This window comes from Tiliqua scincoides, chromosome 4, assembly GCF_035046505.1.
Source record: "Tiliqua scincoides isolate rTilSci1 chromosome 4, rTilSci1.hap2, whole genome shotgun sequence".
In the NCBI taxonomy this organism is placed as follows: domain Eukaryota; kingdom Metazoa; phylum Chordata; class Lepidosauria; order Squamata; family Scincidae; genus Tiliqua; species Tiliqua scincoides.
Genome location: NC_089824.1, coordinates 42,932,168 through 43,076,346, shown reverse-complemented (window position 1 = coordinate 43,076,346; position 144,179 = coordinate 42,932,168). Strand labels below are relative to the sequence as shown.

Genomic DNA, 144,179 nt, shown 5'->3' with positions numbered 1-144,179 from the left:
GCAGCCGCGGGCAACACCTCGGGAGAAGGGGACTTTTGTTCCCTTCTCCCTGGTAAGGGAAGTAGCCCCACAATAGGGCTATTTGATTCTCCGCTGCCCAAAAGGTCAGTTGTGAGGGAAGTGCGTTCATGTAGGGCGCTGAGCCCTGCATGAATGCTCTGGATCTGGTGGCGTGGAGCACCACCAGACCTACCTACCTCCCCCCGCATGCCTCCTCCCGCCTCCCTCGCTTACCTTATCGCAGCTCGGTGGTCTGTGCAACCGCTGAGCAGTGGAGGCCAGGCGCCCGCCTGGCACTAGCCCAGCACTGGCCATACAGCACAGGCGCTGGCCCAGTGTTAGGCCTCGCAAATGTGCCTTACGGCACGTTTGCAACAGTAAGCCAGCGCGTCGAGCCCAGGATTGGGCTCATACCTAGCTCTTTGCTGAAACGTAATATTTCTGCCCGTAAATCAGAATACAAGATCAACAGGGCATGTGGCACAGGACTACAAACAAACAAAAACAAAAACACCACTTTTTTTGCCAAGGATATTTGAACAAATTTAGGATATTTTTGGGGTTCTGAATCCAAAAATTGCATCAGTTGTGTCCGATTGGCTCTAGTTTTGGGAGTATGGCAGAGCCACCTTATATGCTGAATCCAGCAGCTTCCTTGTAATGAAGCTGACGCCATGGCTACTTCGCGAGGAAATTGCTTGACTCAGCAAATAAAGTGGCTATACCATGCTCCCCCAAACTAGAGCCAATTGGACAAAAGCGATGCCATTTTTGGATTCAGCACACCAAGTATATCCAAGAATAGGTCTAATTTTTACAGCAACAAAATGTGTGTAGGCCTGTGTAATCAGAATTTTTTCAGGTTGATTTAATTATGAGAAATGAGTGTTCTTCACATATCTGTGTGATAAATACAAGACAGAAAAACATGACTCAGACATCAATCAATTAAAGTTGGTTGTTTTGAGGACAGCATGGTCATAACGCTGATTCTCTGTAAACTGTAGTGCAAATCAGGAGTCAGCCCCTTGCAAATATACTTTCCACCACCTCTTTATCTGAGCAATTGCCCCCATTTTTCTCTTCCCAGCAATAATGGTTTGACATTATACATGTTCCATGGTGAACAACCTGATCCAATGACACTCTCTCCGCCAAATGATGCAGCCTTGCCAAAAGGCTGCATGGTGCCTTCCACAGGGGAGTTTCAGGTCCTTCAGGCTTCATTGAGGTAAAATAACATTTATTACCTTCCCCTGGGGCAAGCCTCTGCTGCCCTGGTGAGTCTTCTCAGACTTGTGCCAGCTACTTTGTTGTGTACCGGGTACTAGGAATCAGGCTGGGAAGAGGGATAGGATATTGGCAGTGCTGCCACCGCCAATATTGTCCCCTTCCTGGCCTCAATACAACTCCATCCCTATCCCAGTCTCTTCCATGTTCTGCTTCCTCCCATTCCCTTTCAGTCCACCCCCTAATCTGACTTACTGGCACACTGGATTGGAAAAGGAAGAGGGAGACAGACAGAAAGAGGGAATGTGAAGGGTACAGCAGCCTGCTCTTGATATACCCACAAATGTTCAATCTCGAAGTTGAGAGATAGTCTCTTTGTGATGAGGTGCCTTCGTGTTTCTCTAAACCAGCCAGCTTTTGGAAAAATGGAGGAAAAGTGTATATTTATTTTTAGCAGTGTTCAATGTGTTTTCAGTAATAATATTTGTAGTGATGTTTACAAAGAATACAGTTTAGGAGAGGTGATAGCTTGGGCTGAAGAAGGGATAATGAAATACATTATTAGGTGATGGAAAATGCTTTTGGGATTGGTGTTTTTGGGCTAGAGATGTGATTGGTTCTTAGAAGCAAAGGAGGGAAAGAGGTCCATCAGGCGAGACAGTTCATGACTGTTGGGAAAGAAGAATTAGAGTGTGGGCTGTGAGGAAAGACCTGTGAGGAACTGACCAGAGACAGCTGCCAGAAGAACAGGGAGTAAGGAGATGCATTGGCTGAAATAGAATTTTAAATTCATACTTTTATTTTTAAAATATCCCATATTTGGTTCCTGTTCAAATAAAAGTACAGCATTTCCCTAGTAGTGTGATTCAGAGTTCAATTTCCATGAAGCAGTGAAAAATAAAAATATCCCAGTATACTTGAGATAAAGGAAAAGAAAAAAGAAGCCAAACACCCAAGCAGTCACTCCTAGAATTGGTGAATATTCACAGTACTGGAGGTCCCAAGAGACATATCTAATGTCAAGCTGCGCCTGGAGTCAGGCCAGATTAAAATAGAGGCTAAGATCTGGCTAGCTATTCTTTTATACTGGCTTAAACTCAGGTATTTACCAGCTGGCCTTGCTCCCCTAGTCCTGTATGATACCCATAGGTCCAGTTGGATACACTCAGTAGAACAGAAATTAGCTGTTCTAGGCTTTTCTGTAATAATTTTATTAGATATGGGTTATGAAAGGGCGAAGGCAGCCATTAAACAACGTATCTTGGATACAGAAAGGCAGAATGACATTTCTAATGTCTCTGAATTCTATGTTAGGGAAGATCGTAAGTATATTGTTGATGTCCCACATTACCTTGCCCAGCTGGAGAACTATAAGTATAGAAGAGCCTTTACATTGGCTCGCCTTAGAGGACTCCCCTCAGCAGTGTCAGAGGGACGATATAAAAGGATACCTTGGACTCAACGACTATGCCCCTGTGGATCAGAAGATGTTGAAACTATCGAACATGTACTTTTTCATTGTTCCTTTTATAGGGACATTCGTGCTAGTCTTATTATACCATTGCTGACCCATTTTATGGGATGTACACAACAACAATATATGAATTTGTTGCTGACTGGTGCAAATCCAGGTATTACTTTTAATGTTATGAAATTTTTTGCTTCAGCGATGCACATTAGGACATTGATATTGAAAGTGGACTGAATTTAGTAGAGTTGCTGCCTACAATGGATAGTTGCCTCTGAGAATGGGGGTTGGGTTTGGGTTTATTGAAGATTGAGATTTTTTAGCTCAATGTTTTAATTGAATTTTTACGTATTTTATGTACTGGTCACTGACCATAATAAATGAATGATGATGATGATGAATATTCATCAGCTGACAGTAGTGTAGCTACCAGGGGCAAAACAGTAAGTACTGCAGGGGCTGCAAAGAACCATTCCCACTTACCATCAAAGCCATTCTGGGCAGCTACAGCAATATGCAGGCACTCACCAAACCAAACGGCATCTCCTGTGCATTGCCGTCATTGCCAGAACAGCTCTGATGGCAAGTGGGAGGGGCTACTTCCACAGCATGTGGCAGTGCCTGTAGTACTTACCATTTTGCCCCCTCCCCCAGCTATGCCTCTGAACAATAATCAATTATCCAACATCTTTTGAGTTTCGGTGTTAATCATTTTGCATTGATTATGTAGTGGGAATGTAACATTTGGAAGCTGTGTTTGTGCAGAGACTTCAGGTTCTTTCAGGGCTACACAGCAGCAAGTAATAAGGAAAATATATCCTACTGCTATGGAGCAGGTAAGTTCTTCTGTAACTCACAGTGAATGCTTAGAAATCACCTAAGGAGATTTTGGTTATTAATTTTTGTGAAACTCCAGGCTTAAGTGAGAGAGAAATATTATATGCACCATCTTTAAACATGTCAAAAAGAAATCCCAGTATTGTGGAAAATTGTGCGTAGTGCCATTCATAGAGCATGAAAAATTCTACCTGTATTTGGTGATTCTGTTGTTTAAGCACAATGCCTACTACCCTGCCTTCTTTGACAATAACAGAAAACTAAAGGAAAGACCTTGGGAAGGGAGGCAGACTGGCTGTAAGTTCCTGTTGTGTGATTATTGTCAGAAAACTCAAAGGTGGAGAGAACAGAGGATTTTCAAAAGCCCCTGCCTGTGGCTGTGCCCACTGCTTTACAGAATAAATACACCCTTCAGGAGAGCTTTGATACTAATGATTTAGGAATAAGATTAACTAATTAGGAAAGCACAGTTCAAAGATATCCAAGTGAAACAACCAGTAGGGGAAAACAAGGGAACACCAAATCAAGGCAGTTTATTTAGTCATTTATGTTTAATGTGCTTCACTCAGTTGTTTGTGTACTACAGGGCAGTCTGAGTCTTTTATTACTGTCATACTCTAGTGTGAGAAATAATAATAATAATAATAATAATAATAATAATAATAATAATAATAATAATAATACAGGTATTTCTATACTGCCTTTCTTGGTCCTCAGATTTCTCCTTAGACTTTATTCAAGGCGGTTTACATAGGCAGGCAAATTAAATCCCAGTAGGGATTTTTACAATTTGAAAGAAAGTTTCTATCTTTCAAGAAACCACAACAGTCCAGATGTTTCACTCTGATCTGGTTTCATATTCTGGCCTCCATCCTCCCACGCTCAGAGCAGATGGAATAGCTCGGCTCAGCTTGTTAGCTGCTTCAAGGTCGCACGGTGCTGGTGGCCTCGAACTGGCGACCTTCGGATGTTATCTTCAGGCAAATGGAGGCTCAACCCTCTAGACCAGACCTCCTGCCAGAAAGCAATAGTCTGGTCATTCTGGGGCGACACCTTCAATCATAGTATCCTTCTTGTGCAGTGGTTCCCAACATTTAGGACCCTGTGGACCATTCAGGCAAAAATTGGAATCATCATGAACCACATGCAACCCCTCCCCATCCCCGCCCTTGTACACAAAAAAATACAATTAAATTTGTAATAATTTGAGATTTATTATAATTTATTAAATTTAAAATTTATAGAGGAGATTTGTGGGTTGTTGCTTTCATTGCAGGCTGTAGCTGTAGGTGGTCTGTTCTCTGCCCTCTCTGGTGGTTGTGGAGTGGTGAGCATGGGGCTCACTTGGCAAGACGCTGGAAGTGATCAAAGGCAATTTTTTTCTGAAACCTTGCGGACCACCTGTGATCCACAGGTTGGGAATCAGTGTTCTAGTGGTTCTGTTCCTTCCTGGTCAACAGGTCCCAGACAGTGATGCTGGGTGACACCTGTTTGGCACCCTGGCCATTGACTTGTGGGATTTTGCAAGGGGCTATCTTGTCCACCATGCTATTTAAAACCCACATGAAACTGCAGGCCAAGGTCATCCAGGGATTTTGAGTTGGATGCCACTAATATGCCAAGGACACCAGCTTTATCACTCCTTCCATCAAATACTGAGATATGTAAATGGGAAGAACTTGGCTCTAAGAGGGTAACAAATTTACCATTCATTCATTCATTCATTCATTCATTCATGATGAAATAATGGTTGGTTGGCAACCTTCAGTCTCGAAAGACTATGGTACAAGCCTACAGCACCCAGTATTCCCAGGTGGTCTCCCATCCAAGTACTAACCAGGCCTGACCCTGCTTAGCTTCCGAGATCAGACGAGATCGGGCATGTGCAGGGTAATGAAAATCAACTGAAATCAAGGCTGGGAAACCAACCCTGTCCCTTCCAGGTGATTGGTCCACGTGCATTGTGTTTATAGTTATGGGTGTACTCAGATCTTGAATCTAAGTATTGATTTCAGAATCAATGTTTAACATTACAGTCAAAAGAACAGGTTTTGTGACACTGGACTAAAGATCTGTGGTTTCACATGCGCAAAAGAAAAGAATGGTGCAGTTTGTTGATAACGTTTAGGTTGGCTAAGAGCCATGGAAACTGTTTATTGTATATCAGATTGGCTGAGGAATAACTGTCAGCCATAAAACCAGACATATTAATGAAAATCACTGGCTGAACCTGATGGTACTGTGCTGTATGGTTTCTTTCTTTGTGGAAAATGTGCATGCTTTGGCAGGTATTGAAATTAGGTTCTTAGCAGCCTGAAAAAATATACTCAATTGTTTCAGACAGACATAGAAATACTCAACTCACTGTGCTGGAATGAGTCAACTTGGACATGTTTCATGTGGCCAAAGCAGATATACACAAGCTATGTATGCGCTTGCTTTTTGTAAGGTAAAGGACAATCACATCTCTTCTTTTTCCTACACTTGAACATTATAATAGAGGTTTGACTTTTAAAAAGAGTCTAGGCAATTTTCAGATGTGCTATATTTAAGTTCTGTCCTTGAAATTCCCTTTTTTTAAACACATAGTGAGAATCAAGACTCTCTTTGGCATAGAGGAGACTGCTGCGTGTAGTCAGTAGAGTTTCTCTTATCGCACCTGATGATCTGTATTGAGCACTACATAAAAACATTTTCACTAAATGATTAATACAGTGGACACAACTTTTCTTAGCTTTTATGGTCAGAGATAATGTTATCATCGACTTTCATTCTCTGCAGATCATTGCCAAAGGACTATGGAAAAGGTGTTTTAAAAAGATAGTACAGGTTGTTCCTCAACATCCATGGGCTTGTGATCTGTGGACTTGACTCACCATGAATTGCAAGCCCACAATGGAGGACCTCAGAGTCACTTTTCTGCATAACTGCCCCACTGGGGTGGGGGGGGGGGAGATAGGATTGGGCCCTTAGTCTCATGTCACAGTTCAGTTACAATTGGCTTCATTAACCAACATGTCACCTGAGCATATACAGTCACATGGTGCTTCCAGGATGGCTTGGAATAGATGGACCCTAATCAGCCTGAAATACAGGCTGAGATACAATGCAGAGGCATTGCTTTCAGCCTTGGAAGGCTCTGAGAGCTAGGGGGAGGGGCAGCTTACACTGAGAGTTTTGGAGCCATGTGGCACTTACAGCTCTGCCCCCCCTCTAGCTCTGCTATGGCACTGCACATTTACTGCACTGCACAAGCTTGGAGTGGACTTACATATCAATAAGCTTCCTAGATGCAATAGGGCCATGATACTTTTTCTTAAGGTTTGCTGTTAGGATTATTGTACATTAATACCTGTGCACCCTTCAGAAGCAGTAAGGAAATGCTAGGTGTTACTGGCAACCATTCAGGTAAACAAAGTAGATATTTCAAATTGATTAAAATCATGTATTTAAAGCACTTGGGTCCAGCCTTTCAGCTGACAAGGCTCCAGGAGCAACTTACATAAAAACAATATACATTCTTGCAGGCACTGACTCTGAATTGATTACCATGTGATACAAACTGCAAAATAGTCAAAGAAACAAGCTGCCTCCTGTAAATATGAAAATGTGACAACTGTGCATAGTTAGGACAGAATGTGTTGTGTCACTTTACGGTAAGAATTAACATTTCAGTGGTATGCTTATCTCTGCAGCCGAATCAATACTGGTGATAGTGGTGTTGGAAAACTGTGTTATTTATTTTACTTAGAAGTAAACCCATTGTGTTCAGTAAGAATCAGAGCCCAATCCTATGCATGTCTACTCAGAAGTAAGTCCCATTAGGCTCAATGGGGCTTACTCCCAGGAAAGTGTGGATAGGATTGGGTTGTCAGGCTGTAATCCTATTTTACTCACAGGAAACCAACATCTCTATTGATCCATTCACAGTGCAATCCTAATCTTTACCAGTACAAGCAGGCCAAATGGCCTGGACTGTATCCTATGCAGGTTAGGATCAGGTTGGAGGTCACCTCAGGGTAAGGGGATATTTTTTCTCCTTACCCAAGTAACACTGCAGCCTACCCTATGAGGCTGCTTGGATGTTGCCAACTATTTAGCTGGTGCAAATTCAAGAAGCCTGGTGTAATGCTGTGCTGGCTGGGAGGGGGGTTAGGATACAGCAGAGGCCTGCACACCCAGAGTACTGTGGAGGGACAACATATCGCCCCAGTCACGCCCCACATGCCACTGCCCCCGACACCCCCCTGCGGCCTGTCACCTAGGGCCCACCCACCCCCTTCATCTGCCACTGAAGGGAACATTCCCATACATTGAGGAGGCCTCCATTATTGCTCCTCTGCTGCAGGATGCAGTGCATGCCCTCTTGGCATGGCTGCATCAATACTGGAATGTTAGATAGGATAAGATTGGGCCCCAAGTCTATATGTACACTGTATTGCACTTGTGGCAGCAGATCATCTGACACCAGAAGGTTTTGCTGGAGAGAATATGAAGCAACCTTCACTCTTAAGTAGGCAGTGGGGGCAATGAGGCATTAGGACAGGATGCTTAGGTTTGCATCTTGATTGGAAGGTTTTTTTGTGGGCAACTTATGTATATGTTGCTCCAGAAATCCATAGTGGCTATTAACCAGCAACCTGTTAATCAGTAGCTACCTACAGGTTGATTGTACAGTAGTTTCATTTCCCCCCCAGAATATTGCTAAGGGACTAAAAACACGTTCACAGCTTTAATTCTCGTATTTTCTTTCTCAGTTTTGTAAGTGCATGCTGTATAATTGCCCCTGTGGTTCTTTCAGCAAACTTCACCAGTCCTTTGTGTGTTCCAGAAGAACTTGGTTAATATTTTTCAAACACTTTGATTCATTTCCTGAGTTTCTTTGTGAGCCCTTGCCAGAATGATCATTATGGAAGTACATAGGAGGATGATTTCTGGGATGCAGGAAAAACACTTGCCTTTGGTCTTTAGATTCCCTGGTAGTGCCAGTATAAGCTATCTCCAGTGCCGATGTTACAACTCCCTATACAGGCATTATTTGTTGTTGAAGGCCAGTAAAAAGCCTATTTTTTTTTTGTTTCTATCTTTGAAATCATCTAGAAAATGTTCATCTTTAAAATCAAGCCTCCAGACTTCTTTGGACGATTGAAAGTCAAATGCTCTCATTAGCCATTTTATTGATGTGCAGGCATTGGGAGATAGGATTTGAAGAGGTGTGCTATTCCCAGACCTTTGGTTTGATAGAGGTTGAATGGTATTGGCCCTTGCTTTTATGGAAATAAAATAGCCCCTGGGTTGGATCTTTGCAGCCAGTTAAAAAAATGTATTGGATGGTTATAAGAAAGCTTATTTGAAAATCTTTCCTTTTTAACCTTTTCATTTTTTGTTAAAAGCACTTCTTATGCAGCTTCTTTTCGAAGCGAGGGGACTCATTCCTCCTGATTTGAAGGGGATTGTTTATTCTTCATTTGGCTGCCTTCAGTATTTTTCCAAGTAGAAGGTACATTTTAGTTGTTTAAAAATGAGGAAAAAACAATGTTGTCAGTATCAATAAATCAACAGCCAGTGAGAGTCACTTCCTATCATGGTTTCAAAAGTGCTTCGTGGTTTTCCGATCTCCTGTCTCTACTAATCAGCACTGATGTTTCACGTATGCACAGTAAATGAGGCTGGCTTTTAGAAATAGCTCTTTACTATACTCTTTAAATAAAAAAAGAAAGAGAAAACAAAAACCACATATCCTGTTGAAGCTGCATTGAAAGAGGATTTTGCAAGCATCAATTAGTGCCAGATACAGAAGAGTGTGAAAGAGGGACAGCAGCAGTCTTGTGTAAGAGCAGTACGATAAAAGGGAATGGCTTTCTTTTCTGTGTCCAAAATGGACATATGTTTATCATTATGCTAACAAGACATTGTAAATGAACATCACTACTGGGAACCAACCGTATTGGCCTCTGCCTTTCCATTGGACCATTTCAGCGACGTGGAGAGGGGGGATTTGCTGCATGGGTAACAGCCTATCCTCCATACCTACTTTACCCAGGCTTCACGCACTGGAGAGGACACTCTGTTCCAGAACCACCATTCAGAGCGTGACACCATAGTCTTCCAAGACTGAAGGAGGCCAACAAACCGGGAAGATGTAGCGCTATACAGGTGTGTGGCTCCTTCCCTTGGCTTGCCCCAGCCCTAGAGCAGCCGTCAGGTAGCCTTCCAGAAACCTCTCATCATTGCCAGGGTTGTGAAGGTTCAGCTGGAGTTCCTGAGATGGTGCCCTAGATGTTGGGACAAGTCTGGATATCGACATAAATGTGCCTGACGATTCTCCACAGCTCAATACTAATGTCCATTTGATGTGGCATCAGCACAGTATTCACAGAAAATTTAGAACAGCATGGCAGATAATGAGAGGTAGGTGGAAATTCTGCCCCTCATAGATAGGTCAATTTGCAGTGAATTTGCATATAAAGAGAACAGACTTATGCAGTTGCCAAGTGGTCACCCATTCAGGGTGACCAGATCTAGGTCGAACCTAGGCTTACCAGGCCTCAGTGAGCAAGGTGACAGTGTTGTCTGGCCTCAGGCCATGTCCTGGAACCCAACTGAAACAAAGAACAGCAGAGACAGAACATAGAACAGTTCTAAAAATTACAGCATGCTGAAGTTACTCCAGCATTGTGGCTATAACTTGAAGCATTGCAGCTATAACATTGTAGCTATAACTTGAAGCATCTGAAATAATATAAAATGGCACAAATAATCGTTGGCTCAAACTAAGCACCCGCCATTTGAAGCCCAGAACATAAATACGGTGTTGCTATTGTATATTGTAATTGTTCATTTTTTAAAAGAAGTAGTGGACCTAAAGAGGAACAGCTTGTTATCAGGTCCCACCGATTTAATTTATACATATGGTAATTTGTTAGGGCTACAGTCAAAACCGTCATTTTTGTGAGGCTATCATAAGCTCATTAGAAGCATACTGAGAAAGCTTAATGGCTTCCAACACACAGCTTCATGCATTCATTGTACCAAGATCTCTTCCCAGTGAGCTCACTGCAATGTATTATGTGCCATGTCGAGTACACCAATATGCATGCACACATGCACATGAAAATTAGAGGCATTTCTGAATAACAAGATAAAGCCAACATCTCAGGACTGTTCCTGGGACAAGAAAGCTTTGTGCATGGTTAAATATGGTGAGACTGGTTAGCTGCTAAGTACTATGTAGCCTGCCTAATACAACAATCTCACACAATGGAATGGAAATAATTCCGATCCCCATGCTACTATTGTTTTCTTCAGCCTTTTATGGACTTATAAAAGGCTTAATTTTAAATAGGTTGGATGCCAGTGCCACAAAGAAGTTCAGTTTTTCAATTGTTCTGAGGAGCATCAGGTAAACGACATAAAAGATTTTTATTTTAATGGGCCAAATGAGAGTACAGCACGGTCTGACTCTCAATTCCTCTTACCTTCTGTAGTTGTCCTCTTTATGTTCTTCTCTCACATTAGGAAACAGTATAAACAAAATGTCTCTCATTAGAGACAATGAGATGGAGGAGATGCTGCAAGCAATTAGTTCAGCCTTTAGAGAGCTCAATTTTCCGAATGAAGCAAACACATCTCAATAAACCAGTGTTGATTTGAGTGGCTTGTCATTGATAAGGCATCAACTCAGGTTCACGATCTGTGCCCCTAACTACCTTTCCCTTGTAAAAAAGCCTTGTTTATAATTCTTTGTATTAAATAAAATAGCAGTAATCTTGATTGAGAGGTCTAAATGCCAATCCTCTCCTTGAGATACGCTAGTACATCTCCAAGTAAGCCAGTGCAATGACAGTACCACTGCCTGCTGGCTTAGTGTCAGAAAATGTCATGCTGATGCATGGGGGGGGGGGGTCACTTGGATACCAAACAACTCCATCAGTGGGGTGTTCACAGGCTCCGCATCCTGTGGTGGGTAGGCAGTCACGGAAGCCTCTTCAAGATTTGTTCCCTTACCTCAGTGCTACATTGCAGCCATGTTGATGCTGGAAAGGGCCCAATCCTATTTTACTTCCCAGTGCTGATGCAACCCAATGCAGCCCCAAGGTAAGAGAACATTCATGTACCTTGAAGAAGCCTCCATGACTGTCCCAACCCCACCCCGGCAGAGTTCAGTGCATGCCCTGCTGGTACGGCCGCATCAGTGCTGGAAAGTTGCATAGGACTGAGCTCAAATTCATTTCCAATTGTGTGCCCCTGTACAATGCTTTAAATGTTAAAAAGGGTCAATTGAAAGCTCTGTTTCACAGCCCTCCAGGCCATATTAAAACAAACAAATAACCCATCAAGCCAGATGGGTAATTTGGCACTAAGAGTGTCTTGGAAGATGAAAAGAATAGATATGGAATAAATCATAGTCTATCATTGGAAAATTATTGGAATTTTGGCTCATCAAAGGCTTTCCATTTTGTTTAAATTGTGATGATGAATTCAATACAACAGAGAAACCTATGCAATGCTATGCACACTTACTTTAGAGAAAGGCCCATTGAACACAGTGGGACTTAATTTTGAAATAATGCGGCTAGAATCAGGCTGAAGCTTTCCTGACCACCTGTATCAGAAAAGGCGCTTAGCAAGTCCACACATCTTCATGTTAAAAATGCACTAGCAACACTCTGAACCAGGATTACCTTTGAGCCTGGTCTTTATGCAAGTGCTTATCGAGTATCCCATACACAGCATGTGCAAGCAACTATTTCACACAGAGCAGTGAGTTAAAGACACATAAAATTTTTGTGAACTGGGCTGTAAAATTTCTGATGCCACACTCTCTATCTAACTTGACAGCTGGTATCTGATCTGAAAATAGCATATTTTCCCTCAAATACTAGTCACCCTGTCACTTTGCATTGCATAGATATAAACAAATATATGGATGAGAAAAATAACAGGGGAAAAAACCCCTTCCTTTCGCATTTTTAAAAAGGACTTCTGACACTTCGACCCTAATTCGCAGAACTAGAAAGTCATGGTCCATTTACTGCAAACACTGTTGATCCTGAACCTCATTTTTATATATACATCAGAAAATATGCATATCTATAACACTCCATCATCATTGGAAGGATGCCTGCTTCTCCCACTCCACCAGATAACCAGAGTGGTGATTTATTGCGGAGTTTTATCCAGAGTGACCCAAACATGAGTGCAGTCCCTCCTTTCTCTCAGACGACTTCCTCTCAAGGCTTCAGTATTCAAACATCAGCATAGTTGTCCTCTCCTGCAGTATTGTTCTTCCTCATCCTCACCAAACCTATGATATGTTGACATTTTGAACCCATATGAACCCACCCAGGCCTCTGAGGTCATTTTCTTGATTGTTTCTCTTTTGCATTGCTCTTATGCAAATACAGTTGATGATAACCAGAGAGAGGCAGAACCTTGTCAGTGGTGGCACTGTATTTGTTGGGAACCATGGGGTTAGAGTAACAGAAAATCTTAGGACCTGATCCTAACCAGCATTCCAGCACTGATGCAGTCATGTCAATGGGGCATGCACTGCATCCTGCATCCTGCACTGCATCCTGCAGTGGGGGCAGTCATAGAGGCCTCCTCAAGGTAAGGGAGAGTCTGATTCCTTCCCTCAGAGCTGCACTGAGGCTGCATTAGAGCTGGAAAGTTGGATAGGATTGGGCCCTTATTGAATTATGCTTGAAGTATGTCTAGGATAGGATAGGATTTTATCATTCAAGAAATGATGTCATTTGAAACAGAACAACAACAAGAAGCTCGTCTGAGGTCAGAAGAGAAGATTAAAATGTCTCACGACTACCTGAATGAAACTTTCATACCTGCTTGCTTTGCCCCAAATCATTGCCACACATTTGGCAGCTAATTCTTCCTGCGTATGTGTAGTATTTTCAGTCTCACCTTTTGACTCTTTCTTTCATTTCATTTTTTTCTCCTAAAGTGCCCCAGATCTTGGTTTATTCAGCTTTCTTCTAATTAGCTTCCTCAGCAAGGGCTTCTGAAGGATAATTCAATGTTGATTGAAACAAAGTAGTTGAAAACAAAATGTAGCTCAAGAAAACACCTCTTTATCCAGTTCCTAAGCATGCTACATTAAATGAAGTTCTACTGGAATAAATGGAGCTTCCATACTAAGTAGTTATACAGCTGACCATGTGGTTTCTTTTGTTAAGTCGATTATAGGCTACTATTCCCTAATCATCCGCTGGTGTCTCTTGTCGGGACCTAATTATTAGAAGAGCAGTTCTTGATTCATTGAGTATCTTGAATGAAAAAGCTAATAGAATATGGGGAAGATGCTAAATCCTCCCATGGGCGGTAGCAGCTGCTCTTCCTCATTCCCCTCCTACCAATAATAGTGTTACTGTGTAGCCTGGAGAAAGCCCATTAACTTATTGATAAAGTGGGACAGTGAGTCACTGAGTGATTTAGGAGTTCAATGTAGAGCGTAACCAATACTACTCTCATACATGTGCACCCATGTTTACCACTTCACATGGACACGCACACAATCTCAGCTTACCCAGTCCAGAATCAAACTCAATTATTACCAGAGAGGCCAAGATGCACTATATGGCTATTTGGGGGGCTGTTGACTGGGTAACTGCACAAACAGCCACAAAGTGCATCTAACAGCAACCATGAAACAAGGTTTTCCTAATGAACACAGATTTTATTAAGCAGTGCACAGGAACAGAAAAAAACACAGTATGCATGCAAGACCAGTTGCACAAAGGCTTAAGTGGTTGTGGTTGAAACAATACCTGTACTAGCTCTTGTTTGGACAGGCACAGGTTAAGTGGAGAAGGGAAAGAGAGAGAATGAGAGTCAGGCTACCAGCAAGACTGAGGGTCAAATCCTATCCACAGTGCAGCTGTGCCAATGGGGGGTGCGCTGCATCCTGTGGTGGGGAGGCAGTTACAGAGGCCTCCTCAAGGTATGGGAACATGTGCTCCCTTACCTTGGGGCTGCATTGTGGTTGCACCGGTGCTGGAAAGTTGGATAGGATTGGGCCCTCAGTTTCCTCTGCCAGAGATGACCCAGTGGGAGCAAAAAGAAGAATTAGCCAGAGATTTAAAGCAGGCACCAGGGAATGTAGGATTTCAGAAGGGATGAGCAGCTTTCACAAAGATTAGAGGGAGAGAAGGGAAATTACCTAGCCTTAATCTGTTGATATCTTTCTATGGTGAGACCTGGCAAAACAGCTTCAGATTTCAGGGAAAAAGAAAAAAAATCAGCCAAAAAATGCCCCATGTTGGGTAGGGAAAGTAATTTGACCAGAGATGAGGGCAACTACTGAGGCAAGAGGCTCTCCAACTGGGAAAAGCCTGAAGAAAAGAGAAAAAATTGAAGTTTCTGTTGGAGGGAGAGACTACAAAAACGAACAACATGGACAACTCCAGTGGAGAAAAAAATGCCAAAATTCTGCTCCTGAAGCAAGGGTAGCTATAAGACTTTGGACAAATAATACAAAAATAATCTTGGGTGAATAGTGGTACCTGCAAACTTTACCTCCTATGTGTGCAGCCAGGAGTTTCTTGGGCTTGACTGAGTTGACTGGTAGGGAATATGTTTCGAAGAAGTTTGAAAAGTCCAGGTGGCCTGGTCACTGGGCAACTAAGCTTAGTTTATTATTTGGGAAGACTTGTGCTTGCAAGTGAGATTATGCCACAATGGAAATCCTGAATTTGCAAGACCTTAGGGCAGTGGTATCCAAACTGGGGTGTTGCGACACCCCAGCCTGAGGGCCCTGGCCTCTGCCCCCTTAAGGGGAAGGGGCAAGGGGGAAGGCAGCGATGCGATCCCCAGAATTGCATCGCTAACGGGGCTGCAGGGACTGGGATGTACTCACCAGTCCCTACAGCAGCCTTCCTGGGGTGCGGGGAGCCCTGCACGAGCATTGTGCTCCACTTCCGGTTTTGCAGAGGCAGAACGCGATCGCTCCACTTTCACTTTCTGCAGGCTGGGGAGCCCTGCAGATTCTCGCGCAGGGCTCCCTCCACGCCCAGAACACTGCTGCAGGTGAGTACATCCCAGTCCCTGCAGCCCCCCTGAGTGGTGCGATCCTGGTGATCGCATCGCTGCCTTCCCCCTGCCCTCGCTGCCTCCCTCCCCTCCCCTGCAAGCACTTACTGTGGCTTTCAAACTCCCAGAGAGTTTGAAAACCGCAGCCTTAGGGGAAGATCACACACAGATGTCCCTCAGTGCTGCAGCTTTCTGTTCTAATTAATGGCCCTTTATAATGGCTTTAGCAGAGGCAGAGTGCGATCGCTCCACTTTCGCTTTCAGATCTGTGGAGAGCCCTGCAGAAGGTCGCGCCAGGCTCCCTGCACCCCCGGGAGGCTGCAGGAGGCTCAGGTACGTGCAGCCAAGCCTCTGCAGCCTCTGAGTGGCACAATCCTGGAGATCGTGCCGCTGCCTCCTCCCTGCCTCCAGGCTGCCCTGCCCCTTAAGGTGAAAGTGGCCAGGGCCCACAGGCTGGGGCATCATGACACCCCAGTTTGAAAAGCCCTGCAGTATTCTCATGATGAACACCAGAAGTCACCCTAAGAGTAAGTCCAAAGAAAATAACAAGAATTAATAGCATGAATGCTAGAGCTACCCAACACACTGTTGGATACACTTGTATGATATACAATCTTTGGATCATGGTCAACGTTTATAAGCTGGTATGACCAGCTACAACATGGTCTATAAGCCGACCTTTAGGAAGACCTTCCTTCTCCATATTTTCTCAGATAATCATCTTCACAGGGAGTGGCATCGCTAATAAAAGTATAGCCTGGTGCCAAGTGCAAAATGATGCCCCAGAAGTGACATCAATTCTGGAAGTGATGTCACACCCAGACTTTTAAAAAAGTGAAAAATGGGGCACTGGTATAGCCAAGGCATCTGCAACCTGGTGTCAAAAGAAAATTTTGTAGCTCCCCTCCACAATGAAATCAAATTTTAATTTATTAAGAAAATAAATAAATAAAAAGTTTTCTGGTTAATTGGCCATAACTTTTGATAGCAAATCGATATTCCGGTGCAGTTTGTTTCATTATATTCAACATTAAATTACCTTTCCAATGATGATATATAACATGATAGTGTTATTTCTACATACCAAGGTCTTCACAATTTTGGCCATTAGTGTCAAGCTCAGTTTGTTGCCCAGTACAATTGCTGCCCCCTGCACCCCCTTATGGCCCAATCCTGAGCTGCCCAGGGTGCGTGGCTGTGGCGGCGCCAAAAATGGCTGCCGCTGCATCCTGCGTGCTTTGGGAAGCTGCTGGTGGCTCCTCGGGAGAAGGGGACTTTCGTTCCCTTCCCCTGGAAAAAGAGAGTAGCCCAAAAGGTCGGCGGTGAATCAAAAGCCTCAGTGTAGGGCAGTGAGCCCAACACAGAGGCTCTAGATCCAGTGGAGCATCGCTCCACCGGTCCCACCTCCCTCCCTCCCACTCCCTCCCCCGACACGCTTCCCCGCCCTCTCCCCGCCTCCTCCCTCCCCCACCCTCACTTTGCCCTCTGCTTGCCTCCCCCCTCCCCGGAATGCCTCCTCCTTGCCTCCCCCCCACGCTTACCCCATGCTTACCCCCCCCCCACACACACACTTACCTCTCCACTGTTCGGCAGTCCAAGCGACTGCCAATCAGCAGAGATCGGGTGCCCGCCAGCACTGGGCTACCACCGGTGCTTGCCTGGCGGTAGGGCCCTCTAATGTGCCTTACAGCACGTTTGCAACAGTGCATGCTGGCGGTGAGCTCAGAATTGGGCTCTTAACTAGGCCACTGTTCAAAGGTACAACAATGCATCACAAATACCTTGCTCTGCTGTTTTATCACAGAGGATAGTTCTGGATATATTTACGGATAGAAACAAACGCATCTTTTCTCTCTGGCTACAAATCTTAGCCATAGCATTTGTATGAGAAAAACATCCATGTACCCACATGTGTTGTTCTTTTAAGTATATTCAGTTTTACATGTTTTTCTACAAGCTCTACTGTATGACTAGCATCCAGTTGTGATCCTGGTTTTGACTTTTCTATTTTACCCGCTGCTGTCTGAAGAAATCCTAGAAGGAGTCTACTGAGACACAGTTTTGTATCAGTACCATATTGGGACGACAACTGTTTGAAATGAGCAGAGATCAGATGCCCCCATGCTGAAAATTTTGGAGACCCCCTGGTTCAAGGAAAGCAGGAAACTTTCAATTCTTAGAAAACTGTAGCATTTATAAATACATTAACAATTTGAAACAAAGTTTATCTTTCTCCAGGTCAACTAATTAAGGATCATTATGAACAAATTCATCAAGTTGAGTTGAGGAGACAATCCCAAGGAATGGTATGACAGTAAGAGAAATAAGTATCAGTGCCTCCTTCAATCTATAGTTATAAATAGAGGTGTTCTTTGACATTTTTATTTTTCCACAATTTCTTTTTTTCCCCCAAGGAGGAAAAGTGCAGAAAGCAGTGTTCTGGGTATTTATTCCAAGGACACATTTTTATAAATTATAATTATAAATTATAATTGATTTAAAAGTGTACTAGGTAAGTGATATAGGTGGTAGTGGTAGTGATTGTGGCAGTTGCAGTCACAGTCATTACCCATGCATCCCCCTGTCCAGCCATTATAATTTTTTATTATTTTTGCAGATTTCTCAGTTAATATTTTTGCAGACTTTGGAGGGTTTTTTTTTTAGTTTAATTTTTACAAAAATAAGAAGTACAGAAAATGATGCTAAGTGTTTTTAATTGGATATCACCCCCCAAATCATTTCTATTTATAAACAAAGCTGAAAACCAGAGAAGTGGGTTTAGACTTTCAAGCATAATGAAGAATCTAATACTTGTAGGCCTAGATTTATAGGGTGAAATTCTTTCAAGACTGTAGATTAACCTACAGCCATGGTCTTCAACCTTTTTAGTGCCATGACCCCAGCAAACAATAAAAGGATAAGACTGGTACCCACCATCAATCCTGTCCCCCTTCCACCCCATCTTCCTTAACTTTCCACCCCCACCCCATTGCCACCCATTCCCCACGCCAGTAACGCTTTCAAAGTACTGTTCACTGTAACCAAATATTCTTATTAGAGAGAGCAGAAAAGCATGAAGCCTGGCACTAGTGAAAACTGTTATAGCACAATTGCTGAGAACCTCAGCAGGACTGGGATACAATCTCCTGGTACCAGAAGGGGACACCAGATGCCTCCCTCTTTACCTAGCGGTACTCTAACCCACTGGTCTTCAACCTATTTTGTTCCCATAAGTTGCCACGACTCCACATCTAAGTCTTTGCAAATCCATTGGGTTCACAGCCCCAAGGTTAAAGAACACTTACCTATGGCATCAAACAGACCCTATGCCTTCCAAAAAGATTTTGTTTGGGAAGGCATTGGAAGTTCTGTTCAAGTAAAGGGTTACAAAACGTCTTAACCTATGGTGCCATCTCTCTCCTCAGGTAAAAAGGAAGTGGTTGTGACCTTGACAAGTTCTTGGTTTCATTCAGGAAGCACAATATAACCAGACTGCCTCTAGTCTAGAGCCTCTTTTCATATTGCTACAGAGAGCAGCAAAAAGAGTACTCTGCAGTAGAGAGCACTCTGCAAATGAAGGGGGAGGTTTACTTCCCCCAAAGCACTACAATTCAGTAAGACATAGAATCCCCATTTAATATAACAATGTCCCAGATTGAATTCTGGAGCAAATGATGATTCCTCTTAAGCAATCCAACCTGGCCTTGTGTTTTTTTTCCTTCAAATGCCACAGAATCTCTTAGAGCTATAAACTCCTCTCCATCCCTCTTGTTAACTTTAGACTGCTTTCCCTGATGATGAGGATAATGATGACATTATTATTATGCTTAAAGCAATCATTATCTGAAGAGACTCTGAAAAATGTTTTATTTATGCAGCTATATTCATTGGATTTTGCCTTACATGTGTCCTTTTAATATGCTTTGAAATGTTTTTAGTATTTTTATGATTTTATTGAAAAAGTGGATTATTCATCTTACAATAAGTATGAAGTGCTGCAGAAAAGATTCTTTTAAAGGTCCTGCCAAATGGCTGTAAAGTTTTGAAATGAGAGCAGGGGAAGTTGAAGGAAGGGATAACATCTAACTTGGCAACAAAGATTAGTAAAACAAGAAAAATACTTGCAATTAGATAAAAGTTATTTTTATTGCTTGATCAGTAGAATTCAGGAATGAAAGTTATAGGGATGGAATGAAGTCCTGAGAATTCTGTTAACAAGGAAAAAGAAACAGTGAGAAGGATGAAGATGAAATCGTGCTTGATTTTTATGCCCAATTCTATGAATGCTTACTCTCATTCATTCTTACTCTCAATGCTTTCTTATTCTTACTCTCAATGCTTACTCTCTCAATTCTTACTCTCAGTGCTTACTCTCATTCATTGGGAATTCTTGTGTGCTCCCTGAGGCATTTGATGGGATACAGGAAGCTGGACTAGAAGGGCCTTTGGCCTGATCCAGCAGTGTTTTTTTTATGTTCTTATTAGATTTTCTCTCAAATATGGTTTGTATAAGAATCCAGTCTCTTATTTCTAAGCCCCCCCCCCCCAACATTGGGACAAACACTCCCAAATATCAGGATAGGCATCTGCTACTAGTCTGTCATTCTGCTTTTGTTACTTTAATTGTTTTTTAGGCTTAGGGGAATCTACACCTGAGTATCATGATGAATGAGTCCTGTAACCATTGTCATCCAGATGTGTTCTAGAACCAGTGCAGTCAAGGGATGCACACACCAGGGTTTCCAGACAGCAGCTTCTGCTTTCAGAAAATGTATATTTCCAAGAACACAGGCATATTGTTCTACTCCTGGGTTACATCTAAGCAGAAATCAGACAAGGATCATTGTTGTGAAAAACAGACAAAATGTTTTGGGTGTAGGATTGTTTTCTGCTATTACAGGGGTGTGAGTGAGTGAGTGAGTGAGTGAGTGAGTGAGTGAGTGAGTGAGTGAGTGAGTGAGTGAGAAGTGTTGTGTTAGTTGTCAGGCATGCAAACAGGTGAGATTATGGATCGGAATGGAGCAATTGCTCTGGATATGGTACAAGCACCGATGCATCCTTGAAGTACAGCAAACTGTTATTCTCAATGCATTTTCCAGAGGAAAGAGATCTGACCAGGACAGGTGAAAGGTTGAAAGTTCTCCAAGCATTCAAAGTTGTCCAGGTTTTCCCTCTCAGCTTTCAAATGGTTCCTCTTTCACCTGTACTGGCAAAGCAAAAGGAAGGGATAGACAGACAGTCTCATGGTGGATGGCATATATTGTAGAAGAAAAAGTTGACCCATCCATGAAGTGGACAATGTGGCTTACAGTAAGTGGCGAATTGAAGGGAGCAGCAGACACAGGGTGCCCATCACACTGAGTTTGCCACCACCTCCTCCTTGGCCCGCCGTGGATGGAGCCATTCCAATCTGTTTCACTACCCCCTTATCTCACTCCTTCCTTGCGTGGTCCCTTTAAACAAATTTGGATGTGCACTTCCTGATGTGTATAAAGAACCAGTACAAGAAAGAAGTGAGGGTAAGAGGACTGGGATTCAAATCGCTGCCACTGCTGCTGACATCACCACAGCACATGTATCTGAAAAAAAATGCACAGAAGGCAGCGGTCCACAACTCTGCCTCCTTACCACATTCCTTCCTTGCATGGGACTGGTCAACAAAGCAGGAGGCACAGGAACTCCAAGCATGTCACACGCTTCCTGTTTTGTTGAAAAGGCCCGCATGAGAAAGGAATGACATAAGAAGCTACAGGGCTGGATGACTGCCGTCTGTGCATTTGGGGTGGGGGGTTGGCATTGGCTGGGCTTCGCATTGGGCAGGAGGTCACCTTGAGCTAGTCCTTAGAAGAAAATATAACACCAAGCATTCTAATTATGATCCATGATGTTGGGTGTTTTTGGAGGAATGATCTGGCATATAGAGTTTTACTTTGAATAGTTTATATCCAAAAAAGAAAAGTTATAGAAAGCAGGAAAAAAATATCAGCCTTTTGTTTAAGCATGTCTCTAGGCAGTTGTTATCTTTTTGTGCGGAAAAAAGGTTTTCAGTTTTGAGAAGCTTTTTTTTCTCTTTACACAGTACAAGAATTCCTACATTGCATAATGAAATGATCTAATCATGCACTCATGGTTTTCAGAATTACAAGAGGAAACAGAATTATGTTTAATCTTGAACCAGGGAACTTTCTGTTGGATGAATCACTAAATATATGTATTTTTTCTGATGAATAACTGAGGAAAAATAATATTGAAGTAAGGCATAGCGCCTGGAAGAAAATGCTGGCTAATAGGTTTTTAAAGAGGTTACTGGATGGAAAGCAAAGAAAGACAGTCTAAGAGAGACAGAAACTTGAGCTTGGATCTCTAAAATTAAAGAGCTATGTAAAATCTGAAGTATTACGAGTGGTGCAAGAAAATTCAGTGGTTTCCTGAAGCTTAATATCATCCACTACATTATCCAGAGTGCATTCACATGAGAATAAAACAAATACTAGTAATAAGAAAAATGGCAGGATAAAATATATAAGACAGAAAATTGATCGGAGTGGTCCCTGAGAAAGCTGTTGTAACATTCAATGACATTTTCAATCTAAATTTTAATTCATTCATTCTTCAAGTCCCTGGCAGTTGGTAAGAGGTTTTTGAAGGTTGCACATCTGTTTTAAAAATCAGCTGAAAAGTTCTTTTAATACCTTTCTCAGAGGTGCAGAGGGATGGTGTTACAGTCTTGGTGCCTCTAATCATTACAAAAGACTATGAAGAACCCTTTCACAGGCATGCTCAGCAGCATGGCAGCTGCCTCTCTGTGCACTGAGTTGGACTTCAGTAACCATCTGGATGGGAACAATCACTGGCATCATCTCCTTCCCATTAGCATCCTTGATCACCTCGTATGGGAAGCAGCTCCTGGGGTGGGTGCAGAGGGGTTCCAGATAATGAACAGAGAAGAGAGGACATTTGTAACTATTAGGTTTCTGTACATCAAGGGAGTGGACCTCACAAGTAATTGAAAATGGCAAAATGTTGAAGTCACCTGTTGCATTCAGATTGTAGAATCAACTGCAAACACAAACCTATTTGAGCTAGCCTGTGACTTCAGCTGTATTTAAATCCCTATAATGTCAAAATAAGTAAAACAAAGTCTGAGAGGCATATTCACGGCATAGTCAATGGCCAGCCAGTTGTATTCCATGAACTACATAGTAAATACAGGAGGGATGTGCAGTGCGGGGCAGCAGGTGAGGTAGAACCACCCCATCACTTACACCTGAGGAACTCTCCTTACACTCAAGAAAGTGGGTGTACAGAGAACCTCCTCGGGAAAAGCAGCTGCAGTGCTTTTCCATAGACAACGATGGGGCAGTTCTGCCTCACCTCCCTCTCCCCCCCCCCCACACGTCTCTGAAATACAGCAGTAGTTATGGAGTGGCAGGAATGTACATCAGTAATGAATTTGGCCCACCATGATTCAGAGTTCTTACATGTATAATTCAAATGTGCTTTTTCAATTATTGTGCTAATGAGAGCATTCATGATAGCAACAGCTGAACCTGCAATTAATCTTCAAATTAAGGCACAAATATTACTTCCATATATCTACATTTGTGGGACAGGAGGCATCGAGTATAATTAAAAGAGGGGCAGCCTTTTAAAATTAGGAACAGGTGGTAACTTCAATTTTTGATTATCTCTTTCCTGAAAGATGAGAATTTCCATAATAAATGATTCAGAAATACCATCTTACCCAACTATAATTCTTCAAGGGTTTAACCAGTTATAGCTACCTTTAGTGGGATCGGTTATTGATACTGATAGCAGAATTTGTAAGTGTGGGACAATAGATCAAAATACTTTCTGAATTGTGAATGATAATTCTTTTGCTCATGTCCTGTGCATAGATCATTACAGTCTCACTATATATCAGTTTTAGAGAGGCTTTTATGAAAATCATTCCACCAGGATTTCAGAAATAAAGGATGGGTGGAGAGCAAGGAAAAATAGGTGATAGCGGCAGACAGATGGCCCACCTGGAAGGTAAAGGGAGAGGTGGGCTCTGTATTGTACTCCTCCTCTCTTCCCAATCCTCATCTGCCCAGTTGCTTCCCTAAATAGCCAAGCAGGCAAAGAAGAGGTAGTGGCAGTAGCCGCAGCAACACTGTGATGATGGGTCATGCACATGACAACATGCACAGAATATTTTTAATGGGTGAGTGAGTCCAGAGGCAGCAGATTTGCATGAACTCAGGAAGCAGATATGCCGAGCCCACCCTTGCTCTTGCAGATTACCAGGAGCGTTAACCATTACCATCCCTTCTGAATTGCTCTATAATGGAGGAAGACAGAAGTGGGATGGAAGTGAAGGAAGGGTGTATGCTGTAGCAGCAGAAACTGCTGCAATCGAGGCAAGGATTCCTGACTCAGGGAGACGATGCTGTACTCAACTGCAACCAATTCCCTCCACCCTCTCACCAACAGAGAGGATGGGAAGAATCAGTTGTAGTAGATGCTTCAGACTGTAGACTCAACTGCAAACCCAAACCTATTTGAGCTGTGGTTTCACTGTATTTAAATCCCTATAATGTCAAAATTAGTCAAAGTCTGAAAAAATTCCCCCCCCCCCCACTTCAGGCCACAATTGTTCCACATGTTTGATTCTCCCATCTTCTGCTCCACCTACCTTCTGATCTAACTTGGAGGATTTCTAAATTGAATTTTGGAAGTCAAGCATGTTTTCTGAAGTTGTCAGTTTATTTTTTTTTCCTTGCAGGTTATGATTGGTCTAGGCCTGGAAAGACTCTGCGTGTGTTACCTAATGCTGGTTTCCTGTCAACCAGAGGCCTTTTCAAAGTAAGCTGTTTAGAACTTTCTTGCCCAAGAAAAGCTGAAGCTTGCACAAAGACAGTTGTCTGAGTAGACAATGGAAAAACACACTGAAAAATGTATATCCATGAAAGGAAAAGAGGATCCCTCTCCATTGTTTAGTAATTTTTGTTATTAAATTCAGCGCTCCTCATGCCTGTGTTTTTGTTTTTTCACTCTCACTTTTATATAGCACCTGTATTTGTTCCACGATTGTGGACTTGTGACTTGTGATCTTTTACATAAATGAAGATACCACTAGATTTATGTCAGTTACAATTTTGTCTCTGTGGTCAATGCTACTGGTTCAGCTGTAGTCCACTGGGGTGTATAAACAACCCTCCTTTCAGTAACTAATTTGCTTTAGCACATACACACTTTGCTTTTTGGCAGAAAATTGTCTAGCCATTATCTGGCAAGAAAATGTGGAAGAGAAGGTTTAGCCCCCAACCCAGCCTGCTCAGGTCCCAATCTAGGTCAGGCCCTCTGGTGGCTGCTTAAAAAGAAAAGAAAATGTGGTAAAACTCTTAATGCTGCATCTTGAATAATGTTTAGTTTGTCCCTTTGCAGGGGTCATCACAGGGATTGGCTTGCTAGGGTTCACCAGTAAATCCACCATCCTAGTTACTCTTTTTTTGCCATCCATTTGGTCTAGCTATCATCACCGGCATCCTTCAGTCTTGAAAGACTATGGTATCGTACTCTGAAAAGTGGTTCTGGAACAGCTTCTAGTGTGGCTGAAAAGGCCAATTTGGGAGTGACAATCCCTTCCACACTGGGAGCAAATGTAATCTGTCCCAGGTGTGTCTCCCTGGCTACGGGCCTTCCTTCTTTGCCTCATTCTGTTGGGCAAGTGTCTTTCAAACTGGGAGAGGCCATGCTGCACAGGCTGCCTCCAAGTGGGACACTCAGGGGTCAAGGTTTCCCACCTGTTGAGGACCATTCCTAAGGCCTTCAGATCCTTCTTGCAGATATCTTTGTATCACAGCTGTATCACACCTGTAGGGCGCTTTCCCTGCGTGAGTTCTCCATAGAGGAGATCCTTTGGAATCCGGCCATCGCCCATTCTCACGACATGACCAAGCCAACACAGGAGTCTCTGTTTCAGCAGTGTATACACGCTGGGGATTCCAGCTCGTTCCAGGACTGTGTTGTTTGGAACTTTGTCCTGCCAGGTGATACCGAGGATGCGTCGGAGGCAGTGCATGTGGAAAGCGTTCAGCTTCTTCTCCTGTTGTGAGCGAAGAGTCCATGACTCACTGCAGTACAGAAGCGTACTCAAGATGCAAGCTCTGTAGACCTGGATCTTGGTATGTTCCGTCAGCTTCTTGTTGGACCAGGCTCTCTCTGTGAGTCTGGAAAATGTGGTAGCTGCTTTACAGATTCGTTTGTTTGTTTGTTTGTTTGTTGTGCATACTTACAGCACAAGCCTATGCAATATCTACTCAGAAGTACTTACTCCCAGGAAAGTGTGTACAGGATTGCAACCCAAATCATGCTTGCTTCTTCAAGTTTCCCCTTATCTCCTTTACTTTCAGTAGTGTGACTCCGTGTAGAGTTTTTGTAGATAATAAAGTTGATAGCCAATCTAACATAAGTTGTTTTCTATCAGATTGAAAGCTGGGGCAGGATACTAGTGGGAGAGGACGAGGATATTGTAGCTGCCTGGTTTCCACCTGGAGCGATACAAATGTACAGATGTAGCAGAATGAAAAGAGAAAAATGGGATTTCATTACCTTCTGGCAGGATGGGCAGAGTGGCACTTGTTTGTTGTAGTATTGGGTGGGGGTGGGCTAATGGAAGTTAACCCACATCAAATTGAGATGAATTTCCATGGTTTCGTTGCAGACCAGAGTTCAAATCCTGCATCTGTTCAACATTTAGAGAACAGGACCATAACTCAGATGTTATTAGAATCTGTGCAAAATTGGGAATTCACCATTGAATAAAAAATAAAATCTAAAAATCTGCACATCATGCAAGAAAAAGTTTGAAAAAACAGTGAATTTCTAAATAAACATATTGATATTTGATTAATTTTTTTGTGAAGATTTGCAGTCCCTGAAGTTTTATTTCATAAGACCCTGAACCCACATTTCATCTTTTAACTTTTAACATATTTCATTAATATGCCAAACCCTCCAAACATGGGTTAAGATTAATTTTGCATATTGGTTTGAACAGCTACATCTGTTACTCTAAGGGGTATATTTTAAAATAGCATACACCCATGCTAATGAGTGTATAGATTTAAATATTTTGTTGTACAGTACACCTTATTGGAGAAGTATTGATAGTATCTGTTTAATAAATATATTGGGTAAAATCCAAGCTCCATGTATATAAAAGCAATAGCAAGATTTTGGCCATTTAAGCAGAGGAAAGATTTTATTGTGTAAATGAATCTTTCATTAATGTTAATTGACAAGTTCTATGAAGTGACATTTTTAAATGCTTGCAAATACAAACCATCAATGTGACTTGGCTTCTTGTTTATCGAAGAGTCCTATAAAGTATTTCCTGCAGGCAGTTTGCCTTTTCACTAATATTTAGGTAAAAAGGGATTTGTGGAGCAAATCTTAAGACCAAATTTGGAAAAAAAACCTTTTAAAACTAATGCTTTGACAGTGTTCCTTTGACCTTCAGTAGCAAAGCTTATGCCTTGCAAATTGATTAATACAGATACAATATCAAATCATTTTTCATACCACTTTTTTAATGTTTGTTAAATGCCCAAGCAGTATGTAAACAGAGTATTTGGCATTTTTATTAGGGTGCGGAACTCAGTCATTTCCTTTGCAACAACATCTCATAAACTATTTTGACAGTCTAATAAACTATAAAAAAGCTGTGGTAAAAACTAGCTCTGAATGTTATAACCGTACAAAATGGAAAGAGCAAGAGAAAACATCTATCACTGAGATTATTATCGCTGTTGCTATGGCAACCCGGTTGCAATGGCAATATCTCCATGGCTCTCCTGTTTGTTATCATCTTTCTTGATTTTACATCATTGAAATTGTAGTAATTACACTCTGCCTGATGAAAAATGCATGCTGTCATGGCAACTAAGTCAAATATTCTTAATCATTTCACCTCTTCAATCCAAAATGTAATTGTTTGTCAGTTAAATAGGTTATACAGAAGGCTTCTATGGTCTTACAATCGTTTTAAGTGTTTTGCAAAAAATTGTGTTTTTAGGCTGAAGACTCTGAGTTAAACTAATGGCCCACAATGGTAAACAATGACTCATTAGAGGAAGTGATCAGTGCTTGTTAATTTTAGAGCATTCATTTTAGTGAAATGTACTGTATCTATACAATTTGGAAGTTCATGTACCAGAAAAAAAAGTACAAAAAAAGGTTCTGTGTTACAAAGTCCATATTTATTTTGTATTGAGTCCCTCGATATTTATCTCCAGAGATCCTGATTCAAAAAGTATTATGGCCATAGTAACCCAGAAATCCCACTATGCAGCCATGTGTTGCAGGACATGCTTCAGGACACTCATAAAAACACGTATGTGGAGGCACCAGTCACATGTGCAAGATTCTTTCTGCAACTGGTTTGTAGAACACCTCAGTGGAACTTAATTTTTAACAAGGATGAAAGAGGCAAGGATATAGAAGCAACATGGTCTATTTATTATGACGATAATAATAAAGAGGGACAGGAAATCAAGAATAAAATGCAACAGTGTTCTAAAACAACTGGTCTACAATATACACAGGTAAAACCTAACAGCCCAATCCTATGCCACACTGGGCTGCCGGCAATAGCACTTTGCAACAGAAGAACGGAGTTAGGCAGCCACATGGGCAGGGAGGAGGTGAAACGGGGCTGGGGTGGCTGGGGAGGGGTGAAATGGAACAGGAGAGGAATGGAGCAGGAAAGCTGCAGGAAGAAGTGGATCTGGTGGCTATAGTGCACGCCAGCTCCTGTCCTCCCTTTGGACAGCTTTCCTCCTTCTTTATCTTCCTTTCTCTCCTCAGACTAAAGAGGTGACACATGTCCCAAGGAGACCTATTGTGCAGTGGGAGGCTTATGGAGGGGGTAAGGGGATTTATATCCCCTTTCCCATTTGAAACCTTTTGATCCATCCCCTGTAGGGTGCAGCCTTTTTGGCATGGCTGCACCAAAGGGGGGAAGGATAGGGTTGGGCTCTGTGGTATTTGTTGCTAAATCAGTGATTTTCAACCTTCATTTGGGACACTGCCCCCTTAAGGAGGGTAGCGACCTGACCAGGGACCCAAAGATGCTGTTAGTTTCCAGGTAGCTTACATGCATATAAAGAATATTTATATATTGCTTTACAACAACAAAAAAGTTCACAAAGTGGTTTACAGATAGCTAGCTAGGTATGTTTATTTAGGACGAAGAACCCCAGTTTCTTATCTTGGTCTTGACAGAAATCTCCTTTCATAAAAACACTTATATGTTGCAGATCTTTCCAAATATTTCTTTTATATGCAACATATAAAGATCTTTTATGCAATTTCTCTCATGGTCAAAGTGGTCTTTACCTCTCATTTCTTACTATAGCATCTTTACCTGGTGTGAACCTATCCCCATTTAGATAGCCAGAAACATCTATACCAGTGGTTCCCAACCTGGGGTACAGGTACCCCCGGGGTACTTGCCAAGACCTTTAGGGGTGCTTGAAAGAATTGAATAATGGCAGGAAAAGGCAGGTCTGTATTACCTGCTTGGACGCCTTGCAGGGCTGGCATTAGAATGCCTTGTGGGGCTAATATGAGGGGTAAAATTTATGAAAATTGGCTGCCAAGGAGTACACAAGTGAAAAAATGTTGGAAACCACTGATCCATACCATAACATCTCAGGGAAAAATAATCCCAACTTGGCTGCTCCCTAACGCCTATTGGCTTTTTCAGAGAAGTCAGTTTAAAAGTGATTCTGTGACCTTTTTGAAGTTAGCAGTCTGGTCCCATTTGCAGTTCGATTGCAGCTGCTCTTAGGCTCTGATCATCCCCAAAAGTTCAACATTGCTCAACATACCTAATTCTTCCTCCCAACAATCATATCTCATATGCACATTGTAGCTCTGTCTGTCTATCCTTGTGTTTGGAGCAAGTAGCACAGTGTTTCTCAAACTGTAGGTAGGATTGCAGCCTAGAATTGTTAAAAATTATCCTGCTTGACAATGTCGCTTCCAGTTATGACATCACTTCCGGTGGGTCCTGACAGATTCTCATTCTGAAAAGGGGGTTCCTGTGCTAAATGTGTGAGAACCCCTGAAGTAGCATATCAAGAAATTCTGCCTTGATTCTAGATTCTAGCAACTTACCTAGTAACCCAAAGTTTTCTTCCAGAATGGAAAGACCACATATCTCATTGTTAGCAGTGTCAAAAGGCTCCATGACTATTGACTCCTTCCCCATGCTATGTGCCAGCCTATCTATATTACACAAGATGCACTAGAAAGAGCCATTGCACATAGCAATGTGCAACGCAAATAGTTCTTTCTTTTTTTATTTTATATTTCTAATGTCATTTTTAGGTTATTTGAGCTCTTTTAATTCCCATACAGGTCCAGCCTATTTATACACGGATTTTTTATACACGGATTTGACTCAACACAAATGGCACCCTGCAAATGAGAAGGAATGTGCTGATCCCTGGAGAAGGGGAAAATGCATCCCTTTAAAATCAGTTTAAAAAACTGAACAGTCCTTTAACAATAGCCTCCTTAATATGAGAGAGAGAGAGAGAGAGAGCGAGCAGCTGGCTGACAATCATCAATCGTTCTCTCTCCAGCGGACCCCTCCCTTCCCCCTGATCATGTGAAAGAAAGGTGATAGCTTTGCATTGGTGAAGGGAGGGACTGAGTGAAGCTCTTGGAGGACGACTGATTGATGGATTGTCTTCTTAATGACTCTTATCTAAGAGTCAAAAGTTCAGCAAGGCTGTTTTTAAATCACCTGAGCAAAGAAACTTTGGGCGCAATCCTAACCTGTGCTGGAGCAGGCAAGCCAGGAGGCTTGCGTTGCATCCAACACAGGTTTGTTGGCTGCAGCGGCTCAGCCATGGGCAAGGGGAAGCTCTTCCCCTCACCCATGGGTAAGGGCTGCATGCCCCAATGGGTCTCCTCGGACCTGCGCCACCTCTGCAGGTAGCACAAGTCCAAGGAGAACGGAGCAGCTGGAAGCCACTCCGTTCACCCTGGGGATGGGGGTTGGGATCTGGCATAACTGCCGTGTCCTGACCACGCCCCTGGCTCCCAGCATGCCCACCCACGGGCCCATCCTCCCCTTGCCCAGAAATGCCCCCTCCCGCCCCCTCCCCACGCCTACCTTTGCTGCTTGTGTTGTCGCACTTGCACCAACACAAGCAGTAGCGTGGGAGCCGCGACGGAGGCTTCTGCCTCTGTTCACGCGTTGGTGCATTTGAATGCGCCGACGCGGCTCCCACCTAAGACAGCGCAAATGTGCTTTACGGCACGCTTGCAACCCCTTTGGTGCTCCTATACCAGCATAAGTGCCCATTAGGATTGCGCCCTTAGTTTTTTTTAATTGATTTGCTATAGTGCTTTTTTTGCCATCCACATGAGTGCTTGGAACGGAACCCACGCAAATAATTAGTCTCAACCTGTATTTTTTTTCTTGAAGATTGCAAGTTCCTTGGAGACAGAACTACTAATATGTAGGAAAAAATGATGTGGGAAAAGTTTGATAAGATACTACAAGCCCATATAATAGAGTAGGATATACACTGAAATCATTAAATTAATTTCAGTGGTGGTCATCCCCAGTCCCGCGTCCCACGGCAAAGGTCCGAGATTGCACTCCCCCATGGGATGCTGCTGTCCCCCTTTGTGCAAATCCATCCCCCACTCACCTGAGGCTCATGGAGCCTCACGTAACCGCAGGCTACATCAGGGAAGCTTCCTGGGGCTTCTAAACTGTTATAAACTGTGCTTCTGGAAAAATGGGAGCCTCAGAGAGAGCTCATGCCTGGGGCATTTACCCCATCTTTCTTAATGGGACGTCTGCCATTGATTGCATTATGGTTTTTAAATTCTGTTGTAAGCTGCCTTGGATGCTTCTCAATGGGGAAGGCAAAAGCAGGGTATAAATGCTTTAAATAAATCTTTGCTCCAGGCAGGTAAGTCACCTGTCAGCACATCTATCCCAAAGCTACGACACTATATTCCCAACTAATAAGTGTTCCACTGCCAGAAACTGCCCAGGTCTAATGCAGGTATATTAACATACATTACAAGCCTCTATACTGTACATACTAGATACTATGTACAGTGTGGCCTCTGTGTATTGTCTGCTTATATTATTTGAATGTACTAATAAACAAATTTTCTGCATCTGGAAGCAAATAACATTTCCCAGGATTGGTTTTTTTGGTATGAGATAAAATTTACATATGTATTTTTTTCCATCTCTTTACAATCATCCAGAGTGATTTTTTTTCTTAATAATGAAACAGTTCTACAGTGCTTAGCACGGTTAGAGCAACCTACAATACTTACGTATTTACTACTACCTGATGCTCACCATCTCTAAATGGTCTAACTGGTAATGAAATAAAAATAATCCTTTCACTCCTATTTTTGTTTTCTGTGTATTTACTGTTCTCAGTATACTTGGCCATTCTAGAACAATCTTATAATCTGATGGCACATGACATCCAGATAAGAAAATAAAAAGAGACCTGCTGGATCAGGCCAAAGTCCCATCTGCTCCAGCTTCCTGTATCTCAGAGTAGTCCACCAGAAACATCAGACAACAAGATACAGTATACTGTACTTCCTTCCATTTGGCACTCAGAGATAGCCTTCTTCTAGAACCAGGATGTTGCATATACAGTTGGTCCTCATTATCCACGGGTTAGGCATCCGCTAATTTGACTCACCACAAGTGCTGACCCTACATCTGAAGGACCTCAAGGACCTCCTGGATGCAACTGAAACTGCATTCCATTCAAGTCTGTGAGGTGTTCACAAGCACAGGCCCCCCTGAGCCTCAGAAGTCCTCCAAGAGGGCTTGGGAAAGCACTTCTGGTTTTCACTTTCTGGGGCCTGGGGAGGTCAAATGTGGCCTCCCCACATCTCAGAATACTTCCTGGATGCGACCAGAATGCATTTCCAATTACTTCTGGAAGGTCCTTGAGGCCCTCCCCATGGATTTCATTATCCATGGATATCAATATCTCCAAGGTGTCCAAGAAGAGATCCCCAGTAGGGCCAACTGTACACATCACATCTTACAGCCTGTGATAGACTTTTCCTTCAGAAATCTGTCCAGTCCCCTTTCACCATGCTTAGTTGTCCTCTCTGAAGTAGCAGTTAATGCAATCTTGGGAGGCTTTAGTAGCAAAGAGGGCATCAAATATTCCTATTTCAGGCAGGGCTGGATTACTGTAGTAACAAAAGTAGCATATATACGTATAGAACCTTTATTGGCATAAAACAACATCGGCAAATCCTAACCAAGGATAAACCTAGAACCAAAAACATACAGGTGTATCTTGCAATTGTACAATAAAACACAATTAGTACTAACATACAAACATTCCTTGACTACTCATCCACAGCACTCTCAGCATAATTATATGTTGGACCCGCGTCTCTAGAGCTCAGCACTGCAAGAATAAAGGAGGCTACATTTACCAGTTTTCGCCCTCCTTTACTGTTAGGAGCGAGCAGGAGCAGCCACATCAGCCCTTCCCCGAAGTTTGTAAGCATGGGAAGCGAGATGCTTCTGATGAGGGGCTTGATGCAGAGGGCAGGACAGAACCATGTGTTCAAGCGTTTCCACGCTTCATTCTACAGGGGTGGAGTCTTTCTAGATTAGATATACTGATGTACTGGCCTATCAGCTGGGCTGAAGGAATGGAATTACACCTTGCTAACATAAAGGCCCTCCTTGACTATAGATTATGCAGTTGGTAAATAGATATGCATCGCTAGGTAGCTAATGGGTAAATGAAAAAACAGCGGGGAACGCATGGTGTTTGCCATGCTAAACAGTTCCTGACATTCAATATCTAAGGTTCTGTCTCTAATGACCCTGAATGCAGTGGTATATCCCAGCATGCCTAACCCTGCAGTGTCTAAACCTACCAATTTTAACATATGCTACAGGCCCCACATTTTTGAGAGCCCCGTACCAGCTTTCCAGCCGTATCAAAGGCCTGTCAGGTAAATGAGCAGGAAGGAGGTGGCACACAGCAGCCCAACCAGCTGCTCTAGGCTTTCTACAGCTGGTCAGTTCTATCCTCAACCTTTTTTCTTGTTAGAATTTTGTGTGGAGCCGCTCCAATGGCTCCAACTCTCAGAACTCCATCAAGTCAATGGCTCCATCACTAGGCTTGCTGCTTGGAATTCTGCAGCTGGTCATTCTGAAGCAGTTGGAAGATGTGCGAGCAGGAAGTCAAGGGGGCAACTCGTGTAGTTGGCATGCGCTGCTCATGAGATGTGGCATGCATGCGCATAGCTACAGGGAGGTACATTCTTAGTTTCTCAGGGTGCCTCAATGCACTGTGAAAGTGGGCCCTCACCTTTGGAGCCATTCTGGGCAGAGAGCGCAATGCAGAGGAGATGCCTCCGCTTTACTCTCACCGCCCGGAATGACTCTGAAGGTGAGGGGGAGGGACCACTTCTGTGGTGTGTTGAGGCGCCCTGTGAAACTTTGTAGTGCCCACCCCATAGTTACACTACTGGCGGCATGTGGGGCAAGCATCTCCGCTGTTGTGAAGAGACACAGTCTGAAGAACAAAAAATCAGAAAGTCTTTTTATCTGGCATTTGCATGCACACCAAAAGCATGTTTTATCTGCATTTGCTGGGGTCTGGGGCAAAAATCTTTTGCTAATATTGACATTCCATTGCAGGGCCCCTTTATAACATGCTACAGGCCCCATAACTTAATCCAGCCTTGATTTCCAGTACATCATGAAGCTATCAATCACTTCCTAAAGCAACTGAAAAAGTTACACAACCTAACCCTGTCTGGTTTGGGAAAAGCTAAGAATCTTTTGTAATAAATATTGCAAAAAAGAAGAGTGGCTCCTTCTTTTTCATAAGAAGCTGTGAATCAGAAGATTTATGTTAAATATTTCTCATTTCTCAAACAGCCCAAGGCAGAAAAGTAGCACAGATGTATATAAACATGAGAAAAATACTATGTGTTCCGTTTCCCCCCCATCCCCCCCCCCACACACACATTTCATGCACACTGCAACAAAACTTTGCAGGGTAAATTTCAGTTCTCTTGTGGACAACTTTCTCCTAGCTGCCCTTAGGCAGCAGTGAATGCAGTCTTTTAAATGAAGGCTATACTTTGGTAACACTGAACCAGAACAGAAATCTAACTAAACACATTTGACAGGAGACATCTCAACTTTTTGCCAAAATTGAGTTTTATGAAAGTCTTATTTTGAAACATGCAAAACTGTCAGAAAGACAGTTGTGGTGTTCATCTGCCAGAAACCTATAGGACATATCGGTCTGAGGAAGGAATATTGCTTCTTCCTAGACACTTGAGTAGATTTCAAGGCTAACATATAAAATAGAGAAGTGATAGCTCTAGGAAGTGGAAAACACACACACGAATCCAGAGAGGCTAAACATTTTTTTCAAAATGGTATAAGCTCTCTTTGAAATGACCTATCTCTGTATTATAGCCACTTCCTCTGTAATGTATTGGAAGAATGCTATTTTTAATTCATCTCTCTCTAGACTCTGTGGAAACAAATAGTGAATGGCACTCAGGCAGCCATGTTGCTGGAATCTGATTGGAAAATGTTCTGGTGTAAGCAAAAAATTAGTTCTGGAGAATAGTTCTGGAAATCCTGATAAGGTAGTGCTAGTGGACCATAGTAGGTAGGAGAGAACTGCAAACAAGAAAGTCCTTGGTTCAAATCTTGCTTTTGCCATGAATCCACTTGTTGGTCTCCGTCAAGTGACTATGTTTCAGATATGGCAATATAGTGGCCTGCCTTAGAGAGACCTGGTATAGTGTAGTGGCAGAGAGAGAGAGAGAGAGAGAGAGAGATGCAAATCAGAACTTCCCCGGGGTGATCTGGCCTACCCGTAGCTGCAATAAAATAAATACTTACTCAAAAATAGATACTCACATATAGTGAAATTTTTGCCAAGTAATCCAGCTCCAATTCTCACTTTGCCTTATCTCTGAGTCAATCAGAGGGCAGAGCCTTTCAACTCTGAACAGTTTTGGTTCTTGCTAAAGCAGGTTCATTTGTTTCTATAGCAGCGGTTTTCAACCGCTGTGCCCTGGCTTCGGGGCCAGAGGAGGCAGGCAGCAGCCCCATGGCGTGGGAGAAGCAGCTGCTAGCCACTGCTTTGACTCTCAGGAAGCGTGGAGGGGGGGAGGAGCAGCCACTTTGCATCTCCTGCTGTGAGCAAGAGGAAGGCTGCAACCCAATCCTCCTTTACTTGGGAGTAAGCCCTGTTGACTATTATGGGGCTTACTTCTGAGTAGACATGCCTAGGATCGGGTATCAAGTCCCTTGTCTGCCCTGCCTGCTGACTGGGCAACCAGAAAAGCCTGGAGGAGGTCTGGGCGGAGTCTGCTGAGGCTACCAGCCTAAAAATGTGCTGGCTGAAGTCCCTTTTCCTTGCCACAGTTGCCTGCAGCTCCCCAAATCAACCCTCCCTGCCTCACCTTTGCCTTTCAGAGGAGGGGTGTTGGGCCCCTATCCACACTTTCCTGGGAGTAAGCCCCATTGACTATAATGAGACTTACTTCTGAGTAGTCATGCCTGGGCTGGGCTCTCAAGTTCCTCTCCTAGCCCCACTTTCCTGGGAGTAAGCCCCATTGAATATAATGGGACTTGCTTCTGAGTAGACATGCCTGGGCTGGGCTCTCAGGTTCCTCTCCAACCCCACTTTCCTGGGAGTAAGCCCCATTGACTATAATGGGACTTACTTCTGAGTAGACATTCCTAGGATTGGGCTTTTTTCTGAAATACAGGTGCAGGCAATGGGGGGGGGAGAATGTGAGGCAAGTGATTCTGGACCTTTGGAAAGTGTGGATCAGTGAGGGGAGGGACAGTAGGAGAAGTGCTAACTGCAATTATGAGATGGGGGAATGTGCCTGAGGGAGGGGGTGGGATGGGGGGGAGAGGAGGAGAGAGAAGTGCCAATTGTCTGCTCCTGTATTTGAGAAAAAAGAGTGCAACCAAAAGCCCAATCCTAGGCATGTCTACTCAGAAGTAAGTCCCACAGGCACATCCCCCCAGTCTTTGGCTGCAATCCTAACCACACATTCCTGAGAGTAAGCCCCCTTGAACAAAATAGGACTTACTTCTGAGTAGACCTGGTTAGGATTGTGCCCTTTGTCATGTAATGATTTAATTGTATTAATTATATTAATTAAAAATTAATTGTAATATAGTAATTAAATGTAAGTAAAGAAGTGTGCTTTGACAAATTTAGTGCCTTGACAGTGTGCTGTGAGCTGAAAAAAGATTGAAAATGGCTGTTCTATAGTAACTTTCCTGGGAAATTCCAGCCAAGGTTAACCTTTTATTCTCCTCCGTTCCCTTTCACTGCTGCAACCTGGTTGCTTTTTGCAAATGCTTTTGGCAGAAGTCTTTTTTTTTTTTTTTTTTCCAACACCAGGATGGGATCCTCCTTTCCATCAGAAATTCAGTTCAGGCTACAATTCAGTGCACCATTACTTAAGAATAACACCCATGGAAAGCAGAGGGTCTACTTCTGAGTAAAAATGTTTGCAAATATATGCAGCTGCATCTCTCTGCTGTGAATTGAATTGCACACTCCCAGTTATATGTTATGGGTTGTATGTTATATGTAGAGCTTCTGGCTTAACACACCTGACATCTTAAAAAGTGGATTTGATCCATGGTTCTCCTGCAGTGGTTCCCAACCTTTTTCACTTGCATATCCCTTGGCAGCCCATTTCCATAAATTGTACCCTTCATATTAGCAAAATGCTTGTATTAATACAAGCCCTCATCTCCTCTATATGAAAGCCCAGACTTCATGTATTTATCACAGTGTTTTCTCTTTTTATCTGTTTGAGGAACAGAAGACTCTGCCTTTGCACTGTTTTGCACCAGAAGTGTGCTGAGAAATTCTGGGTGATGGATCACTTTCCATATTATGTTTCAGCTTTTTTACTGTGCTGGTTTTCAATCACTGGTTCATAGATGAATTGATGACCAAAAACTAGCTATTGGTGGGGCTTTCACAGCCAACTAGCTACCTCCCTTCCTGCCTTGCAGGTCCTTGCAAGGCATTCCTGCCTTGCAAGGCATTCTGGAGCATGACCTGCCTTTTTCTGCCATTCTTTTTCAAGTACCCCTAAAGGTCCTGTTGAGTGTCCCTAGGAGTACGTGAAAACAGGTTGGGAACCACTGTTTTACTGGTATGTAGTTTACAGTGCACTTATTCAATAGTGTTTACAAAAAGGTGGTGAAGACCAGAATTTAAAAAGAACAAAAATGTATCTTATGATCTTTTACTATGTTTTTAATAAATTAGAGACTACAGTTCTTAGGTAACAATTAGTGGTAGGCTATTTTTCAGGATCTGGTCTCTGGTAAAATCAGACAAATCTATAGTCAGACACCCCCCTAGTTTAACCCCCGACTTATCCAAGGGTCATAGAAAATTCCATGATTTTTTTTGCTCAAAACCTGCCCTTGACTTATCTGTGGGGTTGACTCGTGAGCGAGTGTCTGCAGTGCTTTGCAGTGTTGTTGCAGAGATTACATATAAAAAAATTACATGTGAAGTGCTTTATATATCCAACCAGCATGATATAAATGCTAAGCATGCTTATGACCTCACCTTTGCTATATTACAAACAGCCCAATCCAGTGCAAATTGCCCTGAGCCTATGCAGTGGCACCAGCATAGCTTGCTCTGCATTCCACAGGGGAATTTATCAGGTGGAATGCCTCCTCCCTGGGGTAAGCCCCAGCCTATGCAGTGAATCTACTTGGACCACGCCAGATAAATTACTGGCACAAGTCCATCTTGATCTGCATCAGTGGATCAGGCTCGGGAAGGGGGATAGATGCAGTGTGTGGTGGTGCTGCGGATCCTGCCCCCCTCCTGGGCCCAATCCACCCACACCCATTGCTGTCCTACCTTGGTGCATTCCACCCCTCCCTCTGCCCCTGCACTGATAGGTGGGAACTTACGGTGTTCAGTGTGTGCTGCTCTTTCTGCTAGCAAGTTTGAGGTGGAACTGGCCTTCCCACCAGCACATCAAACTGCTATGCTGTTACCAAGTGCTTTACGGCCAGCTAGGATTGTGCCCTAAGATAATGAATGCAAAACACCTACAGTACTGAAGATCATTATTGTTGTATCACTGGCAGATGCTAATGATAACAACCATTCATAACAAGTGGAGAGTTTTGAATTACTATTTTGCCTAATTGCAATTAGCACTCATTAGCTATTATTGCCTAACAGTCAAAGCTTTTAATTTAAGAAATGGAACCCTGATGAGTTCACTTCTGTTAAGAATACTCAGTTTGTGTTCAGTTGCCTACATGCTTCTTTAGTATTTTTGAACATTTCTCTCAATCCTTGGAGTGAAAGAAGATCCTGTGTCAGCTGAGATGATGGTATACATTTATCTAAAGTTTCCCTGGGTCTGAGAAACTGAGCTGTGCACTGAAAAAACAGCTCTGATGGGAAGTCTGCAGGGCTCTGGGCTCAAAACCCTGTAAAGGTCAATCTGGAAAATAAAGTGTACTGTGCTCTTTTTGGCTGCAGCTATATTCTTATCAGCCACTTATTTATATTTTAAGCTTGCTTCTAAAGCAGCTACAGAATTTTAAAGGGCCAGATCTGGTGTAGATAGCTGTGGACTCCCTGGAATAGCACTGAAAGCACTCAAACTGCACATACGTCAGAGCCTTCATTATCCACAGTTGCTCAAATCTCTAGTTTACCCAAATTCACTGTCTATCCTTCATGCATTTCCCTGCCATTGTAGCACCATGTAAATGCCATTTTAGTTTATCTGAACTAAGTGTGTTGTCTTGATGTGGAAATCATTCTCTTCTCCCACACTTAAAAATGACTTGAATTGGAACAGTTAGTGATGCTGATAATTGTTTATAGTCCCAATCAATAGTGCCTTAGGACAGGTAATGCCTTTAAAGGAGAGTTGTTGTTTTGCTGTCTGAAGCTGTGTCATATGCAGAATGCCTTCATGTCAGTAATGTTTTCTGGACAACCAATTCAAATAATAACAGTGCAATCCTATCTTGCACTGGAACAGGTGGACCAGGAGGCCTGCACTGTATCCAGCGCAAGATAGGGGCCCAAAGTGGCTCAGCTGGAGGGCACGTTTGTGACCCTCCTGGTCCACGCAAAGGACTTGTGCCAGCCCAAGTAGCACTCAGGATTGCGCCCTAAGTTGCACTGGAAACTCTTCCCCTTACCCCCAGGTAAGCCACTGCAGTCCCAATGGGTCTCCTCGAACTTATGTCACCTCAGGAGGTTGCATAAGTCAGAGGAGAGTGGAGTGGCTTGCAGCCTCTCTGCACTACTCAGGGAACAGGGTTGGGATCCAGCATAACTGCCGGATCCCAGCCCCGCCATCTGCCCCCAGGACCACTCTCTGCCCTCTCTCGCCTGCCCTGGAATGCCTCCTCCCAATGCTCCCCAGACCATTGCGTCGGCTGAGCTCGGTGGAACCAACCCTGCCTGTCATAGTTGGCGTGGAGCCTGTATCCAGCCTCCACGGGCCGGCACGCATCCCTGCGCTGGCCCAGCCAACTCTTGAGGATGCACAAACGTGCTTTACGGCACATTTGTGACCCTCCTGAGCCTACACAAGAGACTTGCGCCAGCCCAAGGCACACTCAGGATTGTGCCTAAGTTGTTTAACATGCCACAATATTATGTCAACCTAAATTGCAAACAAGAAGTTAGACTTCATTGTTATGAATGGCTTTTCATTCCTAGAATCATACAGATGCTGAATATGAACCTAGTATCTTCTAAAGTACCAAATATTCATTTTCTGGGTAAAACATATGTGAAATAGTCATCTGTTACTTTCTCAAATTCCTATTCCCTCACCACAACCATCATGCCTTGAAGTCTGTTCAGAGCATATCTAGGAATATTGTGCCTGCATACTAAACCCTACCAGATTTGTGTTATACTGTTATTTATTCCTCAACCAATTTTCTGTCTGTTTTATTTAATCTGTATAGCTGGTGGTTTGCAGAGGGGGAGAGGGAGAGGGAGGGATCGCAGAGGCTGAGCAGGAAGGAGGCAAAGGGAAGTTTGCAGAGGGGGAGGGGGAGGGTTTGCAGAGGGCGAGCAGGGAGGAGGCAAACGGATGTATTGCTCTCCCTTGCAATACCGGGTAGATGGGACTCGTCAGCCTAGGAAGGCAGCTCATCTAAGAGAAGGAAACTCTGACCTCAAACCTCCACTGCCTTGTGGCTACATCCAGTTGTGGAAAAGGCTTCAGGAGTCAACCTCGAGGCAAAATCAGGAGCCGGAGTCCCTGAGGCAGTTCATGGCTGAACACAGTCACGTTCTGGCAACTCCTGCGACGCCGCTGGAACCAACCGTATTGGCTTCTGCCTTTCCATTGGATCATTCCAGCGACGTGGAGAGGGGGGATTTGCTGCATGGGTAACAGCCTGTCCTCCATACCTTCTTTACCCAGGCTTCGCGCACTGGAGAGGACACTCCAACTTCGCCATACGGCGTCGGCACAACACGGGAAGCAGCAGTTTACCGGTTATAAGTCTTTGCTCAATTGGCGTAGAGCATGACGCCAGGGGCTGCTTCCGACGGTGGGAGAGATCATTGCATCTCATTGGGCAGCTACCGCCCGCCTTAAGCTGGGCAGTCCCCAGCCAGTAAGGTGTTGCCTCGCCACGGTCCGTTAACCTCATGGGGTGTGTGGGGCTTAGGGTGAAAACCGACAAGCGGATCGACAACTCTGCACCATGCAACAGAAAACAGAAAACTACTGCCCTAAAGCTGGGCACCTGGAACATTAGGACAATGACACCTGGCTTCTCTGATGACCTGCAAGAAATAGACGACGCACGCAAAACAGCTGTCATCGACATGGAGCTGAGCAGACTGCAGATGGACATCGTCGCCCTTCAAGAGACTAGGCTGCCAGATTCCGGATCTGTCAAGGAGAGAAATTTCTCATTTTTCTGGCAGGGAAAACCACCAAACGAAACCAGGGAACATGGCGTTGGCTTTGCGGTCAGAAATACCCTGCTAAAATCCATCATCCCACCTACTGTGGGAAGTGAAAGAATTTTGTCCCTGCAGCTCCAGTCATCAGCAGGACCTGTCACTCTCATCAGCGCTTATGCACCGACTCTGTCGTCTCCAGCAGAAGCCAAAGACAAATTCTATGATGACCTGGCCACCACTGTCAAGAAAATCCCTGTAAAAGAGCCATTGTTCATCCTCGGCGATTTCAATGCTAGAGTTGGTGCTGATAACAGTTCATGGCCCACTTGCTTAGGTCAGTTTGGCACTGGGAGGATGAACGAAAATGGCCAACGCCTGCTAGAGTTTTGCTGTCATCACGGTCTCTGTGTCAGCAACACGTTCTTCAACACAAAGCCCCAACATAGAGTCTCTTGGAGACATCCAAGATCAAAGCACTGGCACCAGCTCGACCTGATCCTCACCAGACGCTCCAGCCTTCCCAGCATCAAGATCACACGCAGTTATCATGGTGCTGCCTGCGACACTGACCACTCCCTGGTGTGCAGCAGAGTGAAACTGCAAACAAAGCGACTGTATCACACGAAAAAGGAAGGAAGACCTCGCATTGATACCAGCAAGACCCGGGATCAGAGAAAAGTGGAGGAATTTGCACAAGCGCTTGAGGAATCTCTTCCAGGCCCGGCCGATGCAAACGCATCCAACAGATGGGAACATTTCAAGAATACCGTTTACAACACCGCCTTGTCCATATTCGGCAAGAAGACCAACAAGGCGGCAGACTGGTTTGAAGCCCACTCTGAGGAGTTGACACCAGTCATTGAGGAAAAGAGGAGAGCTCAAGCAGCATACAACGCCTGTCCCAGTGAGCGCAACCTGCAGGTCCTCCGAACTGCTCGCAGCAAAGTCCAACAGACTGCCAGGAGATGTGCTAACGACTACTGGCTCCAGCTCTGTTCCGAGATACAGATAGCAGCTGACACGGGCAACATCAAGGGGATGTATGACGGTATCAAGCAGGCCCTAGGTCCAACACAGAGGAAAACTGCCCCTCTGAAGTCTGCCACAGGTGAGGTCATCCAGGATCGGACGCAGCAGATGGAACGCTGGGTGCAGCACTACTCTGAGCTATATTCCAAAGAAAATGTAGTCACCGAAGAAGCACTGAACAACATTGAGTGCCTGCCTGTGCTGGAAGAGCTTGACAGTGAACCAACCCTAGAAGAACTTCACGTTGCCCTGGACTCCCTTGCCTTTGGCAAGGCACCTGGAAAAGACAGCATCCCTGCTGAAGTCCTAAAATGCTGCAAAGAGATCATCATCACTGAGCTGCATGAAATCCTCTGTCTCTGCTGGAGAAAAGGTGGAGTACCTCAAGACATGAGGGATGCAAACATCATCACGCTGTACAAGAACAAAGGTGACAGGGGTGACTGCAACAACTACCGCGGCATCTCTCTCCTTAGCGTTGTAGGAAAGCTGTTTGCCCGAGTTGCACTAAAGAGGCTCCAGGTACTTGCAGAGAACATCTATCCAGAATGGCAGTGTGGATTCTGAGCCAACAGGTCCACCACTGATATGGTATTCTCCCTTAGACAACTGCAGGAGAAATGCAGGGAACAACGACAGCCACTCTTTATAGCCTTCATAGATCTCACAAAGGCTTTCGACCTGGTCAGCAGAGACGGCCTCTTCAAGATTCTCCCCAAGATCGGATGTCCACCCAGGCTCCTCAGCATCATCAGATCTTTCCACAAGGGCATGAAGGGCACTGTTGTCTTCGATGGCTCCACATCAGACCCTTTTGACATCCGAAGCGGAGTGAAGCAGGGCTGTGTTCTTGCGCCAACCTTGTTTGGGATTTTCTTTGCTGTCCTGCTGAAGCAGGCCTTTGGAACTGCAACAGAAGGCATCTATCTCCGGACCAGATCAGACGGAAAGCTCTTCAACCTCTCCAGACTGAGAGCAAAATCCAAAGTCCAGCTGAAATGTCTGCATGACTTCCTCTTTGCCGACGATGCAGCTGTCACTACCCACTCTGCCAAAGATCTCCAGCAGCTCATGGATCGTTTTAGCAAGGCCTGCCAAGATTTTGGACTGACAATCAGCCTGAAGAAAACACAGGTCATGGTTCAGGATGTGGACTCACCCCCCTGCATTACAGTCTCTGAGCATGAACTGGAGGTTGTCCATGACTTTGTGTACCTTGGCTCAACGATCTCCGACACTCTTTCTCTCGATACCGAGCTAAACAAGCGCATTGGTAAAGCAGCTACCACGTTTTCCAGACTCACAAAGAGAGTCTGGTCCAACAAGAAGCTGACGGAACATACCAAGATCCAGGTCTACAGAGCTTGCGTCCTGAGTACACTTCTGTACTGCAGCGAGTCATGGACTCTTCTCTCACAACAGGAGAGGAAACTGAGCGCTTTCCACATGCGCTGCCTCCGACGCATCCTCGGCATCACCTGGCAGGACAAAGTTCCAAACAACACAGTCCTGGAACGTGCTGGAATCCCTAGCATGTACTCACTGCTGAAACAGAGACGCCTGCGTTGGCTCGGTCATGTCGTGAGAATGGGTGATGGCCGGATCCCAAAGGATCTCCTCTATGGAGAACTCGTGCAAGGAAAGCGCCCTACAGGTAGACCACAGCTGCGATACAAGGACATCTGCAAGAGGGATCTGAAGGCCTTAGGGATGGACCTCAACAAGTGGGAAACCCTGGCCTCTGAGCGGCCCGCTTGGAGGCAGGCTGTGCAGCATGGCCTTTCCCAGTTTGAAGAGACACTTGACCAACAGTCTGAGGCTAAGAGGCAAAGAAGGAAGGCCCATAGCCAGGGAGACAGACCAGGGACAGACTGCACTTGCTTCCGGTGTGGAAGGGATTGTCACTCCCAGATTGGCCTTTTCAGCCACACTAGACGCTGTGCCAGAACCACCTTTCAGAGCGCGATACCAGCCTTTCAAGACTGAAGGTTGCCAATACTAATACTAGTTTATCTGATTAAACTCCTACTTTGGATCCTTGTGTATCCACCCAAATAAATGAAGTGTTTGGACTTCTGTGTAATTCTTTGGCTACTAATCACTTCCCCCCAACCCATCAATTTGTTTTTTAATGACAAAGGTCATTTTTATTTCAAATTGTAGAGTTTTTAATTTACTTCAAAATGTCAATATATTGATAAGAATAATTTACACTAGTCCAATTGAAAAATTCTGGATTAATGCTGAATTCCTTTGCTCAGAGGAACAAATCAAGGAAGTGCTTTAGTTGCCTTTGTATTTTGCCTTCATGTTTGGAAACCATTGTTATCTCAATTAGAAGTAAACATGATATCAGAAGGTTTATGACAATATAGAACTAAGTTTATATTTCCATATAAGTAAGTGACATTGTATTTTCTTTAGCAAATCTCAGGTCCACTGAGAGGAATATATAGACCAATATCTTGGTAGTTAGTAGTTGGCAACCTTCAGTCTTGAAAGACTCTGGTATCGCGCTCTGAAAGGTGGTTCTGGCACAGCGTCTAGTGTGGCTGAAAAGGCCGTTTCGGGAGTGACAATCCCTTCCACACTGGGAGCAAGTGCAGTCTGTCCCTGGTCTGTCTCTCTAGCTATGGGATATCTTGGTATAAATAATATCTTGGTATAAATAAATATAATAAGTAAGAATTGGCTTATATGTATCATTGCTAGAAGAACAGATATAGGTCATAATGACAATGGAGGGCAGCCCAATCCTGACATTTGTCCCCTTTCACCAGGTAAGGAAAGCAGCCCTCCCTCCTCTCCCCAGCACACCTACTCCTTGCCCTCCCTCACCTCCCCCCCACCCTGGAACATCTCCTCCCTGCCTCACCCATGCCCCCACCTACCTCTTTGCCACCCGGCGGTTTGGTGACTGCCGAGCAGCAGAGCACCAGCTTTCCACCAACTCTAGCCTCATGCTGGGCTAGCTCAGGTGCTGGGCCAGTGTTAAGCCCCACAAATGTGCATTATGGCATGTTTGTAACAGTGTGTACTGGTGGTAAGCCAGTGCGCAGAGCTCAGGATTGAGCTCTAAACAAGCTATTTATAGGTAAGGTATAAGTTAACTATTTTGGGATAAAGTTATCCTGGGATTTGACTTAGCTGTTTCAATTAAGTTACAGAAAAACCTTTACAATTTGTTCTGCCAAATATCTGACTCCTGCCGACTACACCAATTTGTCCCATCCAAGTCCAATCCAGTCTCCAAAGCACAGTCCAGTTTTCTGAAGAAGAGTCCCTCCTCTCCAGCAGTGTCCTCTCCAGCAGAGTGTCTCCTCCAGCAGGGTCCTGGCAGTCCTCTCTTCCTGTAGGTCAGGGTCCAGCTCCTGGCTCCGTCAGCATCCTGCTTCCGGCTGGGTCAACGTCCTGCTTGGCCAGCCCTTTGCTCCTTCTGAAGCTGCCTTTTATCCTGCAGCCCCCTGTTAAGTCCAAATTCAGCTGAGCTGTAAGCTACCTTGTTAAGTCCAAGTTAGGCTCAGCTGAGCCATCTCTTCAGTCCATGAGTCCATGTCCATTCAAAGTCTCATCAAGGTCAAATGAAGCTCAGGTGTCCAACCAGGTCTCCATTGGCCTTGATTGATTACAGCTGTGGAGCCAGCCCTGCCCTTCCCAGAGCTGTCAAACTGCTGTCAAAACAGGGAATAGCTGTCAACACCACATCATCCACCTGATGATCTTCTGATCTTCCATTACACAATGTGAAATGAAATTTCAGAGATTTAGGGCCCAATCCTATCCAACTTTCCAGCACCAATGTAGCTGCAACACAGCCTTGAGGTAAGGGAACAAATGTCCCCATACCTTGAAGAAGTTTCTCTGACTCCCCCACCACCATAGGATGCAGCGCACATCCCATTGGCACCGCTGCACCAGCACTGGAAAATTGGATAGGATTGGGCCTCCACAGGGTACTCCTTTGTAGGTCTACTTGAAAGTCTACTTTGCAGGTCAATTCTCTTCAGTGAAGCTTCTTTCCAGGTAATTATGTTAGGATCACAGCCTTACTCAGCTGAAGCTAACTGGATTAGCTCAAATGTACTCTATTAAGACGGCGGCACTACTTAAATTTCTGCTTTTGTTTATGAGTTTACCACTGTTCATCAATTTGGGGAAGGTAAAAAGCTGGGAAAAATGTATTATGTTAGATTAAAAATTAGGTTACTTTACAAATAGATAATGCTCAAGGAAGGCTTACTTGCTTTACCTAACTTTCAGCCCAATCCTATGCTTTACCCCATCATAGCATTTAGCCACGCCAAAATAGGTTGTGCTGTATGCTATTGGGGGGGGGGTGCTACTGGTGCCAGCCAACATGCGCACTTTGACTACTTGGACTTGTACCAGCTAATAAGACCCATTAATCAAGGGGCTTATGGATGGATAAGGGAAAATATTTTCCTTTTCTCCTCCCAAGCCTCTCAATTCGTTCCCTACATCAGAATGTGCAGTGCAGCTTGTTTTGGCATGGCTGCGTGTTTTGGTGGGGACAAGCTTAGGATTGGGTTGTTAATTTCAGAAGCGGGATCCAGGAAGGAGTCTCATGAAGGCTTTGGGGTTAGAAACTTAGATACAATGTTTTATTGACTAAGTATTTTTCAGTGATGTTCTTTCAGGGAAGTCCAGTACAAAATGTTTTTTTTTTAATGCTAATTAGTATAGATTACACTCTCAGGATTTTTGGAATGGATACTTTTATGTGCTAATTCTGCACACAGAAAATTGCTCAAAAGCCTTTATAAGGCACAAGGTGGCTTCATATTTACAGCATGGTTGACATATCCTTCCACTGTAAGGATAACATGTAAAGGAGTTGTCTGCAATGCTGAATATATGAAGCTCTTTTACACCAACAGCCCAATCCTATCGGACTAACTCTGGCAGTTGTAAAATCCCTTCCAGCAGCAGCAGAGTCACTGGCACCTTCCCCTGCATACTGGAGGATCAAAGTGGACCCGCCAACCCAGGTAGAATGGCAGGGGAAGTGGGATGGGGTGGGAGGAGGGCTGGTGGAGGGCGGAATAGGGCAGAGGGTGGGCAGAATGAGGAGGCAATGGGGGCAATGACGGGAGTGTATAAGGCCCAGAAAGTGGGTGGGTAAGGCAGCATCCACCGCTGCTGAACCTAATACACTTTCCCAGACCTGATCTGCAGCATGGGTCCAAGTAGACCTGGCTAACCCATGAGTAAGGGAACATTTGCTTCTTTACTCAGAATAACCTCTGGGTCTGTTCCCTCCCAGAGGATGCAGTGCAAGCTATTTTGGCATGACTGTATTGGCAGGGAGATCCACAGGATCAGGCTGTGAGTCAGACCATTGGTGCCACTACCCCCAGTATTGTTACCTCTGACTGGCAGTAACCCTGACTCTTCCTGGAGATGCTAGGTATTGTATCTGGCACCTTCGGCATGCAAGGCATGTGCTCTGCCATTTAGATATAGTCCCTTCCAGTGCTGAACATGATGTCTGTGAAAATAAAGCTGGGAATGATAAGATCTGTCTAGTCTGTGCAGCAAAGATTCTTTATGAAGATATGTTTGCATATCCCAACTGGAACATTTCATCTATCATTTCACCCCTTACTCTCCCTGATGCCTCTGTTAGCCATTGTCAGCCTGACTGCCAGAAAAGCTTTGTATGAAAAGCTTGATTTCTTGAAAGAAATGATTTCACTCAGAGATAGAATAGTTGTTTCCAGGTGTTGCAATTAATTGTCAGAAGTAATGAGATGCTTTCTAAAAGGGGGAACTTACAGCAGAATGGCTCCAATTAATTGATAAAAACCAAGGTTATGTTAACAAAGATGATTAGCTCCAAAAAGTTGCAGAAACTTTTAGGACATTCTTATTGGCAATCCAACCAAAGAGACCCTTCCTTCTAAACACAACTGATGACTTAATTCACTAGCTGTATCATCTTTGAATCATTAAATAATTAGCTTAACTGGTCTACCAGTATGACAGGGGTTTGTTCCCACTCTCTTTCACCAACACCATCTGCTTACCCTGGGTACATCATACTAGTAACCCCAGAGGAGTTAGAAGGAAGACAGTTGGCATCAAGTACATGCTCAAGAACGAGTTCAACATATAGGAGATACCAAATGAATGAAGTCATGTTAGACAGCAAGAGACTGTTGGGGAACTGAGGGTGGTAGAGTGCAAGGAGGACAGGTTGTATCAGGGATAAAAGGAGAAAGAGTAATAGAATAGGCAAGACCATGGAGAAATTTAAAGTTAACTATGATCATGGTAGTCTCCTCCTCCTCTCCTTGGTGTGGGAGCTCAGTAGTGATCGGGTTGTTGAGTGACTTTTTTCCAGGGGAAAAAAATGGTAGGAAAACAGTAAGAAATGCCTCAATCATTTCTTTATTTTCAGAAGTGGGTCTCCCAGTGGGGTGAGCTTCATACAACAAAAAATAAGAGTAGCAGCAACACTTTGTTGAGTTCCTTTACCCTCATGTCTAATAAAATCTCGCCCCCCCCCACCCCAACTAGAATAGTTAGAAGTCCAACATCCTACTCTAGGTCTAACATCTACCCCTAGGTACGGGGTAGTGTAGGACACCTGCCATTGAAGAAGTGGAGCTGGATGCCACTATGCTAGATCCACCCAACTGGGGAGAAGTAGTCCTCTGCGGGCTCAGCCCCTTGCCCTGAATGGAGTTACTGTGTTTGTGCCCCCAAGTAGCACTCCTTCCATAGAGAGAATCCCATAGGGTATTCTTCTCTTCCACCTGTGTTGGCTGCCATTGGGTCCTTCTGTCTTTCTCTGGCCTGATCTCCTGTCTAGGTTACCCTTTCCTGTCTTGGAGGTGTCCTGCTGAAACTCAATGCAAATCCCTCAGGTTGTTGGCACTACCCCTTTTACCACCAGGAACTCTTTCTCCTGGTCCTTGGCTACTCAGGCTTTCCTTCCACCTCCCCTTTTTTGAGCTATGCTTGACTCATGAAAAATGTTTCCTGTAGACTATTCCAAAAGCCAGATTCAAACAATACCTAAATTTTAATGCAAATCAAAGTGTCACCATGGGAAGCAAATATGCAAAGCAGCCCCTGCACCATTTTGCCTAATGCATGTCATTCTACCTTGCAGGCAACGACTGTGTATTTAGTGACTGAAGTGTGAATTGATGTTGAAAATTCTCATTCCAAGATGAAGGAAATGTTCACAATTTGTGACAGCTACACAAATGTGCCAGAGTTCAAAATTGGGAAATTTGAAGCAGAAATAGAAGAAAGCATCAATGTGCGGTGCAGGGACAGCAGGTGAGGCAGGACAGCTCCACCAGAGGTCTCCAAAAAGCACTGCCGGTGCAGGTGCCCCTGCCGCCAAGCTGTGAGTGTGCAAACAACCCACACACTCTAACCCAGGGGTGTCAAACATAAGGCCCAGGGGCCTGATGTGGCCCACGGAAGCTTTTTATTCGGCCCTCAGGCTCTCAGCTGCTGAGCAGTGCTGAGATGTTACTTCTGAAAGGGCAACCCAAGTGAAAATTGGGCTCTCCCATATATTGAAATATGATCAAGATTTGCATATTTTCTCTTCTGTCATTTTCAGCTAATGAGTTCCTAAGTGAGAAAAAGCGCTTATTTTTTGTTATGACCTGTTTAATGACATCACTTCCGGCCCTCAGCAGGCATCATGAATGCTATTTGGCCCTTTGTATGAAACGGGTTTGACATCCCTGCTCTAAACAGTTGCTAGAGTGTTTGTATTGTGAGTGTTTGTACACTCACAGCTTTGATGGAGGTGCTTTTTGGAGAACTCCGGTGGGATGACCCTCACGTTGCTGAAAGAAAGTGCTTCTGAGCCAGTGCAGAGTTCAGTGCCCCTCTTACTGATCAAGACACTTTTCAACCATTGGGAACTACTGGGATAAGCTTTCAATTCAAAAGGTGTTGTTTCCTTCCAGAGAAATTCATTCAGGAAACTTTTTGTCTATTTGTTGTTGTTTTTCAGAAATTAAGCATTTCCAAAGAGCTTCGTATTATTGAACATAAGAAAAGCCCAGCTGGATCAGGCTGAAAGCCCATCTAGTCCAGCCTCCTGTATCCCACAGTGACCCACCAGATGCCTCAGGAAGCACACAAGACAACAGAAACTGAATCCCAGTTCCCTCCCTCAGATCTGGCTTTCTGAGGTAACCTACCTCTAAAATCTGGAGGTTGCACATACTGTAACATGTGATGGACTTTTTCTCCAGAAATTTGCCCAATCTCCTTTTAAATGCTTCCAGGCCAGATACCATCACCAAATCCTATAGCTAGGAGTTCCACTGACAAATTACACACTCTGGGTAAAGAAATCTTTTCTTTTGTCTGTCCTAACTCCCCCAACACTCAATTTTAGTGGCTGTCCCCTGGTTCTGGTGTTGTGTGAGAGGGAAAAGGACATCCCCCTATCCACTTTATCCATCCCCTGCATAATTTTGTATGTCTCAATCATGTCCCCCCTCAGGCGCCTCTTTTCTAGACTGAAGAGCCTGAAATGCTGTAGCCTTTCTTCATAAGGGAGGTGCCCCAGCCCAGTAATCATTTTGGTCGCTCTCTTCTGCACCTTTTCCATTTCCACTACATTCTTTTTGAGGAGTGGCAACCAGAACTGGATGCAATACTCCAGGTGTGGCCTTTCTATTGATTTGTACAACGGCATTATAATATTAGCTGTTTTGTTCTCAATACCTTTTCTAATGATCCCAAGCATAGAATTGACCTTCTTCACTGCCGCCGCACATTGGGTTGACATTTTCATCAACCTGTCCACCACCACCCCAAGATCTTTCTCCCGATCAGTCACAGACAGCTCAGAATACATCTGCCTATATGTGAAGTTTTGATTTTTTTTGCCCCGTGTGCATGATTTTATACTTACTTACATTGAAATGCATCTGCCATTTTGCTGCCCATTCTCCCAGTTTGGAGAGATCCTTCTGGACCTTGAGTTGCTTTATGCAGCTTTATATTCTTTTCATTTTCTTTACTGGTGAGCACCAGTGTTGCAGTACAAAAATCAAGATATGAATCACTGCTTTTCCATGAAGAAAACTGAATTTTATCTTGAAATGAAATAAAGTAATCACCGGCATTTCACTTTATGAATTGTACTCTTCCCAGAATGTGGGAGATTATTATTCTGTAGGTTGATATGGTTGTGCTTAATGCACCAATGAGGAACAATTGTTGGGGGAGCTCTAGTTTTATTTAATACTCAATAGGTGCAGAGGCAGTATTGAGGAATTATCTTAATCACTAAAGTTAAAATGGAAAATTTCCTCAGAGGGCACACAATTGTACTAATAAATGAAAAGATCCGTGAACAGATGCTAAAAAAAGTCTAATATACAGAGAGGGCCCAAGAGAGAAGAGAGCAATGAAACAGCTGCAGAACAGAAAAGTAAGAAGCAAAAATAAATGTTTCATTGCAATCAATTGCACTTGATAAGAGCTACTGAATAGAAAGATGAGTACACTTAATACCTGATGACTCAATACTAGATGGAAATATTTAATCACCAAATGCATTCTGCTGCTTCTAAGTAGTCCCATTGTGGTCCACCAGATTGTTGCACACAGATATATGAGTTACACAATACAGCCAGGCCTTTAAAGCCTTCAGTTCATACCATGCCCCAAGAATATTTTGCTAATGAACTGCAGCTCTGGTCTTGAACACCTTTGTTCAAATTCAATTCTCATTTTGTATTTATTTCCGGTATTCAATAAAGATGGCTATTATCCAATAGCCAATAAAATCAGACTTCAGTCTGCATAATTTTCATACATTATAGTGGGAGCTAAGTGTGCAGCCTGACATGCCAGTCCCAGAATGATGCTGTAGGCTTTTAGCAGTGCATAGAATGGCTTGCATTGGTGTGGGCAGCAGAAAAGGCTTATCTCAATAGCATTTGATGTGATAAAGCTGCAGTGGTATTGGTGCAAGCTTACAGCAGACTATTAATATGTCCTGAAGTGTGGGTGGTTCTATGGGGGCCCAAGTCACTTAGGGGTGATGTGAGTAGGTGCGTTATTCATAATCCTTCCGCTCTTACTGTTGCAGTATTACATAAAGTTGGAGTTATGTTCCAGTGAAGTAAGTACTGAACAGTCGTACCGCAACTGAAAAATGTCTGGCATGGCTTACACAGTTAGCATAGTGTGATACAGCAGAAAGGGCCCTGCACCATTTGCCATCATTGGTGGATATTCATTTGGTGTGCACATGTGATGGAGTGTGGTGGCTGGAACTACCTCTTACAGGAGGCCCATTTGCTTACAGCTTTTAGAGGACTTTGAAAACCCATCTCTTCCAGCTTGGCTTTGGGATATGATTGGTACAGGTGCTGTTGGTTTTCTTTTTTTCTGGAGCTGCTGCACTCTTGGTAAAAATTTATGTTTATTTCTTAGCCGGCTGTTTGGGGGGGGGGGGGAGTGTGTGCACACTTAGCCAACCCTGCTTGACAATTCCAAGACTGGAACATTTCTTCTTAACAACCAGAGTAATATTTAATCTACTGAGGGCAAAATGCTGTGACCAGTCTTTCATCATGCTGATTATAGTTTTTCTGAACTGAGGCTATGCAAACAATAGTACATAGATAGGAAGATAGGTAGATAAAGCCATCACAGTATAGCATTGGCTCACTGATATTTGGCACCATGGTACTTATTTGCTGGTACAAGCTTTGGTTTATGGTGTTGAGTATTTTCTTTATGTCTGATTTTTTTTCTCCTTATTTGACTTTTATGAAGCCTAATTTTGCTTAACGTAAGTGAAGTCTCCACTGTGAATGAACCTCATTCTCATCCACAACTCAGGGCCCAATCCTGAGCAGTTGCAGCACTGGCACTGGGTGTCACAAATGTGCCATAAGGCACGCCTGCGGCACATGGAGAGGAGGGGCCGCCGATGCAGGGCCAGTGTCTCAGCGCCGCTTGGAAGGCTGGCCGACATTCCAGTAGCACCGACCAGAGGTAAGTAGTATCAAGAAAGGGGGAGGTGGGGAGTGGGTGGAAGGGGGTGGGGGAAGGGCGGGGGACGAACCAGGACTGGAAGAGTGTGGGACTGGTGGAGCTCTACTCTGACGGATCCTGAACTATGGTGGTGGTGGTGGTTGGCAACCTTCAGTCTCGAAAGACTATGGTATAAGCCTACAGCACCTGGTATTCCCAGGCGGTCTCCCATCCAAGTACTAACCAGGCCTGACCCTGCTTAGCTTCCGAGATCAGACAAGATTGGGCATGTGCAGGGTAACAGTTCCTGAACTATGTGTCGGGCCAAAAGGCCTGACGCAGATTCTTCAAATCTGCGCTGGCCAAATAGCTGGTACAGAGTTAGAAGTCCCATTGGGGTGCTTAGGGATTTCCCTGGGAGAAGGGAACAAAAGTACCTTTCCCCAAGGAGACCCTTGGTGGCTGCTATGGAACCACAGGATGCAGCAGTAGTCACTATGGCGCCACTGCGCTTGGCAGCGGCGGCACCTTTAGGATTGGGCTGCCTATGAATGTAGTCCATGAACACAACAGGAATTCTTTGTTTTGTTCCCAACTGGAACATTTCCAGCTTTGAGAGTTGGGCATGACTCTTAAGGAACAGCCTGGTGTTTGCACACAATGAATCTCAAAAGTTTTGGATTGTATACTGTACAATATACAGTATACAGTATACTTTATATACTGTATGTAAAGTATACAGTATACTTTATATACTGTAATTAATAAATTGCTTAACAAATCACTGTTTAATAAATTCTAGCCTACCATTTGCAGATTCCCCTTTACTGAAATATGCCAATTTACATTAGAACAACTAATTAAGGCAACATAAGGTTTACATACAGTAAGATTTTCTGAATGGGAATTTAGCATATTAAGCCAAAAAATAAATTTAAAACGATAAAAAGAGACAAAATCATCTGTTGTTGATTTCAGTGTTACACTTTCTGGCTAGTAAACACTGCAAAACACATTGATTCTTATTTTTTCCTGATGCTTATATTTTTATATTTCCTTAACATTCTTATATCATGGTAGTTAGTTGTTGCATTTTGCTCTGGGAGTTTTATCTTGCTGCCTTCTCTTCCCTTTATGACACTTTTCTGGAGTGTCAGATGTCATCCCAATAACAGGTGCTGTCAAATCTCCCAGTCCAGAATACACAATCTTGTCAGTCAGTTTCAACATCCCCTGAAACAATCTGCACAAGAGGCTGCCCCCTGACAATGGTGGGTACCCTCTATTTGACCAGATTACTTTGGCCACTCCAGAACCTGAACACGATAGCAGATCTTTCTTTTGCCCAGCTGTGTCGACAAGAGTCTGGAGTAATCATAGACACCGATCACACCAATCACAGGAACAAAGAACTCAGCCAACCCTGCTTGTCAGTTCTAAGACTGGAACATTTCTTGTTAACAACCAGAGTAATATGTAATCTGTTGAGGGCAAAATGCTGTGACCAGTCTTTTATCATGCTTTTTTCAGATAGTACATTCTCACTTAGCCCTTAGGGTAGCCTTGGGCCAAACCGAATTAAATGGGCTAATGCAGAGAAACCTAGATGTCATTATAGCTTTATGCAAGCTTTCTGTGATATGCCGGTTTCATGTGTGACCCCAAATTTAAACCGATTTTACACTGGGAGATCTACTTTGAGAATGTAAGCAAGACAATCATCATTACAGTATTGATTTTTTTTAAAGTGTGTGTGTGTTGGAGGAAGCAACATTTTTAAATATTACTTTTTCTCCCCACACATTTTGTCTTTACAGTGCGGTTTCACATTTCATTTAATGCTAAATGGTTCATTACACCGAGCAGCAACTTACTTCTCTTATTATGGTGTTATCGTTCACTTTGTCAAAATATGTCTACTTGATAAGAAATCTGACAGAAGTTGCTTATGACGGGATCACTAGCAGCCATCAGTTTCTCTCTAGCAAATGAAACTGTAACCATGGAAACAGCCTTTTTTTTTTGCCAGAATGAAAATGAGACAGCACTCTGCTGCAGCCATTAGTAGAATACACAAATGTCCCTCAAGGCAAACATCTAAAGCAAATGGACTGCAAAGGAAGGAGCACTAATTTCTATTTATTTAGGATTTGTAAACCTAGCAGAGCAAGATATTAACAAAGGAACAAACAAAGGAAGGTTAAAAAAAAAGATGTTTGTGTTTTCCTCTTCCAGTTACAAATTTTCTTCTTTTGAAAAAAAATATATCTATATATATATATCAGCCTTGAATGTGATTTTTGTAATCCTAAGTTAAAGAATATCTACAATCCAATGCTAATGTAGTGCTGCTGTTTAAAAAGGTGACATACAGTGGTTAATGTTGCAATACATTTTTTAAAATTTTTTTGTGAAAAATGTTTTAAAAATCTAAGTGCTCTGTTCATGTAAATGAGAAAATAAAATCTAGTCATCCCTTCTGCAGTCAGTCAGTAACCAGTTACATAGACTGTCAAAGCCTTTCAAGTGTCAGATTTTCTTTACAATCTCCTTTTTTTTTAACAACTATACCCACTTGCAAGCTACCAATGACTTGCTGATTGCATAGTTGGCTCCAAGTTGGCTCCAAGTGGATTAAGGATGGGGTAAATGAGTCCCAAACTAAGAGGTAGCTCTACAAGGTAAATCTCACTTTTCTCTCTCAGTTGGTTTCTTGCTTTGGAAAGCACAGAGAGTGTCCCAGATTAATTTCTAGTTCAGAAGACAAACTCAATGAAATATTTTCCAGTAGGATGAGATGTTTGCTTTGTTAATTTGTTTGACTCAAAAATGTCTTGGAGAGCTTTAATGTTGAGTGGCATGTACTTTAAATGAATAAATTCATTTTAATCAATTGATCAAAGAATGCATTTATCCTGATTATTTTATGAATACTGCCTTATACTAAGCATGGATCTAAAAATATTGCCTAACAATGGCACAGATGCCAAGGCTGAACTGGCATTGTATACCCTGCAAAAGAGAGAGAGAGAGAGAGAGAGCGCGCAAACATATTTCTTTTTTAAAAACAACTCTTCATGGAACACAACTGAACTTGAAATCTTCTTTTCCTAATGAAAATGCATCCTGTTCTTGAATCACACTTTTCCAACCCTGCATTGCCTGTGTAACATGTCATTTATTTAAAATATTTTCCCAGCTACACAGCTGCAGTTACTTGGGAGGACAGAAATTCCCAGGACATGAATTGTTTTGTTTAAATCTTGGCACAGGGGAAAGGAGTCAAGAGGAAATTATCTGGGGTTCTTTGAGACCCCACTGGAATCCAGAAGAGATCACTGTATTTCAGTAACCTATTTGCAAGAGATAATTATATGAAAAGTGTATACAATAAGGCAAGGAACCATCAAACATTCTCCTATTTTTGAGGAGCACCCTACCTGCTTTCCTGATATCTTGTATACCTTTGCAATCAGGCCACATCACATGTGGTTCAGAGCCCAATCCTATTCTCCCCCCCCCCATGCAGTAATGCTAAAATGGCAACCTCTGCTCCCGAGGGGGGACAGTTGTGGAGATCTCTGAGTAAGGGGATAATTGTTTCCATTCCTTACCTGGGGTAAACCTACGTGGCACAATAGGGTCTACTTAGACCTGCGCTAACTAAATAATTGGTGCAAATTCACATGAACCTGCTGTGCAGGATCCAGGAAGGGTGTTACAATTTGACAGCTGCCACTGCTGATGAACCCACCCACTTTCCAGAGCCAACCCTCCCACTCCATCACTGCCCTCTTCTGCCCTCCCCTGCCCCATTGCCAACTCTTTCCTGTTCCGTTCCACCCTCCCACATCCCCTACTGTCTCCCTCACCAGCTTACCTCCATCAGCGGCATGTTCACTCTGTTTCAGAGTACATGGGAAGGTTCTGGCCTTCCCACTATCACTCCAGCAATGCACGATGTAGTGTGCTGCTGGAGTGCCTTTTTATGACTGATGTTGTCTGCTTGACTGCAGTCAGCGCCAGCAGAAGAGGCACTTCAATGATGACCAGCCCAGATAGGATTGGGCCATCGGTCAGTTAAATGTTACACAGAAGAGTTTCTCACAGAAAAGTATCACCCAATTGGTTAGTACAACATTGAAAGGGATCCTTGAAACCAGGTATTTCTTTTTAACCTGGTTCAGTTAACCATTCTGCCTTTATGGGAGCTGCAGCCAATTTGAATATAGCACAGCTGAAACCTTATTCAGGTTTCCTCCTTGGCCTCAGGAGGAAAGAGATTGCGCCAGTCGGTCTCACCTGTTGATCTCAGCAGAAACTTTGAAAGAAGTCTATCTACACATATAATTATTTGTGCACAGTTTCTTCACATGCTTGGATGTCCAGATTTTACTGGGGTCCAATTACATGAATAGTTATGCAGTTACTGTTGTATGCAATCTCACTCTTCCTCTACTCATAGCCCTGGCCCAGCTTCCCAGCATGCATGAAGTGGTGCATCTCCTTGCCAACAGTGATGATTTGCCAACCTGGGAACTCTGAGGGAACAAACAGCAGCAGATGGAGGATCAGGCAATTCTTGAGAAAAAGAAGGACAAAGAGCTGGTTGGTTCTCCAGTTGCTGCCATCATCTGTTTCTCACTTGGAACCCAATGAGAGCAATGAGAATGAGAACAGTCACTATCAGCCTCAAGTCAAGAGCCACTTCTCTCAGCTTGAGAGCCAAGTCTCTGAGCAGCCCAGCAGGTTGGGCGGGAGGGGGGGGGGTTAGTGGGAAAGCTTGGGGTGTCTGCAGGGCACACTTTCCCAACCTGCTATTACTTCACACCTCACTGTCTGAAGTAGCCCCTTCACCCTTCCTCATGAATGACTAGTCCTGCCTGACCATTCAATATGTGGGTGGAGGAAAAGGTCTGAATAGGACTTGAATGAGCGGTACATATGCAGAGAGGTACTGATGTCCTGAATTAACTTTATGTAATCTAGGGATACTACCACCTGATAAGGACAGAACATTGCAGGTTTGGGAAGAAATCCCATCGATGTCTCATATCCCAGTTGCAGACTACAAATTAGCTCATAATCTTTTATCCATCCCAAATGCAAATTAAAAAGGCGCAGCAGTTTTCAACACATCAGTGTAATTTTCCACCTCAAAACCCAATGGGGAAATCAAATTCTAGGACCATTCAGACTAATGGCCTAATCCTACAAGCCTTTCGTAACAGTGGAACAAGCAGTCCACTGTCACAAAAGGCCCTGTGACAGTGGAAATGTAGTGCCACTGACAGGCATGATGGAGACACTGGCAGAAAGGACCAGTGGCACTCCATATGCATCAGACTTGACTGGATGGCCCACCAGTGCTTGTAAGTTGTTGGCAGGGGTAGACAATGGGGAGAGAGGGGGAATAATGGGGCTTTTCAGGGGAGGAACCGGGGTCATGTCAGGCTGTAGGTGGTTCTGGTGGCAGTTGCACATGCTGGACCCTATCCTTGTAACCCCTCCCCAGAATGCCCACAACTCTCCCCAGATTTATGCCAACTCCATAGCTGGCATGGGTCCAAGAAGACCCCTAGGTAGCCAGAAGGTCTACATGGAGGTAAGCAAGAAACTTCTTAATTTACTTCTTGTTTGCATTTTGGTAACCCCTTCCTCCCATAGCATGCAACTCAGCCTCAGTCAGCAGCACTGCATGCTATGGGGCAGTGAGGGATAGGCTTGGGCTCTAAATGTTTTTGCTCATGGAAGTTGTCTGATCACTCCCAAGTTTGCACTGGTGTAAGGAAACTTAATGGACATGTAGCATCTCACTTGTTGCCTGGTGGCAACCTCTGTAATCCTGGTTTCCTGGTCACATTTTCTGGTTTCTGACTCATGGAAGTTACTGCTGATTAATAATCATGGTTCATGATACCTTTTGCTCACTGGAGCATGCATTCAAAGATGGCTTATATAAGTCATGTGACTTTAAAATGTTTTAGTTGTCCCACAAATTCTAACACATTTAGGTGCCATCATAATCAAGGTTCTATCCAGGCTTTGCAGCCCATGGCCAGCCACAAATGGGGATGTGGAGGAAAGCTTTTCTAAAAGGAAAGGCCTTGGTGAACTAGATGTGGCTTGCAGGGTTACATCTTCATCTGCCATGATCTCACTAGGTAGTGTTAGGCAAGCCACATCCTCTGAGACTGGGAACCACATGTTATGTTTAGTAAGTACATGTATTCATTCACAATAAGTGAAAAAAGAGGACACATTTGTTATGAAACAAATGCCTACAAAAGTGAACAGAGTTTCATTCAGACAACTATTTCCTTTCATTAAGCCATCAACTTTTCCCCACAGTGTCTGCAACATCTGGGGCAGTATAGAGAAAAATAGACCACCACCTGCTTAAAATGTAACTTTTTTTTTTTAAAAGGAAGGGAAAAAGCTTACCAGTCTACACCCATTTTTCTTAATGAAAATGAGAGTAACAAAATAAATGTCACTCTACAAATAGAATGCAAAATGTTGATTATTTTAACAAATTAATCAAACCTTGACACATATAATAGCTAAAAAAATGAATAACAACATGGAAAGAAAATTACTGATCTACCTCACAGGGATATTGTAAAGACTGCAAGATACATTTGAAGCACTCTGAGTGCTATGCTATATCAATCCTTATTCTTATTATTTCTGTGTCTGCATTGTGCTGTGTATGTCTCTCCAGGCATCTGTATAGCTGCTTCTCTTTTTGTCTGTCTCTGTAATCATTTCTGTCCCTGCACTTAACTGAAGATGGATGATTTAAATTAGGGCATATAGCAAGATGAGATGTGGGGAAATTTAGTGGGCTGGTAGTGAACCTCTTGGCTGAAGAGGTGAAACCTGGTGATTTTTTTCCAGAATTCTTTACAAGCTGACACCTGCAATTCAGTTTTTGTTGTGGTAGTTATTGTGGCCTTGTTAATAGGTTCACATGTTTCATATTGAAGAATTCTCTGTATAATAACCCAGAATCCTCAATATAATCCTCAATAACCCAGAATATCAGATGGGTAAGAAGAGTAGGATCCAGGGGTTTTGCAGACTGGTACTCCCCAGTGGGAAGTTCCCTCCATGACTAGGAGGAGCATTTCACTCATGCAAGACATCCTTGCATGAGCAGAAAGGATCCTTGCTGAGAGGGGGAGGGGCAGCTCGCATGGCAGGGTGAGGCGATGTGCAAAACTTAGTGCTTGGCACCCCCGCTAGCTATGCTACTGTGTGGGGGAACAGTCCTGGGCTGGAGGTCTCTTCAGGGTAAGGGAACATTTATTCTCTTGGCCGGGGTAAGTCCTTACTGCCTTGCTGGGTATATTTGGACCTGTACCACCAAGTCTATGTTGACTTGAAAAGGCAGGTCAAGACCAGGAAGGGGAATAGGATATCGGTGGCGGCACTGACACCAATACCACTTCCTGAACTTAATCTGCCCCCTCCCCACCCTAGTCTCCATCCCATTGCTCCCCATCCCCACTCCATTGCTTCCACTCTCTGCCTCCCATCCTCCTCATGCTGATGTACTGCTGCCAGGGTTTCTTCACTGGCTGTTGGCTCATATCCACAGCCGCTCACTACTTGAGCAGGTAGCCTGGCCATGTTGAATGGTGCTTTGCCTTTTGTGACAGCCGTAAACCATGCTGTGCCAGTGCCACAAAATATTCCAGCAGTGCAGCACCCCAATTGCCCTCAGAGTCAGACAAAGATCAAAACTGACCTGAGAAGTGTCTAATGTTGATTGGCTTTCTTCACACAGCATAGCTGTGGCCCAGGTCTGCTCTTAAAGAGCAAGTATGATGATGATGAAAGCGGTATATAAATACTGTTGAAAAGCGGTATATTGAATACTGTTAATAACTGTTAATAATGATGATGAATATTTACATAGTGCTTGTCAATGAAATTTCAGAAAGGAGTTTACCTAGCTAACAAATAAATTAGCCACTAAATTTCCCCACATCTCATCTTGCTATATTGTTCCCTGTCCCCAAAGGGTTCACAGTCTTAGAAAGATATAAAAGAGACACCAGCAATAGCCACTGGAAAATACACCATGCCTGCTTGAAGAAGAACAGTTGCTCTTCTTCTGCTAAATATAAGAGGGCACCACTTTAAAAGGTGCCTCTTTGCCCAGTTAGCAGGGCAATTGCCAGGCTGACCCTTCCAGTTTCTGCTAGTCATGTACTGTACATACTTTTTCAACCAATGGCCATAGAAGCGTATTGACATGTGTAAGTTCATATTGCCTACTGATTGCATTTGAGAAAGGTTGCTTTCCAAGATTTTCCAAATATAAGACAGCATAGGTCTATAGTTGGAATAATGGCTTTGGAGGCCCCACACTTGTATGAAAGCAGGGATGGCTGGACCAATGCCACTGCCTGATGCTTCTGCCTGATGTCCCTGCCTACTAAACTGAGTGGGAGGAGCAGTTACTTCAGCTCCTTCTGGTGCAAACCTCTTGCTAAAACTGGAACACTGAGCATGCAGTGCACTTTCTGTTTTACTTGAAGCGATGGGAAGGAAGAAGCCAGGTAAATGACTGAGGGCCCGATCCTTTCCAACATTCCAGCACTGGTACAACCACAATGCAGCCCCAGGGTAAGGGAACAACTATTCCCATACCTTGAGGAGGCCTCTGAGACTGCCTCTGCACCACATTGGCACGACTGCACCAGTTGTTGGCAACCTTCAGTCTCGAAAGACTATGGTATCGCGCTCTGAAAGGTGGTTCTGGAATAGCGTCACTGGAAAATTGGATAGGATTGGGCCCTGCTTCCCTTTTTTCCTTCTTTGCATGGTCCCTTTATGTTTAAAATAGGTCGTGTGAAGAAAGAGTAAGGGAGAAGCTATTCACTGTTGCCCACACAGTTTTTAGGGATGGAAAGCGGTGAGCTGGTTCACTTCCCTCTCTCCTTCCTTGCATGAAGGAAAGAACAAGGGGAGGGGGTAGCAAAACAGATTATCTAAAGCAGCCATTTTCAACCACTGTGCCGTGGCATACTGGTGTGCCACGGATCGTCTGCAGGTGTACCAAGGGAATTTGGAGGAGGACCATTTATTAGTAGGGCCACTGGGGGATGTGAGCCCCTGCTATCAGTGTGGTGTGCCTTGTCAATTGTCAAAAAACCAATGGTGTGCCACAATTTTAGTGCTTTGGCAGTGTGCCATGAGATGAAAAAAATTGAAAATCACTGATCTAAAGCATATCAATGTGGTTCACAGCTTGAAGCAGACTTGAACAAGGTGGTGGCAGACTTTGGATGAAGGGCAGCCCAAATCCACCCCAAATCTTCTGCCCCTTGCATCCCCTTTGATCTAAAGCTGATGCAAGTCTCATCAGGTTGTCTCACGGTTGGGTTGGCCCTGCGTGAAGCCTGCTGTTTGGATCCCATCTGATGTTTTAGATCCAAGACAATGGCTGTAGCTGCACAATCATCGTGGTTAAAGTTAGGTTACAATACCCAGTACTGGTATGAGCTTCTGTGGTGGTTTCTACTCTGCTTTGGAAAATGGCTGCCATTAAGTTTCCCAAAGAGGGAAACATTCATCGAATTTTAAATCTGTCCTAAAATGCTTCTATCCAACTGTTCAGAAAAGAAAAATTGGCAACAAATTAACCCCCATTCTTGAGCTAGTGTTCCCTCTTTCCTACTATCATTTTCAAACTCACAGCTGATGATTAGGAATGCATTTTGCCTGTTTCTGCATTAACCACAATTCGTAAAAATATCAATATGTTCAGTGGCTGCAGATGGAGTTCACGCATTAGTCAGCAAAAAGCTGCTGTAGATGTCAAAAGTTTAGAAGTGGTACTAAAAATAAATGAACTGTAGAAACTGGGAAAGAAAGACGGGCACATTCCGCTAGAATGTTCTTCCGCAGAAGTCCCATTAAAATAAATAGGAAATGTGTTCGATCTTGGCTTGCACAGTACAACTTTCTGGTGGACTGTGCTCTTTGTTTTTGACACAGTTTTATCACTCTATCAGTAATATAAAAGCTACATTACATTTCCTCCCTTGTCCAGTCATATAGCTACATGAATAAAACATGGACATACAAATATATGCAGTACTTTAAACGGGTTGGCAAATGCTTCAGGCACAGTGGTGTCCACCACTACTGAGGCAAAAAAAAAAAAAAAAAGAGCGCAATTCTACCCAAAGGCAGGTCAGTGACTCCTTGGAATACCTCAGGACACCTCCTAGCGCACCAAGGCAGAAACATCTTCTACCCTCCTGCTACCAAGAATTTTTTTTTAAAGAATCCAGCTAAAGGAAACATGAGGGCTACATGAGGGTATTTTGCAGTCACTTTCTGATAACAAGAGGAGAAGAAAAGAAAAGTAGTTAATAAGTTGTTATTTTTACATCACAGTTCCTATTTTTTGGGCAAACAGAAGGCAGGGCAGACCATTTCGCTATAAAAGATTGAGCTGATTTTATGAAATATGAAAAAATATATATTTCTGTCATCATGGACAGGGTAGGCCTTAGGGCAATTTGACCAATTTGGGTCAAATTGGGCCCCACACCTGGATGTTGAAGCACCTGAAGCCACAGCAAGCACCTCACTCTGTAGCTGATGCTCCGGCATAGAACCTCTGGAGAGTGCAGTGAGTGGAGCCAGTGGTGTAGCTAAGGGGGTGTAGGGAGTAGCAGCCGCACTGGGCAACAAGCTTTAGGGGGAGCCACAAGCTGATCTTGACACTAGTGGCCAAATTTGTAAAAAAAAATAGTTATGTATGAATAATACCATCGTGTTATATATCATTGGAAAGGTAATTTAATGTAGAATGCAATGAAATAAACCTCATTGGAATATCTGTTTTATATCAAAAGTTATGGCCAATAAACCAGAAAATGAAAACACAACTGCTTTATAGAACAAAAAGTGAATTTGCTTAACTCAAAACTGACCTATGAGATTGATTGTTCTGAGAGCCAATGAGATGTTATTATGATATAGCATGGAACCAATAAGGTGTTTGTTATGTTAATATGTGTCAGCTCTCATTTCCATAATACAGTTACCCCTGTTAGCTGGTTAAAGAGGCACTTTCAAGCGGTGCTCCTCTTATATTTAGTAGGGGGAGAATAACTGTCCCCCTTCACCCCAGCACAATCCCTCTAACAAATAAGGGGCACACATTTTATTTATTTGCTTAACTAATTAAATTTGATTTTGTTGTAGTTGGGCCACAAAATCTTCTTTGACCCCAGGTACAGATAAACATGCCACTGGCTGGGGGGAGGTGGCAGAGCAAGTGGATGGTGAGCTTCTGGGGGAAGGAGGCAGGGGTTTCCCCAACTTTCACTTTTTTAAAAGCCCAGGTGTGACATCACTTTCAACTGTGACATCACTTCTGGGGAGCATTGTTGCTGGATGGCCCTCCCTCCCACTCCTTGGTCTGATTGGCTTGAAATTGCCCCCCCTTCAAAGAAGATGGCAGTGATGATGCTACTGCCAGCCATCCTGGTGAGTATAGGCCCCCTGTAAAAATGTTTTGCATTGGGCCTCGTAGCTCCAATGGCCAGCCCCAATCATGGAAAAAGCAATAAAGTCAAACCAGAATACAGGTCCAGAATACATGGATTTTTTAATACATGGATTTGACTCAACACGAATGGCCTCTGCAAATGAGAAGGGATGTGCTGATCCCTGGAGAAGGGGGAAAATGCGCCCCTTTGAAATCACAGTTTTACAAAACCACTTTTCTTACTGTTGTAGAGAGAGAGACAGTCATACAAGCCATTACAGGTATAACCTAATCATCCATAGATTTTTCTCTCTCAATGCAATGAGAAGCGCTCTTTAAATTAAAGGAAAACAGTCCTTTAACTGTGTGTGTGTGTGAGAGAGAGAGAGAGAGAGAGAGATCTATCAATCATTCTCTTTTCAGGCAGCTTCAGTTCAAGACCCCTCCCTTCCCCCTGAGCACAAGAAAGAAAGATATTTTGCATTGGTGAAGGGAGGGGTCTGAGTGAAGCCTTTCTAAGCACCTTGAGAGACTGTTTGTTGGATTGTCGTCTTAATGACTCTATCTTAACAACACAAAGGTCAGCAAGGCTATTTTTAAAACACCTGAGCAAAGAAATTTTGTTTTTTAAAATTAATTTGCCATAGTGCATTTTTTTTTGCCATCCACTGAGTTCTTGGAATGGAACCCTTGCAAATAATGAGACTCAACCTGTATATCACGTGACACTGGGAGAAATGATTCACTGGAATAGTAGTAAGTAAGAGCTAAATCCAGGTTTATTCCCAGAACCATTTCAAGTGTGGTAGCTGCCCCCAAACTCCTTGAATCTGCCTGTCCTTGACAAACTTGTACTGATAGGATTAAGCTACTTCCGTGCATACCAAAGAACCACCCAAGAGCAACTGCCCACTACCAAGGAACACTTCTGCCCAGTTGTTGTGTTAAACCAGTCCTGAATTGTAGCTCTTCAATCACTGACAAATGATGTTGATGATGATGATGATAAACCAAGGGTTGCCTTACTAATGGTGCATGTGACCACTGATCAAGTGATGGCTGGTCACTTAAAATATCATGGTAATTATAGAGATGATACAGCAGAGATAATCAGGTGTATCAGAAATCAGCACTAGCAGCACCATATTGCTGGGAGGCCTGGAATCAAGCCCCACAATGGCACTCATGTCCACCCTCCATAGTGCATTGGGCACTAACATTTCTTCTGTTACTGTCCATCATGGCCAGGTAGGCCCTCTGGTGGGTGTGGATCCTCCACACTGTCTGGTTGACTTGACTGATTCCTGATGTTCAGCTGGTTGGAAATTCAAGGCAGCAGAAGTGTAATAAAAAAAATTTGTCATTAAAGTTCAGCTAACCAGTTCACACATGTGATTGCATACATGCTGGGTAAGTTACCACTCAGTGAACATCTCCCTTACTGACTCTAGTCATAAGGCTGTTGAAAATGTATGCAACATTGAAACAAAGTGTTATCCAGAATTACTTTTTGAGGACTCTTCTACTAAGTAATGGCCCGCTCCATGAGATTACTTGATGGTAATTTTTATTTGGGAAATAATTACTTTTGCCCAAGGCAGCATTTCAGATCCATCCCCCACCTTATCTTCCTCAGTTAGGATATTTGAGCTAACTGGCAAAACAAGAGAAAAATCTAACATTTAGTATCACTGAAAAAATGCTTTGCACTGCTGTGTCATCTGCCTCATTATCAGTATCATTATCTGTCTTTGCCATATGCCTACTTCAATACTCATAGAAGAAAAAGAATCAGAGAACAGCATAATGAGAAAAAAAATTAAAATAAGGAACGGGGGAAAAGGGTATTAGAGTACATAGTATTTCTGTAGTTCTTATGTGAAAAAGTGCGACTAGCATACAAGTCATTCATTTTGTCTGCATACCGATCATTTATTGGGTGAACCATTATTCCTACAGCATCGGACCTAGCACTGGGCAAATGGGGTAAATACCCTGCGCACTGGGTCCATGCGCCTCTAGGACCATGTGGGAAGCCTCACTGAGGCACCCAACGCGTTTGGAAACAGCACTTTCGGTTTTCCGGAAGTGCAGTTTAAGGCGGCAGTTTAAGTCTTCTGAGGCTCCTATGGTTGGTCGGTCCTATGGTTGTGTGAGGCTCCATCACTCTCCAAAGGTAGGAGGGGACAGCTTCTCATGGGGGGGGCATCTCACAGAGGCAGCTTCGTGGACCTTTGCCCTGGGAAAGGGGAGGGGTAAGTCTGCCACTGCCTACTGAAATGTACAAGCAGTCCAGCATTCAACTTGATATCGAGTGAAGCATTTGCACATCCCAAGTGAATTTGTGAATCATCAATTTGATCTCTCACAAAGCCTCAAAAGTGTTCACAAAGCACCAATCCTTATTGCTGGCAACCTTCAGTCTTGAAAGACTAGGGTATCGCGCTCTGAATGGTGGTTCTGGCACAGCATCTAGTGTGGCTGAAAAGGCCAATTCGGGAGTAACAATCCCTTCCACACTGGGAGCAAGTATAGTGTGGCCCTGGTCTGTCTCCCTGGCTATGGGCCTTCCTTCTTTGGCTCTTTGCCTCAGTCTGTTGGCAAAGTGTCTCTTCAAACTGGGAAAGGCCATGCTGCACAGGCCATAAGTGTGGGTAGGATTGCAGTGTAGGATTGTTAAAAATTTTCATGCTTGATGATTTCACTACTGGTCATGACATAACTTCTGGTGGGTCCTGACAGATTCTAAAAAGTGGGTCCCAGTGCAAAAAGTGTGAGAACCACTGGTTTACATTGTTTGGTGGCTGGGACATCCTGCAAAAGAATTTTCAAAACCATACACCCAAATCCTAATAACAGTTACTCAGAAATTCCACCAATTCCAGTGGAACTTAGGTAAGCATAAACTTAAAGATGTAGCCTTCCCCACCGAAATAAGACTGAAATTCAATACAGTACAGGTCAGTGTTTTGATGTTTCATGCACTCAATGATTCATATGCAAGTTTTGCTCTGTGCTGAATAGGACATTTACATTTAACATTTACATTTAAATATCACTAATAAGGATTTTCTTCCAGTGTCACACAAATCGAGCTTCAAAATCCTAGAATTTCAAGCAACATAACAAGTAAATCTATTAGATCTGACAGCAAAGCAGAAGACTAGACTGTTAATCTGGCAGAATTTATATTCTTTTCTTTTTTTAGAACCAAAGAAAAAGATCACAGCTATCGATATACATTTTCACAGTTCCTCCTCTGACTCATGCTATTGCACATAATTTTCTAGAATAATGTGATTCATGAGATGTAGCTGATCTGGAAGCTCAAGAAATGAAACAACAAGAAAAGCTGTGTTTGGAAACATGGATGGTTCTGTAGCCCTTAGCAATTTATTTAAGAGAATGAATGTTCTTTCAGCAGCCTAAGTCCACATGGTGAATAAGTGCAGTGCCCTTGATAAATTGATCAAACAGTCATACTGATATATTGTATGCCCCATTTGTTCCATTGAAACATTCCATTGCTTTTGGACTGAAGGGAAGGTTAACACTAGGCTTTCGATCATTGTGAATCTACAGTGAGTGGTTTTGCTTAACTTTCAGTTTTGTTTTTCCCTGGTAAGAACTATGGATTCTTTGCCAAATTAGGGTGGGGACAGATTGCCTATCCATGATGAGCATTCCCTTGAATGATGAGTTCAGCTTGCACACATTGAAAAGCCTTTTATTGCAAGATTCAGCATATGAATAGGAATTTGCAAAAACCATATTAAAAAATGGGTTGTGTTACTACTCAGATGCTGTACTGCCATCTTTACTGACATCTGTTTTATTTGATCACTTCTGAGTTAATGTTTAACACAGTCTTTTAATTTCATTTATTTTATTTCTTTCCTCCAGGAAATCCAGTAAGGCATTTTATCCTCACAAGAATAAGGTGAGAGACAGTGACTGGATAGGAGTTTTATAAGTAAACAGAGATTGAGCCCTGTGCTTCCCATATCCAACTATCTATCCCTGGAACAACTGCAGTCCTAAGCATACATGTTGGCCTTTAGAAAAGTTAGACTCTGCTTTTGTGGGTGTTTCTTTGACCACTAGGAGTGATTGATATGTTATATGAAAGCCATTTGTGGCTCTTCAAATTTGAAATGAGTGGAAAACTTTTAGGAACTTGTTGAGACACGTTGAGGCAGGGCAGCAGACACATAGGTGGGGGCCTGGAAGGCAGGAAGAAGGCAATCTGTGATGGGGGAGGTGGGGAGAGGGCGGGGAGGAGGTGTGCCAGCAGGAGAGAGTAGTGCAGGAGGGAGGCAGGACCAAAGGAGCTGAGCTCCGCTGCACCCAGACCCTCAGTGTCAGGTCATGGGCCCAACATGGATGCTCTCAATTATATGGCAGCTCAAGGGTTGCCACAGAGTTGAGTAGCCCCATTGTGGAGCTACTTCCTTCCCCCGAGGAGCTGCCGGCAGCTGCCCTGTTGTGCACAATATTCTAAGGCAGCTGTTTCGGCACCACGGCAGTCCCAATGCAACAGACAGCAGGACTGGGCTGCTAGATCTCTGGAGAGGAGTAGAGATGGCTTTTAATCATCATGCTTGGTCTGATTTCTTGGTTTTACACTCTAGTGCAGCATTTCCCAAACTGTGGGTCATAACCCAATTTTTGGTGAGTCACGGGTACAATGAGGCCAGGAAATCACATAACAAAGTGGTGTGCAACCTGGAAGTCACTTCCAGGGTGCACCTGAACATTCCCCACATCATTGTCCATGTTATGCCACATATCCCAAACTGTGTATTGTGCCAGTGCATTGCACCCAGTTTGGAAAACATGGCACGATGCAGCCAATTACGCAGGGAGCGTGCAGGCATACTCCGGAAGCAACTTCCGGGTTGCACGCCATTTTGCTCTGTAGTTTTCTGGCCTCAGCTGACCCCAGAACCACCATGAACTACACAATGGGTCATTAAGGTAAGAAGTTTGGGAATCCCTGCTCTAGTGTTTCATTTTCTCCTAGCAGTTTAACATAAAGGTGCGAGTAGACATGCTTCCTGATTGCATGGAGAGAACTCACCATGGGTACTAGAATATGTATGGATGCTCTCCTCAGTTGTTCTAATGAATGTATGTAGACTAAGCCAGTGCATGCTGATACAATCCCAGACCCTTCCCTGCATATATTCATTATACCCATGTGATAAATCCCTGTGTTTTCCCCCAAGTTCCCCTGTTTCTTTCTGTGTATTTTATGTCTTCTTCCCTGTATCTGGGAGAGTTTTAAACCCTACCCCCACAGAGTCTGTGCCCTTCTTCCGTTGGGATTACTAGCAGGCAGCCCTGTTCTTTTTACTGCAAAATGCCGTAAGAGAGAGAGAAGCAGTTCTCTTCCTAAGTCAAAATTCTCCAGAGACAAGAACGAGCCTGTTGATTGGCTCTTGTTACTGATAATTTTCCTCCAGGAAGGGAGGAGACAGAGATCAGGTAAACCAGTAACATCCTTATAGCCAAGTGATAAAAATTTCAAGCTGACAGGCAGGAGATCTCTCTGCATTCCAGCTGCCCAAAAGTAATATAATGATAATAATAATAACAGGTCTTTATATACCGCCTTTCTTGGTCTTTATTCAAGACTTTATTCAAGGCGGTTTACATAGGCAGGCTTTATTTAAATTCCTTATTAAATAGGGATTTTTAAAATTTGAAAGAAGGTTCTTTCTTTCAAGAACCACTACATTCAGGTGTTTCATTCCGATCTGGCTTCACATTCTGGCTTCCATCCTCCCACGCTCAGAGCAGATTGAATAGCTCGGCTTCAGCTTGTCAGCTGCTTCAAGGTCGCACAGTGCCGGTGGCCTCGAACTGGCGACCTTGTGGATGTTATCTTCAGGCAGACGGAGGCTCTACCCTCCAGACCTCCTGCCCAAGAGTAGGTAGTGAGCTCCATGTGTGAGGGATCCACTCATGGGGATTTAAGGGAAAGAGGGTCCCACCCTTCAGATGATTAAGAAAGGAAGTAATTACAGCGAGGTCTTATGTTACTTTTGATTGCAGTCAGTCCAGCATCTGCACAAAGCTTCTGGTTTAACTTGCAACTGCTCCCATTGATGAGCAATGTGTGAGATCCTGCTCCATCTTCTGGCATTAATCATGGCATTTGAGAAACCCTTTATGTGTTGTGCCAACCTATTTCTTCTTTATTTGCCTTTGTTGACCATTTTGTTTTTCCCTTTCTAGATATTTAATAAATAGTATTTATATTTCAACTCTGAGTCTGCCTGGTTCTGGTACATGAAGTTCAGTGGATTGCCATGTCTTCCCACTCTGCAGCCACTACTGTTAGAGTGATTTTGATAGGAATCCTTGAGGTTCAGTATTTTCCGAGGAGGGGTTTTTTTGCCCAGGGAGCCCCTCAGTGCAGTCTGAACACCTGGGCTGGTGGCAGAAGAGACATTCTACCAAGGCTTTTCTCCACTCAGCTGCATATTGAAACTGGGGAGAGAGGGGAGCAGGAAAGGGCTGAGCATGCTAACCTCTAGATCAGGGGTAGGCAACCTTAAACACTCAAAGAGCCATTTGGACCCGTTTTCCGGAGAAAAGAAAACCGCGGGAGCCACAAAACCCTTTTGACATCTAAAATGAAGATAACACTGCATATATAGTTTTTTTTTTTACTTCTGAGTAGATATGCATAGGATCCTGCTCAAAGGCTGCAATCCTTTCCACACTTTCCTGGGAGTAAGACCCATTGAACACAATAGGACTTACTTCTGAGAAGACCTGCATAGGATTGTGCCCTTAATGAAGTAATGTTTTGTGCCACATTCCTGCCTTTTTTTAACCTGAGGAATTTTAGCTGTGGGAGCATCGCCTCTATGTGTCTGATAGTGTATTATACAATCATTGTGTAACAACACATTGTATTGCAATGAAAAGATCCCAGGCACAAAACTGCATTCCCAAACCCCAAGGATGAAAACCAACCCCATGGTGCAGTCCTGTGCTTGTGGGAAGTAAGGGCACAATCCCTATGCCCGTCTACTCAGAAGTAAGTCCCATTATAGGCAATGGAGCTTACTGCAGCATGAGAGCCCAAGCCTATGCATGTCTACTCATTATAGAGTCTCATTATAGCCAAAGGGGCTTACTCGAAGGAAAGTGTGGCTAGGATGGCAGCCTTTGAGCACAATCCTATGCATGTCTACTCAGGAGTAAGTCATTATAGCCAAAGGGGCTTACTCGCAGGAATGTGTGGCTAGGAGTGCAGCCTTTGAGCACAATCCTATGCATGTCTACTCAGGAGTAAGTCCCATTATAGCCAATGGGGCTTACTCCCAGGAAAGAGTGGATAGCATTGCAGCCTAAGGTAAGATGAGTGCGGGACCCTGACGCCCCTGAGACCACCTTGCTGGCGGGGGAGCTGCTGACTGAAGCGGGGGGGGGCTAGAAAGGTGGCCCTTCCAAGGCATGGAAGAGGTTCTGCCAGAAGGGAGCCAAGCGGGGCACAGGCAGAGAGGAGGACAGTGCACTTCAGGATGGCGAGGGGAGAGGAGGCAGCGGCGGCGGCAGCGGCGGGGGCGCCCCTCACCTGAGTCCACGCGGCACAGCTCACTCCCCTCCCCAGCCAGTCTGAGAAAAGGCATGAAAAGGGGAGGCACCTCCCTCTAGTTTCCTTAGGGCGGGGAGTGCTGGGGCAGAGCGAGGCACTCTGTCACCCCCTTTGCCACTCGGAGTCGCAGCAGAGGGCTGAAAGAGCCGCATGCAGCTCCGGAGCCACTGGTTGCCAACCCCTGCTCTAGATGCTACTGCTCTGGACCAGCCCATAACTACTGAGAGCTACTATCTCCATTGTAACACCGTATGATTGTCTGTATATAATATATGAAACTACCTCATATTGAGTCAGACCATTGGTCCATCTAGCATATAATTTTCCACATTGACTGGCAGCAACTCTCCATAGTTTGTTCAGCAATGCAGGCTATTGCTGACAATTGCATGATAGCAAATGCCATTTTAAGGTCATCTTTATGGTCTTCTCAGGGTACCTATAAAAGTGGTTTACAAGTATCCTCCGCTTTCTGACAGTTCGTTTTTCAACAATCCTTTCTTTCAACACATTTTAATTACACCCAGAAGTCATTCATTTAACAAATGCTCTGCTCTTTCAAGTTCTCCTCAGGACAAAAAGGCATTTGCAATTTGCTAGCTATAAAAAGCATTGGAAGCAACATGTGTAAACTAAAAAAGACTAGATTCCACTTTTCATCCACTGCTCTGGTCCCTAACCTGTCAAGTGAGTGGGGGATGCCTGTACATAAATGGCATAATACAATTAAAGAGACATAACAGTCCCCGACTGTCACAGAAGTCTGAAAGTGTTAGATATTCCACACACCATTTTCTTCCCTGGCAATGTATCTGCAATGATCTGATCATGATTATGCTTTCTTTTCTTTTTTTAGTTCAACCAAGCCTCACTGTGCTGTGCACAGTGGTTGAATAGCTTTTCTTCCATATGAAAAGTCAAAGGTCATGCCAGTACAGCAGGTTATCTCACTTTTGCCTCATGTAAAGGTAAGATTATGTGGTTCACAAGAACTTTGTAAATTTTGTTACCAGTGCCTTCCAAGGCTTCCATATTAAAAACTGCTTCCTGTGCAACAGACAGTACAAAAGTCTAACTAATGAATTTGAGGTTGTGGAACCAGGGAGGGGCTATGGCTCAGTCATAGCACACTGGCTTTGCATGCTGAAACGTCCACATTTAATTACCAGCATCTCTGGCTAAAAGAATGCCATTGTACAAATCGATGGTAAGGCCACAATTGGAGTATTATGTCCAGTTCTGGTCGCTGCATCTCAAAAAAGACATAGTGGAAATGGAAAAGGTGCAAAAGAGAGCGACTAAGATGATTACGGGGCTGGGGCACCTTCCTTATGAGGAAATGCTACTGTGTTTGGGCCTCTTCAGCCTGGAAAAGAGACACCTGAGGGGGAGCATGATTGAGACATACAAAATTATGCAGGGGATGGACAGAGTAGATAGAGAGATGCTCGTTACCCTCTCACACAACACCAGAACCAGGGGACATCCACTAAAATTGAGTGTTGGGAGAGTTAGAACAGACAAAAGAAAATATTTCTTTACTCAGCATGTGGTTGGTCTGTGGAACTCCTTGCCACAGGATGTGGTGATGGCATCTGGTCTGGATGCCTTTAAAAGGGGATTGGACAAGTTTCTGGAGGAAAAATCCATTATGGGTTACAAGCCATGATGTGTATGCGCAACCGCCTGATTTTAGAAATGGGCTATGTCAGAATGCCAATGCAAGGGAAGGCACCAGGATGAGGTCTCTTGTTATCTGGTGTGCTCCCTGGGGCATTTGGTGGGCCGCTGTGAGATACAGGAAGCTGGACTAGATGGGCCTATGGCCTGATCCAGTGGGGCTTTTCTTATGTTCTTTATCTTGGGTGGCAGGGCCAAGATTTGCTTGAGTCCTTCAAGACACACTGCAAGTCAGAGTAGGTGGTGGTGGTTGTTGTTCAGTCATTAAGGGCACAATCCTAACTGATCTACTCAGAAGTAAGTCCTATTTTGTTCAATGGGGCTTACTCTCAGGAAAATGTGGTTAGGACTGCAGTCTAAGACGTGTCTGACTCTTCATGACCCCATGGACCACAACACGTCAGGTCCATGTCTATCACTATCTTCCAAATTCATGTTCATTGCCTCCGTGACACTATCTAACCATCTCATCCCCTTCTCCTTTTGTCTTCAATTTTTCCCAGCATCAGGGTCTTTTCTAAAGAGTCCTCCCTTCTCATGAGATGTTCAAAGTATTTACATTCAGCTTCAGCATCTGTCCTTCCAATGATCAATGAGAGTAGGTGATATTGAACTGGATGTAGACCAATAATATGGGTCAATACAAGTCAGCTTGTACATGTCCAAGTTACTGAGCATATGCACTGTGTAGCAATGTTCCAGCAAATGACCAAACATATGTATGACTGTGGTCCCAGCAAACTCTCCAGGCTAGCTTCCTTCCCGTCTCAACTGGCTAACTGTTGCTTTGTGTGCTTTCTGTGTGTGTCCACCAACTAGCAATCTTCTTCCTGGTTTTCCAGCCCCGAAAGACATTTTGGGGTGTTACATGGCTGCTGCAAGGTATTCTGGGGTGCAACCTGGCTGTTGTTAATAGTTGTCCAAGCAACAACTGTCACTTGTGCCAGCATCACTAGGTAATTTTCAGCAAGCCACTCCTCAGCCTCAGCTTCTCTTCTGCAATATGAAAATATAATAATACTTACCACATGGGGCTGTTGTAAGCACTACATCAAGATAATGGGAAGTGCTTTGCTCAAAGAGCACTATATGAATGCTAAGTATAGTTTTATTAGGTCTGTCATGCAGAATCCCAAATAAATTAAGATTAAAAGAATTTTATGTCCAAAGCCATGCTTTTCTGCAATGAATTAATGATTCAGTAAATAAAGTAGCATCTTTATAAGTATCTACAATTTTCATGTGTTTGTGACAATTAGCATTCTATTTTCTGTAAGATGACATTGAGATTTTAAAATACCATCTTCATATAACTAATATCCTGTTAGGCTGTACTGAAATGAGTAACTGTGATAAGAAATTACATTGCCTGTCTGTAAAAATTCTAAAAATACAGTGCAACTGAATAGCACTTTAGCTTTCCGAGGCTGGTTTTTGTTTCTTCTCTCCCTTCAGTCTGCAGATGGTGTAGGAGTAAGTTTTCACATGTGCTAGAGGTGCAGGTAAATAATCACAAGTTTGGAAAGCTATATCATCTCTTTTATGGTTCAAGTCTTCATAAAAGCTGCCATCATCTACATCTACCAACAGATTCCTGGCAGAACTGGGAGACTGTTTGGGGTCATAACAGATGTCAGCAGAGTTTATAGAAATGTAACATGAGCAAATTATTATCTGTCAACTTTTGATTTGATATTGCTGCATCTTCTCTGAGCATTTATGCTACTTTAGGACATCAGTGTGGTTTTTGTAATCTAACATCAAGGGACCTTTGTGTTTGAAAACAGATGAAATACATAGATCTCCATCCAAAGAGCTGAAGCTTCTACTTACACATTTGAGGTGGTTCCTTATGTAATACATTTCAGAGGCAAAATGCTGTTGGTCTCGAAAGCAACTCCATGCACCTATCTGATGAAAATTTTCTTGTGCAGTGGATAGCTCATGTACAGTATGACATCTCCCAATTATTTCTCTGCTTCCCTTAGCAAGAAGGCGAAATATAACCCATAAAGACGATAGCAACAGTTTCCTTCATTAATTTGATTATACATAAGAGCAAACATGAAGTTCAGTTCATTGTGACTTATATCTGAAATAAACAATGACATCCCTAATTAAACTAAAATCCCAACAGTACAAATCTGAGCTCAGCATGAGTGTTTATACAGTACTTTGAAATTGCTGTTAGCCTTCTTGTCACAGACAGGAAAAACAAAGAGCAGAGAGGATGTGGGTATGACATTTCTGAAAAGGTGCTCCTTTTCATGCCCAGGCAGCTTTTGTCACATTTGCAGACAAGATGAGCGTTGGAGTAGCTTTTATTTTATTACAGCTTGTGATATACTTCAGGAATGAGCAAATTCCCTTTGCTCCCTGTTCATGAAATAACCAAGAGGCAATGGTTTGTGGTACTTTTCAGCTAACAATTTGACTTCATTGCTGTTGGAAACTTATTATTATTATTTAAAACATGAAGAGGCTTAGAGTAGGAGATCAGGCTTTTGTCTTTTTACTTTAAAGATCAATAAAGAATATGATGGATTACAGCAGATTCATGCTGCTTGCTGTTATGTAAGACTATTAAAGACTCTGCTTCTTAAAGCTTTATAATTCTATGTTCTACTTTATATAACTTCCTCTATCGTGAACAAAAAAAATGAAAAACAGATACTTCATATTTCACTTTGTCAGCAAATGGGGGGGGAGTACAAAGACTAACACAATAGACCATTTTTGCTGTATATTGAATGATTTAATTTATTTTTTTTAAAAATCAGAGATGCCTAAAAGGAACAGAAGGTTAAGAAGATTTTATATATATATATATACAATGAGCAGATGTGCTTGTTTCTGTTGATGGACAAGCTTATACTTTTACATCAATTAATATCAACAGCAAGCACATCGGTATGGAAGCTTGTCTTGACGCCTTGATTTTTTCCCATCTGACAGGTAATAGTAGGGCTGGGAAAATGTCACAACAATTTAGTCATGCCCCAGCGGCTTTAACTAATTCAGTGACAATGGAAATGCATCATGCTAAGATTTCTTATGATTCATGATGCTGCTGCATTAGTTGGCAATTGCAGAGGATTTAAACTAGTCTTTGTCAATTAAGGGTTTAAGCTCAAATCTTCTTTTATGGTTTTTTTCATTTTGTGCATTAAGCAAAAGCAAGTTAAAATATTTATGAGCAGCACTAAAATGTTGAAACTTTCTTTAGGAGCTTGTCTTCTCATATTGAGTCATAACTGAAACCGACTATGTTTGACAGAGAGAGGCTACTTCATCACAGGGGCTAGTTTATCCTTCCCCCTTTTGAAATGTTCCAGCTACAGCCTACAAAGCCGGCTGGAGCATAAGAAGAATCTGTATGGACTAAAGAATAGTCACACACAGTTTAGAGGAACATGAAAACATTTGTCCAGCATGTTCAATAATGTTTGTAACTAAAATATTATTGTTCTAAAACGATGCCGAATGAAGTTGGTTTTCTTTTTTTAAAATTTTTGAAAGATGAGGGGGGTTTCGAGCATGTCAGTAATGCAAGGCTATAAATGCATGTGCTTACTTTCAGACAAACTAGGGTTTTCTACACCTAGTGTGGAAGATCTACACGTACAAGATCTACACGTCTTGTATGCAGTGTTAAATTAAAATGCATTCAGATCCATTTGGTCCATTAACTCACATACACTTCTTAAGTGCAGATTTTGATTGCTTTCCATTCTACCATTGAGAAATAATTTTTATAAATTTTATTTATTATAAATAAAGTGGCTGAAGTGTGAACGGACAAGCAGTCATAACCCACACACTCCAACCACTGTTCAGAGTTTGTGGGTTGTGAGTGCTTGCGTACCTCTCACCAGGGCCTAGGAGAGGGGGGTAAAGGGGGTAATTTGTACCCAGGCCCATGGCCAAAAAGGGGACCCAGGAGCCAAAAGAGGGGGCCCAGAAATTTCCTGGGATCTTACACTTTCCTATATATTCAGACTTGTTGCCTGCATGGGATGCTGGGGACGCTACCCCAAGCATGCAGCTGCAGCTACTGACAAGCCAGTAAGAGTGCTTAGGATTGTGTTTGGTTTTCCGTATTACTGTATCTAGCTGCTGCTGTCACATGGATGGATAGACCAGGGCTCAGAAGACTTTTCCAGCTGTCTCCACCCTCCCCCATCCCATTTTGCCCCTTCCTGCCCCCATTCTGCTTGCTCGTTACCACCTTCACCTGCTCTATTTCACCCCTCCCCCTTTGCAAAGGGGCCCCAAAGAAACTTTGTACCCCCTAATAAAATTCCTCTCAGAGGCCCTGCCTCTCACAGCGGCAGTGATGGCAGTACTTTTCAAATGACTCTGGTGGGGCAGTTCTCCCTCACCTGCAGCCCCCACACCACAAGTCCCTGAATGATAGACATGCCTGCTGGTTTCCAATCAGGATCTCCCTTGCCTGGGCCCCAACCTTAAACAAATACAGTCTTCTTCCCTTCTCTGCACTTCATCTACCAGCAACTCACCTATTCCCTAGTGTTTGCAATCCTCTTTGCAGTCAGGTATATTTGCTGGCAGACATTAATCATTTATAGTAAAGTGCTGTCCCCCCTCCCCATTAATCTGTGGTTTAATGCCCTCCCCCCGTATATATGCCCAAGAAGTGCAAACATGATCTCAGTATTCTAATCACTCCTTAGCCCCCTACACCCTACCAGTCCAAGCAGCTACTAGCTACAAAGGGAAGTGTGTGTGCGTGAGAGAGAGAGAGAGAGAGAGAGACCATAGGTCTACCCCTCTGCAGCTAATAGCAGCGTTATAATTATCTCAAAACATTGAGTGTTTTCCACAAATTTTTAATCAAAATCTTCACATACAAGGCAGTCCAAGGAAGATTCCCATAAATGTAGAAGGTACAGGGGAAGTGAATACCTAAAAGCCTAAAGATGATTTCTTCTCTTGTTCTCTTCTTGTCAGAGCTGGTGCCTACAGACTGCAAGCATGTCACACCTTCTCCAAGTTCTGATGCAACAGAGCACCTGACATTTCAAACAGAATGCTTCCGCTTAACTTATATTGAACCAATAATGATTTGATGGGCACTGTCAAGTTTCTGTTCTTCTGTAAAAACACAATCCGAGTACCATAAATTATATTAATTTTTTCCAAGAAGTTAACTGATCTAATGAATTTAAACACCTGGGCACTTATTAGGCAGATCATGACAACCCTCTATTTATCAGCAGAAATAAATTGCCTTTTGTTAACCAGAAAGCTTCATTCCTGCAGCCAGAAACCACCACTTCCTACACTCCACACAAACAGTGTTTATTTGCAGAGACAAAGGCTGTCAAAGGGTTGGGTACCCAGCATTCCTCAGTGTGGGGAGGCTCTCCCTCTGAGTACAGAATTTATATCATGTATATTATATTAAGAATATTTATATACCGCTGTTGCTCTCCCCTGCTACATATAAGAGGAGCACCAATTTAAAAGATGCCTCTTTGCGCAGTTAGCAGGCCCAGTTATTTCTGCAGACAAACACTATGCAGGTCAGTCTGCTGTATCCATGGACTTGGGACCTGCAGAGTTGACCCACTGTGGGTCCCAACCAGTAGTCTGGAAGTAGTCTGAGGCCTGGGAAGTCTGTATGCAGCCTTCCTGAGCCCCAAAAGTCCTTAGAAATCAACTTCTGACTTTTGCAAAAACAGTTTCTAAGACTGTCTGGGGACCTTGTAAGGCCTTCTGAGGCCTGGGAAGGTCACATGCAGCTCCCTATGGGCCTCAGGCCACCCCCTGGGTCTGGGTATCAGCCCAAACCACAGATTTAATTATCTGTTCTTGGAAGCCCCATGGATCCTGAGGTCCAACTGTATGTTTGGAGAATGAAGGCTATGATTTACAAGAGATTCAGAGCAGGGATGGAGTTTTCCAATGTTCTCCCATGGGCACTTTATATCTGAATACCATGTCCACATTTGCACAACATCTGAATAATTGCTGCAACCCCAAGAATGCAAATGCATGGTAACAATGAAAAGATGGCAAAAAAAAAACAAACTCAAAAACTGTATGTTCCTGTTGTGAGTGCAGGCGGTTCTTTTCCATGACCCACCATGGGAACCCATAAGCTTCTAATGTAAATGTACTTTTCCATGGCCTCAAATACAGAAGCCAGCCTTCCCTGTTCTAGTTGATGATCATATTTTAGCATTTATTTCTATGCCTTTGGCTTTTAAAGGGTTACAGTTCCCTCCACCAAACTTTTGCATTTTGTTGGAGGACAAATTGAACTATGTAAATAAAACCAATCTTAAAACCAATCTGTATGGTACTGAGCAGTGGAAGGGGAGAGAAACAGTGTTGTGCTATTTATGCCAATATCATGTTTCACTGACTGCCTGGCATTGTGCTACAGGTACAGTAGTATTCACTTCCAGAAACTGGGAATGCTTCCAGAGGAATGCATCTGGATAACATTTGCCTTTTACCTTCCCCCCAAAAGAATTAGTCACCAAGGGCCCTATTCATAAAAAGTAATTGAGGCCATTTCCACATGAATATTGCATCTTTATAAGGAAAAAAATGCAGTGTGCACTTTTCTTTCCCGCTTTTTACATAAAGAATGCTTTGCTGAGATTAATGCAACCCTTTTGCTCTACTTGTAAGTAGACACTTTGCGACCAGAAACTAGAGAAAGGAGGCATACAACTGCATTTGAGGACTTAAATATTTAGCTTCCATTTAGCTCGGAATTTTGTACGTGATCAGAGTTTCAAATGAGTGTTTATGGTATTTGAAGAACAAATAGTTAGATTTTTTTTTTAATGAGCCAGAGTGAATTTTAAAAGTACACAGATTTCCTAGTAATCCCTTGGAGTTGCCCAGTATAACAGTTCCACTTTGTATTATTTCATGTTGCACAACCATCAATTCCAGCAGCAGTGAGTTAGTCTTGATTATATGATATAGTTTAATAAGTTCATAAGGTTGATAAATTGACCTGATTGGAATCCCATCATTAGCATTTCGGTTTGGGTAGAACGTTAGTAGCCGCAAAGCATGCTTAAGATTTATGGTAGAGCCATGTTATGATTTTCTGTTGGTTGAATGCTCTTTTTAATGCCCTGTAATACACACTAGACCTTGCCTACAGTTCAGTTTTCACAGTGACAAAGGGGTTTAACATATACTGTAAGTTTAGCTCATTACACTTCATGTGAGATACAGTATATAATGAAAATATTTTGTTTTACTACAGGGGGATGAAAGAGGTTTATTGGACTCATTTCACGCCATTACAAGTACAGCTTCAGGGACCTCCTTGAATATGCGTAGCTTGATGGATGCAACTCCTTTCATAGTTTTGCGGGGAAGTATTAAGAGTCATTCAAATATATGCCTTTTGGAGTTTTCTGAATGAACTCATTCCTTGTTTGGAAAATGGAAAGAAGTAAAGTCAAATCAAATTTGATGCAAGGGTGGGTCCCCTGATGCAGGTCTCTTGTTGTGTGCTCCCTGAGGCATCTGGTGGGGCCACTGTGAGATAGAGGAAACTGGACTATGGATATGGAACCTGAGGATATTATATATCTGGATTTTCAGAAGGCGTTTGACATGGTCCCTCACCAAAGGCTGATGAGAAAACTCAACAGTCAGGGAATAAGAGGGCAGGTCCTCTCAAGGAGCTGGTTGAGGATAGTTCTATGAGAGGACATGAGTGTGGGTGTCAATGGGCAATTTTCACAGTGGAGAGAGGTGAACAGCAGTGTGCCCCAAGGATCTGTTCTGGGACCAGTGCTTTTCAACTTGTTCATAAATGACCAGGAGACAGAGTTAAGCAGTAAGGTGGCCAGGTTTGCAGATGACACTAAACTTTTCTGAGTGGTGAAGACCAGAAGGAATTTTGAAGAGCTCCAGAAGGATCTCTCCAAACTGGGAGATGGGCAGTAAAATGGCAGATGTGTTTCAATGTAAGTAAAGTGTAAAGTAACGCACACTGGTGTAAAAAAATCAAAACTTCTTATATAGGCTAATGGGTTCTGAGGTGTCTGTGACAGAACAGGATAGAGATCTTGAGGTGCTGGTGGACAGCTTGATGGAAGCGTTGACCCAATGTGCGATGGCAAAGAAGATTAGTTTCATGCTTGGGATCATTAGAAAAGGATTTGAGAATAAAATGGCTAATATTATAATGCCTCTGTACAAATCAATGGTAAGGCCACACCTGGAGTATTGCATCCAGTTCTGGTCACCACATCTCAAAAAGTATATAGTGGAAATGGAAAAGGTGTAGAAGAAAGCCACCATAATCAGTACTGGGTTAGGGCATCTTCCTTTTGAGGAAAGGCCATAGTGTTTGGGCTCTTCAGTTTAGAAAAAAAGGCACCTGAAGAAGGACATGATTGAGACATACAAAATTATGCAGGGGATGGATAGAGTGGATAGAGGGATGCTCTTTTCCCTCTCACACAGCATCACACAACATCAGAACCAGGGGACATCCACTAAAATTGCATGTTGGGAGAGTTAGAACTGAGAAAAGAAAATATTTCCTTATCCAGCGTGTAATTAGACTAAGGAAATCCTTGCCACAGGATGTGGTGATGATATCAGGCCGGGATGCCTTTAAAAGGGGATTGGACAGATTTCTGGAGGAAAAGTTCATCACAGGTTAGAAGCCATGAGGGCTATGTGCAACTTCCTGATTTTAGAAGTAGGCTACCTCAGAATGCCAGAAGCAAGGGATGACACCAGGATGCAGGTCTCTTGTTGTCTTGTGTGCTCCCTGAGGCATCTAGTGGCCACTGTGTGATTCAGGAAGCTGGACTAGATGGGCCTTTGGCCTGATCCAACAGGGATCTTCTTATGTTCTTAAATTTCATATTTCCTTCTATTTGATTTCATTAATTGACAAACTGCTTCAAGAAGAAACCAGATGAAACAGCCACTGTCAGTGATGGATTGGCATGGGGCAGCAGAGATAACCTGCATTCACCCTGCACCCACCTGCCACCTGTTGGAAGACTGACAGCATGCAACCTAGATCTGTACAGTAGAAGTGGGTGTAGGTATATGTATTCATATCCACCATTAGAGGGAGCTGGTACCTATTGTGTTCCTACTTTGTGGGATTTGTGGATTGTTCTCTCCTGCTTTGACTAGATTTCTCACTAGTTTCATTTCCTGTCATGTTCTTTTCTTATGTCTCCCTGCCTAAGTGACCATGACCACTTGCTTCTCTTGTTTCATTTTGCAGCATATAAATGCTTTGTGTAAGTCAGCTCCACTATGAATGAGTTTACTTTTCCATAGCTCAGCTAACACCACCTCTGTTGCCCTCTATCGGTATCCAGTACACTGCCCATCTAACATTTCCATCTCCTCTGCACTGATTACTCTTTGCTCTACAGAAGGATTTCTGAAAATCAGGAAAGACAAATGTGTGTGGAGAAAGAGCAGTCTTTCTCTTACTCTTTCTCTCCCCCCCACACACACCTTCCTTTTTTCAATCATCTCCTTCTATTGTAAAATAAGTGTATTTTAAGATCATTGAGAGCCCAATCCTATCCGCTGCCAGCCTATAGCATGAAGCTAGAAAAAAGATGTGTGCTGCATGCTGTGGTGGGAGGGGCAACCTGAAGGCAAATGGGAGATAAAAGTATTTTTACTTACCTCCACATATGCCCTCAGGCTGCATATGGACCTCCTTGGACATAGGCCACCCATTTTGGTTGCATATGTCCGAGGAGGGGAAAGGAGTAGGAAGGATTAAACAGAGGGGATGAGATCCCACATGTGCGACTCTTCTCCTTCCCTCAACACTAGTTCCTACCCCAAAATTCCCTGTTCTCTCCCCCCTGTACACCTATGGGCTTCCCTTGCCATTGACGTACTTGCACTGGGGGTTCTAAGAAAGCCACTGCCTCTCAGCTGGCCCCACTCACCATTTCCAACAGGCACCCAGTTGCACATCATAGAGCAGGGGTGCCCAAACCCTGGCCCTGGGGCCACTTGCGGCCCTCAAGGACTCCCATTCTGGCCCGTGGGGAGACCCCAGTCTCCAGTGAGCCTCTGGCCCTCTGGAGACTTGCTGGAGCCTGTGCTGGCCCGAGGCAACTGCTCTCAGCATGACGGCCAACTTTTCGACCTCTTGTATGACCTGTGGGGCGAGGGCTCCCTCCACTGCTTGCTATTTCACGTCTGTGATACAGCAGCGGCAGCAAAAGCAAGTTTTTATAGGCCTTGAGTTATTGCAAGACCTTCATTCATTCATATAAGTTCCATCTCTAATATATTCATTTAAGTAAATTTATTCAAATGTAAATTAATTCTTTTTTTTCCCCAGCCCCCGACACAGTGTCATAAAGATGATGTGGCCCTCTTGCCTAAAAGTTTGGACATCCCTGCTATAGAGCATTGCATTTTGTGACGCCATAAGTCAGGCTGCACTGCTGGAATAAGAGTTCTGGCAGCACAGCCTGATGACAGGACTGGGCTCTGACTTGCATCATGATTCATTATTGAAATGTATTCTAAACTAGGACAGTGGCATCTCTATTACAAATTTGACATAGGTCTTTTCAAAGTGCAATTTCATGGGAGAACTGCACATGGCAGTTAACCAAATCAACTTTGATATTTATAGTACCATTTTTCCCCTCACATAAGGTACAAAGCAACATCCTCTGGTACACGTTACTTATGTACTTACAACCTAGTCATATAATTGTTACAATGTCATAAGAAGGGGCCTATGCATCTGCTGCAATCACATCCTATCAAAATACTCAGCATTTCTAAAGCTCTCAACAATGTTGTATAGTTGCTCAGTTTTCTTATCTCCATACAGCAACTGGGGAGCTGTGGTTGAGAAGAAGTGGCTTATCCTAAGACCACCTTATGCAGGAGTTAAGGGTAGAGGCAGGATTTGAACAAGGGTCACAAGTTAGAAGTCTCTTACAGTACAAGCCTATGCATTTCTACCCAGAAGTAAGATTTATTAAATTTAATGGGACTTGTTTCCATGTAAGTGTGTATAGAATAGTATCCTTAGCCACTATGCTATGCCCGCTCACAGACTGTCACTGAGGAGGAGGAATTTCACCTACTTGCGGAAGTGACACCGATGGGTCCCAAGTATAAGTAGGCATTTCATAAAGGTGCCTCCACACACCTGACAGATACATTCCAGTTTCTTAGGGCGCAATCCAAACCTGCGCTGGAGCAGGCAAGCCAGGAGGCAAGCCAATGCAGTTTCGTTGGCTGCAGCGGCTCAGCCAGGGGCAAGGGGAAGCTCTTCCCCTTACCCCTGGGTAAGGGCTGCATGCCCCAATGGGTCTCCTCGGACCTGCGCCACCTCTGGAGGTGGTGAAGTCCGAGTAGAGCGGAGCGGCTTGAAACCGCTCCATTCTCCCTGGGGATGGGGGTTGGGATCCGGCATAACCACCGGGTCCCAGCCCCACCCCCGGCTCCCTGTGCGCCCGCCCCATTGCCTGCCCTCCCCCGCCCAGAAATGCCCTCCTCCCCACCCCCATGCCTACCTTTGCCACACAAGTGGTGGGGAGGAAGCCGCCGCGGACGCTTCTGCTGGCCTCCGTGCGTCAGCGCATCTAGATGCGCCAATGCAGCTTCCTCCCATGGAGGCGCAAACGTGCTTTATAGCACATTTGTGACCCTCCCGGGGCTCCTATGCCGGCATAAGTGCCGGTTAGGATTGCGCTCTTACAGTACTGTGTCAGGGATGTGTGGGGTGGGAGCAACAGGTGAGGCAGAACTGCCCCACTGGAGTCCTTTGAAAAGTGCCACTGCTGCCACAGCTGTGAGTGTGTAAGCACTTGCAACCAAGCACTCCAGTGGCTGTTCAGAGCACATGGGTTGTGAGTGCTTGCATGCTCACAGTCATTGCGGTGGTACTTTTTGAAGGACTCTGGTGGGGCAGTCCTGCCTCACCTACTGGCCCCACATGCATGTCCCTGTACTGTAGGGCTACTTGGGCTGGAGTCAACTTCTTACTGTGATAGCATGTGTAATGGAGCTCTGCCAGTGAGGAACTGTTCTCATTCTGTGCATTGTTGGGTTGACCAGGGTATGTGGCCATTATTGGTGGAAGTTCAGCATTGTTAAACCCTTGCAGGAGATTTTGCTATGCACTGAAGGTTTGCAAGAACTTAGTAAATGAGGAAAATTTGGAGATTTTAATAATTATAGTAAACACCCCACATGATTCTGTTTACTATTAGTTCTGTAGAATACCAAGCCTCAGGTGACTTTGGACTTACAGTGAAAGATTTGCAGGAAAAAAAAAATCCTTTTAATTTGTCTTTTGGAGACCATGTAGTCTTGATGCTGGAGGGCATATTTAGTGATCATTTTTGAATGTTGTAGAGACATCAGAAAACCCAAAATAAATGGACCATTCTTGGAGCAATTAGATTAGCTCGAGCTCTTTCCACATACAATTGGAGATTATCTAATTGGCCTGTGGCAGTAAGTAAGTTACACTGAGTGTCTGAAAATAATGCATGTATGTTTACAACAATAAGTACATTAGATGTAGGTTTATTTCTTTGTCCTCCTATTAACATATTTCTTTCCAATATGAAGCTTGCATAGGATTTTCCACAGCAAAATGGAATACTAGGAGCACTCTATAAATTCATTATGTTTGTTCTCCCTGAAATATGAGACCTTCCCATGTTTATCTTGCACATATATGAAATTCCTTCATCGGCATGTATGGCTTGGATCCAAACTTGTGTGGGTTGAATGAGGCATTGGCAAAAGATCTTATCCATTCTCCTAAACATCCTGGATGTTAGGGGGTCCAGACTGACAGGGGGATGAATCAGAAACTGGGCAGAAATACTGTCAATAAGTGGAGCTTGTTCCAGTCATGCAACTTTGGATCCCCTCTCACATTCACATTCGTCCACTGCTCACTCTCACTGCTGTCTTACCTGGTGCTGGCAGACTGCACTGGTGGCCTCGCAGAGCTCACCAGCAGAGTTTGCAACTGCAGCATTGCGTAACACGTACCAGATCCAGGCACTTCTTCCTGGATACTGATGCTTCCTCTGTGTGAATGTGTGTTCTGCCGGTAGGGTGATTCAGATAGGATTTGGTCATAAAGCTTCAGTCCTATACACTGTTTCCTGGGAGTAAGTCCCATTGAACACAATAGGATTTACATCTGAGTAGACATGCATAGGATTGTGGTGTTACCAAAGTGAGGATGTGGTAGAGAAGATTCATGTTGCGTAGAGTCTACATCAGGCCTTCGGTATGGCTGCACATGCTCAAGAATCATGCTTGGATTCTATGGGCATGTGCCTAATAAATGCCTAACAAAGGCATTTGCACCTGGTATCAATCCTCCCCATAGTGCCAGCCACATTGTTAGGAAAAAAAGGTGCAGCACACACTTGCATTGGGCACATGCAGGGGAGAATGAATCCAAATAGGATTAAGCCCTGACTCAAAAAGTCTGGAGAGAGAGAGAGAGAGAGAGAGAGAGAGAGGTGAAAAGCGGTGTGCCCCAAGGATCTGTCCTTGGGACCGGTCTGTCCTGGGACCGGTGCTTTTCAACCTCTTCATAAATGACCTGGAGACAGGGTTGAGCAGTGAGGTGGCTAAGTTTGCAGACGACACCAAAATTTTCCGAGTGGTGAAGACCAGAAGTGATTGTAAGGAGCTCCAGAAAGATCTCTCCAAACTGGCAGAACGGGCAGCAAAATGGCAGATACACTTCAGTGTCAGTAAGTGTAAAGTCATGCACTTTGGGGCAAAAAATCAAAACTTCACATATAGGCTGATGGGTTCTGAGCTGTCTGTGACAGATCAGGAGAGAGATCTTGGGGTGGTGGTGGACAGGTCGATGAAAGTGTCGACCCAGTGTGCGGCGGCAGTCAAGAAGGCCAATTCTATGCTTGGGATCATTAGGAAGGGTATTGAGAACAAAACGGCTAGTATTATAATGCTGTTGTACAAATCGATGGTAAAGCCACACCTGGAGTATGGCGTCCAGTTCTGGTCGCTGCATCTCAAAAAAAGACATAGTGGAAATGGAAAAGGTGCAAAAGAGAGCGACTAAAATGATTACTGGGCTGGGGCACCTTCCTTATGAGGAAAGGCTACGGCGTTTGGGCCTCTTCAGCCTAGAAAAGAGACACCTGAGGGGGGACATGATTGAGACATACAAAATTGTGCAGGGGATGGACAGAGTGGATAGGGAGATGCTCTTTACACTCTCACATAATACCAGAACCAGGGGACATCCACTAAAATTGAGTGTTGGGCAGGTTAGGACAGACAAAAGAAAATATTTCTTTACTCAGCGTGTGATCGGTCTGTGGAACTCCTTGCCACAGGATGTGGTGATGGCGTCTAGCCTAGACGCCTTTAAAAGGGGATTGGACAAGTTTCTGGAGGAAAAATCCATTATGGGGTACAAGCCATGATGTGTATGCGCAACCTCCTGATTTTAGAAATGGGTTATGTCAGAATGCCAGATGCAAGGGAGGGCACCAGTATGAGGTCTCTTGTTATCTGGTGTGCTCCCTGGGGCATTTGGTGGGCCGCTGTGAGATACAGGAAGCTGGACTAGATGGGCCTATGGCCTGATCCAGTGGGGCTGTTCTTATGTTCTTATGTCTCTGGGTCCAACAGATCAATGGGATAGATTCCAGGAATCTCTCTCTCTCTCTCTGTCTCTCTGTCTCTCTGTCTGTCTCTCTCTCTCTCTCTCTCTCTCTCTCTCTCTCTCTCTCTCTCTCTCTCTCTGCACTGGTACTGGAAAGTTGGATAGGACCGGGCCCTAAGTCAGCCAACAAATAAATACCATATCCCTAACCATGTCTTTAGCTGGTGCAGAACCAAGTAGCCCCATGTAGGGCTTTCAGGCCAGGATGGGGATTGGGATGTGGCAGAAGCCTGCTCCACTGTCTCTGCCCCCTTCTGGGCCTGAACTGCCCACCTCCCCACCCTCCCCCTGCCCTTAAACACCACCACCCCACCTCCAGAACACCCTCCTGCTACCTTCCCCCCATCCCTCTGCCACCTGACATAACACTCACCTGCCTGGTGGCTGTCAGGTGGAATGCAACACCCGTGGGATGGCACAGCACTTCCTGCCAGCACTACTTATTCACTGGGTGTTGGAAAGTGCTTTACGGCACTTTTACAACACCCAGTGTTGGTAGAACTCTTACTGTGATATTATAGATTATATTAGCTATGTTTCACCCATTTAAAATAATTCCATTAAAGTTGCTGAGTGTTTTTTTTTAATAACTCCCTATTCATCATAATAACAAAGATTTCTGTACTCATCTTTGGCAACATAAGAAGTGCTATGCCTATCTGACCTGAAGGAAATTGCTTACTCATTGGAAATAATTTTATATCCAGTACCAGCTTCCAGAAGCTGCTAACACTGTCTCCTCTGACTGCAGTTTCTTTGTGAATGAGGCTTTATCTGCACAGATTAAACTGCAGCTTGAAGTGCCAATGTTTCCAATGGAAAATGAACCAATTTCACAGTATGAAGGTGGTGAAGTGTTTAGGAAAACAAGCAATGCAGCCATCATTACTTTGTGGGATTCCAGTAAATGAAAGCATTCTGTGTTGCCATCACATCTGAATTGCTTTTGCATTAATATATCAAAACAGCTACCTTAAAGGTAGCGTTCTCAGAAGTGGTACCTGTTCCACACGCAGGGCCAACTTGGCAGGCGGAGATCAGGGGGGTCAACGCGTGAATGAGACGGTGGAGTAGGGAGGAGGGGTTTAGATTCATTAGGCACTGGGGAACGTTTTGGGACAAGTAGGGCCTGTACAAGAGGGACAGGCTTCACTTGAACCAGAATGGAACCAGACTGCTGGCACAAAACATTAAAAAGGTGGCAGAGCAGCTTTTAAACTGATCCCTAGGGGAAGGCCGACAGGAGCTGAGGGGCATCCGGTTCAGGACTCCTCATCCCTATGGGACGAGGATGGGGAGGTTAGAGAACAAATTTAGGCTATTAGGTAGGAAGCTGAAAGCCAGGACCTCAAAGGTAGCGTTCTTGGAAGTGCTACCTGTTGCACGTGCAGGGCCAGCTTGGTAGGTGGAGATCAGGGGTCTAAATATGTGGATGAGATGGTGGTGTAGGGAGGAGGGGTTTAGATTTGTTAGGCACTGGGGAACGTTTTGGGACAAGCAGGGCCTGTACAAGAGGGACAGGCTTCACTTGAACCAGAATGGAACCAGACTGCTGAAGCATAACATTAAAAAGGAGGTAGAGCAGCTTTTAAACTGATCCCTGGGGGAAAGCCAACAGGAGCTGAGGGGCATCCGGTTTGGGACTCCTCATCCCTATGGGACGAGGATGGGGAGGTTAGAGAACAACAAGACAAAAGCAGAGTAGGAGAAGAAATAGGGAATGGTAGCGTGATGGGATGTGATAGACGGTTTGGCACAGTGAGAGGATGCGGGGACAAAGGAGCGAATAAGCAGCCCACCCTCGGCATTCCATGTACAAATGCTTTTATGCAAATGCCCGAAGTCTCTAAGCAAAGATGGGAGAACTGGAATGTTTGGTGACAAAGGAAAACATTGACATAGTGGGCATAACGGAAACCTGGAGGAATGCAGAGAATCAGTGGGATACCGCAGTCCCAGGCTATAAACTCTACAGGAGGGACAGGGAGGGGTGTGATGGAGGTGGGGTGGCCGTTTATGTTAAGGACGGGATAGAATCCAGCAAAGTAGAGATTGAAGGCAGGTCCGACTCCACTGTAGAATCTCTGTGGGTTAAATTACCAGGCCTGTGGAACGATGTAATACTGGGGTGTACTATCGTCCTCCAGACCAGATATCGGAAGGGGACCTTGAAATGAGGAAACAGATCAGGGAGGTGACAAGGAGGGACAGGGTTGTAATCATGGGGGACTTCAATTATCCTCATATAGACTGGGTCAATTTGTGTTCTGGTCACGAAAAGGAGACCGGATTTCTTGACATGTTAAATGACTGCGCCTTAGAGCAGCTAGTCATGGAGCCCACCAGAGGACAGATGACTCAGGATTTAATATTGTGCAGTACTTAAAGCGCCCTACAGGTAGACCACAGCTGCGATACAAGGACATCTGCAAGAGGGATCTGAAGGCCTTAGGAGTAGACCTCAACAAGTGGGAAACCCTGGCCTCTGAGCGGCCTGCTTGGAGGCAGGCTGTGCGACATGGCCTTTCCCAGTTTGAAGAGACACTTGGCCAACAGTCTGAGGCTAAGAGGCAAAGAAGGAAGGCCCATAGCCAGGGAGACAGGCCAAGGACAGACTGCACTTGCTTCTGGTGTGGAAGGGATTGTCACTCCCGAATCGGCCTTTTCAGCCACACTAGACGCTGTTCCAGAACCACCTTTCAGAGCGCAATACCATAGTCTTTCGAGACTGAAGGTTGCCAACTACAAGGACCTGGTTAGAGATGTAAATGTTACTGAGCCGTTGGGGAACAGTGATCATGCTATGATCCGTTTCAACATGCACGTCAGGGGAAGAATATCGGGCAAATCTCTAACAAAAACCATTGACTTCTGATGGGCGGACTTCCCTCAAATGAGGAGGCTGGTTAGAAGGAGAGGGAAGGTAAAAAGAGTCCAATCTCTCCAGAGTGCATGGAGGCTGCTTAAAACAACAGTAATAGAGGCCCAGCAGAAGTGTATACGCAAAGGAAGAAGGGCTCCACTAAGTCCAGGAGGGTGACCGCATGGCTAACCAGCCAAGTTAGAGAGGCCGTAAAGGGCAAGGAAGCTTCCTTCCATAAATGGAAGTCTTACCCTAATGAAGAAAATAAAAAGGAACATAAACTGTGACAAAAGAAATGTAAGAAGGTGATACGGGAGGCCAAGTGAGACTATGAGGAACGCATGGCCAGCAATACTAAGGGGAATAATAAAAGCTTCTTCAAATATGATAGAAGCAGGAAACCCGCCAGAGAAGCGGTTGGCTCTCTGGATGGTGAGGGAGGGAAAGGGGAGATAAAAGGAGACTTAGAGATGGCAGAGAAATTAAATGAGTTCTTTGCATCTGTCTTCACACCAGAAGACCTCGGTGTGAAGGTCCTCCTGATACTCCTGATACCTCCTGATACTCCTGATACTCCTGCCCAACCTCCTGATACTGCTGCCCAAACGGCCCCTCCTGACCAAGGAATTAAGTCAGATAGAGGTTAAAAGAGAAGATGTTTCAGACCTCATTGATAAATTAAAGATCAATAAGTCACCGGGCCCTGATGGCATTCACCCAAAAGTTATTAAGGAACTGAAGAATGAAGTTGCTGATCTCTTGACTAAAATATGCAACTTGTCCCTCAAAACGGCCATGGTGCCAGAGGATTGGAGGATAGCAAATGTCATACCAATCTTTAAAAAGGGAAAGAGGGGGGACCCGGGAGACTGTAGGCGGGTCAGCCTAACATCTATACCAGGTAAGATGGTGGAATGCCTTTAAAAGGGGATTGGACAAGTTTCTGGAGGAAAAATCCATTATGGGGTACAAGCCATGATGTGTATGCGCAACCTCCTGATTTTAGAAATGGTTTATGTCAGAATGCCAGATGCAAGGGAGGGCACCAGGATGAGGTCTCTTGTTATCTGGTGTGCTCCCTGGGGCATTTGGTGGGCTGCTGTGAGATACAGGAAGCTGGACTAGATGGGCCTATGGCCTGATCCAGTGGGGCTGTTCTTATGTTCTTATCAAAGATAGAATCTCAAAACACATAGACGAACCGGCCTTGCTCAGGGAGAATCAGCATGGCTTCTGTAAGGGTAAGTCTTGCCTCACAAACCTTATAGAATTCTTTGAAAAGGTCAACAGGCATGTGGATGTGGGAGAACCCGTGGATATTATGTATCTGGACTTTCAGAAGACGTTCGACACGGTCCCTCACCAAAGGCTACTGAAAAAACTCCACAGTCAGGGAATTAGAGGACAGGTCCTCTCATGGATTGAGAACTGGTTGGAGGCCAGGAAGCAGGGAGTGGGTGTCAATGGGCAATTTTCACAATGGAGAGAGGTGAAAAGCAGTGTGCCCCAAGGATCTGTCCTGGGACCGGTGCTCTTCAGCCTCTTCATAAATGACCTGGAGACAAGGGTGAGCAGTGAGGTGGCTAAGTTTGCAGACGACACCAAACTTTTCTGAGTGGTGAAGACCAGAAGTGATTGTGAGGAGCTCCAGAAGGATCTCTCCAGACTGGCAGAATGGGCAGCAAAATGGCAGATGCGCTTCAATGTCAGTAAGTGTAAAGTCATGCACATTGGGGCAAAAAATCAAAACTTTAGATATAGGCTGATGGGTTCTGAGCTGTCTGTGACAGATCAGGAGAGAGATCTTGGGGTGGTGGTGGACAGGTTGATGAAAGTGCCGACCCAGTATGCGGCGGCAGTCAAGAAGGCCAATTCTATGCTTGGGATCATTAGAAAAGGTATTGAGAACAAAACGGCTAATATTATAATGCCATTGTACAAATCGATGGTAAGGCCACACCTGGAGTATTGCGTCCAGGTCTGGTCGCCACATCTCAAAAAGGACATAGTGGAAATGGAAAAGGTGCAAAAGAGAGCGACTAAAATGATTACTGGGCTGGGGCACCTTCCTTATGAGGAAAGGCTACGGTGTTTGGGCCTCTTCAGCCTAGAAAAGAGGCGCCTGAGGGGGGACATGATTAAGATACAAAATTATGCATAGGAAGGATAAAGTGGATAGAGAGATGCTCTTTACACTCTCACATAACACCAAAACCAGGGGACATCCACTAAAATTGAGTGTTGGGAGGGTTAGGACGGACAAAAGAAATATTTCTTTACTCAGCATGTGGTCAGTCTGTGGAACTCCTTGCCACAGGATGTGGTGATGGCATCTGGCCTGGATCCCTTTAAAAGGGGATTGGACAAGTTTCTGGAGGAAAAATCCATTATGGGTTACAAACCATGATGTGTATGTGCAACCTCCTGATTTTAGAAATGGCCGATGTCAGAATGCCAATGCAAGGGAGGGCACCAGGATGCAGGTCTCTTGTTATCTGGTGTGCTCCCTGGGGCATTTGGTGGGCTGCTGTGAGATATAGGAAGCTGGACTACATGGGCCTATGGCCTGATCCAGTGGGGCTGTTCTTATGTTCTTAACAGTTAAAAAAGATGCACTCAGTTGCTCTGCTTTGATACCAAGGAGGCCAAAGTTTTCCTGTTTCATCCCTTACATCTTTGTACACCATCTGCCATAATCAGAGCACATGCATATTAATAATAATAATAATAATATACAGTATTTATATACCGCCTTTCTTGGTCTTTATTCAAGACTTTATTCAAGGCGGTTTACATAGGCAGGCTTATTAAATCCACGCAGGGATTTTTACAAATTGAAAGAAGGTTCTCTCTTTCAAGAACCACCACATTCAAGATGTTACACTCCGATCTGGTTTTAACATTCTGGCCTCCATCCTCCCACGCTCCGAGCAGATGGAACAGCTCAGCTGCAGCTTGCCAGCTGCTTCAAGGTCGCACGGTGCCGGTGGCCTCGAACTGGTGACCTTGTGGATGTTAATCTTCAGGCAAATATTAGATAATTACTGATCATGAAAGCAATATGGGAGAATGCAAGACAATCCACCAGGAGTCCAACTATGAGGACCAACTACTAAGACTCTACAGCATAAGCCTATACATGTATACTTGGAAACAAGTCCTATTCTGTTCAGTGGTGCTTACTCCCAGGAAGTTGTGTTGAGGCGTGCAACCCTAATCCAGTCCAAGATCTTATGGGTGTTTTAAGTGGGAAAATGCGTTGAGATTCACTGAACCTGATAAAGAAGGGGAACTCTATGCTTTCCATATTCCAATCTATATGGCTCCCCAATTTAATCTTTACTGGTATGGTGTATAAGAGTTGTCTATTTAAATTCTGGTTTTGATTTTCAGAGATCTTTGGGTATCAGCCCTTCTGTTTCAGATCTCCTGATACTGTAGGCAAAAACATTGTGTGAGAAAAAGTGAATCCTACATAATGTTTTAAGAGGCCAAATAAGCTGTTCTTAACAAGTGGCTAGAATCTATTTTCCCCCTTTTCCTCACAGTCTATTCTTGAACCACCAGCTTGGTTCCTGATTTTGTTTCAATTTTGCAAAGGTTGGTAATCTTGCAGCATCACTAAGCCCCAGCTCAGAAATCAGGTTTGGGGATATGTTCAGTCTGGCAACTGTAACCTTGGATCAAGTAGCCTCTTACCATGATGGAGAAGACACCAGAACAGCACTGCTCTTACACATCTGAAGACATGAGAAGAAAGCTTTTCATCACGTGTATTATTGTACTTCAGTTTTGTTATTGTGACTTTTCTCAATATTTAAATTTCAAACAGAGCTTTCATTCACCTCTGAAGGTTTCTGTAATAGGAAAGTCTACCATTTGTGAGCTCTGGCCCGCAAACCAATGCTCACTTACCTGGGAGTAAATCCCATTGGACACAGTTGGACTTACTTCTGAGTAGACACACTTAGGATTGCAGTGTTGATTTCTCAGGTGTATAATTTTGACAGCTTTATAGATCAAGTCTTCCTGTGAGTTGTACAAACATTCTGGCCTCCATCAACTATAAGTTGATCATCAACCATATTCCTTTCAACCTCAGGAGATTCCGTACTAAGTGCCTTTATACTCTACATACCACAACCAATAATGCCTCATCCCACAGGTTGACTTAACCGCTATGTGCTGTATGGCCTGGATTTAGCCAGAATATGCTATTCGATATTCTGTGATTCCACTCCACTGTAAATTAAATTTAAATGAAATACAGCTGCTCTGCAGCTACATTAAATATAATTCAGCTACATCAGCCAGAGACTGTCAACATGTTAGTAGGTAGCAGCTGTGAAATTTATGTTTTCTTTTTTGTCTTGTCCCTGGTTATTAGACATACTTAGAGCTTGTCTAAGTTTCTGGAGACGGGGAAAAAAGGCTGACTAAAATAGTGTTTAAAGAGTGAAATGATGGCTTGTGTGTATATGTCCTCATATGTTTGAGTGGGAGGAAAAAGCTGATCATGAAGCACTAAATGTAGTTGAGAGAGAGAGAGTACAATTTCAAAAGTAAAGTTCCAAAAGAATTGTTTTAGAGCAAACAGGTTGGGAAAGTCTTGATCATTTCATAGTACACCTGGGTGGAGTTGCTGCTGCAACAGCAGCACAAATCGACTCCAAGTGTTAGCTTTAATTTTGAACCACAGATGGTGAAAGGGAAAAAGAAGTAACACCTGCAGGGACTGGAATAACTTCTTAAAGGAATACATAGATGGCACACAACAAAACTTGGTCTTTTTTTTCTTATGAAGGATAGAAGACAAAGGAACTGTAATCAGATCTAAGACTTTTTTTTTTGTTCCTACAAAGGAACTATCTTTGACTCAATCCAAATACCATTTGGAATTGCATGATAATTTCACTCCAGTGGGACTACTACTGAGTAACATTATGTGACTTTACATGTTTGAATTGATAGCACAGGCCTACACGCATTTTGTTGTCATAAAAGTTATACCTATTCTTGGGTGAATTTGGGGTAATGAAATCCAAAAATGGCTCCAATTTTGCCTGATTGGCTCTAGTTTGGGGGTATGGCATAGCCTCCTTATATACTGATTCAAGCAGCTTCCTCGTGAAGAAGCCATGGCATCAGTCCCTTGTACTGGTTCAGGAGTGTTGGAAATGTGCCATAAGGCATGTTTTTGCCTCCTCAGGAGTCAGCTGGGCTGGTGCAAGTGCAAATGCTGGCCCGCAGAGATTGCGTTCAGCCTCTGTGCCATAGGAGGAAGGTAATGTTGCACTGGCCAAGGGTAACTGGTGGGATGGGGGTTTGGGATGGGGGAGGGCGTTTCAGGGCAGGCGGTGGAAAGTTGGGCAGGCCGGTGGGTGTACTGGGACAAGGAGGGGGATGGAACTGGCCTCCAGCTGTTAGGCCAGATCCACCCCCCCCCCCCCACAGCTCAGTCTTATAACGGGCTGCTCGAATCTGCATCAGTGATTTAGCTCAATGAGAGTAGTCTCATTGAGGTGTCTGGGGCATTACTTGGGATAAGGGGACATTTGTCCCATTACTCCAAGTTGCACTCCTTTTACCTCCTACCCTGTGCTGAATATGACACAGCCCAGTTGGCCTACCAATTCCAACACAGGTTAGGGTTGCCTATCACACAAGTCCATACAATATGATGGAAACCTACACTTTTGATTGTTAACTCTTTCCTTCCAAGAATGACTTGACTATTGTATGCCATGGAAGGAAAAGATTAGAGCAGGTTGAAGATGAGACCCTGTAGCCTTCAATCTCATTGGAAAATGCTTTTGTCTTCTTCTGCCTTTGCTTGAAACAATGTGCATCTTTTAGGGAAAGCTACTTGACAGTTGCCATTTTCTTCTTTTACTTCTACTGCAGCTGCTAATTGCATATTTACAATCCTTCAATCAAGACGAAAAGAAGAAAAGATTAGAAAAAAAATTAGTCTGTCGCTAGAATGATAAAACATAATGAAACATCCACTCATTAAATAGAGGGAAGTTTTATAACATTAATAGTATTATAAAGTGCACCAAGGTATTATTAATTTTGAAGGAATGTAGGACAGGAAAAACACAGTCATTTTGACAGTTGCTATGAAGTCTATTACCAAATATTATGTTTACTTGTCTAGGGCTTCGTTTATAATATAAGACCTATAAAAAGATCTACCACTGAATCAATTGAGGTGCTCTCTATTGCAAAGAATGGCTAATGGAGTGAAACACTGATACATTGACTAATGATTAACTTGGGAATGGTGATTAAAACACACACACACACACACACACACACACACCAGAATAATTAGCAATTTGGGCTTAAGTCTGTGCAGGGAAAAAAGGAACAACTGCATCCTGAAATAAAAATGCTGCAGGAGATTTTAATGAGACTATTAAATGCTTCCTTTTTATGTTAATGTAGGCTAAGAAGCAAGTCTTTTTCAATATGTGATTACCTTTTTGGAAGCCATTGGCAAAGGTATTTGTTTATCATGCAAATTAAAGTACAATAGTTGTCTTAATTTCTTCACTGTAATCACCAATTAAATTTCTCATCTTGCACAGGAGTTTAATTCTGGAAGCCACACAAAACATGGTTCAGCTTTTGTCTGTGTTGGTTTCGATCCTGGATGTAATCAAGCAAGTTGACAGTATATGATTATATATGATCTCTCTCTGCAGGAAACCATTCCAATATTATATTTGCACCTTTCCATTTTTTATTAGCAATCATGTGCCTGTGAACTTATATTGCGGTGTTGCAACTGGCATTTTGAAATACTGTAATTCTTTCCTTCACCAAGTCAAATCTGGAATTCATGATAGGATTAATGCACACAGGGTTATTTTATTCAATACATGTTCATAATGCCAACATTTTTAGGATGTATGTGTTTATACTGAAAGGAGAATAAAGCATGTATCGTGCTGATGAAAAATATAACATTACTATGACACATGAAGGATACAAAATAGGAATTGAAATGGTGCTGCAGCTAGGAAGAGGGGAAACAGTTGATTTTTTTTTTAAAAATAACACACATGCAATGGACAATTGTACACTCTCAGTTCTGAGTGCAAAGGACTCAATTTGCATGTGGGCCATCAAGCCTGCCTGATAATAATGCCGTCGTCCCCATGACCCCAAAATCTAATTTGGTAATCTGAAATATGTGTGACAACAGTGGTTTGTGATAGCCTAGTGTTGAAAGAAAGGTGCTCTGTACATGCTCAGAGATAACCTGAGTAGTATTGGTTCACATGGTCATTCCATTTAAACTCTAATGCGGCAATTCTATACACACACTGCAATCCTGTCCACACTTACCTGGGAGTAAGCCCCATTGACCATAATTGGACTGCTGAGTAGACATGCATAAGATTGGACTCACAATTCCTAAGAGAAAGTCCTCTTGGACTCAGTGGAACTTAGTTCTAAGCAGACATAAATACAACTGTGCTGTGATAGTTCTAACATCAGTATGCATTGTGAATAACTTTCCAAAGGTTGAACCTTAAGCATGGACTCCTATCTTAATAGTTATTGCCTGAATGTAAGCTGTATGTTTAATTAGGCCAGTGCTTCTCAAACTGGTGGGTTGTGACCCACCAGACCGAGAAGCACTGTCTCTGCCCCCTTAAGGATTGCACCGTTACTGAGGACATAGCAGCTTCTTTTTTTAATTTACTTCAGTCTGCGCTGGCCTCTGCGGGGTGCAGGGAGACTCGCAGAGTCCTATGAAGAGGAAATTTTTTTTTTTAAAAAAAAAGTCTGTATATCCTGGCGATCATGTTGCCGCCATTTCCCCCTCCCCCACCAAGATTTGTCTCGGATATCAAACTCTCTGTGAGTTTGAGAACCGCTGCCCTAGGCACTGTTTCCCAGAAAGAATGTTCAGGAGTACAATTTGTAATTAAGCTAGGCCAAGTACTTTTCAAAACATTCTGCAATATGAGATATTGATATTAGAGATGACTAGATAGATATTTAATAGATAATTGAAAAAATTAATCAATTTTTAGTCTCTGTGAGAATTGTTTGCGCAAATTAATGAGACATATGCAATGCACTTTGAGTCAACTTTGAACATTCTGGAAATATTTTTTACACAGAAAATATTCTGCCACATATACAAAAAATAAAAGTTGCCCATGAAGCATGCCCTTATCAAATAGTTGGGTGTATATCTTCTTTGGAGGATAAAAGAGATGGTTAAGTGGCCATGCCATGCCTTTTGCTGTAGTAGGGTGGTGTGGTGTGACACTCATTTAATTTGCAAATACTTTCATGCCTCTTTCAGATTCTTGCATTGGGGACCATGGTGGGGGGAACCTCTTCCTTCCTTCACTCTTCCTGGACATGCATTTATCCCATCTGGAAAGAGAATGAGCAGCATCTCCAATGAAAGTTATCTCTGTAGCCACCTACCTGGAAGTAAGCCCACTAAATACAGTAGCATTTCCTGCTCAAGTCTGCCTCCTAACATTGCAGATCAGTCCAGGATAGGATTGGGCCATAAGTAGTTATGTAGTGCTTTCCAAGTGTGCAAAATACCTTCTATGTATTATTTTGATGCTTTCCTTTCAACAGCCCTGTAAGATAAGTAGATATCATCTCCATAATGCAAGAGGTGGGAGGGGGAAAGTGATTAAGACTTGCCTAATGCCACCTGCTGAGAATTCTTGGCCAAGGAAAGATTTGAACTGTGAAGGCCCTAATTTGCTGTTCAATCCCTTTGCCACTACTGTTCCACAACAGGATTCATGTGTAAACACACAGGTGTTTAGTCATAATCAACTATTGACAAAGCAGTAGGTTGAGAGCTAATGTGGTGTAGTGGTTAAGTTACTACTCCCTGACTTCTTCAGCCATAATAATATTATTCTGAAGAATATATGTAAAGCATTTTTCAACAAAAACATTCATAGAGTAGTTTACAATATGGGAATACTAATACCGTCATACCTTATGGGGTAAGATTAGCATACTACAGGGGAGTGATTTGCAAACCCAGAATGTGTTTTCCATTCAAGTTCTAAATATTATTAAGGTCAAATCTTGACCAGTCATTTTCTGTTTCAAAAATGAACATTCAAATCTTTTCAAGTTTGCTAAAGTTTAGAGCAGGGGTGCCCAAACCCCAGGGGCCATTTGCAGCTCTTGGGGACCGCCCAGTCCAGTCTACGGGGAGCCCCCAGTCTCCAATGAGCCTCTGGCCCTCCAGAGACTTGTTGGAGCCTGCTCTGGTCTAATGTGACTTCTCTCAGTGCAAGCGCCGACTGTTTGACCTCTTGCACGAGCTGCGGGCCGAGGGCTTCCTCAGTTGCTTGATGTTTCACATCTGTGAAGCAGCAGTGGCAGCAAAGGAAAAGCCGGCCTTGCTTTGTGCAAAGCCTTTTATAGGCCTTGAGCTATCGAGAGACCTTCATTTATTTATATAAGCTCCATCTCTAATATATTCATTTATGTAAATTTATTCAAATTTATTCAAATTTTAAATGTGACTTAATTACTTTTCCCCAGCCCCCAACACAGTGTCAGAGAGATGATGTGGCTCTCCTGCCAAAAAGTTTGGACACCCCTGGTTTAGAGGGATTACAGTTTTGCTGGGCTTTTGCTGCCATTTGTTTATGTACATGCATGCAAGGAGGACAGCAGAATGCAGGTCTCTTGTTTTGTGTGCTTCCTGAGGTATCTGGTGGGCTACTGTGAGATACAGGAAACTGGACTAGATGGGCCTTTGGCCTGATCCAGCGGGGTTCTTCTTATGTTCTTATGTATAAATATATGTATACATATATATCTACAAGCAGGTTCCCATATCTGTGAGATATTCCAGGCCCTCCCAGGGATACAGAAACTGTGGATATGGGAAATGCTGTCTCTGCAGCCCCCAAATGCCCCCCATGCCTATTAATGTGTTTAGATCCTTACAGAGGCAAAAATGCTCTTGCGTTTACAGGTCACTGTAACCATTCAAGCTTATAGTGACTCACTATATGTCAAAACATTTCATAGTGACTCACAGGCATGCTGCTGGCAGCCCAAATGCTTGAAGAGATTTGATTGATGCTAACAGGAAGCCATTAACGAGTCCTTTCAAGCATTCAGCTGCCTGCTAGCAGCCTGCCTGCAAGTCAGTATAAGCTTGAATGCTTATAGTGACCTGTAAAGGTGAGAGCATTTTTGCCCCAGTAAGGATCTAAACAAGGTTAATGTATGTAACGCATGCAGTGTGGCACGGTGCCCCCAGATCTGCGAATAACTGAATCTGCGGATACCAGATTCGCAGATGCAGGAGGCCTGCCTGTATATGCTTTTCTTTCATCCACATTCCCTTTTGCTCTTTGCTCTCGCTACAATTAATCAACCCCAACCAGTTTTATACATTCCATTCAGCAACACTGAATAATGTGAGCAATACCCATGCCTAGTTTCTTGAAATCTATCCAAGGTTCTCAATACCGATTTAGGATTGGCCCGCTCTACGTTCTTTTCTTCCTTCTCAGAATATACTGGTCCTATGCATGAAACAGATTGCAAAGAGGTGGAGTTGAATGGCACATTCTGATATACTCTGCATTTCAGGACATCCTTCCAGTTGTCAGCATCTGCTCCCTCTAGAAGTATGGTTTCAATTTTTCTTTTGAAATATGAGTCAGGCATTGTTGCCAACACATATTTTTCCCTGTCAAAACATTTCACTTCTTCCTAGGTTTGCAGACAGCTTTTGGGTTACATCTTTTCCCTGGTTTTATTGAAACAGGATCTTCATTCCTTTTGAAATCATTTTTCATTAGTGTGGAAGCAAAAGTAGATTCTATACCTGATAAGTGGCAGCACCTGGCTTATAGAAGTGCCATCAGTTCTTATTTTCTGTGTGATCATTTTTGATAATTGGAGGATGAAAACCAAAGTAGCAGTCGCATTCAAATAAGAGTAGATATTGAAGATGTCGCTGCCTCTGCCTTTCTTTCTGCCTACATTTTGCCTACATATACATTACTGTTGCTTGTCGTTCTGTGACGGCGGAGAGCGCACAGGAAGTTCACTTGATAACCCAAAGTTTTTGCAAGACGGGGTTTTGCATGATTTGGTCATTATAAAGTACAAAATGACTTAGAGCCTTTCCAAATGGTTAACTTATAGTGCTACAGCTGCCCAGCTGTTACTCATTTGTTGCAAGGGAGCATTAGCTGAAGGCAGTGCTCTGAAAGGGGATATATCCATTTTCCCCAGTAATTCTACCACAATATTATTTGGCTGCCACCCCCTAGGCTACAATGGACACAACTTAGGATTTGTATAGCACCTTCTGAGGGCCCGATCCTATTCACTTTTCCACTGCTGTGAAAAATGTGCCAATGGGGTGTGTGCTGCATCCTGTGGCAGGGGGCAGTCACAGAGTCCTCCTCAAGGTATGGGAACATTTGTTCCCTTACCTCGGGACAGCATTGTGGCTGCACCGGTGCTGGAAAGTTGGATAGGATTGGGCTCTGAGCATGCAAAGTGCTTCATGTGTATTATGTCAGAGTCATCCTTACATAACTCTGCAATGTAAGTGTTATTATCCCCACTTTGCTGCTGGAGAACTGAGGCTTGTCTAAGGTCACATAGCAACAGTTCGTGGCCAAGGCAAGGACTGAGATAGGGAAGACCTAATTTACATTAACGTCTCTAATTGCCCAGTCCTATCGCCCACCATTAGGGCCAATTCAGCCGTGCTGGCAGAGCACATGCTGCATCCAAACATGGGCGGAGGGTGATTGGACAGTCAGCAGGAGATAGATAAAATATTTTTTACTTACCTCCTGGTAAGCGCCCATAGGTCTCTTTGGACATAAGCCAACCATTTTTCTGGTGTATATCTGAGGAGAGAAAAGGGGCAGAATGGCCTGGGAAAGGAGGGATAGGCTCATGCACATGACAGTGTCACATGATGGTGCCTACGTGCTGTTCAGGTTCCCCTTGTGACTTGTTCTAGTCTCTCCCCTGCCAAAATGGTCTCTTTCAGCTGATGAATGCCCCTACAGGGATTAAAACCCCTGCTGTGGGTAGACTTGGTCATTTGTTTCATATGATTGCCCTTTTCCAAGGCAGCTATCCTTCTCCTCTACAGCTCTGCTGTGGTCAAAAAGGCATTCCTTGGATGTGTGCAGGAGATAAGGGGACTTGAGCGCTGGGTGCAGGAATTCCTAGCAGTTCTTAGCTTTTGCTCATTTACTGCTAATACCACAGTAGGGGTCAAGGATGTTGTGGAATCCTTGTGTCACACTGCATGTGTGGTGTCCTTGCAGCATCTACCCGTGTTTGGCAGTGGTGCCTGTTGCTGTATTAGTCATAGCTAGTGGCTTGTGTGGGGATGTCCCTGCAGCATTGTTCACTCATTTGCCCTGTGCTTGCCTCCTGCTCAGTTCACCTTACAACACTTGTCTGAATTGGGGCTGGATGGATGCAGGGATTGGCTCCTCGGACATCATACTAATGTCACAATGATGACATGCTGATGTGGCACCAACTATGTGCAAACATCAGGCACTGTTCCATGGATGATAGTCTGTGTCAGGATTTCCATGGACGCTTTTGGCTTCATGAGGCAGGGCTGCACCACAATTATTAGGAGGGCTGCACTGATGTGACATAGCTGGATGGGCTAAGGAAATTGCAGTTGTTGTGCAAGCACTGGTGCAGCCTCATCATGCCATTTGAATAGTATTAGGCCATTAAAACATTATGCCAGTCTTCATGGAAACGGTGGGATCTAAAGGAGATAAGAAAGAGGCTTGCACAGGTTTTCTGGGAGGCAGTTCTAGGCATACAATAAATTGTATGTCTAGAAATACAAATGTCTTGTATGCCTAGAGTTGGAGCTAGAAGTAAAGAACACAGGCAAGAGCCTATCAGGATGCAAAATCCAAGAGGTAGGAGGGGAAAGGTCAAGAAGCTTTCCTAGGAATGCCACGTGCAAGGGAGTGGCAACAGGATGCAGGTCTCTTATTGTCCTGTGTGCTTCCTGAGGCATCTGGTGGGCCAGTGTGAGATACAGGAAGCTGGACTAAATGGGTCTTTGACCTCATCCAGATAGGCTGTTCTTATGTTCTTAAGATTGTCCTTGGATTTTTTCCATGTGCTTCAAATTATGCAGAGACGAGAACAACCAAGCACAGGGAGAATTCACAAACCCACTTATATGATGTCAAGCATTAGGGTTGAATGCAAAGGAAGTGGAGCCTGTGAAATTAATAGGACTCTAGTGAGTTATTATAATGCTATTACTTGTCTCTGTTTATTTCAGTGGTGCTTAGTTGGATTCCCTTTCTTTACATACAACCTTTGGAGTCCTTGGCAATTATAAGAATTAATAAAGGCTAAAGATTAAGTGTGTAGGATAGTCAGAGCAACATGGTTCAATGAAAGGGTGATGGAAGAGAAACCAACTGAGTTGTTTAGATGCATAAATAACTGAATGAAAATATAATAAAATGTCATTCTACAAATCAATCATTCTCATTCTACAGTGCTGGTAACCTCATCTCAAAAAGGATATTGCAGAATTGAAGAGGTTTCGAAGAAGGCCAATGAGAAAGATCAAGGACATATTGAAACTCTCAAATAAATAGAAATTGAGAAATTGGAATTGTTTATCTTGAAAAAGAGACAAATAAGACAGGACAAAATATGATCATATAAAATACTGACTGGTATTTAGAAGGCATATCAAGATCTACAGTTATTTATATCGCATAACTCAAGAATGGGGAAACAATAAACAAATGATAATGCATTCAGTACTGATATGAGGACACAGCGAGCTGCTCTTGTACCCAATATGCAACTAATTTCAATCTTGTTTATAAATATTGTTCCATATTGACTTTTTAATATTTTCCCTTATTTTTCCACAAAAGCAGGATTCACATTTTTGATCATTTGTATTTAATGGCGTTTTAATGATCCCAGTCACACAGAAAACAAGAAGGCATACAAATCCTTTGTAGATTTTTCATTGGACAAGGGATACCACATAGGACAAGGAGAGACTGCCCCTTGGTCATATTAATTTCCACCCTTGGGTTTTAGGAGACATTCCCCAAGTGCAGAGTCCTCTTGTCATTGCTTTTACTTGTGAATGCTGAGAAGAAGTGTCACAGAATGTCTAGGTTGCTTTGTAACAAAGGATTATTCCATTGTAATGAATTATCCTCTTATTTTAGGGAAATAAGAGGGGAAAATGTGCCCTACACTGATTACCCCAATGCTTTTTTGAGTAGTTGGATTGTTTCTATTGTTCAGCATCTTTGGGCTGTATTATACCAAACACATGTTCAGTGAATGATGCAGAGAGAGAGAGAGAGAGCGAGAGAGAGAGACTATAGTATTAACAGGGAAGTAATACAGGGTAAGAAATAAATTATATATTCTAAATTGTGTGGACAAGAATCCATTTAGGATGCTACTAATGAAGAAATGAATGGTTTGTTTGGGCAGCGATAATAATGGGTAAGTAAGTGACTATGACTCATTAGATCTGCAAAAATGCAGAGTTACATGTGTGGGTGAGTGTTATTTGGAGTCAATGCACACAATCACTTTTTATGGTTATTAGTCTAAAATATAGTCTTCTTTCACTTTTGTAGAACTAAGGGGAAAGTTCCCAGTCAGCATGTGAGCATAGCTGATTGTCTGCAAATCATGCTGTGAATTGTAATCTGGAGTTTAACATGTGTACAGTACCCTGATAGATTGTATATTTAAGAGAAAACACTTGTTTTCTATACAAATCCCCAAACAAACTCTTGCCCTTGAGTTGGAAATATGCCAGACCAATGTTTTTTGTTAAAGAACAGCAATATAAAATGTATCCATTTTTAAGACCGACTGACATGCAATATTTACCAAAATTTGAACCACATGTTTGCATTGCAGCTTAAATCACCAAAGGTGGCTTCTCCGTGCTCACATCTGGAAGCATCCATCTCTCAGAGGAAGACTTTGGTAAGTGTATATGAACGGCACTGTCACTGAACCCTGCTCGGTATGGGCAGGAATAATGCACTCCTCATATGCTCCACCCGGATGTAATCCAAGCGCTCCAGCAAGCTACTCTCACAATTTTTCAAGTTGTTGTAGGCTAACTGCTAGAGCCAGGTCACAGATACATGCTCCTTACTGTACAACTGCAGCTAGAGCTCAGAATGAAAAGAAAAAACTTTGCTATGACCTCACACCAAAATGATTTTTGGTGGACATCTTTTATGTATTCCGTAAAGTGCAGAGCAATGAGAAATCAAAATGATGGTGATGCATGTGTAAATCAGCTCCTTGAAACACTCCTGAGCTGGATGCCTGCTGGGTTGTGAAAAGAACCTGAAAGAATGAAAGAAAGGGCAGGCTGAAGAGCAACTAACAGCCTATTGCTCACGTAGTATGAGTGGTTCCTGTCAACAGGGCTACCTTTTAAGTGGGGTAGAATATTTAGCAAGGGGAGAACAAATATTCACCCTCACCACAGCGAATTTTCCAATGGCTGTTTGCTGGTGCCTCTTTTGAGAGTGAGTCCTTTAGGAACAGGGAACTACCTACCTCCCAGGACATGATCTGGGCTTCTCTAGCGACAGCCACCAGGGTTAGTTATGCCAGGAAGATTCAAGAGTTTGTGGTTTTCCGCAAGCAGCAGCGTCTTGAGGATGCGTGGCCTCTGCCGGTGGATCACCTGATGAGGTTCATCATCGCCCTCAGGGATAGGGACCTGTCAGCACGTTCGATCACTGTCTATTTAGCCGCCCTCTCGTTTCAGGCTAGGGCTTTGGGTTGGGTTGATAGCACTTCTGATTTTTGGATTAGGAGAATGCTGGAGGGGTTGAGAAGGAGTTGCCCCAGACCCCTTGACATCTGTCAACCAGTCACTCCTGGTATGTTGAAGGCCCTTTGTGCTGAATTTGAATTGCTCTGTACGTCTCGTTAAGAGGCGCTGTTATTTAAGGCTTGTTGCCTGGTTTTATTTTGGGGGGCTTTTCGTCCCAGTGAGGATCTGTCCATTTCCAAGTTTAAGCCTGGGGACAGAGCCCTGCGGTGGGGTGATTGTGTGTTGGGAGCTAATCATGTTTCTTTATTTTTAAGGCATGCTAAGACAGATCAACGAGGTAAAGGACAGTGGGTCCATTTGAAGAGGGCGGCTACTGTCGAGATCTGCCCTGTACAGGCGATTGTCGCTTATCGTAGGGTGGCGCCGCAGGGTGCGGGCCCCCTTTTTCGTCATGAAAATGCCTCTCCGTTGACCATTTATCAGTTTAGGGCTGTGTTTCATGCTGCCTTGCAGGGACGTGGCGTGGCGCCCGACCTGTTCGGCCTGCACTCCTTTCGGATTGGTGCGGCTTTGACGGCAGCCAGGCTTGGCTTCCCGGCGGGGGCCATTAAAAAGATCGGCCGTTGGCGCTCCGGTGCCTTTCAGTACTATGTGCGTTAGGCCTGCGGGTCGGTGGGGCCTGGCCGGCAGTTTTTTACGGGCTCCCCCAGTGGTGGGGGAGCATGTTGACTGGCGTTGCTAGCCTTGGTGCAGAGTGGGGGCCGTAAGGTGGGAGTCCCTGGTTGTGTTGCCTGCAAGCATCTTGTGTTTTGTTGATTCAATGGCTTATGTTGCCTTTTCTGTTTCAGGTCTGCGTTGGTTGCCTCCAGTGAGGGTCCTGATCTGCTGACATTCGATTATCTTTTGGGCCCAGAAAAGAGCAGTGTCCAGCAGCTTCGGCTACCAGTTGGGACTGGAGGGTTTTGCCAGTGTCTCCTGGGTTGCCAGAAGGGGCATGTGTTGGGGCCAGTTTATGCCTATGCTGCTGCATTATCTGGAACGGCATCCCCCTCCTCAGGTAATCGTAGTGCATCTAGGGGAGAACGATCTGGGCCAGAGGACTTCGATGTCCTTGAGGCTCCAGGCACGTAGGGAGTTCTCGATTCTTTGTAGCTGGTTCCCGGGGATGGCTATCCTCTGGTCGAATCTCCTCCCACGGCGCATGTGGCGGGGGGCGCGGAGTGTGCGCAGGATAATGTTACTAGAAAAAGAGTTAATGATTACCTGGGGAGGGTAGTGGTGGAGCAGGGCGGGGCAGTTATCAGGCACCCGTCTATTGGGTTTAAGGAGCCTGCCCTGTTCCACAGCGATGGGGTGCATCTGTCGCCTGTTGGCAATGATTTGTTTTTGTCAGACCTGCAGCAGGGCTTGAAGGAGTTTCTCCTTGTGGGGAGTGGTGAGGACAAGCGCTAGGCTGTCCTCCCCTATGGCAGGGTACGTGCGGGGCTGGGTAGGTAGGGACTTGGCTCGGTGTCTATCCAAGGCAGCAGGGTTAGGGGTAAGTCTGAACCACTCCCATGATGCCTGACCGGCTCCAGGAGGCAGGCAGGCAGACCCCTGGCCTGGACTGACAGGATGGCGTAGCTCGGCCGGCTAACCTGAAGTCCGGCTGCCTTGCCCCCTTTGGGGGTGGCGGTGAAAGGCCTAAGCTGGCAATTGACAGCTGGGGCCTCGAGCCAGGTGGTACGCCCAATGAGAACGTAGGGGGAGGCAGGCGGCTAGGACCGCTTCCCCCATATGGCCCCGCACGATTGATGTTCAGTGTTATTGCCCTGCTGCAGTTGAAGTTCAATAAAGTGGCCCATTTTCATCCAAGCCGAAGTCTCATGTCTTTATTGCGGGTGTGGGGGTAACTGGAAGGCACTTTCAGTTGCGTCCAGAGTTTCTCTGTGGGTCCACCAGATGCAGGTTCAGAACCCTTGGTGGGTCAAATCCCCAGGTTCTGAAACTGTGGATAAGGAGAACCTACTGCATAAATATTTTCAATACTAGTAATAATACAAGCTGCAATCCTATGCATACTTTCTGGAAAATAAATCCTATTGAAATCACTGCACTGGATTGCGCTAACAGTAGGAGAGTGCAATAAACAAGCTCTCCCAAGTTACTCAATTTCATGAGTGAGGCTTTTGTGCCACTTTTTCTGTTTGACTTCAGCTATCCATAGTTACATCACTTGAAATCTCAGGTCTGTGGCTTCGATGGAATTTTATGAAGCACAACAGGGAAGCAAAAAACATGAACATTTATACTTTGTGTCTAGCTTGTGTATAGCTTATATTGTTGTATGGGACGTTGTACAGGACACTCAATGCAGAATGAACAGCGGCAACCGTATTCATAGTTCCAAGTTTGTAACTGTGAACTGGGTATCTCAAATTCCACAAAATGATACCATATTTTTATAAAGGGTGTTGACAAAATCTACAAAAGAAGCAACAGGTCACCTGAAGGTTACTTGAGTTCTCTGTGGCATTACAGTCAATTTCATTACACATGCTGGAAGATCTGATAATGTGGAAATCTTAAACTAAGTCCTGAAACCCTGGGAAAGAGTGTTCCAATAACTCCAGATGAATATGTGTAACATTTATTGGAGAGTCCTATGAAAGAAAATGGCTTTGACTTCCCTATTTTTTACAACTATTGAAAAGAAACTCCTACCAAAAGAATTATTAATCCAATTTTTTTTTTCCAAAACAATAGGGTGCATCTTTCAAATACATGCTTTATGCTGGCAGCCAAGCAAAAGTTGCCGGATATGTTAAAAAGAAAAGATCCCTTTGTGACCATAAACTTTCCAAGCATATGCCATCTCTTGACATGCATTTTTTTAACCTTGCAAGATTTAACTACTTCCAATCTAAATTATAATCTTGAAAAAGGAATCCCCTCTGACTATGCTGTGAGATGAACTAGCAGTTTAAAATCCTCCTTTTTAACTACCATTTCTGTGTGTTCAAGTAGCATGTCATGCTCCACAGTAACTAAATATACTTGCAGATAAACCTCCAGATGCAGATCAATTGGGCTAGTGAAGCAGTATCTATTCATCCCAGTTCAGAAACCTGATTGAAATGGGCGTCGTATGGTAACCTCAAGTGGTGATTCACCTAGTCCCTGCAAATGGTAAGCTGGAGACATAAGCAATCTGTTTCAGACTGAAGACATACAATTACATATTGGAAATAAAAATCAGCTGTTATTCCATGGTAGATTTACTGAACTGCAAGATATATCTGCCAGTATCTCAGCTCTGGCACTCAGGCAATGATCACTGGATGTCCAAAAAGCAACCAATAACACAGAATGCACAAAGAAAATAGCAACACACAGAAAACAGCAAGGTTGCAGTGTTTCTTCTGTAAGTAGGACTAATGTTTAACCAATACCATTTAAACAGCAATGAACTTTCTGATGAAAATATTTGGGCTTTTCATATTTTGACGAATGTAGCTGATTAAGGACCCAATCCTAAGGATTGCATACTGGCTTACCACTGGCATGCACTGTCACAAACGTGCCATAAGGCACATTTGCAGGCCACAGTGCCGGTACCCTGCCGGTGCTAGCCCAGAGCTGGCCAGTGCTGGGCTAGCACTAGTGAAGCACTGGAGCTCCACTGCTCGGTGGTCGCGCAGATCACCAAGCAACTGAGAGGTAGGTGGGGCGTGGGGGGAGGTGGCGAGACGCGTTCCAGGGCAGGGGGAGGCAGAGGTAGGGAGGGGAGAGGCCAGGGAAGCAGCGTGCTGGGGGAACTGAGCGGAGTGGGACCAGTGAAGCTTTGCTCCACCGGATCCAGAGCTTTTGTGTCAGGCTGGCTGCCCAACATGGAGGCTCTTGATTCTACGGTAAGAACATAAGAACATAAGAACAGCCCCACTGGATCAGGCCATAGGCTCATCTAGTCCAGCTTCCTGTATCTCACAGCGGCCCACCAAATGCCCCAGGGAGCACACCGGATAACAAGAGACCTCAAACTGGTGCCCCCCCCCTTGCATCTGGCATTCTATGGTGGGTCTTGGTGCCCTTGGGTCTATGGTGGGTGGGTGCCCTTGGGTCACCATAGAATTGAGTTGCCCCATTGCAGGACTACTCGGTTTACCCGGGGAAAGGGGACAAAATCCCCCTTCTCCCGTGGAGGCAACAGCAGCCATTTTTGGCAGCACTGTAGCCCCGCACACCAGGCAGCTCAGGACTGGGCTGTAAGCTAGTGTGAAAAATCAAAACTACATTTAAAACCAAACGCTTTTTTTCAAATACTAATACATTGTTGTTATAAGCAGTTTGAAAGGTTATTTTGCTATAACAGTGAAAGCAAATATTTTAAAGTATCACCATTCATCAAAACCAACTGATGTCATGTTTAGAACTCTCCAAGCACAGCATCCTATTCAAGCACTATTGTCTATGTATTATCTTTTCTAGACTTATTTGAAATATTTATTTTCATTAGCAGTTGCGGACCTCCCCAGCCCTGCGTCCTGGCACAAAAGGTCCACGATGGCACCCCCCCCCACACACACACACACAGGATTTCATACACACACCCCACTTACCTGGAGTGTACAGTGCTTTGTGAGACTCCAGGACACATCAAGGAAGCCTATCTGAAGTTTCCCAATGCTTTAAACTGTGCTTCCAGAAAACCGGAAGCACAGTTTCTGACCCCGTCAGCCTCAGAGAGGCTTCCATGAAGTCCTAAAGGCTCTGCACCCAGGGCATTTGCCCCATAGAATGAATGGGAAGTCTGTTCATTAGGAAAGCTGCCTTCAAATCCTTCTTAAAGCCAAACTAAGCCTTACTTTAAACACAGCACTGGCCTTTGTGTGCTCAGTTGTTGTTTCCAAAACAGCAGCCACACAGGATAGGGGGAGGGGGAAAAAGGGGCTACAGCAGGGCTTCAGAGTTAAATCCCCTTCTTTCCCCACACTGTAGCCCATTCATTTCCAAACATACCTCTTCTTCCCTGCTCAGTTGGGTGCTGCCATCCTGGATCTCTTGAAATCTCCTGAGATCCAAGATGGTGGTGCCCAACTCTCGCAAGATTTCACAAGATCCAAGATGGCAGTGTCCAGGAGAACTGGTAGGAGGGGTTGCTTAGGGCATGCCCCTATGAGTGCTCTGTGATGCCCTAAGGCAGCATTTCTCAAACTGTGAATTGGGACCCACTAGGTGGGTTGTGAGCCAATTTCAGGTGGGTCCCTATTCATTTCAGTGTGTATCTTATTTTTAATATATTAAACTTGATTATACCATGGTATGTGACTACATTTGAGAAGCACTGCCCTAAGGCATTGCGACACACACTTTGAGAAACCCTGCTTATCCCAGTCTTGATCACTCCCATCCTCCACAGCTGCTATTTAAGAGGAAAAACACACAGCAGAAGGACCACTGATGTGCCTCATGTAATGCACAGTTTTGCCCTTAATTATTATTTTGCAAAATGTGACACATTTCATTAGCCTGAGACAGTAAGTTGAAAAAACAGAGAGATTGTTTGTTTTTGAGATTTGAGAGTTGCAATCCTCTAACCAGAATTTTATGAACTTTTGTTAAGACCCACTTCTGAGGAAGGTTGCAGTCAGTGGCAGATCTCCTCAACCCTCTGCCCCAGGGCAAAGGTCCGCAATGGCGTCCCCCACGAGATGTTGCCCCCCCACGCAAATCCACACCCCTCCCCACTTACCTAAGGTTTATGGAACCTCACGCAACCATAGACTGCATCATGGAAGCTTCCTGAGGCTTCCCAGTAGCTTTAAACTGTGCTTCTGGAAAAATGGAAGCACAGTTTCCGACCCCATCAGGAGCCTCAGACAGGCTTACGTGGGGTCCTAAAAGCTCGCACCTGGGGCATTTGCCTTATCATCTACAATGGGAGGTCCACCATTGGTTGCAGTGACAATGTTCATTGAAAATGAGCAACAGGGCAGAAGCAATTTTGATAGCTTTTAAAAAGTAAAATATTACAGAAACAGGTTTGGTTACCTAGAACAAAGCCTTACCTAGAGGGCTAAAATATTAAATATTTTATAAATCTCCACATATTTTATAGAGTAAGCATTTGCGTGACATTATATGACAAAATTATGTCTTCTATCATAATTTTCAGTTGAAAAATTATTACATCCAGCAATCGTGCTATGCTCCAGGATCAGGGAATCTTCTTGAAGTCTTTCACACCTTATGATAAGAAATGAAGTTAAAACATTTTTTGGTTTTTGCAGGTTTTTGAAAATGTTCTCCTTTTCAGCATTTTCTCCACCAGGGGAACTCGAAAAGGGCCATTCCCCATCCAGTTCCCCTGGTGGACAAAATGCTGAAATCAGCAGCAATGTGATCGCCAGGATTACACTGCTGCAGGGCAGGGAGGAGTTTTTTTTTTTTACTTACCTGGGAGTCCGTAGGCTCTCTGGTGGGTCTGGAGAGTCTGTGACCCCCTCTGCAGCACTCCCAGCAGCTTCAACATGTGGGAAAACGGGGAAAACTCCACTTCCATAATTATAATATGCTATGGCTCTTTTAGGTGGTGCTGTGTCAATAGATAAATATATATCGTTTTAAAAAGACTATACCTGAATGGAAAACTTTACAATTACCTTGAAGAAATCTCTGCAGATCATTTAATTAAATGAAATAATTTAAATTGTGAAGTTAATATGTATAGTACACAGCTTTGGAGATACCTTATCTTAAAAAAAAAAAAAAATCCTTGGGACAAATACACATTGCAAGGCTTTCCTAACTGCAAAAAGGTAGTTTGCATCAGGGAGAGCTTGGTTTCGGTGGTGTAGCTGAAGTGGGGCCAGGGAGTACATGGTTTCCTGCCATCTCTGCTGTGAGGGGTGACAGCACTCACCTCAGGCGTGCTGCAAATGCCACAAAATTGGCCTTCCTGCCCACTCTTGTCTCCGTACAGCTCCAAATGAAGCCATTTCCAGAGGCAAGGGTCACACATGCACAGAGGAGAGTGTAATTTTGCACGTGCCAGCCTCCTCCGTGATGTCCCCAGGTCCCAGGTGCCACCAGGGCCTGACAACACAACTACTTGGCTTTCAGAAACTACTTTTCCTTGGTGCCAGAGCCAGGAGCCTACCAGTTTGTAATGACAGCTTGGGGACACAGAATACTTGCAAAAGGGTGGTTTATACAATAAAGCGTTCTGGTAATTTTTACAAACACACACACATCAATAGTGAATTCAACTCACTCTTCCAAACAAGGTCAGGCTGGAATTTAAACATGGGTTCCTGGGAGCTCTGGAGGACACAGGAAAAAAGTTTGAAACATTAAGGCGAGGTTCAGGAATGACTTCAGATCACCACCAGAGCTACCAGTAACTGGAGTAATCATCTGCCCACTCCTGGTTCACATCTTTATACTCACACAATTGTTTAGAATGCCCCTACTTTTGAGGGGTTAGATAGGTTTATTAAAGAACAGCAGACCTTTCAAAAATGACTACTAGCCATGCAGTCTATAAACAGAGCCTCCATATTTAGAAGCAGCATACCTCTGATTACCAAATGCTGGGAACAAATAGCAGTGACAAAGGTGGGGACAGGAGAAAAACACCCAGGATGTCTATTTGCTTGCCAGGACATCTGGTGAGCTACTGCAGGAAGCAGAATTCTGGTCTAGATGGATCTCTGGTCTGATGATCCGGCAAGGTAATTCTTATGTTCTCATGAAGAATCTATCCGGTCTGCTTAATAATCCCCAAATAATGCAGCTGTTCTTCTAATATAAGCAGTAAGCCTTCTCAAGCACTCTTAATTCCCTTACCCTTACGAGCTTTATTCCAATAGTGCGTATTTATTGCTGCAACCATAGCAATAAAAATATTTATTGGCAGCAATGATACAAATTGTAAACAACCATCTGTCTTTGGTTTCCCTCACTATGTTCCTTCAACATTTTTATCACACCAGTGTCATAAAGTTTGGAAAGGAGATAGCCCTGAAATATCTATCTGAAACATTTTTTTTATACAGGACTCATTGAGCATCAGTGTTGCACAACACTTAGAATGGGTCTGCCTCACCTACAGTCCCATCGCTGGCTCACTTGGGCTCGGCATGAAACAAAGCACATCTCTTCAGTAGGGAATGCCGTGTTGGAAAAGGACTCCAAGTTGACATCACTCCTGATCCCATGCAGATTCCTGCCCAGTAAGCATTTTGAAAATTCTGAAATGGATCTCAGAGCTTGCTTTGATGGGAAAAGGTAGTCAAGGCATCTATATGAAGCAGAATTATAAACTGGAAAACACTTTTTCCCAGTGGTGTAGCTGCAGGGGGAATGGTAAGTACTGTAGGTGCCGCAACATGCTGTATAAGTGGCCCTTCCCATTCACCATCAGGGTCATTCCGAGCAATGATGGCAATGCACAGAAAATGCTGTTTGGTTTGGCGAGTTCCTGCATGTTGCCATCACTGTTTGGAATAGCTCTGATGGCGAGTGAGACGGGCTGCTTACCTGGCACATTGTGGCTTATGCAGTACTTACCTTTTTGCCCCCCTCTAGCAATGCCACTGCTTTTTCCTGAAACAACCCACCAACCCACACTAGACTGCTGCTGAGAACAACATTGGAGCAGAGGCAGAAAAAGGTTTCAAGGAAAGTATTTACTCACAGTTTAAAGAGAAAACATGTATATCTCTTTTGCAGTTTGCACAGATCCTAAACTTGTGAAACAGAGGATCCTAAAGTGTGCATGTCCGTGTCCTTGTCCTGGCTGACACCAGGGCCTTTAAGAGGAACAAAGTATCTTTTGGGCCCTTTCTCAAAGGGGGAGGGGAGGGGTTGAAACAGAGTAAAGGGAGGGTGGTGATGGGGCAGGAAGAACTGGGGCAGGGAGGGAGTAAAACAGGGTGGCAACAGCTGGTCTACTGGGCTTCCCAATGCGGAGCCTAGGTCTACATGCCAGTGCGGCATTGGCAGTTAGATATAGCAATATGGAAAATCCTAAGTCTATCTAAAACCTTTGAAATATAGAAAATCATGCATTAAAATTAGCATTATTTAGGCACACACTAGAATGGAACTGTCCTGCGTGTATCAAAACTTACTTCTGCAGCATCTGTAGACCTGCAGCTATCTCCATGCGCTCCTATATACTCCATGGTATGTGGATCCATAAGCCAAAGAGCTACACTAGCAGACCTGTTTTCTCCCAGATTTGATACTGTGTTAAGGAGTGTCATGTATGCACTCCTCAGCCCTGTGCATATGTCTTGTGGCACCACCACTGCTGCACACCTGCAGTAGCACCCCCAGCATCCTGTGCAGGAAATGAGTCCAGGTGAGACCAGAAAATGTAAGACCCCAAGAAATTTCTGGGTTTCTTTTTGGCTCCTGGGCCTGGGTGCAAATTAACCCCTTTATCCCCCCCCATAGGTCCTGGCTGACACCATGTGGCCAGTTCAGCAGAGCATAAAGGACACGTCCATATCATCACAGGGAACAGAAAGAAGAGAAAGAGAATGTCAGATAAGGCGGTGTTTCCTGCAGGGTCAAAGAGGGTAAGTAAAGATTTGAGACAGGTAGCCTCTTAGTCTTCTGTACAATACACTGCCCCCTGATGTGTGGTAGGCCTCACTGAACCTATTTTCCAAGAGTTTTCCCACTGGCAATGTTAGCTCGACCTGTAGCTTTGCATCAGTACAAATATTCCTAGAATAGAATATTAACACTTTGGGGCTTGTAGAAAACAGTATATTTTAAATAACATCAGGGCAAGAATCATTGTGTACAGTAAACCAAATGAGCAGAAACCACATTCCTTGTAGGCAGATGATTTACTTCAAAGGACAGATACTGCCTGAAAGTGTAATCTTCATATGTAGGCAAAACAGAGCTATTTTCTTCCTATCTCATTTGAGTCAGGTCTGAACATCCCTGGATGGTCATGCACATGAATTTGAATAACTGATCATGAGTTTCATAATCTAATAATAGCGTAGCAATTTGTGTCTGCAAAATGCTTCATGCGTTTTAGTTTGATACTGTCCGTACAAAAACCTGTGGAGTAATGAGATATTATTATCCCTCTACTGTAGTTAGGAGCTGGGGGTGAGAGGGAACGACTTATTGCATTAATTATTGGCCGAGGTGATTTGAAGCAGGGAGCCCCAGGCTCACATCTTAAATCTCCCAGGCACCACACTATACTACATTGCACCAGCTCTCCAGATGCCTGCCACTCCTCCCCATCTGTGGTCCAGCATTAGAAAATGCTTCTCCACATTTCAGCTTTCATACGTATTCAATTCAGAAGACAGTACCTCACTTAAAACCACTCAGGAAATACAAGTCATACAGCCAGGGCCTTCTCAGTTGTGGCCTCAACCACAGGGAAATATTTTGCTGAAATTCTGTTTCAGAAATGATGCAAAACTTTCTTCTGGGAAGAAGAAACCTACATATTTCATTATGTAATTTCACTGGGATATTATTACCCTAATTTTGAAATGTTTTCAAATTTTATACTTTATTCACCTTAATTGTGGTGACTATTCCGTAGTTTATATTTGGTCTCTCTGAACATTTATGAATAAGAAGGGATATTATTAAAATAAACTACTAAAAGCACAAACCTTTGGGAAATTCTCGTGAATAGCTCCACTGAGAGATGTGTATTGCACAGAAGAACTCTCTGGTGGATTATCCTCTAAAAGGATAAAGAAATTGGGCACAGGAGTGTCACTATTTTTATTTCATTAACCTCAAAGTATCTCCACAAACTTCACCTGTATAAATTGCAAGTGGAAGAATGAATGAGAGTCACTGATAGTCAGATCTTCAGGTGCCTCACATTGAAACGATGGAGATGGATGGGAAAAGAATGTGTGTGTTTCTATTTTTTTTCAGTATTCAAATGGAGAGTTTTTTAGGATAATTTAACTCCCCATAGACAGTGAGCTTCTCAGTCCTTCTTCCACACCCTATGTATCTACTCCCTTCTTCTCTAATTTAATTGACTTGAGTGAATAAAATTTAACAATAAACCATAGATCAAGTGGAAAGAAGCACTTTGGAAGACACTTTTGCCTCTTTGAGCATTTGATATATAGAATGCACAGTTTAGAAGCTCACAAAAATGTAGCTAAAAAGAGACAAATCACCCACTCCAGATTACCCTGGCAATTGAAATGCACATGAAAAGTGGGGGGGGGGGGGGGAATATGGGCTTTGAATGTAAAGAAGAGAATCTGCTTGAAGGGATCTTAAGCTGTGGAACGTCAGAACTGATGTGCCCTTGGAGTGCTTTTGTTGGTGAAGACAGAATTGAAAGAGAGTTAATATAGAGCTGTAGGCACTCCAGATGTGTTCACTTGCCCTGGACATTTTTAGCTGTTATAAAATTGAAATCACATTGGACTTTCCAAAATAGAGGGGACTTGCATGAAGGAAGATAGCTTTATGCTGTTTGATGAAAATTATGGCTGAATGTATCACTATGGTGATGTTGTCCGGTTTTGAACACATGAGCAAATGAAGCTGCTGTCTGCAAGGTCAGACTATCTGGCTCAGTTTTATCTACACCAACTAGAAGTGGCTTCTCAGGGTTTCAGATGAAGGTCCTTCCTGGAGGTCCAACACCTGGAGATGCTCTGAGATTGCAGTCCTTCAGTATACAAGGTATATTACCACCACTGAGCTATTGCCCCATGTGCAGTCATGTTTATCGATGCAGTGGAGTATATGCCTGAAATCAGACCAAGTGACATATGAGCTTATAACTCTAAGGGCTGATTTTAAGGGAGCTATCCCTAGTCTACGATGTGTGTCTTTGGCTTTTCTGTTTTGTTTGGTTCAATGATTTTAGTTATTCTACTTTTGCTGTGATGCATTGCACATTTTATTATGAAGCTTTGTAGGCCACCTTGGGCATTTGCTTCAGCATGGGAAAGGTGGGATATAAATTTTTAAAATAAATAAATAATAAATAGATTTTGGGGGGGAATTTGGGTTGTTGCAGAAGAGACCCTGGGTAAATAAATGAGTACTAATTGCACAATTTTCTTAACAACAAACCTAGCTGGGGGCAATAATGTATTTCTTTTTACCATGTCTAGAGCGCTTCAGAACTAGATACAGGTTGAGTCTCATTATTCACATGGGTTCCATTCCCAGAACTCAGGTGGATGGCAAAAACCGAACTACAGCAAATCAATTTTTTTTAAAAAGTCTCTTTGCTCAGGTTATTTAAAAACAGCCTTGCTGACCAATGTGATGTTAAGATAGAGTCATTAAGATGACAATCCAACAGTCTCTATCCAGGCACTTAGAAAAGATTATCTTTCTTTCAGGGGGAAGGGCGGGGATCCTTAGAGAGAGAATGTTTGATGGATTGTCAGCTGGCTGCCCTCTAGATAACTATTGTAAAGGACTGTTTTCCTTTAATTTAAAGGGCCCTTCTCATCCTGTTGAGATAAAAATCTCTACAACAGTAAGAAAAACATTTTAAAGGTGTACATTTTTCCCCTTCTCCAGGGATCAGCACATTCCTTCTCATTTGCAGTGGCCCTTCGTGTTGAGTCAAATCCGTGTATAAAAAATCTGTGTATAACAAGGTTGGACCTGTATTTATGAAATTTCACTCAGAAAGCAAAAAAATAAAAATAAAAAATTCCTAAGTACAGCTACCAAAAGCCAGTGTGCCTCTTCTATTCCAAAAGAGAGTTTCCAGAGCAGCTATGCAAAGAATCCAGAAAATGTCATTTGAAAAAGTATCAAGGTATCTGCAAACTGTTAAAGCATAGGAGTTTAAAAAAAAAAAAAGATTCTAAGAACATTTCCCAAAATAAGAGCATTTTACATTACAGCTCAGTATATTCCATGATTTCCATATTTTTAAATAGATGTTTGATGAAAATGGTTGAGACACAAATATCACGTTGCTGCACCTGAGGGGTTAAACTTTCTATTCAGAGCTGAGCCAATTTTACTCAGTGTTTTTCTGCACTGCAGTGAAAGTTAATTCATTCTAAAGCAGACAGCTTTCCAGCAGCATTGTTAATATTATAATGTTCTTTTTCGCAGCAGTGGACAAGCTAGCTTATTAGATGAAGGAAAAACTAGAGATGTGCTGACAAGCACAGTTCACCATACTGGAGAGGGGAAACAAATTTTTTAATCAAAGTTGCTCCGTTTGATTTCCTATACAAAATCACAAATGTCCTTTAAAATTCCAAAAGCAAGATGGTTGATCAGCCAAAGAATATGTACTTCATCTGAGTATCATCATCATCAATAATAATACCTGAACTCCATCCACAATATTTCCTTTTAATTAAAAAGAAAATATGCTAAGGCTGCAATCCTATCCTCACTTTCATGGGAGTAAGCCCCATTGATTATTATGGAACTTACTTCTGAGTAGACATGCCTAGGATTGGACTGTAAGAATACAATCCTATACATACTTTACTGGGAGACCCATTGAGCACAGTGGAACTTACTTTTCATAAATTTGCATGTGAACACTGCTAGCCCCAACCACATGCTGTGAGCAGGGGCATCCTTGGCCCAACCTGCCCCTGCATGACACAAAACAGACTGAGCTTGCACCTGATTGGTGCACGGTCTGCTGAAGGGTGGGGCTTTTGAAACCTCAGTCCAGACCTAGGCAGTGTAGTGTTTGACAGCTCTGTGCAGGCTGCTGCCCTTTCAACATGGGCCTAGTCAATGGTAATGAGGGTTTGCAGAGGATGATTCCTCAGCAGGTCAGAGACATTTTCAGGTTATTAAAAAAAAATAAACTGTTTGGAGAACTCGAGTGAAGGAGTATAGCTTTGGCTGGTTGGCCCTGGGCTTCAGAACAGAAAAGGTTCACACCCCCATTCTGGTGGGTTCTGCATCCCAGCCAATTTCCATCCTGAGCAGTAAGTGAACTGAGAGGCTGGTGTCACAGTAGAATGTCAGGTTAGAGCTAGGGTGGAGATGCCTGAGGAGTAGGGACTTTCTCAGGGGAGGTGCCCACACTAAAAGGATGGGTGGAGTTCAGGGAGTTTGCATCTGCTGCAAAGATGGCTATTATCGCTGTATAATCTAATAAAAATGGCCCAGCTACCAAAAAGAAGACTGCCTTGTCTCATGACAGTTGTGGGGGGCTGCCTGCCTAGGCAATTTTTTTTTAACCTGCAAAAAGCCTGCTATGGTGATACAAAAGACAAGCAGCAAGACGGCAGCTTCAGAGAACAGAAAATAAAACTTAACAGTTTCAAAATGATTGCTGGGGAAAATCCAAAACAAAAAAAACAAAAAGAGGTCGACACCGCAACCACTGTGCAACAAAATTCCTCCGGATGAAGAGAAGGCTGACAGCATACTTGAGGTATAATTCATTCCCTGAACATTCGCAATCCTATCTGTTCTGGCAGCCAGATAAAAGGAGCAGGGGTTTATTAAGAATACACAGAAGTTTACAGAAATGTCAACTGGCTGGGTAAACCCGAACACTAGAGTAGCATGCAATAAATTCCTCATAGGCCAATATGTTTCACAAATAGTCCCTTCTCAGTTTTGCATGATACAGCATTAATTTAGGGCTATATATGTTCAACATCATATGATGTCTTTTTGATGAAAGTACTTATTATCTTGACTTATATGCAAGTCATCACTTGATATGCATATGTGCAATGTGCAGTGGCAGTGAAGAAGGCCAATTCTATGCTTGCGATCATTAGGAAAGGTATTGAGAACAAAACGGCTAGTATTATAATGCCGTTGTACAAATCTATGGTAAGGCCACACCTGGAGTATTGTGTCTAGTTTTGGTCGCCGCATCTCAAAAAAGACATAGTGGAAATGGAAAAGGTGCAAAAGAGAGCAACTAAGATGATTACGGGGCTGGGGCACCTTCCTTATGAGGAAAGGCTACGGCGTTTGGGCCTCTTCAGCCAAGAAAAGAGACGCCTGAGGGGGGACATGATTGAGACATACAAAATTATGCAGGGGATGGACAGAGTGGATAGAGAGATGCTCTTTACACTCTCACATAATACCAGAACCAGGGGACATCCACTAAAATTGAGTGTTGGGCGGGTTAGGACAGACAAAAGAAAATATTTCTTTACTCAGCGTGTGGTCGGTCTGTGGAACTCCTTGCCACAGGATGTGGTGCTGGCGTCTACCCTAGACACCTTTAAAAGCGGATTGGACAAGTTTCTGGAGGAAAAATCCATTATGGGTTACACGCCATGATGTGTATGTGCAACCTCCTGATTTTAGAAATGGGTTATGTCAGAATGAGACTGAGAGCAAAATCCAAAGTCCAGCTGAAATGTCTGCGTGACTTCCTCTTTGCCGACGATGCAGCTGTCACTACCCACTCTGCCAAAGATCTCCAGCAGCTCATGGATCGTTTTAGCAAGGCCTGCCAAGATTTTGGACTGACAATCAGCCTGAAGAAAACACAGGTCATGGTTCAGGATGTGGACTCACCTCCCTGCATTACAATCTCTGAGCATGAACTGGAGGTTGTCCATGACTTTGTGTACCTTGGCTCAACAATCTCCGACACTCATTCTCTCGATACCGAGCTAAACAAGCGCATCGGTAAAGCAGCTACCACGTTTTCCAGACTCACAAAGAGAGTCTGGTCCAACAAGAAGCTGACGGAACATACCAAGATCCAGGTCTACAGAGCTTGCGTCCTGAGTACACTTCTGTACTGCAGCGAGTCATGGACTCTTCGCTCACAACAGGAGAGGAAATTGAGCGCTTTCCACATGCGCTGCCTCCGACGCATCCTCGGCATCACCTGGCAGGACAAAGTTCCAAACAACACAGTCCTGGAACGTGCTGGAATCCCTAGCATGTATTCACTGCTGAAACAGAGACGCCTGCATTGGCTTGGTCATGTCGTGAGAATGGATGATGGCCGGATCCCAAAGGATCTCCTCTATGGAGAACTTGTGCAAGGAAAGCGCCCTACAGGTAGACCACAGCTGCGATACAAAGACATCTGCAAGAGGGATCTGAAGGCCTTAGGGATGGACCTCAACAAGTGGGAAACCCTGGCCTCTGAGCGGCCCGCTTGGAGGCAGGCTGTGCAGCATGGCCTTTCCCAGTTTGAAGAGACACTTTGCCAACAGTCTGAGGCTAAGAGGCAAAGAAGGAAGGCCCATAGCCAGGGAGACAGACCAGGGACAGACTGCACTTGCTCCCGGTGTGGAAGGGATTGTCACTCCCGGATTGGCTTTTCAGCCACACTAGACGCTGTGCCAGAACCACCTTTCAGAGCGCGATACCATAGTCTTTCGAGACTGAAGGTTGCCAATATATATATATATATGTCAGAATGCCAGATGCAAGGGAGGGCACCAGGATGAGGTCTCTTGTTATCTGGTGTGCTCCCTGGGGCATTTGGTGGGCCGCTGTGAGATACAGGAAGCTGGACTAGATGGGCCTGTGGCCTGATCCAGTGGGGCTGTTCTTATGTTCTTATGATACTGCAGTCTGTGTGTGTGTATGTGTAAGAGAGAAAGAACACTTTCTGTGACAAGAATTGGGTGTTGTTTTTTGTCTTCTGTATATTTAGGTATATGGAATGTGGTGGCTCAGTGGGTTAAACTGCTGAGTCAACGAGCCCGTTGAGTCGCACAAGGCTCCGTGTGCTCCAGGTATGTGGGCGAGGGCAGATTTGCATGGGGGGGGTGGCATCCGCAGGGGCACCATCGTGGACCTTTGCCCCGGGTGTGGGGTAAGGGAGATCCACCACTGTTATCAGTCTCTACCAGTGTTCGCCAGATCCTATCCCTTCTTTTCCAGGTCACCCTACCCTTTATCTTTACTCAAATATATGCCAGCAAAATGGCTGATGTGAATCCAGGAGACCCATAGGTGACTTGGCAGCCTCCTGGGGGGAAGATAAATAAAAAAATATTTTTACTTACCTCTTTTTGGCTGTGTGTTCTCTCCACATACCATTGGATGCAGCACACGGTCCATTAGTGCAGCTGCATCAACACCAATGGGTAATTTGTTTTGGAAGCCACCTTCATTAATGGAGAGCTAGTAAATAAGAAACAAGAGTACTGTATTTTAAAATCCCACACACCAAGACATTATAGACTTCTCAGTATATCCTATACAAGGGTTTTATTTCATCCTGCAGAGTATTTTTCTATCATTTAACATCTTTCCTCGTTATTAGAAGAAATTATTTAGAGAAAGAAGGAGGTATTATTCCAGTAAAGGCCATATTATCTCAATTTCAGATAAGCAATAAACCAGATTTCTCTGCATTAACAGAGTGATAACTTTTTATCTCCTTCTGTTATAATGGAAAGATGTAACAACAAAGTTCCAGGAATCCTTCCGTGTGTTTCCTCTCTGTGGCAGAAAACACTTTCCTCCACAAAACCCCTCTAGCAGAAAACAGAATTGACTTGTTTTGTCACTTGCCTGAAAACAGCCAGCACCTAGGGCCACTGTTTACTACTGTTTTGTCTAACTTCATTCCTTAACCAAAAAATAACTATGGGTGGAAGACTCCATGCTTGCCAATACAGCCAAATCTCTAAGGCAGCTTCTTAAAAAAAAAATGGTGGATGCTGATAATTCCCATTATTCATTTGTATTTGCTTTGTCAATGTGTTTGCCCAAAGTTTATAGGATCTCAGTGGAACAGAGAATTCCATCCATGTACAACCCAGAAGCAAGGGTTGTGCAGCATGTATTGTGACATAATAAGACATGTCAGATATTCAGTAAGATGACCTCTCAGTGTATTGAAACAGATGCTATGCAATTCTGTGTTTATTTCTCTCATAAATCTTTATAAAAATAAACTTAAACCAAAGAAGAATTTTTTTTGGCTTTGTGCTTAAAAGCTTGTAATGCAGATGGACCAAGAGTGAAACATTTAAAATTTACTTGGGAGAAAAGATAAAAGACAACAGACAGAACTAATCAGCACAGAACAGAAACAGTTCACTGGCAGACTATCTGAAAACTGAGGCAGACTGGACTGTGGGTGCAAGGCTTTCTTCAAACAGAACTTTGTTGAAAAGACTGTAGGTTGGTCTAAGTTAGGCATTGGCCAAGGCCCCTCACCCTTCAGGATGGCCCAAGCAACCAGACCAATCCCTGACTCCTCAGGACCAGTGGCAGCCTTCAATACCCCATCATAGGACAGGTGAAGGCACTATGGAAGTACAGAGTTGTGTCCCAGGAGCACAGCTACCTGGTGCTGGCCCTGGGAAGTTCCATCTTCTAGTCGGTGAGTCCTTGACTGCAGCCATTTCACCTGAGGTTACTTAAAAGTAGTATGGTTGGACCTCAGTATCCGTGAAGGATCTATTTCTGGACCCCCTGCTGATACCAAAACTCACAGGTAAGCATATCCACAGGTCTGGTCCATAGGACCTTCAGACACAACTGGAGATGTTCTCCTTTCATGTTCAGAGATATTTTGATGCCAGGAGAAGCCATGCACATCCTCTGCAGGCCTCAGAAAGGCCTCCAGACATGCCGGAAAAATACTTCCGGTTTTTGTAAACACTGGAAGTGACTTTCCGGCATCTCTTGAGGTATTTATGAGATCGGAGAGGTCATGTGTGGCCTTTGTGGGCCTCAGAAAGCCTCTCAGATGCAACTGGGAAACACATCTGGTTATGTCCTGGAGTTCAGATCCAGCCTTCCACCACGGGTTCAGAACCCACAATGACTTAAATCTGCAGGTCCCAAATTCACAGATACAGAAGAAAAGCCCCACTGGATCAGGCCAAAGGCCCATCTAGTCCAGTTTCCTGTATTTCACAGTGGCCCACCAGATACTTCTGGGGGCACACAAGATAACAAGGGGCCTGCCTCCTGGTGCTGCTACTTTGCATCTGGCTTCTGAGGTAGCCTACTTCTAAAACCACGAGGTTGCACGTACCCATCATGGCTTGTAACCTGTGATTTCCTCCAGAAATTTATCCAATTCTCTTTTAAAAGCATCTAGGCCTGATGCCATCACCACATCCTGTGGCAAGGAGTTCCACAGATTAATTACATGCTGAGTAAAGAAATATTTTCTTTTGTCTGTCCCAACTCTCCCAAAATTCAGTTTTAGTGGGTGTCCCCTGGTTCTGATGTTGTGTGAGAGGGAAACGAACATCTCTCTATCCACTCTGTTCCAGGTGTGGCGTCCAATTCTGGTCACCGCATCTCAAAAAGGATATAGTGGAAATAGAAAAGGGGCCAGCAGTGGTGGACATCCCCCGTCCCACTCCCAGGGCAAAGGTCTGTGAAGCCACCCCCTGCCAAAGATGCTGCCTTCCTTGCGTGCAAAGCTGCTCCCCGATTTTTAAAGCGCAACGGACCCTCACGCAACCTCAGAGTCAACTAGGGAAGCCTTGTGAGGCTTCCCTGCGGTCTTAAACTGCACTTCCGGAAAACCAGAACTGGAGTTTCCAACTGCATCAGAAGCCTTAGGGAAGCTTCCCGTGCAGTCCTAGAGGTGTGCTGTCTCAGCGCCTGGGGCATTTGCCTTGTTCGCCCCATGCTGGGTCCACTGCTGATGGTCAGTACTTAGACCCAATTAATAAATAGCAGGGTCATAAATGAATAAAAATACGTCAAATTGAGATAGCTGAGGTTAGAAAAAATGGCACAGACATCACAAACAAACATTTATAAATTAGGATAGTTCACAAAGCACCTGTCCAAAGAAAGTTACAGCCCAGTCCTATCCACTTCCACCCTGACAACACAGAGGAACCAAAATGGCTACCACTGCATCCTATGGTGGGAGCAGTTGCAGAGGTCTCCTCTGAGTAAGGGAACAATCATTTGGGGGTAAGCCTCCGTGGCATGGAGAGGTGTCTACCTGGACCTTTGCTAGCTCAATTTGCAATACCTTTTAGAAGGCTGGAACACAGATGCCCCACAATGATTCAGCTTTCCATTCCATCCTTAGCTTGATCTTGATTTGAAGAAGCCATGTCCCTCTCCCTCCAGGAAGAAGCCGTGGCTAATCTTCTGGAAAGGCTGCCAAGGAACCAAGATTGAGTCAAGAGAGACTTGAGGAACCAAGATGGAGTCATGAGAGACATGGAGTCATGAGAGTCATGCATGTTTAGAAAAGGAGGTCATTGGCAACAGACACAAGGTAAAGTCAGCTTCCCCTAGGTCTGGGGGTGCAAATCCTTTCCCTGGTGGCAGCTGCTACTGAGGTTTCGCCATTAAAAGTTACCTATTCCTAGTCCAGGATGCTGCACTGGACCACCACAGGGGCTTACTCACAGCTCACTTTTTTGGATGCAACCCATTGTGTTCCACAGAATTTTAATATCTGGGACACATAATTTGTACTGATAATAATTGACAGCACACAGGCACAAAGCCTACCCACATAACTTTGCTTCATAAAGGCATTATTTATATGATAAAACTATACTAAAACTTTCTCCATCTTGCCTCAGTTAGCCTTACTTTGTATGCTGGGACAGGATTGTTGGTATTAATGCAATGATTATTGGGCTGATATGAGAATTATAATGCTTATACAAATCTCAAGTTCAGCAAGGAATACAGTTTTCCATCCCATGTTATTCTACCAGCAAATATATTCTACAACAAGTATTGTCCATCGTGCGATTATTTTTCTCTCTTCCATTTTATTTTCTGATTGTAGGCAAATCTGGGTCTTGCCATGAAATGTCTACTGTTCTGTAGTCTATAGTTTTTCCAGATTTTTCCTACATCTCAGTCGGTAAAATATTACTAAATGTTATTGCAACAACTCTTGACCCAGTCCTGGGATGCGGAATCCCAGTGCCAAGACCAAGTTGCTGAGTGAACTGGGGCAACAGGGGTTTCCTCCATCTTCAGCAGTGGTGGAACCCAGAATGCTACCCATTGCTACCTCAGGTCCACTGCTTCTGCATAGTTTAAAAAAGGAGTCAACCACTTATCCTGCTCCTCAAGCTGTTTCTTCAATTGCAGAAGTGCAAGACTTCTGGTTTGATTTAAAGGGACCACGTGAACAAAAGAGCCTCTTTGTTTGCATGGTGCCTGCAAATCAAACTGGAAGCCTTGCACTTCTGTGTTTGAAGAAACTGCACCTGGAGTAAGATAAGGAGGCAAGTGATTCACTTTTTGCTTGCTTTTAGTGGGCAGAAAGTGGATCACTATGGATTGCATCCACAGCAGGTCGGAGGGTGGCAATGATGGTGACAGACTCAGGCTGAGGGGCACCCCAAATCCACTGCCCTTTCATCCAGTCCGCAATCGGCCACTGATGCAACCTGCATCACCTTGCCATCCCTGCCGCATAGCAAGATAGGACCTCTGACAGGCTTGGGTGCTCAACTAACCCCTGACCTAGCTGATCCCCTGTCTGATTCAAAAACATGCACACATATATGCATTTTTGACAGGAGTTTGCTTCACAGAAGCTGCTACCACAGATTTTTATCTCTTCCTTTTTCTATTTAAAAAAATAAGTTGCCACCACTGATTCCCCAAATCACTCTTTAAATTCCACTGAATTCAAGTGAGGATTGTAGATTTAGTGCAAAAGCAGTTTAAATGGGAATTGTAGTCATTGTGTGATGTCATATCCTGTCTTTCTTTATGTGCAAAAATAGCAAACCAACCTTTTGGACTCAAAAGTGGTGAAATGAAAGAGCAGTGTGGGAGTATCTACCTGTTTGGATTGTAACCATAGAACATTGCTCAAGAGGTTTCTTGTTATTAATCCCCGCAGTTACTAATACAGATGCAATCAAAAACAATTGCAGTGAGAAGGAAAGCAGTAGATAACTCAAAACTCCAGTGTGGCTGCACAAAAAGCTTAGCGATGAACTGAAGGTAAAAAGGATTTGTTTACAAAATGGAAGATAGGAGTGATCACCGAAGACTAGTATAGATGCAAAGCCCAGACCTGTTGGGAGAGTCTCAGGAATGCAAAAGCTCAGTTTGAACTGAGGCTGACCAAGGAACCAAAGAGCAACAAAAAGGATTTTTTAAGGTATATTCAAAGGAAGCGAATGAGATACAAAAGGATAGGAAAGTCTGGTGACATGTTGTCTGGAGACCAAGGGAAGGTGGAAATGTTTATGCTGGCATTTTGGCCAAGTGGGGGAATGAATGCAGCCCCACAAGAGTAGCGTGACTGTGAAGAGGACCGGTCTGCAGATTAGGGCTGAGACTGAAGCTGCAGCTACACACTGGAGAGTGTGGCATGAAGCAAATAGAGGGACTAGGGAGCAAATACAGAAGGCTAGGATAGTGGGAGCCAAGGTTGCAGCAGATAACAAGAAACCTATACTATGGAGAAGCTCCTAGATTGGTCTGTTGTACCAGGAAGGCCCATGGTGCAAATAAAGGGCTTATAAATAGAGTAGGAAGCCCGACCACTTCTTAGCTATAGTTGGGGCCTGATCCAAGGCCAGCATCTGGGCCTGCTTCCCCCTCTCCCAAGTAGACACATCAACAGAGAGGCCCTGGGGAGGTCAGGTGAGCTCTTCTGTGCTCTCCCTAAACCAAGGTTCTGTTCTGGCACCACAGCTTCTCCTTAGGTCCTGGCCTTGGGCAATGAATAGGAACTGTAAATGGAACCTGGAGTTGAAACAGAGATCCCCTCAAGACATACCTCTAAGGAGAGACATAGTTTGGCAGTGGCCTCTGCAAGATCCTGGTTTGTACCTGGCTCATCTGCAAGGGACATCTCCTCCCCCTCCCCCTCCTCCTCCTCTCCAGAGAAGTCTTCTTCAGAATCTGTGTATGACTGAGAATCCCACAGCCATGGAAAAACAAAGGAAAAAAATGGCAACAGGGTAAGGCTCTGTTCTAATAGGATGGACTCAACAGTGAAAGGATAGAGCCCAATGACCAGAAAGCCCAAGCAGATCCCCTCATAGCCAGCAATTAACCCATCCACGAAACAAAAAAGCGAAAAAAAAATACCAAAACAGGCAAAACAATTTTTTTTAACTAACTAGTAACCCTATGCGAGATAGAAGAATAGGGTAGATGGTGTCTCCACAGCGCACCCAGCACAGTGTTTTCTTTCCTCCAGAGCCAAAATACAAGGGAAATGCTGCAATGTGGCTGACAGAGGAGAGAAAAAGGAAGTTCCCTCCAGTTTCTCTCCGGAGACCCGCACCACCTCACTCCGTGTTACAATCTCTCTTTCAGAAACTGATTTGTTTGGGGCTGCTTTCTATTCACATCACAATCCAATCAAACCATAGTATCGAGGAAAGATCAAAGCAGTACAGCACACTCATCTACAGTAATGCACAAAATATATGAGGCATTAAAATTTTCATTTCTCATTCTTGAAAGAAAAAACATAAAGGTAACAGAAAATGATGTGGAATATGAATCTGTTCTTGAGACAATGATTGCAGCAAGAACGGGAAACCACATAAGCCAACAGCTCCTTGCTTGTAGATCACTTTCATCACATAGAGGAGTTTTTTCATCTTTCCATGGTCACCTGATGTGAAATTGAAACAAAAGACAATATCATTATTTCAGATGCAGTGAAATAAATAAAATCCCCTTCACTACTATGAAAATTGCACAAATTTTCTGACAGACCAAAAAAGAAGAAAGAAAATCCCTCCTACACAACAGGATTTTTTTTTTTTATTGTATTCCTTTACACTCTCCGTAGACACTTTTCTGTTTTGGGGCTGAACATGCCAGCCTCATCAAAAGATGAACATGGCAAAATGGTATACAGTAAAAACAATACCAAAGATTACCAGTAAGTAAATACAGTAATAACATCAAGACAAAAGATGAATATGGCAATCCTATGCACACTTACCTGGAAGTATATTCCATTGAACTCAGTTTGGGTTTCTTCTGAGTAGTCATGTGGTCATGTAGTAGTCATGAGCAGGCTTGTGCTGAAATATAGCCTTAAAATAACTGTTTCCAAAAGGCATAGGAGAAAAAAGAAAAGATCTTTGCCTGAGACAGAAAGCACAGTAGTACAGGTATGAGGCAAGGCTCTCCAAGGAGATAATTCCACAAGAGGGGCAACATACCGAGAAGACCCTTTCCTCAGTTGCCACATACCAACCTTTAAAGGCAAAGGCATGCATAGGAGAACATAAGAAGAGCCCTGCTGGATCAGGCCAAAGGCCCATCTAGTCCAGCTTCCTGTATGTCACAATGGCCCACCAGATGCCTCTAGAAGCACACAAGACACACATCTGGTCACGATAAGGAAACCGGATTTCTTGACGTGCTAAATGACTGTGGCTTAGATCAGCTAGTCACGGAGCCCACCAGAGGACAGGTGACTCTGGATTTAATTTTGTGCGGTACGCAGGACCTGGTTAGAGATGTAAATGTTACTGAGCCATTGGGGAACAGTGATCATGCTGCGATCCGTTTTGATGTGCATGTTGGGGGAAGAATACCAGGCAAATCTCTAACAAAAACCCTTGACTTCCGACGGGCGGACTTCCCTCAAATGAGGAGGCTGGTTAGAAGGAGGTTGAAAGGGAGGGTAAAAAGAGTCCAGTCTCTCCAGAGTGCATGGAGGCTGCTTAAAACAACAGTAATAGAGGCCCAGCAGAGGTGTATACCGCAAAGAAAGAAGGGTTCCACTAAATCCAGGAGAGTGCCCGCATGGCTAACCAGCCAAGTTAGAGAGGCTGTGAAGGGCAAGGAAGCTTCCTTCCGTAAATGGAAGTCTTGCCCTAATGAAGAGAATAAAAAGGAACATAAACTGTGGCAAAAGAAATGTAAGAAGGTGATAGGGGAGGCCAAGCGAGACTATGAGGAACGCATGGCCGGCAACATTAAGGGGAATAATAAAAGCTTCTTCAAATATGTTAGAAGCAGGAAACCCGCCAGAGAAGCGGTTGGCCCTCTGGATGGTGAGGGAGGGAAAGGGGAGATAAAAGGAGACTTAGAGATGGCAGAGAAATTAAATGAGTTCTTTGCATCTGTCTTCACGGCAGAAGACCTCGGGCAGATACCGCTGCCCGAACGGCCCCTCCTGACCGAGGAGTTAAGTCAGATAGAGGTTAAAAGAGAAGATGTTTCAGACCTCATTGATAAATTAAAGATCAATAAGTCACCGGGCCCTGATGGCATACACCCAAGGGTCATTAAGGAATTGAAGAATGAAGTTGCAGATCTCTTGACTAAGGTATGCAACTTGTCCCTCAAAACGGCCACGGTACCAGAAGATTGGAGGATAGCAAATGTCACGCCTATTTTTAAAAAGGGAAAGAGGGGGGAACCGGGAAACTATAGGCCGGTCAGCCTAACATCTATACCGGGTAAGATGGTGGAATGCCTCATCAAAGATAGGATCTCAAAACACATAGACGAACAGGCCTTGCTGAGGGAGAGTCAGCATGGCTTCTGTAAGGGTAAGTCTTGCCTCACGAACCTTATAGAATTCTTTGAAAAGGTCAACAGGCATGTGGATGCGGGAGAACCCGTGGACATTATATATCTGGACTTTCAGAAGGCGTTTGACACGGTCCCTCACCAAAGGCTACTGAAAAAACTCCACAGTCAGGGAATTAGAGGACAGGTCCTCTCGTGGATTGAGAACTGGTTGGAGGCCAGGAAGCAGAGAGTGGGTGTCAATGGGCAATTTTCACAATGGAGAGAGGTGAAAAGCGGTGTGCCCCAAGGATCTGTCCTGGGACCGGTGCTTTTCAACCTCTTCATAAATGACCTGGAGACAGGGTTGAGCAGTGAAGTGGCTAAGTTTGCAGACGACACCAAACTTTTCCGAGTGGTAAAGACCAGAAGTGATTGTGAGGAGCTCCAGAAGGATCTCTCCAGACTGGCAGAATGGGCAGCAAAATGGCAGATGCGCTTCAATGTCAGTAAGTGTAAAGTCATGCACATTGGGGCAAAAAATCAAAACTTTAGATATAGGCTGATGTCTGTGACAGATCAGGAGAGAGATCTTGGGGTGGTGGTGGACAGGTCAATGAAAGTGTCGACCCAATGTGCGGCAGCAGTGAAGAAGGCCAATTCTATGCTTGGGATCATTAGGAAGGGTATTGAGAACAAAACGGTTAGTATTATAATGCCGTTGTACAAATCTATGGTAAGGCCACACCTGGAGTATTGTGTCCAGTTCTGGTCGCCGCATCTCAAAAAAGACATAGTGGAAATGGAAAAGGTGCAAAAGAGAGCGACTAAGATGATTACGGGGCTGGGGCACCTTCCTTATGAGGAAAGGCTACGGCGTTTGGGCCTCTTCAGCCTAGAAAAGAGACGCTTGAGGGGGGACATGATTGAGACATACAAAATTATGCAGGGGATGGACAGAGTGGATAGGGAGATGCTCTTTACACTCTCACATAATACCAGAACCAGGGGACATCCACTAAAATTGAGTGTTGGGCGGGTTAGGACAGACAAAAGAAAATATTTCTTTACTCAGCGCGTGGTCGGTCTGTGGAATTCCTTGCCACAGGATGTGGTGCTGGCGTCTAGCCTAGACGCCTTTAAAAGGGGATTGGATGAGTTTCTGGAGGAAAAATCCATTATGGGGTACAAGCCATGATGTGTATGCGCAACCTCCTGATTTTAGGAATGGGTTAAGTCAGAATGCCAGATGTAGGGGAGAGCACCAGGATGAGGTCTCTTGTTATCTGGTGTGCTCCCTGGGGCATTTGGTGGGCCGCTGTGAGATACAGGAAGCTGGACTAGATGGGCCTATGGCCTGATCCAGTGGGGCTGTTCTTATGTTCTTATGTAAGACAAGATACCTGCATCCTGTTGCCACTCCCTTGCACCTGGCATTCTGAGGTAGCCTATTTCTAAAACCCGGAGGTTGCACAAACCCATTATGGCTTGTAACCTGTGATGGACTTTTCTTTAGAAATCAGTCTAATCCTCTTTGAAAGGCACCTAGGCCAGACACCATCACCACATCCTGTGGAAAGGTGTTCTACAGACTAATTACATGCTGGGTAAAGAAATATTTTCTTTTGACTGTTCTAACTCTCCCAACACTCAATTTTAGTGGATGTTCTCTGATTCTGGTGTTGTGATCATCCCTCTATTCACTCTATCCATCCCCTGCATAATTTTGTACGTCTCAATCATGACTCTCACACATATTGTGGAAGTGTGAGATGTCAATGTATATACAAAATAAATAAATCCAAGGGTTTGGGGTTGGTTGGTTAGTCTAAGAAGAACCTCATTGACATTTTATATTAAATATTTTAATCTGCTCAGTTGTGGAAATGTTACTAATCCAGCATATCTAAAAAAAGAGACAAAAAGATTCCTGTTAACTAACAGGATTAACAATAGTCTTGGAAAATGAATATTAGAATGTTGGGAAAGGGCTGAAAGAGATTATTCTGTACATCTAATGTAAAAGCGATAACGGCTGATAATGGCATTGTTAGAACATCCTAAGCACCTCTGTCATGTGTGAGGATTATTATTTATTTATACAGTGCCATCAATGCACATGGCACTTTACAGAATCATAAGCAAGAGAAAGACAGTTCCCTGTCCCAGAAGAGTTTTCATTCTAAATTTTGGCAAAGAGAAAAAAGAGGGGAAGATAAAAGGGAGAGAGAGGCAATGGTGGTAAAGGATTGGGTTTTGCCAGTTACTGAAATTCAAACATTATCTAGACTTTCCTATCACAGCTAAAGTTATGGAGTGAACACAGATGTCAAGGAATTGGAGTACATGTCATAATGCTGAACCTTAGACAGATTAAAGAGTAGGCAGTGTGAGCAGAGACATGAGTACTTAGGCTGAGAGAAGATCCAGCCGGATCAAAGGGGCAAGGGAGCAAGAACCAGATACATAAGCCAAGCAGCCAAGGTCAACACTGACAGCAGCATAGCCTATACTGGACCATAAAAGTTGTAGGGTACTACCATGATATGAAAGCCAGAGAGAAGCTGGGCAGATGGAATCATCTGTAGCCTGGGAATAGGTTGTGGCCCTGGAAATATTTCAGTCTGCAGTCCTAACTGGGACATCACAAGGGGTAGTGAAACTTGCATGCAAAGATTCTCACTTTTAGTCTAGGCAACATCTAACAGCAAAGTAGGTAGGAAAGGATCAGCAAAGTGGAAATCAGAAGCAGAACAAGCTGGATTTCTTCCCATTGGTCCGAAAAAGAAAATGACTGACAAGGATGAATGTTTGGAAGAAGTGGGAAATCAAGCAGGTTCAGTAGCAGCTGTCCAAGGGATCAAAGACAGTAACATACACTTCTAGTCTCATGGTGTTCTCTCAAATAGGCAGTGAACTATCAAGGGATGATGATGACTATCAAGTGGTTTGAGATCACCTTCAAAGCCTGAAAGACATCAATCTAGGATTTCCACTACAACCAATTTTCACAACTTTTATTTTAGGAAAAAAATTAAAATGAACCATGCAGGAATATCCTGTTGTTGGCTGCAACCTTCCTGTCCTTGGTGAAAATACTGTGGAATGGGATGAACAGTGTATCAACATCTATAGATACCATTTGAGAAATGTAATATATTTTAGCAGTGTGCTGTACCACAGTTGTTCATCATTTTTGTCCTTGCATAACATATATAATTCCAGTCAAACTGTTTCTGGGTATGGAAAAATCTTTAAAACAGATTGTTTTTGAACAACCAGGAGTATATGGCTCAGGGCAGGTCATCTTTGGTACTAGAGCTTCATTACAATACTTTAAGTGTTCTTATCGAGTGTGACCATAACAGGGGTGTTCCCCCCCATGTCCAAGTTTACATACAACTTCAGTCTATCACAGAGCAAGACATACCATCAAACTCTTTCAGCCTTTTCCTCCTTCCTTGAAATTTACTATCCACATATCCATTTTGAATGTCCTTTTTGTCATGAAATTTTGAAAACAATAGAGACCACCCTGTCTATGTAGCACCATCTTCCCTAGCACATAGTGTGGAAAGCATCTAGCCTTCTGGAATAAGGGCAGATTCACAAAACCATTTGGTGGGTTTATGTTCCATTCATGGGGGAAGCCCAGGTTAAACATGGAGATCCGTGAATATAAATGACTACTTACATGTGATTGATTTTTCAAATGAGATTGTAAAGCTGTTTCCAGGTCATCTTAGCCTCTAGGTCATGTTATTAAACTCTTGTTTAGTGTCAATAATATACTTAAATAATGCTGCTCACACTTACAGTGCAGTTTCAGTAAAGCTAAATTGAATCCTTATTTGAGACATTTAATTTAAAGTGTGACTGTTTCTGCTAATGAGCTAGGAATTTGCTTCCCCACAATGCATGTTCCAATTTGTGCTCATGATGAAGATGTCTTAAGTCAAAACACATGGGTATCAAAAGGTTTTGTAAGCAACCTTCTAAACTAATCATTATTGAACCTTCTGCAATTCTGTCTCTGTTGCCACTGTTTTAGTCCCATAGTTCTCATTTTCCCCACTATCTCCTTCCCGAAAGGTGAGTTTAACATGATGAGCCTTCTGAAGAGGGTTAGTTAATCCATCCAAAGACTCTTGTGATCTTTGGAAAAGATCCGCTCTGTGCTCAAAATTTACAAATTGCTTCCATATATCAAGCACCACCGGTTTTCTATTGTTCACATTGCAGTAAGCAGTAAAGGTGAAGGAGAAAGAAAAGGTAACGGCCTTTTGCAACATCAAAGAGAATGCAAGGTTGATGTATCCTTTGCTTTCTGGGTGTAGGTGCACACGCATGTGTTGTGCACATGCTTGCAAAAGATACAATAATGCAAGGATCTTTCTGATTGATTAAAGTATTGAAGCGTATTCGTTGCTTCATAAATAATGCTCTATTACTTTTCCTCAAAGACAAGCAAACCTTGACAGACTGACCTTTTTCAGGGCAGGAAGTTGTTTCAGTGCCATAAATTATACTGTAAAACGAGTGGAAATGCTACTGAGAAGTGTGTGACAAAATAAGATTAAAGATTACTACACAAAAAAGATTGTTGTTTTATTAATGGAGTCCTGTCAGAGGGATGAAAAATTCTCAGCTTTTTACTGGATGCCAGATCACGTCAAAAGGGAAATTATGAATGCTTTTTGTAACAGGCAAACAAATGTGTCAAAACAATATACTCATTACATCCTCCTCACCCCCTCCCCACACATCTCCTGTTTTCACTTAAAGCAGTTTCTCTGTTTTTCAGATAAAGTTTAAGCATTTTCAGACCTAAAGAACTGTACTGTACAGTCTACAGGCCTGTGATGTTTGCAAGTGCACTGTGATTTCAAATTGCCCAGAATGAGTAAGTTCCTTTGTTAGTCTATGTATTGCCAGGAGGGGAAAGCACACAGGAGTTCTCTATTCATTTCTCTTTTAGGTGTTCAGCTAGAGGAATTTACCCGATAATTTGTTAGGATTAGGAATATCTCATTTTGAAAGTCACTGTTCAAGTCTTTTCCTGTCATTGTCTTCTTTCTTTCTTTCTTTCTTTCTTTCTTTCTTTCTTTCTTTCTTTCTTTCTTTATTTATTTATTTATTTATTTATTTATTTTTAATTAACACACAGACATACAAACATATAACATACATTTAGGAGTGCTAAATACCATATACCATTACTAATTAATCATACTATATCTCGTAATCTACTACTCATCTACTTCTGTCTCTTATTAGTTTATCCATTTATTTATATAATATATACTAAATTTTCCCTAATGCCCTGTACTATATTTTCTAAATTTTTGCTTTCTATCAAACATAAACTTACTTCAATTACTCATTAATATTAAAACAAAATAATCTAATTGGTAATTAGATTAGTATATAACATATAAACAAAGTATAACAACATATAAAACAATTCTTCCATCTTTTCTAACTCTTCTACTCATTTATATATTTCTTATATCAAATATAATAGATTTTTCCTAATTCCCTATATCTTTTCTAAATATTCACTTTTTATCATCTCAACTAGTTCAATTACTCATTAATATCAAATAATAATAAATTTCCAAATTATAATAAAACCAACAATCTCTTATAATATGTTCTTTACCATTCTCCAATCTAATTCTCCAATCTGATTACATTTTTTTCTTTAACATTATAACCACCTATAAAACAATTCATGCACCCGCCAACATTTCCAGCTATTTTTTCTAATTCATTCTAATTCCTATATATCAATTTCTTATATATTTATTTTTTAAGTAAATTTAAACCAGTTATTAACTAAATAAAATCCTCCAATTTTCTTTAACCCTCAGGTTAACCCTCAGGTTTCTTTTTCTTTCTTTCTTTCTTTCCATTTTTTCTCCTGTAATATCTTTAATAATTTATCTCCATAAAAGAATCCAATAAGCCCACACTTTCTTGTATAAGGTATGTTCATTCTTCCAGTTAACTGGGATATGTTTTCTTCTTCTTGTTCCAACAAATTTTGTATTTTGTGCACCAATGTTACTCTGTCCAGCTTCTCTATTTCAATCTCCATCAGCGTCCCCTCTAGATTCTGTTGATTTTCCACTCTTCTAATTTCTGTATCCACTCTTCTGATGATGATTTCATCCCTCACCATCATCTTTTCCACTTTCTCCTTCCGTTTTCTTCACATCTTCCAATTGCTTCTTGCACACATGTATCTGTTGAGAGAGAGTCTTTAAACTGGCTTGAATCTGCAAGGACCAACTCAACTGCTGTCTTCTCATTGTGAGCAATTTTTCCAAATTTTTGAGGATCATATGAGTCCAAATATCTGGAACAGGCTCCATCTTGCAATTTCTCTCTAATCCACAAGATGTCCACAGCGTATTATTCTCCTTACTTCCACCACATGTTTTTTCAGTCAGGCATTTTTTGAATTTTTCTTACAGGTAACAGTGTGATTAATGGAGAAAAACAAAACGAAAGAAACAGTCTCAAGGAGACAAAACTCTTTCAAGTCAAATAAAAATTATGTCCACAAATAATTGTGGATTTTAGTCCACACACCAAAATATATTTATAATTATAATCCACAACCGATTTATTCCACTACAAAGATGAAGAGTACTTTCAACATTCTTAAAAAGTTTCTCATGAACACCTTCAGTTTATCCAGGGCTTTTAGCCAAATAAGTCAATCAAAGCCAGGAACAATATTAACACATACTTACCTTATTTTTCCAACTTAAACTTTATGCTTCATACTTTTCCTTCCATATGGTATCTTAGCACGGAGTCAGCAGCTTGATTGCAGGATCCCTGGAGAAGGGGAAAAATGCACACCTTTAAAATGTTTTTCTTACTGTTGTAGACTGTACCTCCCCCAATACTGTCCCTGATGATTAGGTTTCCGAGAAGAAAGGCCCCCCCCCCCGTTGGGCTTTCAAAATCTCTGGTACCTGCACCGTGGAAAGATCTTATCTCTCCTGATAAAGATCTTCAGATCCTCTTCAGACCTGCAGTTTTGGGTGGGAAAACAGACTGTCTCTCAGGAGCCCCTGGAGACATGTCTGTTCATCCACTGTTGGCTCCTCCTCCTCTCCTCCTGTCATTGTCTAATGGCCTCAGCATGTCAAGAACTGAGGTTCATCTCAAACTTGTACCTGCAATATGGGCCCATCTTAATGAGACCATGAGCTCATTGACAAAGCTCAGCAGTAAAAGGATTCCTCCTCCCCTTTTACTTTGTCCCTTAGGATGGTTGCCAAAAAGCATGCATGCTACTACATCATTTTGGTCCTTTCCTTCTAGGTCAATTGGAAAGACAGAGGAAACAAACAATGTGCAAAGGTGCAGCCTCATTTTGGAAGGTGGAGAGAGTGAAAGAAGAAGCAAGGAAAAGAGCAGAGGGAGGACAAGTTGGTGGGTAGGTGGGTGGGAGATTGAGAGGGCCACTGCAGGCTGGAAGCTTGGCTCCTTCAAAGCCAAAGTCTCTGCATCTAGGACCCCTAGTCCTGGCTACCATTCAAACTGTGCATGCCTGAGCCTCAGAGCAAAATGGCAGTGGTTGTTCTGTCAAGACCAATTTCTGGATTCCAACCTTCCACTGTTCTAGATGTTTTAAATTACAGCCCAGTCCTAACTGGGCTGCCTATGCCACAATACTTTGGCACCAAAACAGCAAAGAAGCAGGGAGCATTTGTTCTAGTTCCCCATGTTGACCCCATGCACCTGCATACATTCGTATTCTTTTTTAAACCTTCTCAACATTGTCTTTCACACTGTTGTCACCAAGTGGCATGATAAAGAGAAAATCCACTCTGAAAGAGAGAAGATGTGAATTTTCCTTCACATTTTAGCCTCTATCTTTCACTCAGTAATAAAACATGTAATAGCCCCATCATGGAAGCAGTCTGTGCTACTACTACAAGCTGTTAGAAATTGCTTTCAGTCATGATCATTATTTAGATGATTGGATAAGATGTGCCTCTATCAGTATTTGTTCCAGCAAACGAAAAAATGGTCAGTTATTGGAATTACACTTATTATTGAAAGTACTGGAACAACAGCAGAATGTACGTCCTAAACTGGAAACACATTTCAAAAGACATGACAGTTCTGGAATACAAGAGCCAAAGGCTAAAGTAATGAGAAGATTTGATGTGTGTACCTCCAAGTAGCCACCTAATGCTAATACTGCTTTATACCCTGGGCTGGCTCCAGGCATTATCCTGCCCTAGGCAATCTACAACCCATGAGTTCTTTTTCCTTAGACCTGTGCTCATTCTATCCATCACATCATGCCTTTCTATAGCTTTATTTTGTTTAACATTTTTGCATCAATTTATCCTTTTCATTTAAACCTCACACCTTGCTTTTTTTTTTCCTGAATAGCACAGGACTAATTCAGATTACTCAGTCAATTCAATAGTGGCTTAAACGTTTGCCATACAAGCATCCTATAATCATGGGGCAGTGATGGGGATGGGAAGGAGAGTTGATCAGGATGGGGGAGAGGGCTGGTTTGGCTTCGCTGCACAATAGGAAGGATTCCAAATATGGCCATATACTGAGATTGGCATGTGCCTTCCAGTTAGGTAAAGAGGTGGGACCAGGTTAGAATGGTCAGGTGTGTTCTACTCCTGAAATCAAGCAACACTGTGATATCTATCTATCTATAGGGCATTTCAGTAGTAATGTATATATGTTCAAATTCTCAAAGGTTAACATTTTACAGTCTAATGAAAGTATGGCAAGATTCTTCGTAAGGACGCTTTTGGCCCTGTCAAAAAGATTATGTCCATTGAAAACAAATTTCTACGAGTTGCTGCCAGACTTCAGTTCTGTTTTGTTCCAAAAGTTTCACTAAATGTCTGTATAGTATCACAAAGCCCAGCTTTGTTCTGATGATATACTAAACTTCGCTTAGCCCACAGTGGAATTGTGAAGAGGATGCTCAAGGGAACAAATTGCTAGTTAGGTAAATAAATAAGAGACAAATATGATTTCCTTGACTGGGGAGAAAAGTGCTGCATGTAATTCTGGATAAACGTGCATCAGCTATGTTTCTTACTGTATAAATATTAATGTGGTTAGAACTAAATTATACACATGAATGACAGTTTATTGCATCAACCTCCTATATTAAAACTCTTATTTAAAATGCAGAGAAATATAATGTAATTGAGATCAGGTTAAACCTCTGTGTGTTTCTGATGTTATGAGCAAGTTCTAAATTTCGCCCTCTTTTCAATGCTCAGTCTCTCTCTCTAACCAGATAAGGATACAACCCTAGACAGGGGACACAGACCTTTGAAATGATTACTGCAGCAGATGACCTAGATGAATATGGGCATCCCTCTCCAGTTTCAATGGTTGACAAAGCTGCTTAGCTCTTCCACCCCAGTGGCTGCCTAAACTTTCAGAAGATCTCCAGTGGTCTTGCACTTCTCAATCCATATCAAAAGCACTGTTATACTAAGGTATACATTGGTTCATCTGGACCATTGGTGTAGTATTGTCTACACTAGTGGTTCTCACACATTTAGCACCGGGACCCACTTTTTAGAATGAGAATCTGTCAGGGCCCACTGGAGGCGATGTCATGACTGGAAGTGACATCATCAGGTGGGAACATTTTTAACAATCCTAGGCTGCAGTCTTACCCACACATACCCAGGAGTAAGTCCCATTTACTATCATTGTTAAAGAATTTACATAGTAGCTCGTTAAAAGTACAGGTCTGTAATATTTTCCCAAATGCAGTCATATATCATGGTAGCATCAAGTCTAATACATTAAAAATAAAATACTGAAATGAATGGGGACCCACGTGGAATTGGCTTGCTACCCACCTAGTGGGTCCCAACCCACAGTTTGAGAAACACTGATCTACACCATTGGACCACTGGTGTAGTATTGTCTACACCAGTGGCTCAAAAACATTTTAGCATTAGGACCCACTTTTCAGAATGACAATCTGTCAGGACCCACTGGAAGTTATACAAAGTTATCGTATCGTATCGTATCGTATCATAACCCACTGGAAGTTATCGTATCATGGCTGGAAGTGACATCATCAAGCAGGAAATTTTTAACATCCCCATAAGACAAAATCAAATTAAATCAATTAAGTAAGGAAAAGTTTACAATAACTGTAAGTTTTAAAATTTATTTAAAATAAAGAAGAACCCTTCTAATCATTCTAAGCAGTTGCTGATAAGTTTAAAAAAAAATTCTCCAAATCAAAGGCAGCAATCTTATCCCCACTTACCCAGGAGTAAGCCCCATTGACTATAATTGTTAAAAGTATAAACATACAGCCCAATGCTAAAGCTGGCAGCTCTGTCGGGTGCAGTGGTGCCTCTGCATCCAGCGGCACCACTGAGGCCACCGGAGGTCTCCTCAGGGGAAGGAGATTTTTGTCCCTTTCCCCAGGAAAAGCCCCAAGCTCTGCAATGGGGCTTCTGAAGTCTGAGCAGGCTATTTTGCCTGCACGGACTTGAGGGACTCTGTGTCAGGCCTTCCAGCCCAACACAGAGTTCAGGATTGAACAGAGCCCCCGTTCCTCCCCCCCATCCAGTTCCACCCACTCCCTGCCTCCCCCGCCCCAACACTACATACCACTGGCTGGCGCTGTTGGAGCCCTGACCAACCTTCTGAGCAATGCCAACTGGCACAGGCCCAGCTCCAGTGGCCCTTCTCTCTGAGTGCTGCAGACATGCCTGATGGCACATTTGCAACACCCAGCATCTCGCTGGAGCTCAGCACTGATGCAGTTACTGTTAGAATATCCTGTTAAGGCTGCAATCCTATCCACACTTACCTGAGAGTAAGCCCCATTTATTTTAATGGGACTTCTGAGCAGATACGCATCAACTTGGGCTTTAAAATCTGTAATATTTTCCCAAATGCAGTCATATACCATGTCATAGTATATCATCATATACTATGAGAGTCATAGACCATCAAGTC

The 144,179-nt window shown here is 43.4% G+C and overlaps 1 pseudogene; it reads right to left on the bottom strand.

Moving 5' to 3' along the window:
- Positions 1-5,323: 5,323 nt before the first annotated feature.
- LOC136650539 (5S ribosomal RNA) lies at positions 5,324-5,440 on the bottom strand (annotated as a pseudogene).
- Between the last annotated feature and the right edge of the window lie 138,739 nt (positions 5,441-144,179).